General features: G+C 42.1%; 3 protein-coding genes across 4 annotated transcripts; 2 read left to right on the top strand and 1 right to left on the bottom strand.

Annotated features, from left to right (window-relative positions):
• The first annotated feature begins 3,411 nt into the window (after positions 1-3,411).
• CHAT (choline O-acetyltransferase) lies at positions 3,412-44,302 on the top strand. The gene is made up of 14 exons (XM_081861196.1): positions 3,412-3,550; positions 4,838-5,029; positions 6,643-6,761; positions 9,986-10,039; positions 11,691-11,871; positions 12,647-12,824; positions 14,096-14,265; positions 17,761-17,861; positions 19,562-19,690; positions 21,533-21,655; positions 26,283-26,424; positions 30,340-30,402; positions 35,548-35,685; positions 42,709-44,302. Exons 1-14 carry the CDS (start codon positions 3,488-3,490, stop codon positions 42,976-42,978), a joined length of 1,923 nt encoding a protein of 640 aa, XP_081717322.1. The 5' UTR covers positions 3,412-3,487; the 3' UTR covers positions 42,979-44,302.
• A 5,364-nt stretch (positions 44,303-49,666) lies between these two features.
• Positions 49,667-55,754, top strand: LOC309342048 (UPF0728 protein C10orf53 homolog). The gene is made up of 3 exons (XM_081862046.1): positions 49,667-49,923; positions 53,506-53,625; positions 54,900-55,754. The coding sequence occupies exons 1-3, from the start codon at positions 49,830-49,832 to the stop codon at positions 54,962-54,964; spliced, it is 279 nt and encodes a 92-aa protein (XP_081718172.1). The 5' UTR covers positions 49,667-49,829; the 3' UTR covers positions 54,965-55,754.
• Positions 55,755-57,183: 1,429 nt separating this feature from the next.
• Positions 57,184-121,444, bottom strand: OGDHL (oxoglutarate dehydrogenase L). 2 transcript variants are annotated; one of them, XM_081861155.1, is made up of 23 exons: positions 121,318-121,444; positions 112,002-112,233; positions 106,533-106,724; positions 102,104-102,206; positions 101,357-101,472; positions 100,301-100,455; positions 94,816-94,962; positions 94,270-94,360; positions 93,340-93,519; positions 92,647-92,775; positions 91,911-92,090; positions 90,582-90,734; positions 88,447-88,549; positions 87,334-87,462; positions 85,058-85,208; positions 81,395-81,522; positions 69,004-69,182; positions 68,072-68,143; positions 65,638-65,763; positions 65,020-65,092; positions 64,246-64,409; positions 61,758-61,912; positions 57,184-59,483 (listed from the first exon to the last, which is right to left on the bottom strand). In XM_081861155.1, the coding sequence occupies exons 2-23, from the start codon at positions 112,206-112,208 to the stop codon at positions 59,360-59,362; spliced, it is 3,057 nt and encodes a 1,018-aa protein (XP_081717281.1). In that variant the 5' UTR covers positions 112,209-112,233; positions 121,318-121,444; the 3' UTR covers positions 57,184-59,359. The 2 variants fall into 2 exon arrangements, with proteins under 2 accessions (XP_081717281.1, XP_081717280.1); XM_081861154.1 differs by lacking the exon at positions 121,318-121,444 and adding an exon at positions 113,553-113,646.
• Between the last annotated feature and the right edge of the window lie 5,645 nt (positions 121,445-127,089).

Genomic DNA, 127,089 nt, shown 5'->3' on the forward strand with positions numbered 1-127,089 from the left:
AGCCTTCTTCCAAGGAGCTCAAGGTGATGTTACTTGGTTCTCTCATTCTCCATGTTATCCTCAAAAAAAGCTTGTGAGGCAGGTTAGGCTAAAGGGGCAAGGTCTGGTCCAATGAGTTCGTATTAAGTTTGTTTGTGTTACAAAGCAAACAAATAAACAGGGAAAGCTACATCACCTTGGCAACACCTCCCCGGGTGGGATTGGGCAACTGGCTGAGGTAGGCGGAGACCTCCAGGTATCCCACCTGGGGAAGGCGAAGCCAAGCCTATGTTAATGGTGCCACATAGGGTCCAGGGGGCTGCGCGCGACCACACAAAGGTGGTCCCCATTTAATGTGGGGAGCAGTCATTGCCTCCACTTTCAATTCATAGTCTTGTTTATAGTTCATTTATGTTTGGTGAGAGATACTTTTGTCATAGACATCTTGAAGTTGGGGGAAAGGAGAAGGTGGGGTAGAGAGATGGGGATATTGTTCTTTTGTTCTATTGCCTATTATCAGAGTAGGTCCAGTGAGCTTTCTAACTCACTCCTTGACATGGCCTCGACAGATCCCCAGTGACGTAGGCCTCTGATGCTGGCTGTATCCATCCCTTGTTTATGGCAAGGCTAGGCAACCTGTGGATGTTACTGGACACTAGCCCAGCCAGCATGGCCAGTGGTAAGGCATGATGGGAGTTGTAGTTCATCAACATCTGAGGACTATAGTTTTGTGGTTTGGAGCACAATACCTCCCTTGAGCCTTGAAATATAAGAAAGAAATTTGGCGTGGCGGTTTTATGCTTCCAATATTCTAAGTTCACATGTGAGGTGTTCTTTTGTCTTGCACACTTTTCAAACCTTGGGGAGGGCAGGAAGCAACATATTTTGTACAGGACAATCTGCCTTCAGTCTTGGGAACTGTTCTGCTCCCCATGTGCTCTTTTCAGAGAGGGGCAAAGAAAATGTCAAGCATATTGCCACACAATCTCTCTTTTGAGCATTGAGGTATTACAAGGGAGTCTGGTATGCACTTTTCTATTGTAGTTTTCAACTTCCCACCCCTGAGAAATATCTCAGAAGGAGGGAGTGGGCAGACAAGACATGTGGGTACCTGGAACATTATTTCAGCAATCTATGCAGTTGTCGCCATATGCCAGGTGCTATGCAGAACTTAGAAGTGATCCCGTTCTTGCCCAGGGTTCCTGAAGTTGGCGCAAGATGATATGAAAACCAGGGATTAAAAGAAAATGATATTTTGAGCCAGGTGGCAAATGAAGGCATCAGTAAGCTGCAGTTAAGTTGAGTCAGGAAAAAAAATTATTTAAAAGGAATTGTACTACCTTATTTCATTACTTCCCGGGAGTGGAATATAAGACCCAAGCTCACTTGGAGCCTTTTGAGAATTTATGTTGGCATAAAGCATAATGGATATTTGGCAAAGACCAAGAGTAGAGGGGAGCTGTTAGTCAATGCATTAACCTTTCACCTTGGAATATCCATTTCCACATCTTGAGCAGATTGTTGATCAAAGTGAGCTAGGCAGGGTTTCATTTCTCTGCCTATGAATAACTAGCAGTTGTCACAAGACTGATCGCACATTATTCCATCACTAGGAATCAGGAAGTCTGAGGCCAGCACACACACTTTTCACTTGCACTCCCATTACACCAGTGAGCATTCTGTAGAATGTTTTTCCTCAGAAATAACGGGCACCTGGAGGCAAAATGGTGGTGAGGAATAACAGGCACCTATTGGACGGTGCCTGTGACATCACTGGTCATGAGCAATGCCTATTCCTCTCATTTTACGTTGTATTTGCTTAATTGTCAGGGGCTGGGCAGAGGAGGAATGATGGAGACCAGCTCCCCATCCTGACCCTTCCAGGGAGGAGGAAGAGGAAGACAGCATAGATTTACAGCAGGAGTTTGAGGGAGGTCACAGCTCAGAGGCAGATGAGGGGGAAAGTTGGGAAATCATGGGAGAGCTGAAACAACACTGGGCTGACACGTTGTCATTAGAAAGCATTCCAGACCCTCCATCTCCCAGAACCTGGCGAGCCTTAAAAGTAGGAGAGCAAAGAGCTCAAAGACAGAGGGCACCTAGCAGCACACATAGAGGAGGTGATGAGAATGACGAATGAGGAAGTGGGAGAGATGGAGGGTGGAGATTCACTCAGGACAATGCCATTATCCAAGAGCCTGGGTTCTACAAAGACTGAAATAAAAAAGGACTGTAAGAAACTTTTCCTTGTCTTTATAATTCCTGGGCAACCAGTCGGGAGCCACTGACAGCATCCTGACATTAATTTTGTTCACTCCCTTGCTATAGTAACAAACATGGTAGTCCTCGAACCAACAATTGAGTGAATGACAGTGCCTTCTCCAATGTGCCTTCTCCAATGTCTTGCTGTCATTTTGTGGACCTGTTTTCTGTTTCTTCTCCCTCTTCCTTTAGTGACTTCTTCTGTGCTCCCCTCTCTCCAAAGAATGCACATCTCCCATGATGCATTAAGAGAAAGATAGGGTGCCCATTTGCAGCCCATTCATAACCATGCAGTAGTAAGACTCCCGCAATTCCTGTGATATGTAAACAGGATAGCAGAAAATGGTTTGAATTTGGGACATTTGCTGGAGTTCACCTGTTACTTCACTTATCCTCAGACTGTATAAAGGTAAAGGGACCCCTGAACATTAGGTCCAGTCGTGGCCGACTCTAGGGTTGCGGCGCTCATCTCACTTTATTGGCCAAGGGAGCCAGCGTACAGCTTCCAGGTCATGTGGCCAGCATGACTAAGCTGCTTCTAGTGAACCAGAGCAGCGCACAGAAACGCTGTTTACCTTCCCGCCGGAGCGGTACCTATTTATCTACTTGCACTTTGATGTGCTTTTGAACTGCTAGGTTGGCAGGAGCAGGGACTGAGCAACGGGAGCTCACCCTGTCGCAGGGATTCGAACCAGCAACCTTCTCATCAGCAAGTCCTAGGCTCTGTGGTTTAACCCACAGTGCCACCCGCGTCTCAGACTATATATGTGTGTGTAAATAAAATCATACCACACCACAACCCTCTAATGATGACACTGAAAAGAAACAGAACTTGAGGAACAATGCACCCATGAGGAGCTCACTACTTAGAAAATGGGGTGCCTGTATTAGCAGTAATAATAATGGTGGTGACTGGTGACGGTAATGAATGAAAAGAAACAAGGAAAGCAATATGCAATATTCTCTGAGATTTTAGTGTGCATCGCATCTACAAAAATGTTTTTATTTCCGAAAACTACAAATCCCATTTTCTTTCCCATGTGCATTCCTGTAATAGCTGCGAGTTTACACATGAACATAATGCAGCAGACTTTCCTGAATCCCTGTTCAATCGATTTGTTTCTGTCCCCCTCCCCACACACTCCCAATTATTTTTATTTCTAAACCTAAGGCGTACGACTCTGCAATCACCTGCAAGTGTCTTCGATTTTAGCTCTCCATCAAAAGGACCAAACGCAACACAAAGATGCCAATCCTAGAGAAAGCCGCGAAGAAGAAAGAGAAAGAAGCTTGCAGCCAAGATGAGATGGTGAGCAACTGTCTCTAGAAAATAATGGGATGTTGAACAAGGGGCTGGGGGTGTGTGAAAGTGGTTGATGTGAACTTGTCATTTTCATGACAATTGAACACTTGGCAAATACACAAAAGGTGGCAATGAAAGATATAACATGCCAGGTTGCAGTGAGGGACACCAGGGTGGAATGTATCAGAAAAATGAGTGTCAATTAAGAAGGTTTAATAAATCAATTCACCTATTTCATTTTAAATAAATATTAGGTTGGAGCTCACTAATTCACATACAGTGACACTGCCCTTATAGGGAAGTCTTCTGAGACCTGGTGTTTGCTCACATCTTGGGAAGAACAGACCAACTGGTTTCAAAATCTCCTTTTGGGTTCTGTTGTCAATTTTGAAGGCCCCAGGGTATTTCATAAAGATCCAAAAATCTTTCTCCTTTGCAATGCTGGTATACTCACAGCTGATTCATAGCCCTTACTGACAAACTTGATGTCTAATACAATGTTGGCAAAGTGGGTGACTCGGAATTATGCTTTTGAGTAATGTGGCTTCACTTCATTTCCTTTATTAATGCTATAGTAAAAGGTACATGACCCCCAAACTCTCTTTTCATGAAGACACCCTTGTATGATAGTAGCTGATACATAATGATGAATTGCATGACTAGGACATAAATTCTGACTGGACCTTGTGACAAGCAGGTATTTTGTAGCAGTCTACTCTGGTTTTTGCTTCCTGTACCCCCTTTGTAGCAGGTGTGCAAGATGTAAGGCTTGTCGTTTCATTTGCTCTTAGACCATTTCTTGTTCTGTTCTATTTCTTTCAGAGAACATTAATAAGATACCATTTTTTTTAAATAAACAAAATCTCTGCCCTGTTCATTAATGCATACAGCTTGAAGGACTGTAGCAGATTTCAGAGACAGAAACGGTTGCATTGCTTTTTGCAATTCAAATTGTTACAAATTTTGCATTTAACTATTTGAGAGGGTAGGGGTTATACCCCAGAGGCAAGACATGCACATACCAGATAGGTTTGTCATGGAATCAGATTCCTGCATCTTTGAAATTTGCACAAGAGGAGGAATTTCTCTCACTCACAACTTGAGTCATTCACTGCAACACCATAATGGAAGACGATGCCCTGGCCAAAATCCTTCCTTTGGTGCAATGACAACAAAGACATTAATCCTGTTCGATATGGAATCTGACAGATCTCAAACACGTGTAACTGATAATTGTAACAAAATTTCAAAGAGCTATCCAGTGTCTGATCAATCAATATCTTTTTTAAATAGGTGCTGCCCAAACTTCCAGTCCCACCACTGCAACAAACATTGCACATGTATCTTCACTGCATGAAACATTTGGTGTCAGAAGACCAATATAAGAAGACTAAGGCCATGGTCGATAGGTTTGAAGCTCCAGGAGGCCCAGGAGAGGTCCTTCAGCAAAAACTGCTAGAAAGACGAGAAAAAGTTGAGAACTGGGTAAGCCCAATGCTACTTTGTTCCAGATATCTTCATCAGATAGAATATGTAGAATAATCTAAAAATTCATGTTGCTTGCTTGTGTTATAGCCTCTCTCTCTATTCACCTCCCCTCTGGGATTGGTTCAAGTGCTCTGATGGCATGGTAGGCTTTGAAATATTTCAGCTACCAAAAAAAGCTGACGCAGTGAGACCGAAATTAGCATGGGTGGGGTCCCATAGGGCCAAGAAATGCAAGGTGCCCAGAGATGGAAGGAAGATAAAATTCCTACCAAAGAGGAATGGTTGACCAACTTGATGGATTACACCGAACTGGCAAAAATGACTGGGAAAATCAGAAACCAGGAAGATAAAAACTTTAACAAGGAATGGGGAGAATTTATAATTTATCTTGGAGAACACTGTAAACAATTAAAAACATTAGCAGGATTGTAACAACCCTTGTAATGTAACAAGAACTAAGGATATAACAGAGTTTTTAAAAAGGAAAATGGAGGAGAATATAAGATGCAATGGAAAGAGGTCAACAAGAGAACCCATAGGGGTTGGAGGGAAGTCCAAGGATTTGGGGAATCCTAGATCTTTGTGATGTTAACTCATATTTGAATGTAAACTTTAATTGTAAAACTAAATATATGTTTCATATATATATGAAAGAAATTCAAGGTGTCATATATTGCTGGCAGGAAGGGCAAAGATGCTGGTGGTAACAAGAAAAACAGGGAGGATGAGAGCCCGGAAGATGAGTGGGGTAAAAGGACAGAGGTCAAATGGTTGAATGAAGGAGAACAAGATAGACACTGGCCTACAAAGCAATGACCAGAGGAGGCAGAGGCCTGAGAGAAAGCAGAACAAAGGAGCCATGAATTTCAAGAGAGAAAAGGTCAAAGAGAAATGTGTCCCATTGAGTAAATACAATTTTTAAAGATGGAAGAAGAAGAACTTCACTATCTTAGTATGAATTAGAGCCGTGCAGGTGAAAGTTGTCCTAAAATTCTTGTTCCACGTCCTCCCTATTCCCCTCGCTGAAACAGTCCTAAAGAGCTGACAATGCAAAAACAATGATTTCATTATTCAAGACTAAAAGACACAAATAGCAATGAAGATGTGCTATTAAAAAAACATATATAGGAAGAAGGATTGGAAGTCCAAGCTTATATTATGATACTTTTCAGCTGTGACAGTTATAGTACATGATAGCCAAGAGTAAAAAAATAAAAACAAAACCATTGTTAACTATAGAAATCAAAGCAAAACCATGGTTAACTATAGAAATCATAAGCTCTACCATAGTAGCTGGCCAGTTTTACTTCTCCACCTTAAAAAGGTTGCAACAGTTAAGGGTAAAATTCCAGTGGCTGATCATAAACCCGAGAGATTCTAATACAGAATTTGGCTTTTGCTCTTCTTCCTTAGGACTCCAGGGAATGTGGGGGAAGGACTTTTTTTTTCCTTTCAGCATCTGTTCCTACAGCAATGAACAAAAGTCTCCAAGGAATTTTATTCCAGCAGATGCCTAGATTCAGATTTAAGCACACTAATAAGCACAGTAGGCATGCCCTGTATTGCTCAAATATGTAGTCATCTACAACCATTTCCCCCCCTTCTTGTAGGTTTTAAACTACTGGCTGGATGACATGTATCTTAACAACCGGTTGGCCCTTCCAGTCAATTCCAGCCCAGCAGTTATCTTTGCTCGGCAACAGTTCCAAGATGTGAATGACCAACTGAGGTAAGGTATCTGTAGATTACATGGAGGGGGGGAACCATCCCTCCATCTACTATTGTGGCCAAATAGTACCATCCTTAAACCAGCCTTTGTGGTCTGGGCATGCAAAGGAAGAAGCATTAATACTTCTCTTATAAAATGGACTGTGTTCATTCGTTACTGGTGTTGATTTGTAAGATATCAAGGTATTTACAAAATGTTGTAGATGTCATTGATATAATGACAACTTTTCTTTAATATTACAACATGGCTGTAAAAACCTTTTGAGAATTTAAAAATGGGTTTCAATGCAAGTACTTCTGCCTAACAGGGTTGATGGCTTAGCTGGAAGAGGAATCTTCTGTGTCTTGTCATGTGGAAACCAGAGGCCACGGGTCACGTTTTTCAAGGGAAATATATTCAGTGTGTTTGCTACTGTATGTGAACACAAAATGACAACATTCCTAGAAAACAGACTGTATGTGAAGCTTCTATTTTTGCTTTATGGCATAGTTTGTTGCAGGGAAAGTATCTTCAAGGAGATCCTGCCCAATGAGAGATCAGCTTCTGCTTTGCGATAGTTACAACTCACTGAACTGCAGCAAAGCAAAGCATGTCGCCTGATCTGAGATGTCCATGTCACGAAGGAAAGGGCTCTTGTGTTCAGTTTAAAGCCTCGGTGGAACAGAGGGTGTGGGTGTAGCGGGAGTGTAAAATGAAAGATATCCATTAAAGTTATTCAGATTTCAAAGCCCTGTGTAAACAATGCCTAGTCCAATGTTGAAAAGTCAGATCCGTTTGAAAGGCTGCCATTTTTCACAAATGATCTGAAGCATTTTATGAGCACTATGAGCCCAGTCCTAGGACATGGGTGGCACTGTGGGTTAAACCACAGAGCCTAGGACTTGCCGATCAAAAGGTCAGCGGTTCGAATCCCCGTGACGGGGTGAGCTCCCGTTGCTTGGTCCCAGCTCCTGCCAACCTAGCAGTTCGAAAGCATGTCAAAGTGCAAGTAGATAAATAGGTACCGCTCCGGCGGGAAGGTAAATGGTGTTTCCGTGTGCTGCTATGGTTTGCCAGAAGCGGCTTAGCCATGCTGGCCACATGACCCGGAAGCTGTACGCTGGCTCCCTCGGCCAATAAAGCAAGATGAGTGCCGCAATCCCAGAGTCGGTCACGACTGGACCTAATGGTCAGGGGTCCCTTTATGAGCCCAGTCCTAGACGAATGCATGAGCCACTGATTTAGCTACGATGACACAAGTGTTTCAAAATACCCACAAGGCTGGAGTAACATTGTACACTGTGACCCACTGTCACTACACCCTACTTTGTATTCAGAGACTGGCGCAACATATTTTTGAATATGTTCCCAAGACCTGGGAACAAAAATGAAATATTGTGTTACACAAATATATCAAGTGAACCCATAAACAGTGACGTCAGCTTTCACAATGCAGACTTAGGCTTCTTTTTCTGTTGAAAAGGGGATGGAATACATAAGTTCGTCCCCTTCCAAACTGGTTCTTGGCAAGTATTCTTGGCAAGAATGACACTACAATCATTTCTTGATTGGGCCTGTCAGTGCTCACAATGGCATGCAGCCTCCTGAGAGATCCATATCTCTGGATTAGGCACAGTTTTGGAAACATCAGCACTTTGCAATCCATATATATGTAAAAAGATGGGAAATAAAAGATGAGAGAAAACGTGTTCCACTAAATGGGTCAATCAAAAAGATCTCATTGGGGAATGAGACATGTGAAAGAAGACTAAAAGTAAAGTGTTGTGGGTTGAGATGTTCCCTTTTGTAATTCACCAATTTACAGGCCAAATGGACTCAAAGGAAAGTCCCAGAGGTTCATACTAGTACATGTAAATATGCATAGTATTACAGCCTTAATACTGCAAGGTGGTGAATAATACAGGAATATACCTTGTATGGGCACAGACCATTGATCTATCAAGCTCTGCATTGCCTACTCCAGAATAGCCAAATGTGATGCCCCCAAGATACCACTGGATTCCAGCACCCATCATCACTAATCATTGGCCATATTGACTGGGGCTGATGGGAATTGGAATACAACAAGATATGGAGGGCACCATTGTGTCCATCCCTGGTCTATGGTGTTTGAGGGCCTAACTACACATTATGCTAAATTTGCCAGCTGGAGCATGAGACGGCTGCTGAACTGTAGCCAGGTTCCTCCTTGCTGTTAGAACTGTGTGCAAATGCTATTTTAAAATGTCAAACCATATCTGGAGGACCATAGTTTGTCCACCTCTGGCCTAGTTGTCGATCAGAATTACTCTGTTCTGCAATGGCAATGGACACAGACTTGGATAAACAACAACAGCAACACCCTATTCTAAATGCTGGCATGAACACATACTTCCTCTCATGAAACTGAACAGCTTCATTGTGACCATTGTTTTCTAGAAAACGGTGTTTTGCATCTCTCCAGTGGAGAGAGCCCATAAACAGTAAACTCTCATGAGCAGATGGGAAGCCTATCAACTAACAGGGGGAACCTTGTGGCAGGAGGAAATGATAGGACTGTTGTCTGGGTCTTAGGCAAAATATGACCAGGGTATTGATTTCAATGACAAAGCTCTTTGGAGGTCTGCTTCTGAGGACCAAACTAAATGCAATGAGAGCAGATGGGTTTCTGTTCACATCACCTCATCCACATATAAAGCAAGGAGCAAACAGAGGCATACTTAAGAATAAAGGAAATCTATTGGCAAGGCTGCTGCATCACTTCTGGTTTGGCCCTCATTGAGATGGTGAATTTGTGTTCCTGCTGTTCCATTTCATACTGCCAGTGGAGACTCAAATGACAGCATGTTTCTCAATATAAAGAGAAATACAGATAACTTTTTACCAAGAGTTGTGAACTTACCAATGGGCATTTTCCTGTATACTAGCAGGAATGAGCCACAGAGTCTCAGAGTTGTGCTCTCTACCCCACCTCTGCATGGACAAGAAGTAGATACAGATACACACAAACACACCTACACACAATAAAACAAAACAACTCATTTTAAAAATGTGGGGTACAGGGGTCTTGGGTGCCAATAGGTGTCTGAGGGCACCACATCGGAAATCTGAAACACGCCCAGTAACTGGTGTTTACCAGCTGGTAAAGGGTCAATTGTATCTGTTCTATTTTTGGAATATTTAGACAATGCCACCCGATCTTCATCACAGGGAATTCTTGCTCCTTCTGTCTTTGATTTTTACAGGTTTGCTGCCAATCTCATTTCTGGAGTTCTTGATTATAAAGCACTGCTGGACACGTAAGCAACTTGGCTTTTGTGAACAGAATCAATGATTTCACTGGGAGCATAAACATAATCACATTCACAAAGCTGCAGGATCCGATTGCATCAGATAGTAGTTTAAGGTTACATGTACACTACCAGAGCAAACCTGTTTTTAAAAACTAGTTTGTCATCACTTCAGAAGTGTGCTGAAAGTCCTAACTCGGGAGTCATTTGACGACTGGGCTCTAGACAGCTCAGTCCCAGAATGTGAAGTCTAGCGTCACCTCTGGAATATCTTTTTGACGACAGGTCTCAGCCCTAGAATATATGAAAAGTATAAAGGCAAGAATGAATGTGCACAGTGCATTTCTGAGCATCTGAGCAACCTCTGCCTGGCCCTCCAAAGACTACATATCCTAGAGTTCATTGGAGAGGAAGCCATGCTATGCAAACTAACCAGTCCTAGTGCAGAGACAATGGTGCGGTTATGTAATTTTAGAGTCTGCACTTACTGGTCTTACGGGTGGCCTATTACAACACTTGCTTCCAAATGTGGTAAGCCAATCTTGGTGCATTTGTGGGGGCCCTCTGCTCATTCTACTGAGCAAGACGCTAGATGTCTGCCCCAATGGCACCCTGATGAGTGGAGACATTACCGAACTGAACTGAACTTCTGTCAGGTTAGCAACCTAACTTTAATATTGTAAGTCTCCTTTGATAATGTGTGTGCGGAGTATAAATCTTAATAATAAATACATGGGCCCAGCATAGCATCCTGAGTGGCTTTTCATTCCATTGTGGTTCCTGAATGTGTCTGATAAATGTTGATCGTCCATTTGTGCAATTCAAAGCTTGTTACCTCAGCAGTGCTGCCAATTCAATAAAAGCGCATCAGCTCAACCCTCCTGTATGCAGCATGCTTCTCATATAATTCCTGTGGTTTATGTTCTGTGAGAGCTTCTTCTCTGCAATGATAAATGTGTCTGGTGTAGCTGCTTCAGATCCATCCAATTAATCAATCCCCACCAGTCCAGATCACTGGCTGGCTGGCCATGTGTATTTTACAAAACACCTGTTTGAGAGAGCTTGTTGCATCTTGGTCTTTCCAAGATGTCAATCCTTAAGAAGCAGTTGTACTGCGTTGGTTATTTATTTTTCCAGCCTGGCTGCTCCAGTGGGCCACTCTACTTGTAGAGGTGTAGATGTAGAGGTTCTCCTTATGAAACACTTGTCATTCATAGACTCAGGCAGACCTTCCCTTTCTCCCCACAAGATACATGGGGGCAGGAAGTCACACCCTCGTGTATGACAACACATACATATTTTCACCTGTGTGATTAGAAGTTCAGGTGGAGTGTGTTAACAGAGACGAGGTGGAAAAGGAATGTGTCCTTCTGTCCTTATGTTTTGCATACATTACCGTTTGCTTTTTCAACACTCGCCCACTGAATGCAAATACAGTTGCATCGTAATTCATGTCAAGAATCGTGAATTTCAGCTTTGCTCTGGGAGCCCGTCTATTTCCCATTGCCGTAATCTTATTGTTGTATGATTCTATTTGTGTTGTGTATCTAACCTAATTGTAAACAGACAAAGGACAGATTAGATTTCTCTTCCTTTCTGTCTACTTCTTTCTCTCTCTTTTTGTCTCTTTTGCTTTGTCTCTCTCGTTCTGTCCCTCCAGCCATGCTGTGCCTGTTGATTTTGCTCGTGGACAGCTGTCTGGTCATCCTCTCTGTATGAAGCAATACTATGGACTCTTTTCTTCCTATCGTCTTCCAGGACATACCAAAGATACCCTTGTGGCCCAGAAAAGCAATATCATGCCCGAACCGGAACATATCATTGTTGCTTGTAACAATCAGGTGTGTGGATATTCATTGGACGCAGTTTTTTTTCCAAAACTTGAGCCTGCTTTATTTTGCTATGAAATTGACTAAGCAAGGGGAGGGGGTGCTGGTTTGCTTTCTAACTGACCACCAAAAATGTACCACAGGTGAACTGTCACTTGAGTTCTTTCTGTGGGTGGGTTTCCACAACTGGCCACTATAAAGCTGCAAGCCTAAGCATACTTACTTGGGAGTAGAGATGGGAAGGCCTGGAAAAAAACTGGAGGAAAGCTGAGTTTTTCCCGATTTTCCATCCGTCCCCCATCCCCCCCCCCCCGGCCTTCCCATCTGTACTTGGGAGTAAGTCCCACTAAGCTCCATCACATTTCACTTCTGTAGTAAATCTATTAAAGACTACAATAATCACCAGCACCGTTTGTTTGAAAAGAAAAATCTGGGGATAGGGTACTATTGACCAAAATGATACAAGACAGAAGAGCAAGTAATGAACGAAGTGATAGATTTTTAGAACGATTGTCTTTACTTATTATATTCTGGAATGATAAATTCTAGGACATTTACCCATGCAGAGTAGTCTTCGCTTTGACATACTATCTTCCCATGAACAAGGTGTAGTTTTTTGATGTGAGGAGGTTGAGAAGGAAAGGGATAAAGCTTTGTCAGTGGATCCTGCTAAGTGCCCTGGCTCAAAGTCATTTTGAAACGTGCAGGGTCGTTTTTACTAAAATTGTGTGTTCCAGCTATTGCTTTGCCCTTTCTTTTAACTGCTCCCCCACCTCTTTCTCTCCAGTTTTTTGTTTTGGACGTTGTCATTAATTTTCGCCGTCTCAGTGAGGGGGATCTGTTTACTCAGTTGCGGAAGATAGCCAAAATGTCAGAGAATGAAGAAGAGAGGCTGCCTCCAATTGGTCTCCTGACATCTGATGGAAGAACAGAGTGGGCTGAAGCTAGGACAATCCTTGTTGAAGGTTAGGAAGCGGCAACCAAATTGCCTCTCTTGCCATTCACCCTGTTCACCCCATCTTCTCTGCTCATCATGTCTCTAGATGGGACAGTGACCAGCTCCTCATAAACAGCAAACAAGGTGGCAAAACTGTTTCTCTGCTGTGCCACTTCAAACTGCAGGTGAAAGGACCACACAGCAGAATGCTTCTCCATTACATCTTACACATACAAAACTAGATTGGATTGGATTGATCTTTATTACGGCCATTGGCCCATCACACAACAGTTTCCCATACCAACATAATATACTTGAACCTCCAAATTTAAAACCGCCAAAACTTACAAAAAACAAACAGGAACCAAAGCAAAACAAAAAACAAAAGACCACCATCATACATTACAATAAATTTGTAACATAAACATCTAAACTAGATGTCAGAGAGGAGGATTATAGCCAAGCCTCTCTCATGGCATGCCAGATGTTCTGCCCCCGCCCCCCATTCAGAGTTTTTATTTTTGGCATTGAAGAACATTTAATCTGGTGACTCTACACCTGTAACCTAAAATGGCACAGCTCAGAAAAGAGATGGGTGAGAATTTTGAATCAATTGCATCTAAAGGCAAACCTTCCTAATTTGCACTCTCTGAAACTCTGCACCCACTCGAACACAACCATCCTTTGAAATTTGCACTTTTCTGAATTTTGCAATGTAGTCCTCCAGCCAAATAAGGGGGGGGTGTATATACTAGGGTAAAGGGTGCATTTAAATGTATATATTATTGAAAGGAACATACCAAAATACATTATAGCAGCGGAACTTGTTTTGCACAAAAGTGTGTGTGGTAAGCAAAATTGCATAGAGAACTGTGTATTAGGAGAAATTCACAGTAAAATGCTGGTGAACTTTCATGACTTAAAAAAAAAAAAGCAAACAGATGAAGAAACATTAGAAAAATGAGACACTGGAAAAAAAGAAAACCATGGAGGATGAGCCATTGTGGCTCAAAACCATTGATAGCCTTCATCTCCACACATTTGTCCAATCCTCTTTTAAAGCTATCCAAGTTCCATAGTTTAACCATATGCTGTGTGAAAAAGTAATCCTACATTACCAAGCTCATACTTCATCATATCATACATACAAACACACACCCTTTGTAAAAGTTTAAGCTTATTTTTCAAAGAGCAAAATACAATTTTGGAACTCTCATTGGCACACTGCAGAAGAGGCATGTCCTGGCAGGAAGAACCAACGGTAATTCATTGCACCAAGCCCATTGTTTCTCTCCTCAGATTCTACAAACAGAGACTCTCTTGATATGATCGAACGAAGCATCTGCTTAGTATGCCTTGATAGTCCAAGTGGGGAGGAACCCACAGATACCAACATGGCGTTGCAGCTTCTGCATGGAGGAGGCTACAGTAAAAATGGTGCCAATCGTTGGTATGATAAGCCTATGCAGGTAAGAAGTTGCTATTGGTGCATGTGAGTTCTCATGTCAAAGGCTGGTCAACATGGAAGGGTTATAGCATTTTAATGCAAGCTCTCCTAATATGTACTTCCCAAACATGAACCAGGACGCAGCTACCCTCTGAAATTTGCACTTCTCTGAATTTTTCAACCCCAAAACTACATATAACAAAACATATTTTGGCAGGTGATGTGCACAAAAATGGTCACAAAAACAATGCACCAAAAATGCAGTCCTGGAGGGGAAATTGCTTATAGACAGGCAGATATTCAGCAAAATCACTTGCAAAAACATGAAATGCTCAAAACAATGCATGCATTTTTTAAAACAAAATAAAAAAATTCCTTCCAGTAGCACCTTAAAGACCAACTGAGTTAGTTCTAGGTATGAGCTTTCGTGTGCATGCACACTTCTTCAGATACACACGTGTGCATGCACACGAAAGCTCATACCTAGAACTAACTCAGTTGGTCTTTAAGGTGCTACTGGAAGGAATTTTTTTATTTTGTTTTGACCATGGCAGACCAACACGGCTACCTATCTGTAACTGCATTTTTTAAATGCAATTAGTATAGCAGTTAGTGTGTTAGATTATGACCTGGGAGAGCAGAGTTCAAATATCCACTCAGTTTTGTAACTCACTAGGTGATCTTGGGCCTAAGCTACTTTACAAGATTGATGAGATGATGAATTGGGGAGGGAGAAAACCATGTACACTATATTGAGCTCTTTTAAGAAAAGGTGAGATAGAAAGTAAATATTTAAAAAATGCTAACTGATTTGGAAGTGGGGAGAACTAAGCTCAGACTGAACTTAGCAAAATGAGGAACTAAAATGGACTGATCCATCCATCCCTATCTGTAGTTGCATGTACTATGTCATTAGTAACTGAATCAAGAAGGAGAACCTTCCCTATACTCCCAGAGCTGCTGTCCCAGACTGAAGACACATGGTGCCTAGTTAGTCATAGTCGCCTTTGACTGGACTTAACCATCCAGGGGTCCTTTACCTTTACCTTTTTACGTAGATAGAAGATTACCTGGAACTTTATGTACCCTGACCCTGAGGTTTGCTTAGCTAATCACCAGTCCCTAGCCAAAACCATGCCAGTCTGCTCTCTTCATCACAGCCCCACATAGTCAACCCCTGACCTCTAGACCTGAGGAGCAGATCTACCTCACTCAGGTTTCCCATTAAGCAAGCACTATTTGTGTTTCTCAATGTCAGACTCCACATGGGTGGCATAGCATCCCCTACCTCTATATATAATTTGCTTCCCAGCGTATAATTTCCTCCACACTCACAAGAGTGAGTCTAATTGGCCTACAGTGCATAACAGACAGAAATTCATTTCCAGTTAAGTCAAATGGAAAATGTTAAGCTAAAGAATCCATCATGGGAGGGTGAGGAATCTAGTCTTCCCCAATCTTGCATTATTTTATGTTATATTAATATCTGGTGGAGCATATCTGCTGTTGTAATTCGCTTGGGTTAACACACATTACTGATAAAAAAATGACCTTTTTGTATAGGGTTAGTTTTCTTGGATGCCTCTGTGCAGCCTATCAGGACCTTTGCTGCTTGCAAGTGGTTCCATAATTACATTGGAAATGTCATCCTGCAGCCAAAGACTTTGTGGGCCTGTGGCCTTTGACTCCACTCCAGATACAGGCATGCAAGACTAGGAGCCCAACACGGCAGATAGTGAGGGGTGAATTTGCATGGGAAAATGGGGAGGAACCAGCATCAGGACCAGCATCAAGTGTCAGCACCCTCAGGCATCTGCCAAGGGCCTATAGATAGGCATATCTGTCAATTTCAGTTTCCCAGTCATCAAATTCTGTTCTATACATTTCCACATCAGTTTCCGATGCCCCTCCCCACCCAAAGTCCTTATGAGAAATCAACATTTTTCCTAATACAGTGGTACCTCGGGTTAAGTACTTAATTCGTTCCAGAGGTCCATTCTTAACCTGAAACTGTTCTTAACCTGAAGCACCACTTTAGCTAATGGGGCCTCCGGCCGCCGCCGCGCCGCCGGAGCACGATTTCTGTTCTCATCCTGAAGCAAAGTTCTTAACCCATTTCTGTGTACTATTTCTGTGTGAAACCTGAAGCGTATGTAACCTGAAGCATATGTAACCCGAGGTACCACTGTATACTTTTTGTATGCAATTTTGCCTAACACACACACATTTTTGCAAAGCAATATCCTTTAAAGAATGCATTGCCGTGTGTTCTTTTTGCTAGCAAATGCATTCTTTTGCACGCATTGCCTCAGCATGTGCTTTTTGCAAGCATTGCTTGACTGGGGCGCAGGGTGGGGCGGGGAGAAGAATACACTGCAAAATTGAGAGAAGTGTGAATTTTGAATTTATGTGTTTTTGGTTCATTCAGAAAGTGTGAACTAGGTAGGCTTGTTTTTAAATGTGAACAGAATCATGTTTATTCCTCACCCTCATAAATGTGTATACCCTGTTGGTGGTGATGGTACACTGACAAGTCCTTAGACCTGCTGCAGTGAGGAGTTAAGCTCCCTGAAGAAGAGAGGCCCATTACCCAAAGACCCTCCAAAACCTGCAGCCAAGACAGATGCACATGCGCAGCCTCAGGGATGGTGTAAGAAATCTAGGTCAATTCACACTTAAAGCTGAATCTATCAAACATGCCCTTTCTAAAACAATGGAACAACGCAAGCAAATAATGCTTGCATCCTGATCCAGTGACTGTCCATATTTTTGCATGGGGGAATGCATACCCCTCAACTGTCCCAATTAAATCAGGAAATCCCATTTGGGGGGGCCATGCTCTTCGCAAGAGCACAGGACCCAAAAACATGCAAGATTGTGGCCCAGAAAAAATCTATCTTTCTGGGCCTTGCTCTTGCATGGGTCATGTGACTCATGCAGGCGCACAGCCCCAGAAGCTGGGCATCCTGGTTTTTCCGCTGCAGCATGTTGGAGGGTATGGGAACATACCTGCAGAATTTAAACTGCTTCGGGATTTTTCCCCCAACGAAAACTGAAGTTTTAAGAAGTTTTCTAGAAGTTTTAAAATAAATATAAGGTAAAGGGATCCCTGACCAGTAGGTCCAGTCGTGGCCGACTCTGGGGTTACGGCGCTCATCTCGCTTTACTGGCCGAGGGAGCCGGCGTACAGCTTCCGGGTCATGTGGCCAGCAGGACTAAGCCGCTTCTGGCAAACCAGAGCAGCGCACGGAAACACCATTTACCTTCCCGCCAGAGCGTTACCTACTTGCACTTTGACGTGCTTTTGAACTGCTAGGTTGGCAGGAGCTGGGACCGAGTAACGGGAGCTCACCCCGTTGCGGGGATTTGAACTGCCAACCTTCTGATCGGCAAGTCCTAGGCTCTGTGGTTTAACCCACAGCGCCACCCGCATCCCAAAATAAATATACAACTCAGTAAAAGAGGCAGAAGGATTCACTTGCTGTTTCTGTCTGTATATACCCCCCCCCCTGCTCAGTTTGTTGTGGGAAGAGATGGAGTTTGTGGAACAGTGTGCGAACATTCTCCTTTCGACGGGATCGTCCTGGTACAATGCATTGAACATTTGCTGAGACACATGTAAGTCGCCTGTGATGGGCCTGTAAGCTATTACTTCCTTCTCTTCTCCAATGTCACTGGAGTATCTTCCTCAGCTGTTGGAATTATGCAGTCCTTCGAGTGACATTTTGGAAATCGGTAGCACCTTGATGAGATGCACATTATAAATTTTATTTGGTTGTTTATGTACAGACGTACCTTGGCTCCCAAATGCCTTGGAAGTCAAACGTTCCAGCTCCCAAATGATTGAAAACTGGAAGTGAGTGTTCCGTTTTATGAACATTCTTTTGGAAACTGAATGTCCGACGGGACTTCCAATGCTTCTGATTGGCTGCAGCAGCTTCCTGCAGCCAATCAGAAGCTGTGCTTTAGTTGTTGAACGTATGTATAAGGACCCACCCTATTTTTCTGATTCTAAGTTGTTTTAACTGATGTGTGTGTGTGTGTGTGTGTGTGTGTGTGTGTACAAAAGGTAAAAGGTAAAGGTACCCCTGCCCGTACGGGCCAGTCTTGACAGACTCTAGGGTTGTGCGCTCATCTCACTGTAGAGGCCGGGAGCCAGTGCTGTCCGCAGACACTTCCGGGTCATGTGGCCAGCGTGACGAAGCTACTCCGGTGAACCGGCACCAGAGCAGCACACGGAAACGCCATTTACCTTCCCGCTATAAAGCGGTACCTATTTATCTACTTGCACTTAAGGGTGCTTTTGAACTGCTAGGTGGGCAGGAGCTGGGACCGAAAGACGGGAGCTCACCCCGCCACGGGGATTCGAACCACCGACCATGCGATCGGCAAGTCCAAGGTGCTGAGGTTTTACCCACAGCGCCACCCGCGTCCCATATATATATATTTTTTTCAGGTGTCGAAGGTCAGGGTAAAGTAAAGAGGTGTGTTCAGCATATTATTACAAAACTTTCCAGCTGCCACAGAGAATTCCCTCACTTGCAACACTCTCCCCAAGTTACCTAGGGCACTGGAACTACCAAGAGGGCCCCATATGCTGATTGAAACACTGGGGAAGGAGTTGGGTCTTTCAGATGTTTGGTACCCAAGTCATTTAAACACCAATGTGAACATTTTGAATTGCTCCCAGCAGCCAACTGGAAACCAGTGCTGCTGTTTCACAGCTGTCGTAAGTTATAATTTGCTTATGTAAAAAGATGCAGAAATCTAATCAATGTGAAACCCTTTTTAAAACTTTTGACTCTTGAAAAGGAATGTCTTTTGAGACACCTAGCGATGCCAATCGCCTCCATGGCATAACAACTTTAAATAATTAGGTAATGTGATGAAATTATAAACCTGGAATTTCAGTTTTGATGTCACTACATCAATGACTTTAAGCAACGGGAAAGGAGAGCTTTCTAGTGTGTCTTGATAGTAAATAGTTTACCAGCCTTGAAGTATTGATCAGTGGTGGCAGTGCCAGTGGACTGACTGGCACAAATGGATTGATCACCTCTGGATACTTGGGTGTATTCAATCCATTCATGGACATTTTGCCCAATGGGTGCAACCTAATGTAACTAACAATACCTTACTAATACATTAATATTAACCATTCAGAAGCAACAGTGAGTATAGATCAGGCAGCATATGTCTTGCAGATCAGTTAATTGCAGTAGGACCTTCAGTCATCTGTCTGATGTCAAAGAAACCTTTTTGAGTTCTACAGCATCTAACAGCAAATTTATTGGCATTCTGTCATTTAAAAAAATCAGGAAAGAAGGTGCAAAGAAATTGGTCAGAGCAGATTCAGTGAGTGAACTTCCTGCTCCAAGGAGACTAAGGTGGAAATGTTCTCCAGAAATTCAGGGACACTTGGCGTCATCAGCAGAAAAACTTCAAAGGTACCATCGTTTCATTAGATTTTCAACTTGTGTGTATGGGTGGTTATTTTAATGTCCTGGTATTTCCTTAATGATATAATCAATGAATAAAAACAGTAAAAGCTGAGAGAAAGATCAGCTATAGAACATAGTGGTTTCAACTCAAGTTATTAGGGCTGCAAGCTTTTATTGACTTTCAGATTTACTAACTGCTAAGTGGTAGCTGATTGTAATCACTAAAGGTAGATATTCATTGACTGAATTGCCTATTTCTTTCTGCTTTGACCCATATCAGCCACAGGGAGGGAGACTGTGGCTGAAGAAAAGGGCTTTAACTCTTCTTCTCTGCCATTTTCCCAATGAACATCCCCCTTTCTTTCACTAAAGTCTGTCCCCTTGGGGATAAGCTATGGACACGTTTCTAGAAGACAAATGCCATGCAATGAGATGGCAGGAGTCTGAATAATCTCCATGACTCTTTTTATCGTCAGAGAGTGCTAGAGTGGATGGCCAATATGCGTTCAGCCTGGCAGAATCCCTTTCGTTAGGATAATTGGCACCAATGGGCCTAAATGGTTGTCCAATGCATAACTAAGGAGATGGGTGGAGCCAGAGGTGATAACTTGAATAAAATATTGGGAGGGCACTGATAAGCCCCGCCCCACATAATCAGTCACATGATGTGGCACACACACACCATTTGAATGGCAAGGCCCATCAACTTTGGCCTGGCCCCTTCTAATATTTTATTGGGGGGGCCCTAAAGGACCTCAGCCCCTAATAGTTGGCTCCTATGGGTGGAGCCTTCTTTGGGAAAGGGGCGTGCCTTCCCCCTCTCTTTGTGGGTTGATGTCCACCAGCTGTTTGTGCAGGAGCTGCAGGTTCTGACTGAGATGATCTGAGGAAAAGGTCAGAGCTGGCAGCTCTGAAGAAGTATCTGCTGCAGCAACTTAAGATGTGACTCTCCAATATGGTAAATCCAGGACATTTTAAAATTTGCTCAACTTAGTTTTGGCACCTCTCAGGTGGACGCCATTGCCGTTATAAGAGAACAAGGGAGTCATCCATGCTGAGTTCTGGCACCTCTTTTTCTAGAAAAAATAGCACCGGCAAAACCTGTATATATGCAAAAATATCCGATATACCACAAAACATCACATAGTCTCATTCCAGGGGAATCAAATTCAGGGTATTTGCTGTGGCAAACCTTGGAAATTTGCACTGATAAGGGTTTTGAGAACACCATAATGATATCTCATCTTTAGTATAACAGGGGGTGGGGAGGAATAACAGAAAAAAAGCAAACTATGAGAGCCAAGCGTCACACAAGATTGTGCCTCCACATTTGCCATGGCAATGTAATACTTATTATTACCGGTATGTTTCTGTCACATAATAAATGACTGCAAACATGACAGAAAGTAAATTGGATACAGCATTTAGCCTTTGCATAAAATGCAAAGAGCAACCTCTATTTGTACACATGGTGCACCCTAAGCAAGCAAATGAATAAGTCAAGACATACAGAGTGGGGAGAAAATGTATAGGCAAAAGTGACAGCAAACAACTCATTTGAGTAGACAATTTGAATGGAAGTATTAGTTCTTTGCATGTTCCCTTCTGTCCCTACAAAGCCTTTTTCTCCTGCATTGCATATTCCAACATGCCATATGATCATATAGCTTTTATAACACAGCTCTGAACAAGACATATAAAAGGAATTTGTCACAATGGCCCGGATCCCAAGATCACCTGCCTAACTACTTTGGGGCATACACCAGGAGAAACAAAAATAGATTAAAATAAATAAATTACACAATAACTTTCCTGTTCTCACTTCTGGAGTTTTTCATCATTTTCTAGGATGGTGAAAAATCTAGATTTTATCGCTTATAAATTTGAAAACTACGGAAAAGAGTTTATCAAGAAACAGAAGATGAGCCCAGATGCCTACATCCAAGTGGCACTACAGCTGGCATTTTACAGGTATGTAATTATTTTTATTATTGATTATTGATTGAATTTATATAACCCCCTATACCCAGAGGTATACTTTGGCCACCTCATGAGAAGAGAAGACTCCCTGGAAAAGACCCTGATGTTGGGAAAGATGGAGGGCACAAGGAGAAGGGGACGAAGGAGGATGGGATGGTTGGATAGTGTCTTCGAAGCTACCAACATGAGTTTGACCAAACTGCGGGAGGCAGTGGAAGACAGAAGTGCCTGGCGTGCTCAGGTCCATGGGGTCACCAAGAGTCGGACACGACTAAACGACTAAACAACAACAACCCAGAGGTCTCAGAGCAGTTCACATAATAAAATCAATAAACCAGTGATCAGCTCTTATTTGAAGCTTGCAGTTCAATAGCTGACCACAGATTATGCTCTGGGAGACCTCCAGGCAAGAATAAGCAAAATATCAGAGCCTTTTCTCATGGCCCAGGGACCCCACCTTCTTGCTCACCTTTAGGAGAGTGAGAGTCAAGGTAGAAATTGTTCACACTATTAGTAACTGTGTGAATGGTTATGTAAGTATAAATTGCAGGTTTGGGGGAAATAATCAAGACTGGGACAGTGGGACGCTAGCAGTGGGTACGCTTATTTAACCCTTTATCTCCCTTGTCTCCAGTCTACATCAGCCATTTGCATCAGGAGGAATGCTCCCGCTGGTGGCAATGGGCGCTTTCTTCTTCATGCAAATAGCAGGCATGCAGGACCCAATCCAGATCATGACCATCGTGGGGGTCTTCCATCAGGATCTAAATCTGGATTGGCAGGGAATGGGGACTCACACCTACAGTTTATACTTAAGGACATTATTCACACAAATATATCATCTAGGTTGGCCCTGAGATGAATATCTGTTTCCATCAGATATTCAGAAAGGCCAAGGTTATGCTGCCTCCAGCATTTTGGGACACAGAGCACAAAATAAGAGAGCTAATATTTCTCTCTGTCTCTCCCTGCCCTCCCGCCTGACATCTGGGTCAAGCCTGACATCCAGGAAGCCTTGAGATCACCAGTGGAGACACACAGTCTGTCCAGAGAGAACATTATAATTCATCCTTGCTCATCTTTGGAGCACCAAGTAGAATGACAGAACAGAGGTTGTGTTAGAGAAGCATCTTGGTGCTGTAGTGTTTGAACCTGGCCATCCTGGGCATTAAATGCTGGGTCCAACTATGATGGTTAGGAAATGCAAGCAGAAGGTCTACCTCCCCTTCCTCTTCCTGCTTCTTGCATTTGGTCCAAGTTCATCTCTCATCAGATGCCTCTATTGTTTTGATCACTATTAATCTTATTCCACACCACCTTGAGAACTAAATGATTGAAAGGGGGAGGTATATCAACACACAAGATGCAAGCAAGCAAACAGATAGGACAACTGGACAAATGATCCTCCCTCCCCTTGGCCAGCTTTTGCTACACCTGTCTTCAGTCATTCTGCTTCCAGTGTGCAGATCAGTTCCCAACTCCCACCTTCCTGTTGCCCAATCAAACCAACCTCACGCCCTTCTGAAAAGGGCAGCCCTGTGTGGCATTTCCTTCCTTCTCTGCATAAACTGTAGTACAACCTAGGCCTTGGCCTAATGTCATTACATGGTGCATTTCCCCACCTCTGATCCACTTCATTGGCTGTTGCTAACAGCAGTGCTGGATTTAGGGCAGTGCAAAAAATTATTATTATTATTATTATTATTATTATTATTATTATTATTATTATTATTATTTCCCCAGCCACTCTGGGTGGCTTCCAACAGAATATTAAAAACACGATAAAACGTCAAACATTAAAAACATCCCTAAACAGGCCTGCCTTCAGATGTCTTCTAAAAGTCAAGTAGTTGTTTATTTCCTTGACATCTGATGGGAGGGTGTTCCACAGGGCGGGCCCCACTACCGAGAAGGCCCTCTGCCTGGTTCCCCTGCACAGGGGGGCAAGCCAAGGGGGCACAAAACAACAACAGCAACACCACAGGTGCCTACTGAGAAGATCCAAGCAACTGTACCAAAAAGAATTATTGTGAAAATAAGAATTGGGGGGGGGGGATTTTTGTCCTCACTCAGGGTGCCATTTTACTAAAGTAAAATGGTCAAACCAATAAGTAGCTGTTCAACCACTTCCAGCCTCCTAGTTGTGGTGCAGCCAGGAAGGAAACAAAGCCCACTCTGCAGTGAACAAGCAGAAGAGTAATAGGCCCTAATTAGCAGACAAATCAGAGTATATAGATGCAGATTATCCTCGTTGCCATTAGAATCTGAAGAGTAGCAAACATTCCCTGCTTAAAGCATCATGAATTTAACTGGGAAATCAAATGAGACGCCCTGGAGCCATGTAAAAAAGAAAAGGGGGGGGGAACAGCTTTGCTAGACAGCAAACATTTATCAGCGTAACATTAAAGAAAAGGGGGCATGTGAAGATGGAGGTGAACAAAGGGCATTCTACAAAATTAAGGTGCTTAGCTGCTGCTCTGTGACCCAGCCAGGTTTGCTTTCAATGTAGATAAATGGCTTTGAAATTCTCTTCAGTAAATTAATCTAAAGAGTGGGGTAGGGAGCAACATACACATTCCCTTGGAGCCTTCTCTGTGTTGCTTTTCAGCATGGGATCTTTAACGTGAAACAGCAAAGCATGCCCTAACGTGAAACAGCAAAGCATGCCCTGGCCTCATTCTAGCCTTGGTAGGGCAGCACATTCCTTCAACTGCAAGCCTCAATGCCACAATAACAATGTGATATCCTTTCTGTGCAATAGACTGTGAGGAGGAAAGATAGTTGTGCCTATAAATTGGTTCGATGTGTCCTCCACTGTAAGCTAAGGACCAACATTGCCTCAGCCAACTGCCATCTGTCAACCACAACCTGGAGGACCTCACAGCGGAGGAAATACGGATGTGAGAACTGCCACTAGAGTGTCTAGAAATACTATGCTTTAACTTTAAGGCCATTTCACACAATCCATTGCAACAAGCACATCTTCATAGCTGGATTATGGAATTCAGTGTCACAAGCTGTGATGACAGCCACCCGTTTAGATGGCTTTTAAAAGAGATTATACACAGCCGCCGATAGACCAATTGCTCATGAAGATAAGCTATGATGGAACCTCCAATTTATGTTCTTGTAGTCTTAGACATGGAGTTTGTGCTCAGCTGGGATTTGCAGCCCGTGTGATCTGTGCCTATACACGTGTTTTCAGTTTGTCACTTTCATACTTTCCATTGTTACATTAACTCCTGAAAAATATACCATCCTAGTTCACACACTATAATAAACCATAGTTAATGATTTAGGCCAAACTGGGCTGTTTTGCTCCTTCCCACTAGTGCTAGGGAGAAACCAACTACAATCTCTTAGCGTCATGTCCAAATCAGGGATAATGGTTTGTTTCACTCATACAAGCCATGATCAGTAAATAAGCCAAGAACAAACTTTGACTTATCACCATGGTTTAAAGCAAAAACAACAACAACCTTTGATCTCTGGTTTGTGCATGTCTTTCTAAGCAAGGGATTTGTCCCAGCATTATGGAGGATGAGTGAAGGGGGCACAATCAGGTTCTGCAGGACAGAGGCGGATTTAGGGCAAAGTGACCGGTTCTGCCCAGGGGCCTGGGCCTAGGGGGCACCTCAGAGCACCCCAACTATGGCATAGTGAATTGAGAAGAATATAAGGTGAGAGGCAGGGAGGTGCTGACTTTAGGCCTCACACAGCGCACCGCTGAAATTTGAAAGACCAAAGTCTGCTCCTGCTTCTCGCTTGCTGATTGTGGCCTTCCTGCAATCAGGAGTAAATTTCTGGCACTTTTGAAACTACCCCTATTTTGGCGGGGAGGGGAAAGATCATTGCTTCTGGACCTCTCCACTCCAATGGACATAGAATGGCGGATGCATGTCATCTATGATGCCTTAAATTTTCAAAGCACACATCAGGCCCTCTTATAGCATACAGTAGTACCTTGGTTCCCAAATTCAATCCGTTCTGAAAGTCTGTTTGACGTCAAAAATGTTTGCAAACCAAGGCACGGCTTCTGATTGGCTGATTGGCCCCAAAAACAATGCCGACAGCTGAAACGGACGTTCACAAACCGGAACACTTACTTCCAGGTGTGTGGCGTTTGGGAGCCAATTTGTTCGGAGCCAAGCCATTCGGGAATCCTGCCCTGGTACATAGCATAGGAATCACTGCTCTTCCATGTCTCCCTTTAATCACAGAACAGTATGGTGTTGTTTCTTCTATTGAATTGAAATAAAAAGAGTTGCCATCCCACAAGCCAATGATGAATCATGCCGTGATTTCATTATGTAGCATGAATGACATATTCCTTGAGCTTACAACAAGCAAACGGCTTTACTAGCCCTGTCGTCAGACATAAAGGATTTCTTGGCTAGTACTGCATTAACCAAAATGAATTCAGCCATACGTGCATCAATCTTGTCGTTTAAAAGGGGGATGCCATGTCTAGCCTTTGTCTAGAACTCTATTAGCATAAACATGAAATATTATGCCAAATAAAAGTCAAGGCTGCAAAACGAAAACCCGGAGAGCCTATTTTTATTTCATACCGTCGCCCCCCGCTAAAATCACTATATGTATTTCACCATGCCTGTAGATTATACGGGAGACTTGTTCCCACCTATGAAAGCGCTTCCATACGGCGGTTTGAAGAAGGAAGAGTAGACAACATCCGATCTGCGACTCCCGAAGCTTTAACTTTTGTCAAAGGAATGATTGATAAGAAATCATCTCTGCAGGTAAGAAGATTTACACACACACCCCTTTATGCTGTTATATCCTGCAGGAACAGGGCCAACTCTGGATTTGCAGAGGCGGGGCTTGAATAAGATGTCCTTAGTAAGACTCCTCTGAATGAGACCACTCTCACCACTCCTCTCTCTCTGGCCCTTCTCTTGCTCAGTTCCTGTGGAAGGGCCATAGTTCAGTGGGAGAGCATGTGCTTGGCATGCAGAAGGTGAAAGGTGCAATACCTGTTATCTCCAGGTAAAGTTCAGAATACGTCCTGTAAGGAACTTGAGAGAGCTACTGCTGCTCATGTTTCTAAAATGGACAAAGGGGTGGGGACTTGGAGGTCCACACAAAAAAACACACGCTTTGGGCATCACAGTAGAGTACCACTTGGATGCGTCAAAACTTGAGGAAAAGTTTTTAAATGACAATTGGGGCATTTGGGAACCCACACAAAAAAATCGGAGTACTCACTTCACCAAATCTTTATTAGGCATTACAAGTATAAGGTAATGGGACCCCTGACCATTAGGTCCAGTCGTGACCGACTCTGGGGTTTCGGCGCTCATCTCGCTTTACTGGCTGAGGGAGCCGGTGTACAGATTCCGGGTCATGTGGCCAGCATGACTAAGCTGCTTCTGGCAAACCAGAGCAGCGCACCGAAATGCCGTTTACCTTCTACTTGCACTTTGACGTGCTTTCGAGCTGCTAGGTTGGCAGGACCAGGGACCGAGCAACGGGAGCTCACCCTGTCGCGGGGTTTCGAACTGCCGACCTTCTGATCGGCAAGTCCTAGGCTCTGTGGTTTAACCCACAGCGCCACCCGCGTCCCTATTACAAGTATAGGTCACCATAAAACATCCGTATATAAAATTTTAAAATATATACAAATAAACAGCCATGCATAATACGTAGTAACAAGAATTGTCTTGGAACTTCTTCCCGCTAAATGGTGCCATTTGCCACTCTAAGAGATATTATTGACAAATACTCAGCCCCCCCCCCTTGCAGTTAAAAATTGGAGTCTGCCTGTGGTCCTCAGATTAACCAACACTAAATTAAAGGATCCAGTCGGCAAAGCAATGAGATTGTTGTGATAGATTGCCCATAATTTTTGGAAGCAAATTTGAGCTTTTAATTCTACTTCAGATTTGGCCGCAGCAATTTTGTAAAGGGCGGGTTTTGTTTTTGTTTTTTTAAGGGTGATTTGAAGAGTTGGCAGCTTCCATACAGTGCAGCTGCCCACATTGCACTATCATAAAGGGGTGTCCCATGTCATGATGCTTCTTGCCATTGTGGGTTTTCCATCCCTCAAAGAAAGGTGTGCGCCTTTGTTTTAAAAATTAAAACACTCTCAATTTGTTTGATATCGTAATGGAATAAGATGACTTTGTTTTCATTGTCCACACTCAAATTTTGGTCAAGGAGATAAAGAACTACACAACTTTTAGAAGACATCTGAAGGAAGCCCTGTATTTGGAAGTTTTTTATGTTTGATGTTATATTATGTTTTTATATGTTCTGTAAGCCAAATGGGTGGGGTATAGTAATAGTAATAGAAATAGTAGTGGTAGTAATAGTAATAGTAATAACATGATAACCAAATTAATTTAGAAGCTGCTTCAAATCCACATAAGTTCCAGTGTGTATAGGCCCTGGATCGCCTTTAAACATTTAGTAAGGGACAATGTAAGGACATGGGTGGCGCTGTGGGTTAAACCACAGAGCCTAGGACTAGCCAATCAGAAGGTCGGTGGTTCGAATCCCCGCAACAGGGTGAGCTCCCGTTGCTCGGTCCCTGATCCTGCCAACCTAGCAGTTCAAAAGCATGTCAAAGTGCAAGTAGATAAATAGGTACCGCTCTGGTGGAAAGGTAAACGGCATTTCCGTACGCTGCTCTGGTTTTTCCAGAGGGAGAAGGGAAAAGAGTGATGAACTCTTTCCCTATCTGGCAATTTTCAGCTCAAAATCACATCAACCCAGCTGCTTCCCCCATCCTCTTCACATCAACATAAACCTCCAGAAACAAATGTACATCTGGAATCCTACAGGGGGAAATCAGCTTGGAGGAGCCATTTCAGTGTGGGAAAATGGTAGGCAGGCAAGCAAAGAATTAAGCACCCACTCGCAGCTCTCGACTGCAATGTCCCAAAGATGCTTTTCTTCACGAACAAACAAAAAGTCTGCCAAAGCACACATTTGTTTGAAATGTGCCCTTCACCCCTAAGGAAAGCAATTCAGTGGTGCTTGCACTACAAATGAGCACAGCAGGGAGCTCAGTGGGCCAATTCTGTACCTTCTCCCACTATATTTTCTCCCCCTGAGGTAATTATCCCATCTCACCTCATAGCATTTGAACTTGTTAAATCCTTCCAGCTACAAATGCAATATACTTCAGTGTTTCCTTTCAACATTTTCACTTCCTTTTTGCAGCTGGAGACAATAGGGTTTTTTGGGGGGTGGGAACGACTCGGAGGTGTAAAAGAGACTGTCACCCTCACTGGTTTTGCCCAGGTGTTTTCTCTGACCCAACAGACCTGGTGCATGTTTGAGAAGCACCCAGAAAATGTGAGAAAAGTGCAAATGGAGAAGACAGTGGGATGAGTGTGTCACATGCCATGGCGATAGTGCCTTTGCCATCCCACTTGTAACTCTGAAAAAGCCTGTCTCTATTTTAAAAATGGAACAACAGTGGTACCTCAGTTTTCGAACGTCTCAAAAGTCACATGTTTCAATTTTCAAACGCTGAAAACCCCGAATGAAATGCTTCCATTTTTCAACGCACCTCAGAAGTCGAACGGCTTCCACTGAGTTTGTTTCAAATTTTTCTATTGAATTTGCAGACCGCCCTTTGTGCCTTGGTTTTCGAACATTTCAGAAGTCGAATGGTCTTCTGGAATGGATTACATTCGAAAACCAAGGTACCGCTGTACATGTTAGGGCTGATGCTGAAAACAGTGGACCACCATCATCTGTTCCACCTGCCCCTGTTAATATTTGGTAATGTTACATGAACCCCCGTTTCCAAGCAGTGAATGACCTCAGGGGAGCCATAACAAACATTGGGCTTGGTTTCCTAAGACAATGTCACTGGAGACCTTGCAATACTCAGATGTAACTTCTCAGCAAAAGTAAGAATCCAATGCATTCTAAGTAACCACCACACAATAACTATTTGGGATAGCAAAGGAAAGGGATGGGGAACTAATTCAATTCAGTTCACATTTAAAGCTGAATGTATAAAATTCACACTTCCAAAGCAATATGAGAACCAAAACACAGCCGTCCTTCAAAATGCACACTTATCCAGATTTTGATACAGTTGTCCAACCAACTTGTGTTCACAAAAATGCATTGGAGGGAGGGGGGATGTGCATAAAAAGTAATATATCTGCACTAGGTTTATTCAAATGCATGTATGTTTGATAGGTTTACATGGAAAATCCATTAAAATATTTTAATAAATATATTAGTGAAAGCAACATACAAAAATGCATTATATTACTGAAAAATGCGTTCAAAAATGTGTACATTCATAGATGTGCTTATTAGGAGAAATTTGCACAAAAATGCTGAAGAATTTTCATGACGATTGCATTTTTAAAAAATTACTACAGAAAAGTGGCGAACTGAATGTAAGATTGGACAAATGAGAATGAGAATTATTTTTATTTGCTTGTCTACTGCTTGTAAAGGCTGCATTCAATCCATGAGCATAAAATCAATACAAATCTGAGGTTCTGCCCCCCCCCAAAAAAACCTGCCCCCCAACAAAAGACTGCACCGCCTAACAACAATCCTGGCTACACCCATGATTCAATCCACTATCTTTAATGAAATTTGTGTAATCTAATAGTAATAGTACTTTGGTTACAAAGCCTTCTGCCAGTTTATTATTTCTAAATATTTCTTTTTGCCTACAGGACTCTGAGAAAATGCAACAATTTAAGGATGCCATAGCAGCTCAGACAAATTACACTATTTTGGTAAGCAAAATGTCGTCTTGATAAAACTCAGTTGTTTGGCATGCCTAACCATGAAATTAATTTATTCTTCAAAAGTCAGTAGATTAAAAAATGGAGCACAATACTGACAAACATCCTATATGTTTCCAAAAAATGTAGAGCATACAGACCAAAGAAAACAGTCCTCCATCTTTACCAGATTTGGAGCTGAGCTGGGTCTTTTTGCCTGTGTGTAGATCCACCCTTGGTCTATTGAATTAGCTGGATCATTATTTGCACACTGAATAATAGGGTGACACTTTAGTGTCAATGACAATGAATGCTTTCTTCTTCTCAGTTATCAAAATAAACAATGATTCTCACAAAAGCCATTTTATGACCCAACAATCTAATGGAATTTATTGAACCTAGTTTAAATGGTTAAGGTATTCTTGAATTTTCAGATTCAGTTTCGCTATCAAGATCCCATTAGCTGGGTTGGGGGGATGGGTGCAAAACAGCATCAATCAATGTTTATTATGGCAAACAGCCAGCATACACACACACACACACACACACACACACACTCACATATACACATATATATGCCATTTTGATATGTGTACAAACCATACATTTAAAGCCCATAATTTCCCCCAAAGAATCCTGTGAATTTTAGTTTTTAATGCAGCCTTAGGTAAAGGTAAAGGTACCCCTGCCCGTACGGGCCAGTCTTGCCAGACTCTAGGGTTGTGCGCTCATCTCACTCTATAGGCCGGGAGCCAGCGCTATCCGCAGACACTTCCGGGTCACGTGGCCAGCGTTGACAAGCTGCATCTGGCGAGCCAGCGCAGCACACGGAACGCCGTTTACCTTCCCGCTGGTAAGCGGTCCCTATTTATCTACTTGCACTTAAGGGTGCTTTCGAACTGCTAGGTTGGCAGTCGCTGGGACCAAACGACAGGAGCGCACCCCGAGCGCGAACCGCCGACCATGCGATTGGCAAGTCCTAGGCGCTGAGGTTTTACCCACAGCGCCATCCACCTTAGTTAGTTATAATTCAGTCCCATGAAGTCAATGTGAAATGTTAGTAATGACTAACTGAAGACTTGTTCATGTCAGTGAGATCTGTGTGCAACTAGCTTAGTCTAGCTCTTCCCCTAAATTTATATATTGCACCCACATAGGATATCCAAGGGGTCTCCCATCCTGGAGACTGTTTGAGTCATCCCTCGCTTAGCTTCAGTGGTACAGCATCACTTGATCTCAGATCATCATCTTAATCCAGTGGTGGCCAAACTTGGCCCTCCAGCTGTTTTTGGACTATAACTCCCATCATCCCTATCTGAAAGGACCAGTGGGTCAGGGATGATGGGAACTGTAGTTCCAAAACAGCTGGAGGGCCAAGTTTGGCCACCACTGTCTTAATCCCACAATTGGCATGCTAATTAATGGATGACAAATCTTTTGTGCTTCAGAGTTAGGTTAGGATGCAGACTGAAATAAACTAATAATTAATGGTACATCCTTGAGTAGACTTAGGAATTTAATTCTCAGAGACGAGATGTAAATTTCCCGTCAGCTTTGATCATTTATATTTCCTAATTACTTTTAAAGTAGCACACTTTGAAACATTTGTTTAGCTCATCAGTTGGGGTGTGAAGAATGACAGAGCCTGAATTGCCAACTTTTGAACTTGCTCCCGCTGCTGGGCCTTTAACAGCCACTTGATCTGCAGCAGCAGTTAGTAGGAGCTTTATTATTTATTTGCAAACATTTCTGAAGATGGATGATAAAACGTCCTTCATATGAAGTACAAAATATACCACAAATTGGTAGATTGGATTAATACATCACCACATCTGGCTTCTGTTCAAAGTGAAGAACAAGAAAGCCACAGTTGGTTTTCTTTCTGGCCCAATAGGAAAAATACCCATCTCATTATTAACAACAACAAAATTCATCACAGACAGCGGCGTAGCATGGGTTGTCAGCACCCGGGGCAAGGCAAGTAATTTGCGCCCCCTAACCCGGGGCAAGGCAAGTAGTTTGCGCCCCTAACCCCTAACCTGCCGCCACTGCCAGCTTCTTCTTGCTGCTGCCTGGGCTGGGGTATTTACGGTAAGGTAGCCACGGCGGCGGCGGGTCCGTGTCAGGTGATCTGAGGCGAGTTGCCGCTGGTGCTGCCTCCCAAACAACGCCGCTTGCCCGGAGGAGGAGGGCAGAGAGACGAGGAAAATGCAACATGGCCCAGCAGCTGCAGCAGCGGCGGCGGCGGCGGGGCTGTGAGGAGGGGCTGCCTGGCACGCCCTCCGCGGCCCTGACGTGCGGGGACCGCGGTGAGCGCTGAGAGCCGCTGCCTGCCAGACGCATTCAGCCCAGACGCGCGCACAGCTCGTCGGTTCCGTGAGACATGGGGCTCTGCTACAGCCTGCGCCCGAGGCTCTTCGCCGACTCCGGAGGCAGCGAGCACACCCCCCCAGATGTTGTGCCCGGTGCGGCCGGCCCCCCCTGCACCCCCACGCTACGCCACTGATCACAGAGTAATGTTATTTAGAAAAACAGTGCTGCTAGATTACACTTGTCATCTTAAAAAAAATTTTTTTTTAATAGTATATCCATCCCCCCCACCCCTGCGTTGACTCACCTTTTATTTTGTAAGCTCAGCTTAGTCTCTTTCTCTTCCGACATGATATTAATCTATCTTGGAAAAACGTCATGGGTCAGAGGCTTATAAATCATGTTGGATAGCAAAATATTTCCATTGATCCTTCAGTCTGTTCCTCTTGATGGGGTAGAACTGATGGTGACCAGTCTTAGGTTTTATGATCTTTTCTCAAAAGTCATTTAATATGTGCACCAGTGGACATGCTAGTATTAGTCTCCAGGGTGCAAGTTTTCCAAATGAGGCATGAAAGGTTAATTCATTCCTTGGCCTTAGCATCATCCATCTAAGACATTAGCAAAGGCAACCACCATTTTGCTTAGCTGGAACCCTCTTCTTTTCCCTTCCTGAATTCTGTGAAACTGGACGTTTAGATTCTGCCTCTGCCACAAACTCGCTACATGGCCCAAGGAAAGCTACTGCCGCCCACCTTCGAATCCCTCTCCGTAAAATGAGAATAATAACCCCAAATCCTACTTTATAGTGTTGTTGTAAGGATTACTGTTATAGTGTATGAGAGATGGTTTGAACGCAAGCAAGTACTTTTTGTAAATGCTCACCTTGGGCCACCATACCCTACCTTCCAGGGTTGTTGTGCAGATCCGACTCTTCGTGACCCCATGGACCAGAGCACACCAGGCACTCCTGTCTTCCACTGCCTCCTGCAGTTTGGCCAAACTCCTGCTGGTAGCTTTGAGAACACTGTCCAACCATCTTGTCCTCTGTCGTCCCCTTCTCCTTGTGCCCTCTACCTTTCCCAACATCAGGGTCTTCCAGGGAGTCTTCTCTTCTCATGAGGTGGCCAAAGTATTGGAGCCTCAGCTTCAGGATCTGTCCTTACAGTGAGCACTCAGGGCTGACTGCCTTAAGAATGGATAGGTTTGATCTTCTTGCAGTCCATGGGACTCTCAAGAGTCTCCTCCAGCACCATAATTCAAAAGCATCAATTCTTCGTCAATCAGCCTTCTTTATGGTCCAGCTTTCACTTCCATACATCACTACTAGGAAAACCATAGCTTTAACTATACGGACATAACTATATGGACATAACTATACTGATATAATGATAAATGAAACAAATACATACATACTTTCCCATTTCTTATGGACCTGTGCCTCTTCATGTTATTTCTGCAGTTTTTCTGCTCTAACTCATCAATAGTTCCCCAGTTTATTTCTAGGTGGAAACAAACCAAGTGGAAGGTAATATGAGAGAGACACCATTTCTCATAGTGTGCTCACACCAATGTTTAAATAGGTTTGGCAGGTTTTCGAAGCACTGTAACAACCTGCAAGACCTGTTTTAAACAGAGGTGACCACAAGATCATCTTGCCTATCAAAAGCTATCATGCCTTACATACCACTGTCGGCTGTCTGGGGGGAAAATATTATCTGTCACCAGGCTCCTCAATTGAATATTTGATCAGGAGGGAGAGAAATCAATAACATCCACTAAACGTGGTGTTTGAACAAATTCTAACCTTAACTTGGAAAAAAAAATTATTGGGGGCATTTGTCATGTTTTAAAATATTCTGCAACTCAGTAGGTTATACTTCTCTTTCAATTATTTAGATTTTTATATGAGAAATTAAGGAACTGAACACTGTTAAAATACAAATTTAAACGTGTTGAAGAGCTGTGCACACACACATATGTGATTTCTAGGGATACTCACCTGAAAAAATGTGCAGTGCAGGTCTAGCGAGAAACTTCACTGAGTTTAGTGGGATGTATTCCCAGGTGTGTTTAGGATTGCAAACTTAATTTACTACTTTGAGTTTAGATTTGACTAATATTGTATCCATTCCAGTTGCCTGATCTACGTTGACATAGATGACGTTCCTTCAATGTGTTGCTAATTTTAGGAAACACTAGAAGGTAGGGGGTTTTCTCATGGAAAAAGTATAGAAAAGCAAACATTTCCATTGCGCATCACCGACTACCAGTCACTCTGAGTACTGTAGCTCTGTGAGGCGTATAAGGTCTCTGAACAACTATCAACACCAGGAATTTTTTTCAGCCAGAACTCAGTTATGGCACCTCCCAGATGGGCGCCATTGCCATTATAGGAGAAGAAGGGTTGCATTTATGGTGAGTTCTGGAACCTCTTTTTCAAGAAAAGTAGCACTCCTCAACAAAGCATGGTTCCCAGAATTCTTTGGCAGAAGCCATGACTATTTAAAGTGGGATGGCACTGGTTTAAATCCATAGTGCAAATGGGGCCACAGTGTGTAGGATCTGGAAGCATGCTCTGAACCCACCAGAAACAATTGCAGGCAATAGTATATTACACTGATAGAGCTCTCCTTTATATGCTGATCTAAGTCCCAGTGAGTTCAGTGGGATATGCTGCAAGGTAAGTGCGCATTGAACCAAAACCAGAAATTGAGGAAATAGAGAATCCCTCCCACTCCAACCAAGCAGCATGAAATTAAGTTCATTGGTACTGACATTCAAGGGATGTGTCTTCAATTTGGGGCATGTTCAGTTACAACCCATTCTATATGCTGTTTTGCCCAGGCTATTACAGGGATGGCAATAGACAACCACTTGCTGGGACTGCGAGAGATAGCCCGTGAACATTTCAAGGAGCTGCCAGACATATTTACTGATGAAACGTATTTGACAAGCAATCGATTTATTCTCTCCACCAGCCAGGTGAGCGAAATTCATATCGGGATTAGTCATAAAAAAGGAACCCCATTATTCTCGCCCTGACAGATGTTATGAATCAGTGACAACCTTCTGACATATGTTGTGGAGGTTTAGTGACTCCGGCAGCACTCCCAAATGCCTCGGGGGTTCTCGTCCCTTTCATTTTTGACAACCAAAATTAATAGCCCAGTGGCAACAAAAAAGTAAGAGGGTGAAATCTAAGGGATGGGCAAACCGTGGTCCACAGACCTGATGCCTACACAAAGAAGAGCCCAGATGGATCAAAGCAAAGGCCTCTCTGGTCCAGCTACATAGTCACATGGTGGCCAACCAGGTGCTCATGGGAAGGCCACAAGCAGGACGTGAATAAGGCAGCCTTCACCGGCTCATGATCACCAGGAACTGGTATTTAGAGGCAATTCTCCTGAAATAGCAGGTGTAGTACAGTCGTACCTTGGAAGTCAAACAGAATCCATTCCAGAAGTCCGTTCGACTTCCATAACATTCGGAAACCAAAGAGCGGCTTTTGATTGGCTGAAGGAAGCTCCTGCAGCCAGTCGGAAGCCATGGAAGCCTCATTGGACATTCGGCTTCCGAAAATCGTTCAAAAACTGGAACACACACTCATGGGTTTTGATCGTTTGGGAGCTGATTTGTTCTGGAGCCAAGGCGTTTGAGATCCAAGGTACAACTGTACACAGTTGCCATGACTAATCACCATTTGTAAACTACCAGATAAATCTGTTTTATCTAACTCATTCCTAAAGAAATGAAAGTGGTTTCCAAAACGTTGCATGGAAGAGAAAGTCCATATTTTGTTACATCGCTCGGACTCCAAGAGGCACAGAAAGAGGCAGAGCTGCTTAATTTTGGACCGCTCCTCTGGAGAGCATCTGCCTCTCCCAATGGCAGCATAAGATAGTTTTATTCAAATGGGCTTTTGGTGGCTACAAGTTGAGTAGAATAGGGGTGGATATGCCTTTTTGTTATAAAAAACAAATCACATGACAGTCTTTGTCACATTAGATTGCAGGACAGCGTACAAAATAAAATCAATACAAGAAAACAAAAATAAAACAGCAGACAAGCCATAAAACAGACTGAAACTAATTTTGTTAAAATACCTGGGTGCTTTGCCAGACTCTTGGGGAATTGTAGGAATGAAAATCACGACAGACGAGTAGTGGGTGTCATGAGAGGCGTCTGCCGGGAAGTCCCGGGAACTCTCTTTTATTGAATATTACAAACATTGCCACAGGTGTGCTTGTGGCTGATTGGTTGATACAAACACAAAGAAACTCGTTGCTTATTGGTTAATGCAAATGCAAGGCGGGAATTACATGTGAGGGGTGGGAATTACATGTGAACATTAATCACTGGTAGATTAAAGGCTGGGAAACGAGGTTGGGACTAGACAAGCATGAAACCTCCTAATTAATAATAACTAAAGATTAATATGGCATAAAACAATTACTAATGATTGATCATAACATGAAAGAATACAATAATCAAGTTCTATAGATGTGGTCAGTTATGCATGGAGAACGAGTCACCATGAACTTAAGGTGAACTGAGCGATGAGGGAATGTCTTGGTGTTTGGAACAGGTTCGTACAGTGTGTGCAGAAACAGAGAAAAGATTATAAGCAAGACTTCCCAGAATGCAAGAGAAAAGAAGCAATGCTTCCCATAAGGCCACAGTTATGTGCAGAGGGAAAGCATATGTGCAGAAGGAAAACTTCCCTTTATCTCCCCCTTTCTTTTCTTATTTGCGAGGCATACTGGGTAAGGCAAAAATGTTTCGGGATTAGTGGTGTGCCAGCAAATGCCCGAAATAAGTTCGCCAGGGAGGATGGGACAGAAGATACCACGAGATACGTGGTTTGCCAGCGCATGCTCGAGATAACTCTGCCCATTTCTCCCCTTTGGTTTACTGTTGGTGTTGCCATTTCGCAAGATAAGCAGCAAGGATTTTATTGGGTGGCTGAGGGGGAGAGAGAAGCCGAGAGAAAAGACTTATGAGGCCAGGAATGCATTGGAGGAAGCAGCAAAACAAAATTAATATACATATAATAACAATGGCATATTGAAAAAGACTACGAAGCCAAGTAAAATTTGGCAGCCATGCAGTAAGCCATTGAGTGAAAGAATCCCAGAGACCGGAGAATTCAACATCTTGTTTAATGTGGTGTGTAAGATTTTGTAAATGGGAGATTTGTTTTTGGATGGCCTTAGAATTGTCAGTGATATTAAAGCAGCACATGTTTTCCACTTGTTCGCATCCGTAATGATGGAGCATCAACAGATAATCGACAGCAGCGCGATCCTGCAGGAGGCCATGCCGGAGTTCACTCTGCTCCTTATTCAAAAGATGAAGGGCTTGTGAAGTAAAATTCAAAGCTTTTGCTGCGGAGCAAGCTAAAGAGTTAATATTTCTGCTATTCCGGACAGCCAATCCAGGGACTCCTAAGAGAGAGACAGCTAAAGAAATATATTCAGATCTGCTAGGGAGAGAGACGGAATCATCGCAATCGTTATTCAATTCTATAGCACGTCGATATCGAGATCGGGATAAATGATGCTTTTTGGGTAAAATGATGGACAAACGGCTTAAGCAGCAGGGTGTACCGTGGCTAATGTTTGCTGGAATATAATTAAATGTAAAGCCTGGACACGACCAAAACCAGCCTTCAGGCAGCTCTGTGTATTTATATACATAGGAAATATTTGCATAATCAGAGCAATTAAAATTATCCTTGCCCATTTTCACACAGTTGGTTTTTGTGCAATTCACCATACGGGCACAAGTAACATTAAAGGAAGCCACGTATGGGGTCATGGAATTGGCTGCGTGGAGGAATGATGCAAAACTTTAACAGCAGCTGCCAGCTCAGAATGCTGGGCAAACTTCTGTGGAAGAATGTAGAGGCTGTGCCATTTATCATTTTGTTGCCATGCAACGACCCCCCTGGAGGGGGCTCCATTAGTAAACACAGTAAGGGCATCCAACGGGACAGGGCTACTGCACTATGCTTAAATTCACTTTCAAAAACTACATATTGAACAGCAAATAAAAGCATTTGGTTGGCTGCCAAATTTGGATTGGCTCCGGCAAGCAAGGACATGGCATGGCTCTGGTTGCCAATTTCCGCACAAGATTGATCGGTGTTTGCATTTTCAAAAGCCAATTTTTTCATCAATTTATTCTGGGCTGTAGTATTATCAACCTGCCTGGTCACTGCTTCTTTCAATCTATCTATAAATTGGTGGTAGGGCTCTGAATTAAGTTGTTTAATATTAACAAAAGAGCTCAGCGGCTGCCCTGAGACAGGGACTTTTCGAAAGGCGCGCTGTACGCAAGTCGCGGTGCGGCTAAAATGTGCAGGCGTCAGCGTCGCCTGGGCTGTTATATTATCAAAAAGACCGGCACCATAAAGTTCATTAGCTGTATGCTGGGCATCAGACAGGGCTGAAGCACTAAGCCGAAATTCACTATCAAAGACAACATACTGGGCTGGTGAGAGCAACATGCGCATTAAATCCTTCCAATCTTGGGGCAGCATGGTATAACCAGACGCAATCCCCTCCAGCATCCCTGTGACATAGGAGGATTTTAAGCCAGAATCAGCAATGGCCCTCCTCAATTCTCTCAATACAGAATAAGGAAGGGTTTCATAAAACACCTGTTGTTGAGCATTTCCTGCGTTTGCATAGGTGATAGGGAAGGCAGATGGCATTTCCCCCGCCCACTCAGATTCTTCCTGCAAGGACAAAAGCCCTTTCTGTCTTGCCTGAGAAAGTGCAGCACGCACGGCTCCAGGAGGAGCAGGCAAAGAAGGAGGGGGGGGAAGGGGGATGGGGGGGGTGGAAGCAGGTTGAGATGGAGGAGAAGCAGGGGGGGGTTTGCCGGGCTGCGAAGGAGAAGGAGGCAGAATCAGTGGAGAAGTGGGGTAAGGGGGGGGATTGTCTGCTGCAGGCAGGAGAGCAGGGGCCGAAGGAGACGCCCAGGAGAGCAGGGGCCGAAGAGAGAAAACTTCCCTTTAGGGAATCACAATATTAGAGCCAGGCAAATGCCCTCTTTGGACAGAACATATTATTTACTCACCCCAAGCACTACGGAAAAGTAGGCTAGCAGTCCAATTAATTAAATAAGGCTCTCCGTCTCTATCTCTTGCACTCACTGCCATCTAGCTGAGTGTGCCTGGGTGTGTAAGTCCACAACAAAGAAACAGATCAGATTTCGAAACATCAAGTATGATACAAGGACCACTTCCATTAAAGTCAACGGGATTCCATTGCTGTAGGAGAAAAAGGGAAAACACTCTCTCCTGCTGGCTCATTCCTACTGTCGAGAGCCCGATGGCTCATACATCAGTATTACTTATTAGTATCATCATTAAAGAAAGTGCTTTTAATTTTCAAAGTGCTGTATAGTCTCTTGTCTCATTCGTCTTCAAAACAACACTGTCATGTAAATAGGTCACTACTCTTTTCATTTTACAGACCGAGAATTGAAAATTAGATATTCCTTCAAAGCCACCCACTAACTACATGATAAGTAGGAATTTTATCCTAGGCAACTACCCCTCAGCAGAAAATTTGGGGACAAGAGAAACCAATTTCCATGGGCTCCTCCTAAACCTGAATTGCTAGCTGCATCCAGCATGCCCTCACCAAATTTTTCAAACTTTGTAGAAAAGGAGTCCTATAATAATTCCTATCTGCTGGATTTAAGCTGCGAAAAACACACAGCTGACCCCAGAAATCACCCATGCCCCTCTTTGCATCGTGCTCAGGACAAACTCCAAGATGCAAAAGGCATTCTTTAATCTACAGACTGAGTGTGGCATTACAAGTTGATTAATGATCTGGGTTCTTTGTTTCTAAAACTGTAACTTCTACTGTTTAAATTAAAGCATTCTTCAAGCTACAAAGCCCACCAGCATTTTGCAAGATCACATTTCTGTATATACAGTAGCGATTTTAAAGACATATTTAATACACCTGAGATAATGAATTTGATGAAACTGTATGTCAGATATATACAGTGCTTTCTTTCTTTTTTTAAAAAAAATGTTTAGAGGTACTCTCATTTTCCTACTCAAATTGAAATACTGCCCCTCAGTGAGGCCAAACTTAGATTCCCAAAATGTTTAGGGGTATGGGTATCCCTGTGTGTGTCCCCCCCCCCCTCAGAAAAAGCACTATATATATCTGTGCGGAAGACCTCTGGACTGAAAGCGGGTGGTGCTAATACAATGCACAAACACAACAGCCTTAATAAGTAATTGGATCCAGCCATGATGTCTGTGGCTTTTCAAACATGACAGAGTATAACCAGAATACCACTACATAAATTCTCCAAGAAACTATCCATGGGCAAGAAAGTGAATCTGAATAGCTTCATAGCCTTCGGCTGTTGCACAGCAAATTTATCTGACAATTCTATGACTCTATTAGTGGGACTAATGGTCTGTCCTGTGCCATTAAAAAGCCAAATGTCATCTCTGAAAGCTTGAGTACAACAAAAAGCAGGAATGCATGGATTTCTGAACAAATAACATCTTCGCTTTACTAGGGAGCATTTTATCCCATTACAACATTATAGAATAATCAAAGCTTTAATTGGAGGGGGTGTGGATCCAGCTAAGCGATACCATCAGTGTGTACTGATTCCTAAGCTTCCTCCCGACAGTAAATCTTTGAGATTTATGCAAGCCCTTCCAGTAAACTGAATGAAATCTCAAGAGCAGTTGGGTATTAAAACCACAGGAATACGGAAGCAATCTTTAACCACTGGTACAGTTCTTATTCAAAAGAGACAATGAGCAAAAGAAACAATGAGCACATTATGCACATTTAAAGATCATACCATTATTATTATTTTACAAAGATAATCAAATCATATTGGGCAAGATCTCTAGGCAAGATCAGAAACCCAAGAAGACTTTAGACTTGCTTTTCTAGAACAGGTGCCACCTGCTCCCTTGACATGCGGCAATCTATATTTGAAAATTGGGGTTTCAAAAGCATTGTGTGGTGTGTGGGCTTGTCTATGCCTCTTGTGTCAGTCTTCAGATCCCTCTTCAACCCAGCCTTTGGCTAATATTCTATAGCCTTTCAAATGTCTCTGTGGGAAGGGAGGGGTTATTGTTTTGCTGTTTTGATTTACTTGTTTTAATCCTGTGTTTTATTCTGTGAACCAGCCTGAGATATTATGAAGGGTGGTATAATAATAATAATAATAATAATAATAATAATAATAATAATAATAAATTAAAATGTATCAAGATCGTGCAATTGTATGTAAGAACCATTTTATGCAATGGTCCAAATCCAGGAAAAGATATTTGAATAAATACTAAACCAAGCAAAACTCTCTCCTTCATACAGCAAAACTTGTGTCTGAGTTACCAACAGAAATAAGAGTCCAAGCAGGAAACAAGAAGCAAGTGGGAGGTGTTTGCATGTTTGGAGAAGTACGGCACCTTTTTAAAAAAAATCATCAAAGGGGTCACCTTACGGCACCTTTTTAAAAAAAATCATCAAAGGGGTCACCTTTTGTGGAAAAAACCCAGCTGAATGAAGACTTAAGCATGCTCAGGGGCTTTGAGGAGCAACATAAAGTTGAACCTTGGTTGGAGAACTTTGGAGAGAGGGGTAAATTGGGCAGCTAGAGCCCCTCAGAGCTTATAGCATCCTATGGGAGGTTATGGGTGGGTGGCTTACTGGACCCCTGAACAGGACCACTCCTACTTTAGCATATTCTGGAACCATTTAGCATATTCTGGAACCATTTATTGCAAGTCCCAATTGTAACTATTATTTTGTATTTCCTATACTAGACTAATAAGGCAAGATCTGAGCTATTTGACGCTATGTAATTCTTTACAATTACTAAGTTATTTCAACAGTACTTTTCTATTCGGCAAACCGCCCTGAGACCTCTGGGTATAGAGCAGCATATATATTCAATAAATAATAAGAAAATGATAATACCTTAATGTAGCTTCATTTCTTCGTTCAGGTTCCAACCACCATGGGAATGTTCTGCTGCTATGGACCTGTGATTCCTAACGGCTATGGTGCTTGCTATAATCCACAGCCAGAGCATATATTATTCTGCATCTCCAGCTTTAAAGACTGCAAAGAGACCTCCTCCAGCAAATTTGCTAAAGCTGTGGGAGAAAGCCTCATGGATATGAAACAGCTGTGCAACAAATGCAACTTGCCCAAGACAACCACTCCAACTAAACAAGGAGCACCTTCAACACCTCGACCTGGCAGTAAGCACTAAGTGGCTGTATCCACACATAACGCTGAGCTCTGATTTGTTTCAACCATGGTTTGTTATGCAACCCATGAGTCATCTCACAGATGAACAATCAAGCCACAGCTTGTTTATCCCAAACTTTTCTAACTATACTTGCTATAGTTTCAAACTCGGTCCTCCAGATGTTTTGGGACTACAACTCCCATCATCCCTAGCTAACAGGACCAGTGGTCAGGGATGATGGAAATTGTAGTCCCAAAACATCTGGAGGGCCGAATTTGGGGATGCCTGTGCTAAAGCATCTAGGATGGGCTAGCCAAACCAACCATGGTTAAGCAGGGCTTTTGAGTTCAGACATAGTACCAAACTATAATTGAAACAAGTCATGGTTCATAAGCCAAAACAAAACCACAGTTACTCTGCTGAGCTGGGTGCAGATACCCAAACAAACCACACTTTGTCTAAGCAAACCATGGATTAAGTGTTATGTGTGAACCATGTTATGTGTGAACCATGGCCCTAAGGGTGCAATGTCTTTCCTTCGTTTTGCAGCTGCTTCTTAAGGTAGAATGTTGTCACTGTACAAATGCAAGCTATAAAGACCCTATATATTGCAGGGAGGAGATTTCTTTTATCTTTCGCTGTGGTCTCCACCAGTATTTATCAAGAAGAGAGTGTAAATGATCTAAAAAGCTGGTGTTTCAGTTCTGCAGAACACGACTGCTAATTATCAATCTGAGATAGAATGCAACTCATCTCCATGCTTGCTTAGAAATATCCAGTAATCAATAAGTAACATTTTGCGAAAGGTTGTGGCTGAAGCGCAGTGTATCGCCCAAGACATCCGTCAGTGCTCAGAAGCCAAATTATTCATTGTTGAGCGTTCTGAGTCAAGGCTCCCAGCATGAATGTATGTTAGGGATGTGTTTTTGTCCTGCACATGTGATATGTGAAGCAACTCTGAGCCTTTTCTTTTCTTAGTGGTCACCCCAACATACCACTTAACCTCTCAGGAGACAACATGGTATTGTAGATAGCATCACGGGCATGGGTTGTGACCAGTTCCCATTGAGACTGGTGGGGTAGGAAGGCAGCGAAACCAAAAGTAGATGGAGCCAGAGCCAAAGGCAGGAAGATGGGCCTGGCTGAGGGCAGACTGATGTTGATGGAGCAATGCTCCACTCACCCTCATGAACCAACCTCCACTGTCAGCCACAGAACTCAATGGGGTGACTCTGAGCCATTCCCACCCTCTCAGCCTAACCTGCCACAGGTGTGGATAAAAAGGGAATAACCCCATGCAAGACTGCACTAAGCTCCACAGAAGAAAGATGAGATAGAAATGCACAGAAGAAAGATGAGATAGAAATGCAGAAAGACTTTGGACATTTTGAAAATGTGAGGAGCTTCTATTAGATTATATTTTCCTACAAACACACACACACACAAGCAGAGAAGTCCTGATGTGAGCCCCCCTGAGCTCCCCAGGTATAGGGCAGTATAATAATAATAATAATAATAATAATAATAATAATAATAATAATGTACCCAAAGGTACTTTCTGAACCACCTCATACAAATTAACTTACTAAACTAGCAGGCAGATTAAAGTCTGCTAGCATAGCTCTCAGACCTCAGGTGGTACATTTTTATATTTTTTGTCGCTGTGGGTTTTAATTTTGTGTCATCATAGTTTTCATGGAGAGACCCCTATTGCTTCCTCTGACATCGGTCCAGGGTGCTGCCCATCAGACTGTGCACAGACCACTTGGAAGTGGTATGTCTGAGTTTTTTTTGGCAGGGTGGGTTGAGAAGCTTCGGCGTCATGTTTCCCAGCTGCTAAGCCGCATGCAAGACTGGAATTTGTCACAGCTTCATAAGTGGTGAAGTTCCTCTTGCTTTCGGATGCAGAGAAGTACACATGCCGGTGCGAACCTATAGGGTCTCTCTTAAAAGGGTTCAGATGCACAGAGAATCTGCTTTGGTATAAGACCGATCCTTATGTTCATCCTGTGTTCTCTTGGCTGCATCTGTTCAAGAACAATTTCATTGTCATCATCACCACTGTCCTCTTCCTCCTTCCCATCATTACTCTGCATCTTAAGATATCTTAGGACAGCCTGGTGCCATCTCAGTGTTTTGGACTACAACTCCCATCAACTCCAGCCACAGGCAGTGGGAGTTGTAGCCCAACACATCTGGAGGGTGCACCAGGTTGGCAAAGGCTCTCTTAGGATATGTCTGTGTGAAAACGTTCTGCTTCTGATCCCTGCAAGTCACCTGGAGGTTTGTATCTATCTAACAGTTGATGCAGCTGACAATCTAAACTCAACAGATATGTTGCCCTGTATAACATCGTGCATTTTTCCCCCTTGGGGTATCTTCTGAAACTTTCAGGTTTAGGGCTAAGGCTCAGATCTAGTAGCAGAATAAGCTCCAGCTACGTCCTAAACTCACAGATTCCAGCTCCGTAAATGGCAACATAGCTCACAATTACAATTGGGTAATGATGGAAACTTCAGAGTTGGAGATGCATCAAGCTATCTTTGAATCAGGTGGAATCAGTGTTTATATGGGATGCTATGTAACTCATCAATGTGCTGTCAAATGAAATGAGGCTGTTTTCTGCACATACTGTCTGAATACCCTTCTGTGAACATGCCGGGTCATGTAATAACTTGTGACTTAGTAGAGGTTTGTGGGTTTCGTTTTTTGTGTGGATTTCAGGGAATTGTTAGTGCTCAATAACTTAATTTAAAGTTAGCTGTATTAGAGCAGTAGAACGCAAGCTTATTCTGCAGCTTTGAAATATATATCCGCAGCATGTGTATCTATTCAAACTTAACAGTAGATTTACACAAGTGTCAACTACAGAACTGCAAGATGGACCATCCACAATGAGCATGCTGAGCGTTTCGATGGAGAGATTGAATTTAGAAATATTACACGTGGGACCTGCAATAAAGATGTGGCATGGAGGGCTCCTGTTCAGGGTTCCAGCCGGCCAACCAACCAACCAACCAGCCAGCCAACCAACCAGCCAGCCATGCCCTTTTCCTGGATATTCCATTCCATTCTCCTCTGGGTTTCCATTCCCCACCCCAATACCCAGTTATGTGCCCACTGAGCACACTCAGTTCCTTGTGGGCGTGTCCTAAAATTTTTGCCAGCTCTGGGGTTCCCATAAGCCTGATTCCTCCCTGTTGTGTGCCAATGGTCCAAGGGCATTCAGAACCTGAACACTGGAAATAGAATGTCCTTCAAGTGAATCTAATTTCTCCTAGGAAATATTATTCCACATTCTTATTTTGCCTCCACTGAAGCCAAGAGTGTACTACTGCTATATATGCCTGGGTTTGTGTGAAGTGTCCTGGGAAAAGGCAGCATTTCTCCAGGGCATCTTCACATCACCGTAGGAAGTCACACATGCAGACTGACTGCACAGTCTGGTCTGGTCCCCCCACCCTTCTGACTGATGGTGATATGTAGTAGACATAGTCCCCAATGTAGACTGGGGGTCTTGAGTTTTAATTCCCCGATCATTCCTAAAGGTTACTGGATGGCCTATCCAGTCTCTCTCTCACCACTTGACTTATCCTATAAAGTACCGTATTTTTCGCACCATAGGATGCACCGGACAATAGGACGCACCTTGTTTTAGAGGGGGGAGAACAAGAAAAAAAAATTTTTCCCCTCTCTGCCCAGTGCCCCATCAGTGAAGCAGCAGGAGGCGCTGTGCAGAGAGGGGGAGAATTTGCCCCCTCTTGTTTTCCCGCTCTAAAACAAGGTGCCGTTTAAGGTGCGTTCAGGCGGCTACCTTGGAAGCCTGGAGAGCGAGAGGGGTCGGTGTGCACCGACCCCTCTCGCTCTCCAGGCTTCAGGTTCCTTTCGACCTGCTCTTTGGGGCTGGCAGGAGGAAGCCTATCACCAGCCCCAAAGAGCAGGTTGGGGAGCAGCGGAAAGGGGTGCAGCGGAGAGGCTGCTGCCATAGTTGCACGTCACCTCTCCAGCTGGGCGAGGGTCGCGGGGCTATGGCTTCTTTAGCCCCACGTGCGCTCTCCCAGCTGGAGAGGTGACGTGTGGCTATAGAGGCTCCTGCCATAGCTGTGTGTCACCTCTCCAGTCGGGAGAGGGTCATGGGGGGCTTCTTTTGCCCCGCACGCGCTCTCCCGGCTGGAGAGGTGACACGCAGCTATAGAGGCTTCTGCCATAGCCGCGCGTCACCTCTCCAGCCGGGCCAGTGTCGCGGGGCTATGGCGTCTTCGCTCCATAGGACGCACACACATTTCCCCTTCACTTTTGAAGGGGAAAAGGTGTGTCCTATAGAGCAAAAAATACGGTAGTTGTTGCAAAGATAAAAATGAGGGCAGTCTATGAATGCTGTCCCAAGCTCCTTGGAGATCAGACAAGAGAAAATATACAAGTCTTTCTCTCGCTGGAGGAACCCAGAAAAGCTGGAATGGCCTTTGCGTGTTGCATGGATTGGAAACCCCAAAACACCAGCCCATTTTCCTAGGTACAGTGGTACCTTGTTTCTTGAACTTAATCCATTCTGGCAGTCCGTTCAACGCCCAAAACTGTTTGAAAACCAAGGCATTGCTTCAGATTGGCTGCAGGAGCTTCCCGCACTCAAGCAGAAGCTGCATCAGATGTTTGGCTTCCGAAAAACATTCACAAACCGGAAACTTACTTCAGGGTTTGTGGCATTTGGGAGCCGATTTGTTCAATAATTAAGCCCTTCAAATACCAAGGTACCACTGTACAACGTTTCACTTGAAGAACTCAAGTTTGCTGCAGTGAATGTATGTACACACGCAGAGCAAGTTAAAAGCCTTGTGGAAGATCATGAGAGCTTTTCTGAGTTTCCCATGGAAGATTCACCCCTGGAGACTAACAAAAGCTTGGCGGGAGGTCATTGGAGTATACGGGGGAAGGGTTGTCCCTCCCCCTCCATATGTACTGCATGGCAGTTGCATTCACAAGTTAGTGTCATGTCTAACTTGCCCCAGTGCATAGCTAAAAGTGAAATAACTTTCTCCCATAGTGTCAGAATTTAGAAGCCCCCTTTGCTCCTGGACTTACTCAGGTGAGCTGTCTTCGTGGAGCTACTGATACAATACGAAGTGGCAATACGTCCCAAACTTTTTATAATGTGAGCATTATATTATATTATATACCTAAAGTTACTATTTTAGTGATACTTTATTTTTATAACATAGTGTAGATTTATGGCAAATCTAAGGTGTATTTATAGTGTCTTTGTTTAGACTGAGCTATATGTTTTATGCTTTAAGGCCTACGAGTCGTTCTGATAGATGATATCAAAGTGAACTGTAGCCCAGATATGATGAATCCAGAAAACAGTTTAAAATCTGTAGTCAATAAAAAGTATATCAAAGAAAAGACGTGTGGCTTTCATTTTGTACATGTGCTGTCGGGAAGAAGCCAGCAATAAATTGCAAGGTGGAAGTGAAGTTAACTCTTTATTAGAAGAAACAAGATCCACTCAGAAGTTCCAAGCCTAATGTTCTTGATGGGTCTTGCCTCTGTGAGGCAATGTGGAGCTTGAAGGTCTCACAGCTGCCTAAGTCTCCTCCTTTCCTGGGCCTTTCCCATGCAATCTGAGACTATGCTGGCATGCTGCCTTTGCTCCTCCCTCTTCATACCTCTCTTGGTCCTGGGACACCGGGGAGGGGGGAGCCTGTCACAGCGGGAAGGGGAGATACCCAGGCTTATTCATCAGTCTGACTCATCTCTGCCTCTTGTTCTCCCTCCTTTCCTGCTTCCACCTCTGCTTCCGATTCTGGGCTTCTCTCTGCCACAGACTCTCCCTGCTCACCACACCCTGTTACCTCTTCGGCTTCCACCACCACCTCCTCCCAGGCATTCTCCCTCTGACCACTCACTGTCATCCTACCACCAATCCCCAGGCTCTGAGCCTTCTTCCCTTGGGGGTTGCCCAGCTGATGCCTCCCACCATTCCTCTGGGTCCAACCAGTCCATGACACTTGCCCCTTGCCACTAAGTGACCACAGTCTGTTCAAACAAGTATGAGCCCCAGCAATTTCCCCTCTCTCCTTCTGGAAATCAAATACCAACAGATGACAGGCTTCAGGGAATTGGCTTCCTCCCCCTGGGGCAGTAGATAAGCAGAACAAAGGAAAAGGAGTCTTCTTACCAGTTAGAAACTTTAATAATCACAGCGAGAAAACAAAGAACCTTTCTCCTGGGAATGGCAGTGCTCCCAGTTAAGAATCCTACCCCCTATTAATCCACATCACTCCCACATCTTGTAATCTGAGCTTGTACCCTCTGCGCATTGTGTGCTTTCTGTTCTGCCACTTTCTCAGCTCTTCTTGACCTTGTGGAGAGTGGATGAGTGCTTTCCAGAGACAGGGAATTTTTAACCCTCTCTCTCCCAGTGCTTCTTCTCCTAGCTGATCCCCACCCAGTACTTCTCAGCTTCTGCCTTCTGCACTATGCCTCTCTGCAAACCACCGTTCCCAATGTATACTGTCCTCCTGCTCCTGAGAAGATTCAGGATCCAGAGCAGGAGCAGGGGGAGGGGGAGGAGGAGGCTCCCACCATTCTTCCTCAGTGCAACCCTTCTCCACACGGCCCCTGACACCAGAGCTGGGCATCAGGAGCTGTCCTTTGTTACATCTCAGAGAGGGAGGCTCGCCATAGTTACGGTGAATGACACAACAGTAGGCAGTGAATGACACAACAGACACAACTTAGGCAGCAGCAGCAGCAGGCTTTTCCATAGTGTCCAGCAGAGAAAAGAAAGTGTCCACAACTGTTTCTGTCCCGAAACAGCCTTTTCCCCTATTTGTTCTGGACCCTCCCAGCAAGGGCTGCAACGTGGTCCAGCAATGCCAAAGAATGCACTGGTGACTCTCAGATATGGGGCCTACAGAAGCTGCAGTGTCGTTGAACATAGGACCTTCCGTCTGCAGGGCTTACAAGGTTTGTGACGTAGCCTGCCAGACATGTCTCATGCTGAAGGAAAATGGGGTGGGAATGATGATGATGATAATAACAATAATAACAATAATAACACTTTATTATTTATACCCCACCCATCTGGCTGGATTTCTCCAGCCACTCTAGGTGGCTCCCAACAGAATATTAGAAGCACAATAAAACATCAGACCTTAAAAACTACCCTAAACAGGGTAGTTGCCTTCAGATGCCTTCAGATGTCTTCTAAAAGTCTGATAGTTGTTTATTTCCTTGACATCTGATGGGAGGGTGTTCCACAGGGAGGGCACCACTACTGAGAAGGCCCTCTGCTTGGTTCCCTGTAGCTTCACTTCTTGAAGTGAGGGAACCGCCAGAAGGCCCTCAGCGCTGAAACTCAGTGTTCAGGGTAAAAGATGGGGGTGGAGACACTCCTTCAGGTATACAGGACCGAGGCCATTTAGGGCTTTAAAGGTCAGCACCAACACTTTGAATTGTGCTCGGAAACATACTGGGAACCAATATAGGTCTTTCAGGACTGGTGTTATATGGTCTCAGCGGCCACTCCCATTGACCAGTCTAGCTGCCGGATTCTGGATTAGTTGTAGTTTCCGGGTCCCCTTCAAAGGTAGCCCCACATAGAGCACATTGCAGTAAATCTGGTTACAGGGAACCAGGCAGAGGGCCTGCTCAGTAGTGGCACCCACCCTGTGGAACGTCCTCCCATCTGATGTCAAGGAAATGAACAACTATCCAACTTTTAGAAGACATCTGAAGGCAGCCCTGTTTAGGGAAGTTTTTATTGTTTGAAGTTTCATTCTGTTTTTAATGTTCTGTTGAAAGTCACCCAGAGTGGCTGGGGAAACCCAGCCAGATGGGCAGGGTAGAAATAATTTTATTATTATTATTATTATTATTATTATTATTATTATTATTATTTCTTTATTTTCTTTATTAAATTTCTATACTGCCCTTCATCCGAAGATCACAGGGCAGTTTACAATATAAAAACACAACTCTGCAATTCTATGAGTTTGACTTTCATTTTGCCTTTGTTGTTATTAAACCAAGGATACCCTTCTTTTCTATAGCCGGACTTTTTCTTGTTTCACATCCTCCTCTAGCTAAGGGCAAATGAGCTTAGTTGGCAACCCAAGCTACATTTGTGAAGGGAGAGAAGAGAAATTTCCATAGTAAGGGGAGTAGAACAACTTTGAGTCTCTCACTCTTTTTTTGCACACCAGAGTAGGGGCTGCCATATTTCAAAAAGTGAAAATCCAGACACAGCAGTTTTTGAGTTTTGTTTTTTGTTTTTGCAAAATCTGAAAAAAACAAGTTTTTGCATTTTTAAAACGAAATTCACCAAATTCTACACTTCCAACATGGGTTGCCATACATCTGGATTTTTCTGGACATTACAATGATTCCTGCCCAGATACTGCTTCCAACAGCCAAATCCCGGATATGTCCTGGAAATTCTCGATGTATGGCAACCGTAGACTAAAAAGCAAAAGAAGGCCATCTTTAAAACAAGCATACGTGATTCCTGTACATTTGCAGGCAGGGCAAATTTGAAAAGCAGTCATATCTCCTGAACTAACACCATCCTAACAGTGCAATGCTATGCATGTCTACTCAGAAAGAAATCCTATTGAGTTCAGTGGGGCTGACACCCAGGTAAGTGGGCAAAGGACTGCAGTGAGAAAATAGATTATTAGAAATAAAAAGGTTGTGGCCACTTGGAGGCTAATTATTGGTTATTATGGTGTGATGCCACAACAAGTAAGTTACTCTCGACTTTTGAGTTCAATCAACCTCCCATTGTTCTTAATCATACCAAATCCATCTGTTGATTCAATGACTTTAGATCCTTTTCACTTAAAAACAAGAAAAGAAATCCCCTATAAGTCAAAGCCAGGCTTACTTCAGAAAGGCCTTTACACTTAATTTCCAGGCATGAGAGCAAGGAGCAGAACAACAGAGTGTCACCAGAATATTGATGGCATCTCACTCCACATTCCCCAATGACCTTAACCAGAGGATTCATATGGGTGTTTAGAAGCATGGGAGATAAGATAGAACCTTACAGGACTCCACAGCACAACTGCCATGGAATCGAGTAATCTCGCCTCCAGTGCTATCTTCTAAAAGGAGCCCTATAAACAGAAGCAGAACCAGCTTATCACTGTTCCTACTCCTACTCTCAATCTATAAAACCAGTGAGACACCATGGTTGATGGGATCCACTGCTTTAGTGAAACATCAGTAGGAATCAACAGGGATGAATTCATCTTTCTCAGACCCTCCAAGTGTCCCTGTTTTCCAGGGACAGTCCCGGATACACAGAAGCAGCCCCTGTTTCTGATTTGACTCTGTAATGTCCCACTTTTCCTTAGGATGTCCCCATTTTCACTGTAGAAATATTGGAGGGTATGGAGTTATCCAGCCCTAGAGACATCTGAAGGCAGCAGCCCTGTATAGGGATTTTTTTTAAATGTTTATTTTTTTTCCCTTATGTTTTTATATTTGTTGGATAGAAATATGATCAACCCAGTCAGATGGGTGGGGTATGAATAGTAAAATTGTTGTTTTTGAATAAGACACCCCTATTTTAATCAGAGAAATGTCAGAGGCTATGCTTTCTCCCACAAGAGGTCAACAGGGTGATGAAGGCTTCTTCAGTGCCAAACCCGGGCCTAAACCCAGTTTTGAAATAAGTGCTTGTGAGAATGCTTGTAAAGGGATATGAAGTCTGCTGCAATCCATTATCTTATTCTAGGGCAACCATATTCCTTGCGCCTGCATGTTCATTTTGTCAAATGCCGTTCTCCATAACATTCTGGTGCCCACCTACCAAGGTACAATTGTACCTTGGAAACTGAACAGCCTAATTCTTGAACGTTTTGGCTCCTGAACGATTGAAACCTGAAGTGATTGTTCCAGTTTTTGAACTTTTTTTGGAAGCCGAACATCCGATGGGGCTTCCACAGCTTCCGATTGGCTGCAGGAGTTTCCTGCAGCCAATCAGAAACCGTGCTTTGGTTTTCAAATGTTTTGGAAGTCGAACGGACTTCCGGAACAGATTCCATTCGACTTCCAAAGCAAGCAAACCTCTTTCTGTGAGAAGGTCCTGATATGCCACAGTTTCTCCCTCTCTCAAAATGTTTTACATGATGTATAATTGGATTAGCTAAAAAGTCTGAAGTAACTTTCGCTCCTTAAACCATCTTTTTTGCCTTATGTCAAACCCTCGTACCCTACCCTTGACTCTGAAACCATGTTTGTTGCTTTCCTGCTACAGACCCAGAGAACACATGACGAAACTTCAGCGTCCGACTTGGTATTGCCCCTCCTATTTTTAAACCGTATTAATGCATATTCCTCCCAAATGAATGCATGATATTATTCTTAGCTGTCTTGATATAAATCTTAAGTATCTTTAAGAAATTCAGCTGCTTACTCGGATGACACACCCCTTAAAGTAACAAGAAGTACTACAAACCAGCAGTATTCTCCATTTCTTATCTGAATCTGGTTGTCAATAGCATTGTATTTTAGCAACATTACCTACCTACTGCCTTTCTGTAGCTGTGCTGAAAGCTGATGGACACCAAGTAATCCTTGAAGAAATACCAGATTGGAATGAAGTGCAGCTCATAGTAAATGGAGAGACTGTGTTTCAGTGCAACATTAATGATCTGGATTTTGGTGGGTACAATATAAACTTGTTTTCTGTTTTGCTTTTTAAAAACATTTCTAAGAAATGTAAAAAATGATAGAAGAAATACAGCTGGCTCCTTCCATTCTTTAGTAGGGCTCATATATTTTGATTCTAACTATGGGAGCTGCTTGCCAAAAGCCCCTAGCCCCAACTCCATTGCTGATCCCTTCTCCCACAACTAGGCAACCCCTCGTCCCTTGACACTTCACCTACCCTGTTGCCTCTCCCCGCCAGCTTGCCCAAACCCTCCCCCCCCAGCTTGCCCCCAAACAGCTAGGTATATGGAAGAAATGTTTGTGAATTAAAAGAAAATGGTACCCAAAGGGGGGGGGGGACGACCCAGATAAGATACTGCAAGCTTACGACTACTGGTGGATATTGAACCTGCAGAGAGAAAACTATTATTCAGGCTGACTTTGCGAGTTATTGTTCAGAGTCTGTTTGAGATGGGCCAGCTGAAAACAGCACATACACAAAAGAAAAATGGAGGGCAGGAGATGAAATTGACCTGGATGTTTGTATACCCTTGTGTGAGAGCCCTTCCTGCCTCCAGAACAACACATCCTCAGCCTCCCACAAATATTAGATACAACAATCAAATACAGTATGCAGTGCCCAGGTTTGGGCTGGTGGAAGAAGAAGAAGAAGAAGAAGAAGAAGAAGAAGAAGAAGAAGAAGAAGAAGAAGAAGAAGAAAAAGAAGAAGAAGAAGAAGAAGAAGAAAAAGAATTCATTATTTGTACCCCGCCCACCATCTGGCTGGGTTTCCCCAGCCACTCTGGGCAGCTCCCAACAGAATATTAGAAGCACAATAAAACATCAAACCTTAAAAACTTCCCTAAACAGGGCTGTCTTCAGATGTCTTCTAAAAGTCAGAGAGTTGTTCATTTCCTTGACATCTGATGGGAGGGCATTCCACAGGGCGGGCGCCACTACCGAGAAGGCCCTCTGCCTGGTTCCCTGTAACCTCATTTCTCTCAGGGAGGGAACCGCCAGAAGGCCCTCAGAGCGGGACCTCAGTGTCTGGGCTGAACAATGGGAGTGGAGACGCTCCTTCAGGTATACTGGGCTGAGGAATTCTAGCGTTATATGGTACAGTAGGGGGAAATCAACACACACACACACCAAGAGGCTTGAATAGCATCGCAAAACTTTTCCAGGCTGCCTAAAGCCATGAACAGGAGTGTCATTTTTAAGAGGTGGGGGGGAAACCTCCAATGACCTATTTATGTTTTAACATTGTCCATCTCTCTCTCTCTCAGGAGGCGATGGCCTGTTGGACCCACTTTGCCAAGAAGCTAGACATGCAGTGTTAAACGCTTACTGAGTAAGAGGCCCAGTGTGTGCTCTTGACAGCAAATCTCACATCAAATAAATAAGACTCTTTCCTTGCATCGCCCATTACGTTGCTAACCCTGTCTTTCAAAAGGGTTCTATTGAGTCCTATTTTTTCACCGCCAGTGTGGCTAAAAGCATCCAGGTGGAAGAGGCAGTTTAACTGGCCACAGAGATTTGATCTCAGGGCTGGTATTGGCTTGATAGGCAGTGTGAGATGACAGTTCTGTTTCTTTTGGATCATGTGCAATCAAGATGTGCAAACAATAATGAAGATATAAGGCCACCATCCTCAGATGACTACATTTGGAGAGATACGTTTGGGTAGCGGCTAGTCTTGCATCTACCCATGATCTGCAACTCCTCAGACTGTAGACTTTGTATGATGTCTTCTAGATATATCAAATTACAAGGCAGTCCTGCTTTAAATGTGTCGTGTGGATCTGACCTGCATCTTACAGTTCTTCCGAAGACCTCAGCGCCGTCCACCATGATCTGTTCCCAACTGAGACTGAAAGGAACCAGTGGTGGCACCCAGCAAACTAAGTGGGGATCTGAATCTCAGTTGCTTAGATGCTCAATACTCTATCCGCTACACAAGCTTTCTTTTGTGATACATCCCATCGTTTATGAGATGTATTTGCATCCTCAAATGACTCTCCCATGCAAAACCTGGACTGCAGCAGCCCATTGTTCACTCCAGTGAGAAATGTAATCTCCAGAAGATACAAAGTTGTCCTCAAATGTACCAGGAGCAGTGTTAATTAAATTGCTTTACAGCCTTTTTGTCTTGACTAATTGCCTCATTAGGACACATTTCTCATCCCCCAAATGGATCTGAAGTATTCTTCCTCATTGAAGAAAATGTATCATTAAGTGCTTTTGCCCTGCGTCCCCGTCAGTCCTCAGAACTGTTTGCCGTCGGGGGGGAAGCATACTTAGATCTTTGCCAGCTGTGCAGCAATGGTGCTGCAATCAGCAGTCGAGTGGCATTAATGGCAGAACCCCACAATTACTCCAACTATTTCCCTTTTCCGAGCGAGACCCTTACATACAATTTGTGCAATATCTTCCATCCTTTTCCTAATTTCACAAACAGCTAGCCTCCTTCAGAGGCAGTAGTGGAAAGGGGTGTGACAGGCATCCAAATGTTTGGCCGGAGAGCGTTACACAAGACTGCATTGCGATCCCTTGCCTGTTTCTTGGTAAACCACTTGGCAATGCATTCAGCTGAGTTTTATCCAGAACAGGCGCATTGAAATTAATGGCCAGGACTAACCTGGGTTAGAGAGAAGGCAGAATTGCTCGACACCTATTTTTGCCTCCGTCTTCACCCAAAAGGAAAGTAGTGCCCAACATGGAGATAACAGCATCAATGATGCAATGATCAATGATGCAGCTCAAGATAGGAGAGGTGGAAAGGAAACACATAGCTGCTTTAAATGATTTCCAGTCTCCAGGGCCTGATGAGCTGCACCCAAGGGTACTAAAGGAGTTTGTGGATGTAATCTCAGAGCCTCTGACTATAATCTTTTGAGGAGCAGGTGAGGTGTTCTAAGCACAATTTAAGGATATTGACAAGCTCAGATGTGTGCAGAGGGCAAGCTAGATAAGTAAGGGTCTGGAAGCCAAGCTTTATGAGGAACGGTTAAGGAAGTGGGTATATTTAGCCTAGAAAAGAGGAGACCGAGAGGAGATATAATTGCCATCTTCAAATATCTAAAGGGCTGTCACATGGAAGATGGAGCAAGCTTGCTTTCTCCTGCTCTGCAGGGTAGGACCCAAATGAATGGCATCAAGTTACAAGAAAGTTGGTTCTGATTAAACATCAGGGATAATTTTCTGATGGTAAGAGCTATTCGACAGTGGAACGGACTGCTTCAGAAGGTGGTGGACTCTCCTTCACTGGAGATTTTTAAGCAGACATCTGTCATGGGTGCTTTAGTTGTAATTCCTGTATTGCAGGGGGTTGGACCAGATGACTCTCTGGGACCTTTCCAACTCTACAATTCTACGATTAATTTCATCAAATCTACTCTGAATAAACGTTAGTTGATGAATGTCAGTAAACCCTATACATGTTTTCTCAAAAATAAGTCCCGTTGAGTTTAATGGAAGGCTTAGCTAGAATTGTCACCTAAGCATACTGTTCTTTTTGCTGAATTGAGAGACCCCTTTCCAACTAAAAACAAGAAACACACAAGACATTGCTCTTTTCTGCATACATTTTATTTTCACTCATTCATGGTGTCTTAGGCACGAAAGCCACAATGCAAAATAATAAGCAAGCCAGTGAATTTCATAAAGTTTCTGAAAATACTAGAAGAAACACACTAACACAGAGTGATTTTCTGGGAGAAAAATAGGTTACATAGGAAAAACCTCCTTATACTTGTCAGCCGATTTGAGATAAATGACACTTGTAAATTATGAAATATACACCAAGTGATGTAAAGATAGAGATCTCTGTAATGGGAAGTAAGTAACCTAAGATTTCAAAACATGTAATTTCTCTAGAAAAATTAGAGCTTTGCTGCTGTTACGGATATATAAAGACAATGGCTCACTAGTTTAGGTAAATGAATGAAGCTAGCTTTGTTTTGAGTTTGCCAGAAGTATGAACAGTTTTGTTAACATGTTCTAATTAGTTCATCTTCTCTTTCACCAGTGGCAACAGTAATCAACTTTTTTTTGGGGGGGGGGGGTAATATAGAACAGATTTCTTTAAAAACCTGTACCCAAACAGACTAGTTCCTTTCACTGTATTAAATTCTACAGACTTCAAGTCAAAATATAGAGAAGACAGAGGAAGAGAAAAATACAGGAAAGAAGATCTGCAAGATGCCAGTATTTTTGTGAATGGGATGCTAATACCAATTCCCAGGGGATAAGCTGTCAAAAAACAACCATAAAGAAAACAGACATTATATTCCACTGCTTATTTTTCACATTCTTGGATAGAATTTATTTTTTAAAATATAATGCTACAGTCCGCAAACAGCAATGAAAATGGAAGCCTGTCATTTCCTACTTTTTATGTCTATGTTAATTCTGTTCTCTAAATTTGTGCGTTCCCAGCCACAAGAGCATTTATCACTCAAAAGGAGACACAAAATATTTCAAGTTATACCGAGATGGCCTTCCTTGTAAAAACAGAGCAAAATATATAGACCTATTATTATTTAGACAGCATCCTTCTTCCCTTTAAAATTCTTGTTTATAAAAAAGCTCAAAATGCTGTGCCTTGGGGCTACTTAAAACACAACCCTAAGTATGTTCACTGAGAAGTTATATTGTGCTCAATGCTGCTCAGTTCCATGTAACTGTGCACAGGATCACAGCCTAGCGAGTCAACTAATGCCATTTAGAGTTAAATAATGCAAAGCAAAATTCCAATATATTTTAGATCCTGTGAGAGTAAAAAAAACCAGAACTGTAACCCTTGTTTAGAAAGCTCAGCTGTTATGCCTATCCACTGCATTGATAATTTTAACTATTCTGCAGTGTACAGAGCTTCAAGAATGCCCAGAGTTGATCAGAAACAGCCAGATAGTGCCAGATCTGCTCAGTTTCCCCCTTAGTAACTTATTCAAAACATACCTTGTGATTTTTAAACAACAAAGGAGACTTCCCCATTGCGGGGTAAATCCGGAAGGAGCAGCAGGGATCTCAACATGAACTATAATGGCGTCTGCAATTGCCCCACCAACTTTGAAGGGCAATGATCACATTTTTTGACACAGGAAATATGTCAATCTCCAGTGTAAGCACAGCAGCAGCTCTTGTTGGGGTTCTTGCATGCTCTCACTAACTCCCCCCAGCACTTAACAGGGAGAGGAAACAGTACCATGTGTTTCGTGCCCCAGTTCTGGTGTCTAAATGGAAAGCAAGCCTGCTAAATTGTTTGCTGTATTCAGACATGTGAGAATTCAACAAAGAATGGTTGGGGGCAGGGTGGGGTGGAATCTGTATGAAAAATGTTGCTCATTTGAACTGTATGAGACCATTTATACAGCCTGCAGTAAAAGAGAAATTAGTACCTGATGTAAGGAAATCCCATTAAAATATGCACACCAGTTTTCTTGAATATTCCCAAACTTAAAGCAAAATAATTGTTTCTTCCATCTCCCTAACAAGAGGTAGCTGTGATGTAATCAACAGAACCACATTGACCGGATGAGAATTAAGAGGAACCCTTAGCTTTTACGACATACACACAGTGGTTTAGAAGAGGCAAGCTTTAAAATAGGTATTTGAAAAAGCCAACCTCAAAAAAAATCCCAAGAAGTCTTTCCCTGCTGAATTTTATTTCATGTAATGGTCATGGCCTTCCCTAAATACATACATACTATACTACATGCGGAGATAATGGGCCACAACGTTACAATCAAAACATCTTTCCTTCAAATGCCTCCAGGTTGAAAGCTGTGTCCAAAAACCTTCTGAGTGACACGAGATGCGTGTTCTTGTTACCAGTTGCTGGAGCGGCAGCTGGTTCACGGCCGACATACCTTGAAGCAGAAGAGACAAGGAGGCAAATGATAAAAATGAGATGTGACGTTTTTTGAAGCAGAGACACACTGATAATAAACACCTCTTACATTAGTCACCTCTTATATTAGATACTTTCTATAGACCGTTACTTATACGTATAGGATTCTAGTTACTATTTGCCACGGGCTAGGCTTACTTGCTTAGGCTAAAACAAAATAAATTTAAAACATTCCTTCCAGTAGCACCTTAAAGACCAACTAAGTTAGTTCTTGGTATGAGCTTTCGTGTGCATGCACACTTCTTCAGATACACTGAAACAGAAGTCACCAGACCCTTCTATATAGTGAGAAGGTGGGGAGGGGTATTACTCAGAAGGGTGGTCGGATTGGGTGATTGGCAGATAGCTGTGATGAGCCTGTTGCTTAGGCTATCCACTTATTATGTGGGTAAAAACTATTTCAGCCAACCTGTACTGTGAAGCTTCATGAATTCCATTGTGAGTGACTCCTCAAACTGTTGTCCATGTGCAAGATGCTTGCTTTATTGAAACTTCACTGGTACTCTCCTACTTAAATCCTTTGTCTGATTTCTGTTTCCCTCCAAGATCCTGCACAAACTTCCCCTCATCAACAGTTGTTGCCTTGTCTCTCTCCATTCTTATGTTCCCTCTCTGTGATTTTATCTAGCTCGACCAGCCTTAGCTGTCCAAAGGTCTCCCACTTCCTGAATACTGTGTCCATTTCCCCAGGCTGTTCAGTATGCTGGAGCCTGCCTCTCAGAATGCCTCTGTGCAACCACCTCCCTTATTTCAAAACACCTTTTCTGGGTGTCCCGTCCCCCCCAATCCGTATGCCTTACAGTAACTAAGTGTGCATAATTGTAATGATCATATTCTTTCTCTGCGTACCCTTGTTTCCATCCCCCCCTTTCTTTGTTTCAGATTGCAAGTCCTGCGGCTCTGAAGGGGCCTGTCATACTTGCTCTTTTAAAGTCAGGCAGTAGAAATAAATAAATTGGTAGACGGGCGATTCGAGCAGACTCACATACATAGTTTGAGTGCAACACCTCAAGGTTCTATAGGAAGTTCACATACCACACTTTTCCGTGTATAAGATTATGTGGTTTTTTTCTTTAAAACTCATGCTAAAAAGTGGGGTTGTCTTATACATGGGTAGTGCATAGGGTGGGCGTTTGATTGGTTGCTGCTACGGCTGTCAGTGGCTATTGTGTGTGTTTTTGGTTGCTGCATCAATGTCTGATGCAGTTGGGCAGGCGATTGGCAGGTTCTGCTGGCGATGGGACAGATGGGAAGTGGATTTTGTTCTTTTGTTTTATAAATAAATTTTATTAGTATTTTCCACACAACAATAACAACACGACAAAAAATTGAAAAATAACAATACACAACACACAAAAACCAACATTCGAAAACTAAAGAAAACAACAACTAAAAAACCAAAACCAAATCCATATCTTACAAATTAATACTATAAACACTAAAGCAACAACAAGACATTGACTTCCACCAATCCCACAGCACCTCCTTTATCTCTCATTGTGTCTTCCTGTTTTCTTGTTTTCCTTATCATCTCTATCCTAACATCTAGATATAAATCCCTCTTTCTTATCCTTTCACTTTACAAGGTTATTCCAGACTCAGCCAGATTTCTGTCCTCGAACCTCGACTTTTGAGGTATTCATTTAGGCACTCCCATTCTTTTTTTTACTTCACTTTTTGGCTTTTGTCTTATTATGTGTGTAAATTTAGCTAATTCTATTCTGAAAGCTTACATAACCAGTTTCCCCTAGTGGGTAACTGATTCCCTTTCCAATACTTAGCTACCAGGATTCTTGCTGCAGACGTTGTGTATAAGAAAAATTTAGTTTTGTCTTTTGGAATATCATCATTTAAAATTCCTAAAAGAAATGCCCCTGGCCTTTTACTATATGATATTCTTAATATGTTCTTTATTTCTTCATGGGAAGTGGACTTTGCAATGCGTGTGGGTGAGTGATTTTCGACAATCCCCCCTAAAAACAGCTCAACAACCCTGGTTAACCCCCCCCCCAAAAAACCTAAATAACTCTGGGTAATCCTCCACAAAAAAAGCTCAACAACTACTCTGTGCCATCTCCCCCATTTTCTCAACTGGCCAGCAGCCCAGATGGAAATATCTATCAAGGCCTCGTCGTCAACTTCTTAATTCATATGTTCTTGGCAATGCACCAAAAGCAAAAACAAAAGGGGGCAGAAGCCCTGAATGAAAAGAAAACTGCTGCAAGCATCCTACCATATGGGTCGAATATGGTTCACAATGGTGCGGAAACGAGGTTTGACGTAGTCGTAGTAGCCTATGTTCTTGTGCTCTTCTTGACACCAGACAAGATCAGCTTTAGCATACTTCTCAATTTCCGATTTTAGCAAGTCGAAAGGGAAAGGGGAGATCTAGAAGGGAATGGGAAGATATTATGAAATATAGAAATTTCTGGCATGGTAACAGGTCCCCACTGCGTACACAGCCGACACATCTTTATTCCTCAAATACATGAGGAATATCGTCTACCGCTCAAAGTGAGTGTGGCACATTTCAAAAAAGGAATCTCTCCAAATTAGTATGTAAGGAATGTTCTAATATCCCAATCTGACCCACACACAACAGTTAGAATGGTGACGGCAAGAACAGTTAGCAAGTATATGCAGGTAACTCGCAAGCTACACATATTTAATTTGTGTGCACTCAGTTTTACGTGCTTCACAAAAAAATGTATAATAACAACAACAACAATAATAATAAAGCAGAAAGGGAGCGGGTGGGCATACAAGGAAAAACACTATGGCAGTCCAACCCTCCACTGAACCCAATGTTTTTTGACTAAATCTGATTTTGGCTTTACAGGCTAGTCCCAAGAAAGTTGAGAGTTGCCTGTATTTCACTTCTGCTGCAAATTTCTGAAGCTGGTGTGAGTACTGTCATTTGTTCGACAGACAATACATGTACTGCCACTTTCATCATAAATGTACTTTTTATTTCACTCACATGAATACTTATAGACACAATCTAGTCAAAGCTAAGCACTTTCAGGTCTCATTGTCTTAGCAAAAGAGTGGCACTGACCATGTTTAAACTTTCATTTTGAAATCAATGAGTCTTAACTGCTTACCTTTTTATACATGGGGCAGAATCCAACTAGTTAATATGGACATATGAAAATTTACCAGTATGAGTATATATGACATTGCTGGGTTTTTTTTAAAAAAAAATTTGGTTAAAAAGAATTATACAATACAGTCACAGCAAAGAAAAGAACATGTTGCTTTTTGTAAATGATATATTCTGCCCAGGCACTACATTTGTTGAGTAATCCTACTGTTATTCTTGGACTTAGATACATTCCTGCTCACATCAAAAGGAACCAAAAGTGTGTCACAATGACATGCAGTGTTTGGATGTCATCTTGAGAATCCTCATCACGAGAATCCTCAGATCAAAAGTGATGCCAAAAGCACTTTCATTTGCAATGCACTACCTGTTAATGTTAAGAAGGCAGAAAGTAGAAAACTACCATTTTTAAAATCAAATGTTCATTTTGGTCAATACAGTATCCCCCCCTCCCCCCCATTTTCAGATGAAGGAAATGGGAAAACAGTTTTAAGCATCACATGAAAAGCAGCATTAGAATACCCTCGTGAAGGCAGCAGATCACAAAGTATTCACATTTTATAAATACAGAATGGGATTCATAATTTGCAGAAGTCAACCTAGTCAATTCCCATCAGGTAAGATTCCAGTCCAGTTATTCTATAATAATAATAATAATTTATTATTTATACCCCTCCCATCTGGCTGAGTTTTCCCAGCCACTCTGGGCAGCTCCCAATCAAGTGTTAAAAACAATACAGCGTTAAATATTAAAAACTTCCCTGAACAGGGCTGCCTTCAGATGTCTTTTAAAGATAGGATAGCTGCTTATTTCCTTCACATCTGAAGGGAGGGTGTTCCACAGGGTGGGCACCACTACCGAGAAGGCCCTCTGTCTGGTTCTGTCTACATAATCTTATGCTCCATTCACCAAATCAAAACACCTTGTGTTTCTTTTTTTAAAAACAGAACTTCTACTTTGATACCAAAAAGTGTCAACAGGATGGGCTGTTGCTCAGTGGCACAACATTTGCTTTACGTGTCTAGGTTCAAGACCCCTTGTTCAAGCTGCCACATCATCAGGTAGGCTTGGGACAGACTCCCTGCTTAACCCCTGGAGAGAGGCTACCAGTCAGTGTAAGGCAGTACTGAACTAAATGATTAGTCTGACTTTGCTGAAGTAACTGGACATGAGATGGGATTAATTTCCTTCCTGAGTTAAATCACCCCATGGATGAGCTAATTTCAGGTGCACAGTCAGCCGAGCCAGTTGCGATGGTAACGGCCCAATGCCCCAACCCTATCTGTGATTAATGTATGTCAATTCAGCAGTCTGTTAGTTGGTCTCAGTCTGTTGGTGTTGTTTGTTCGGTGTTATATGGAGCAACGGAGATACTTTGTATCTGTATTTGTCTGTATCTATGTCCAGAACTGTTTTACAGAGCCTTATCTTCTGCAACAGTAAGCTATTTGGACCTTAGGTTGCTTCCATGTGATGACTGGTACTGGGAGCAACTTCCACCATGTGCGTATCTCATATCAGATTAACAACAGATTCAGTATGAGAAAGGTTATTATGTGTACTTCACAGACATGTACATTTTAAAAATAATGCGCACAAGTTCTCTCTTTGCTTTACCTGTTCCAATCTGGTTATAGCCACCTCCTTCTCCAAATCCTGGTTCTTTCTCTCTCTAACAAGATCATAGTATACCTTCCCAGTACAGAAAATCACCCGCTTGACCTCCCCGGGAGTTTCAGCTGCAGGTCCTTCTTCAGGGATCACACGCCTGAAGCTGGTACCTAGATGCGCAACAAAAGTGTTTTACTACAAGGTGCCTAGTCTGATCAACCCTAGAGGATTTCTCAAAAATAGAAGTAATTTTTTGGTATATTCCTTGGATTAGAAAGCCTTCCTTCCCTCCTTCCATAGTTTCCATTCTCACCATAACTTAGGGATATTGCCACTCTCTAGTAATTACACAAAGAAAATGACTCCCTTCATGAAACACAACTGGTTCTCTGTGGCAATTTTCCCCAACTCTCATGTACTTGTATTGGTTCTGTAATTCTTAAATTCAATAATATTCTGAACAGACAGAGGAACAACAATCTTTGTTATAACTAATATAATTTTAAGAAAAAATACGAGATTTGCTTTGTATCAGTGAAGACCTTGAGCACCTTATCTTGGCTGACAAGTTGACATCACAAATTAGTTCCCCCAGCAATCGCGGATCCATTTGCAGCTATTCTATTGTGTTTTTGCTATTTTCTTCCCGCGGAAGGGTCTCCATGCCACAAACGTAGTACTCCCATGCCAACAACGTAATGTAAGGCGGGGAGTGTTGGATCTCATGACAGAAAAAGGGGTTAAAATGTTTCAAAACAAAACGTACATAAGTGAACCTACCTGACACCATTTCATCAAAGCTGGATTTTGCTTCAGGGTGTCTCAGCAAGGACTTTGGTGTGAAAATAATCAGCTGTAAAATAGGCGGTATAATAATTGTAAAATGTTGCCTTTATTGAGTCAGATTACTTCTCACAAGCAAAGAATTTGACTTCCATACAAAAAAGCAATGGGTTCAGTGCCTGGAGATTAACTAGGGTAGAAGCACCCCTATCTAAAGGGTCTTAAGTTTTAATAAAATTCATGGAGATTTGAGCACTCTGCTGTCCTTGGATGCCTCTGCCTGCCCTAATCCCTCTGATGTCTAAAAAGTACTTTACTGTACATAAATCAGTAATGGACAAAGCCAAAATAGTTTGTCTCAGTGGGGCAGGGGTTTGTTGTGTGGCATACCTATATCTAAACAAATTGCAGTATGACTTTCTGAAACAATCTTGAATATTCTAGAAGTTTCCTAAAATAAGCAATTGGGCTCTTTAAATTTTTAACTATAATTAAATTTAAACCCACTTTCTACAGTACAGGCCTAGTCTTCTATCATCCATACTTCATTATTTTTTACAGAAAAGACTGAAATACTTTTAATTAGTACAAAAGCACTCAAATGTCACTACTTACAGGTTTCCTAAATGGCAACAAGAGCTGCCTTCGGAGGACATGGAAGTAACTGGCTGGAGTTGAACAGTTCACCACAATCCAGTTGCATTCATAGAGTTGGGAAACGGCAAAATCATCTTCAAATTCCTGAACAAAGGCAGATTATGGGCATTAGAAAGGAAGCCATTAGCCCGAACCATGGCTTAGTGTAAATCGGTGAATATGTAGACTCTGGAAGGAGAATGTGGCAGCTCTGCTTCTCCCCAATCACCCTGCAACTGTGCTACACATGATTTGGTTTAACAAGTCATCCAAATCCAATTGATTTAGCTCTCTCTGGGCTATGCTATCCACAAGCTATAAGCAAAGTTAGCCCTATGGTTTCTGGCTCATGGTGTGTCCAAGAGAGCTTTTATGGATGAATGCTGTATATTAATCACCGAGTAATTGTTTAAGTCTTGCTATATCAATCACTAGTTATAATTTAATAAGGAAGCTTTCACGCCTGTCCAATTCTGCGTTCCCTTTCCCACCCTTTAATCTATTGATGATTAATGTCTATATGTAACCTTTGCTTTGTACTTGTGTTAACCAATCAGCAACAAGCACATATGTGGGAATGCTGTAATATTCAATAGAAGACTCCCCGAGACATGCTCGGGAGATGCCTCCCATATGACACCCACTACTCGTCTGTCGTTCATTTCAACCCAACATCTGGTGACCCCGACGTGATTGCCAGATCCCTTCGCAGCCATCCCTATACTTCACTTGACTGGAGAAGTCTCAGCGCGCTATTTCGTGAGTATGGGAGGGGAACTGACTAGGTTCCAAGAGGAGCATGCCAAGGAGTTGCTCCATCTCGTTAGGCAGCGGGTGGCGAGTGCTCATATTTCCTTGAAAGAAATTGAACAATTGTTATGTGAGATTGCTTGCCAGTGCCCCTAGTACCCAGAGGCAGGTTCTCTGGGGTCAGAAGCTTGGCAAAAGATCGGAAAAACCCTCTTTGCAGAACCGAGGGCACCGATTCATTGTCTGCTCACTTGGCAGAAGTGTGCAGATGCCGTCGCTAGATTAGGACCTCAGGCATCTCCGACGGCACCTGCTCTTCTAGCCGCTGCAGACAATCCCCCCCTTTACCCAAAGATTTTGCCCCCTTCGCAACCTTGCCAACCCCCCCCCCCTTACGCCTCAGCCCACATCCACATCCACCCCCCCCCATCCCTCCTTTGCCTGCCTCAGCCCCTGCATGTTCCTCTACCGGAGATGTGCGCGCCACGCTTTCTCAAGCTAGGCGGCAAGGGCACCTCTCCTTAGAGGAGGAGGCTGGATGGGCTGGGGAAAAACCTTGGTAGCCTAAATTTGACCCTATCAGGCTAAAGAGGCAGAGGAGAGTGCACCATTTCTTAATAAACTCAATGAAATATAGTTTCAAATGTGTGTACCATACTTTACAAGGTGAAGGAGCGTCTCCACCCCCATCGTTCAGTCTGGACACTGAGGTCCAGCCCTAAGGGCCTTCTGGCGGTTCCCTCACTGCAAGAAGTGAGGTTACAGGGAACCAGGCAGAGGGCCTTCTCGGTAGTGGTGCCCACCCTGTGGAACGCCCTTCCATCAGATGTCAAGGAAATAAAAAACTATCTGACTTTAGATGTCTTCTAAATCTGAAAGCAATCCTGTTTAGGGGAGTTTTTGATTTTGATGTTTTATCATGTTTTTAATATTCTGTTGGGAGCCGCCCAGAATGGTTGGGGAAACCTAGCCTGATGTGCGGGGAATAAATAAATAAATTATTATTATTATTATTATTATTATTATTATTATTATTATTATTATTATTATTATTGTCATTCCCACCCCATCTTCCTTCAGCATGGGACATGCCTGGCAGACAGAAGGTCCTATGTTCAACGATGCTGCAGCTCCTATAGGCCCTGTATCTGAGAGTCACCAGTGTGTTCCTTGGCATTGCTGGACCACGTTGCAGCCCTTGCCGGGAGGGTCCAGAACAAATAGGGGGAAAGGCTGTTTCAGGACACTTTCTTTTCTCTGCTGGACACTATGGAAAAGGCTGCTGCTGCTGCTGCTGCTGCTGCTGCCGCCGCCGCCTAAGTTGTGTCTGTTGTGTCATTCACTGCCTACTGTTGTGTCATTCACCGCTACTATGGTGAGCCTCCCTCTCTGAGATGTAACAAAGGACAACTCCTGATGCCCAGCTCTGGTGTCAGGGACCGTGTGGAGAAGGGTTGCACTGAGGAAGAATGGTGGGAGCCTCCCTCATTTTCAATGTTCTGTTGAAAACCGCCCAGAGTGGCTGGGGAAACCCAGCCAGATGGGCAGGGTAGAAATAAATTATCATCATCATCATCATCATCATCATCATCATCATCATCATTATTATTATTGGTGCCTGAAGAGAGATGACTGGGTAGGAAGGAAAAATAGATATACTTACTGGAAAGGCATCAGGATCATCATTACACATCTGAAGGAATCTCTCTGGCCTGGCTGAAGAATGCTCTGGGCCCTGAGAATCACATCATGTAAAGAAAAACAAGTTGGCATGCCTTGGAAGAATCTAGATCCTAAATATAATTGTCATTAATTTCCATACTGGGCAGGATGATGTGAACTTAGTTGGTTTGATAGAAGTGGTTGTCTGTGGCCTTTATAACCACCCTCTCTGACATAGGTTTAATAGATGGCTGAATATAACATGTTTATTGTATAAATGGAGCACCCTATAAATGCACACTATTCCTCAGATGTTGAAACTCATTGAATGCAGTGGAATTTATTTCCAAGTACAAATGCACGGGATTAACCACTAGGTAAAAGGTAAAGGACCCCTGGATGGTTAAGTCCAGTCAAAGGCGACTATGGGGTTACGGTGCTCATCTCGCTTTCAGGCCGATGGAGCTGGCATTTGTCCACAGACAGCTTTCCAGGTCATGTGGCCAGCATGACTAAACCGCTTCTGGTGCAAAGGGACACCGTGACGGAAACCAGAGTGTGTGAAAATGCCATTTACCTTCCCACCACACCGGTACCTATTTATCTACTTGCACTGGTGTGCTTTCAAACTGCTAGGTTGGCAGAGCTGGGGGAGAGCAACAGGTGCTCACCCCATCATGGGGATTCGAATCGCTGAGCTTCTGATCGGCAAACCCAAGGGGCTCAGTGGTAGACCACAGCTCCTTTTACCTTTACCTAACCACTATATGCATTCTCTCTTTCAATCATTACACATTTATTCTTCGGGAAATACCCACTGATACACATCTGTAACAGCAATTCCTTCTTCTTATTTAAATAAATATTAGATATATCTAATTGTGAAATTAGCTGCACACAGGAAACTATTATTCTGATCAATGGAAGCCCTACCATTCCTTCCATTCCATGAGGCAAAAGCAGGACAATCCCATTGTGACGAACCCATTTAGCCTGTCCCGAGCTGATAAACTGATCAATGATGCACTGTGCTGTATTGTGGAAGTCACCAAACTGAGCCTCCCAGCACACGAGGGCATTAGGACTTGACATAGCAAAGCCAAGTTCAAAACCTATGAGGAGGGAAAGAGGAAATATATTATCACTACACACTATATTCTGTTGTGACTATACAAAATGTATTGAGAATAAATCCTGAAGCTGAATTACAGAATGGCATTACAGAATGAAGCAAATTAGGACTATGCCTCTTATGCATCCAAGAATTAGACACTTTCAGTATATACGAATATACAAAACATCTATGTCAAAAACTGATTCAATACAACTTTGTGCATCTCAGTCTTCGGAACCATCACAAAGGACTAATGAAAAGGAAAAATGAGGCATAAGAAAACCATATTCTGCAATAAAAAAGCAAATACCAGAATGGCTTGGGTAGCATTTAAAAAATGTGGAGTGGTTGTGGCAAGATATGTTGTGCCACTTCCATTACACTTAACATGTTACAGCTTACAGCACGATGCTGCTGCAATATTTCCTAAAATCTAACATACAGCAAACACAAATGGGTCCATCTGGAATGTTATGTGGGATTCTCGTAGGAAGCGAGTAAAATTTTCCCCTCTCTGTAGTTTGTTATGTGTTGTGGACGACCATATAGCAAACTCTTCCGTGGTAGGGGTTAGGGCATTAAATAATGGGTAAAAATGGAACAGGAATTTACTAAAATCTAAAGTATCATAGTTCTTGCCCAGCAACTCAGCTAAGGCAGATTGATGGTAAATTGCTTTAATAGCTGTAATCACAATGCTGCTTTGTTGTGCTGTTTCAAAATACAAGATTTCAAGCAGAGCCAGAGAGTTCATAGAAACATAATTAAATATAATATTAACCTAGTCTCTCTTTTAATGACCCACCTTGACTCCAGGGTCTTATTTATTTATTTCACTGCTTCCAGATAATAGTGCCTATTAGACAAAATGCCTCCCCCCCCCACTTTTGCCCCTCATGTTACCCGCTTTTCCAGGATCATTTGCATTTAAATAGGTCGTTGGATTGGCATGAGGACGAATATTCCTGCAGCAACTTTAAATGATGCCATGTAGCCCTAATCATCAACATACATCAGATGGACTGATGTCAAGTGAGCAGAATGGTCGATAATTTACCGGTATGATATCTAGAAATGCATTGCACCCTGTAGGAGACTCTCCTGTGAAGCTACTGAGGCAAATCTGGAAAGGGCAGTCTCTGGTCCCTTCTTTTGTTGGGGCATGCAATCCATTCAAATGGATAAAAAAAAAACCACAGTTCTATATGCAGAAGCAGTCCTGCCCTCAAAGAAGATATATATACATGTTTATAGGGCTGCTATATGTCTGTATGGGATGTGGGTGGCACTGTGGGTTAAACCACAGAGCCTAGGGCTTGCCGATCGGAAGGTCGGAGGTTTGAATCCCCGCGGCGGGGTAAGCTCCCATTACTCGGTCCCTGCTCCTGCCAACCTAGCAGTTTGAAAGCACGTCAAAGTGCAAGTAGATAAATAGATACCACTCCGGCGGGAAGGTAAACGGCGTTTCCATGCACTGCTCTGGTTCATCAGAAGCGGCTTAGTCATGCTGGCCACATGACCCGGAAGCTGTACGCTTGCTCCCTTGGTCAGTAAAGTGAGATGAGCGCCGCAACCCCAGAGTCGGTTATGACTGGACCTAATGGTCAGCGGTCCCTTTACCTTTTTATACATCTGTAATTTCCCAGACATAGATGGGACTTGGCAGTTGGAAACAGCTTCTGGGGGGAAATTGCTGAAATGTCCAGGAAATTCTGGACATATGGCAACCCATGTTGGGAGTGTAGATTTTGGTGAATTTCCTTTAAAATAACTCAAAAACTTCAGGCAAAACAAAAAGCTCAACAACTTTTGTGTCCAGATTTTCACTTTTTGAAATCTGGCAACCCTATTTTACACCTTGAGGCTCTTTAGATCTAATCCACAGATAAATATGTGCAAATGCCACCTTACTGAATGGGTACCCAGCATGTCATATGAATCTCTGTACTCAAGAGAGGTTGAAAACCATCACCAGCTGTGCAGCCAGTCAGCTGGCAAAAGCAATATTCATTCTTGACTGCTTGCTTCCAGGATTGTTAAGAATGGCAATTCTTGCTCTCTTCCTGGTTGTGAGGTATGCACTCAAGTAATGGTGGGTACCGATGCCACAACAGCACTGGTAGATAAGATAACTCAAGAATAGGAATTCAATAATATTGCCTTATGCAGTTTCTAGCAGGAAAGGTGTTGGGTTGCGGTTCCCTGATCTCCCAGGTAAGTTGTCTGAATATATATCCCATTACCTGCTTCTATCCAAACCGCCAAAGCATTTCAGGAAGAGGAGGACAAGCAGATTTGCAGATAGATGCACTGTTAATACATAGCGCTTAAAACAAGATTGTCCCTTTCAACAACAATAAAAAATACACTACTTAAAGTAAACATTTAGATTTCAATTTTTTAAAAAATCATCTGATGAGGATGTGCTTTGAAACATGTGGTATTTATCTGTATGGTCCTTAATTTTTAATTCTCTGCTGCACAGAGAATGGGAAAAAAGCACACCTTACCATTTAAGTGCTGCGAAAACAAAAGAGAGAAGGGGGGACTGGGCAGATTTGGAAATTATAAATGAAACCTTCTTTGCACATTCTAAAGTATTAAACTTTCATAAAGGTTTGCTAAAGGGCTGGAACCCTTCACCCTATGTCCCTCGAGGCTTCTTGCTCCTCCCAATTTATTCTGATTAATGGTTTTGTCTTTTTTTTTTGTGAGACAGTTGCCTTTTTCTGGTGGGTGTTGCTTCTTTTTTGTCTGTATGTTGTTTGGGATGGGTGTACGTGTTTCGTCTAGGGGAGATTTTGAGCAGCACCAATTTCCATTCTGTGAAACGAGTACCTTGGGGTTTCTACAATGGTTTTAGATTTCTGATTGTGCGCACAGGCTCAAAAACGTCGGGGACCCCTGTTGTATGGCTAGTCCAGTACAAAGTTTAAGGTGCTGTTTTTGAGTCTATGGTAAAAATAAAGCAGGGAACTGTTTGCAAATAACCATAAGGTATTGGATGTTCTCCAGAATATTGAATTTGCACTAATTCAAACCCTGAACTCCTTATTGGCGCTTCATATGGAATTGAGTGAAGAAAAGAGAGTTCCACGTAGTCACACTACTAGAAGGCAGTAGCTGCTTGGACCTGTCTTAAAGATGGGAATCCATCAAGGAAATTTCTCATCAGGAGAATACAAGAAAGAGAAAAGCACAGATTGTGAAAAGGATACCAGGATACTGAAAGGAAAAGACAGTAGTTAGTCAATAGTGAAACAGAGGTTAGGAATGGCTCAGTTGGTAGAACATGAGACTCTTAAGACTCAGGGTTGTGGGTTCGAGACCCACGTTGGGGGGAAAACATTGCTGCATTGCAGGGGGTTGGACTGAATGATCCTTGGTATCCCTTCCAACTGACAAATTCCATGAATCTGTCCAATTCCATGAATTCCAAGCATAAGGGATTCAGATGAGGAAGGGTGGGAATAGGTTTCGGTAGCTAGTGTATTTCTGGTTTTTATGGAAGCCGCCCAGAGTGGCTGGGGAAACCGAGCCAGATGGGCGGGGTACAAATAATAAATTATTATTATTATTAGGTTAGGTTAGAATGCAATGGACAGCACAGAAGCTGAAATGGGTTTGGAGGAAATGTGAAAGAGGGGCAAAGTCTGGCGTACCAAGCTTGATCAAAGTGTATAATTCACAGACATTTATTTACTGAAGCCATTCAAAGCATGCAACAGCATCTGGTAAATGTAAGTCCTAAGGGAACACTTTTGCAGCTGCATTTTGCAGGCTTGTTTTTCAGGATTTCTTTTTCTGAAGACATGAAGACTGAACACTTACATTATAAAATACAACCACAACTCCATAAAATGAAAGAAGTACCTTTCATTACTTAGGTGAAACCTTCAGTTCTTCTAGCTGGTAAAAGTTTTCATCATAATTGCGTGAATCAAAAAGTTCAAATATTTAACATAGCTTCTCCTTCCAGTTCACATGCTATAAGTTTGTTTTTCATTACTGATTTTAAATTGTGCTTTTAAATGCTTTTTGTCTAATTAACTTACACAGTTGTATTATAAACTGGACTGCTGCATGCCACCCTGAGCATCTCTGGGCAGAGAAAGCAGCTAAGAAATACAATTAAATAAAATTGGTTGGAAAATAAAAGCTTTTACCATTTTTTGCTGAACAAGCTGGCTGGGACTGGCAACTGAAAGGCAGAGCCGGATGCGACATTTGACAAGACAAAAGCCAAAGTATGTGGAATATACAATTGGCTGCTGAAATGTAGATCTAGTTGTGTGAACAAGGTTACTAAGAAACTATTTTATTAAATTTTAGTCACTGTGTTGTGAAAGACGCCTTTTCCCTTTCTGTAAAATTATAGTTCCCATTTCCATGTCACTATATACATGCATAAGTCTGAGACTTGAACTAACTGCAGTTTCACAATTACTGAGGGCGGCTGCGCATATTACATCTTTTTAAAGAATTACTTATGTGCTGCAGGAAACATCAGTGTTATTTTCAACAAGTGTGATGTTTTGAGTTGTCCTAAATCTACCGGTAAGTGTTCATTTGTGATTTCAGTATCTCAAAAACAAAACAAAACTACAAACTGAGGAATGTGATCTATAATTATGGAAAATACTTTGAAAGCTGACAATTCAGAATCTAACAAGCTACTCAAAACTGTATCTAAGGGTCTATTCATAGAGCTTCCCTCTGCCTTTGAAAGCCTTATAAGAAGTAGATTCAGGGAGAGACTGAGAGGGACTTATAGGACCAAGGTGTTATTCTGGCTACCGCAGGAGGTATAATGGTATTAATGTAATCTTGTTATATTTATAGTGCTGAAACCGTTCTAGTTATTATGAAATCGTTCTAACGATGGTTGACTTTGAGATGGTTTCCCGATTCCTTTGTGGTAAGCCGCTTTGAGCATGATTCTCTTTGCGGAAAAGCGACATACAAATAAAACGATGACGACACTAAAAACCCATAGAAATTACAATTGCAATTATCTATGCAATCCATTATCTGTCAAATTTACTATATTCAGGTAGCTGGAGTAATTTTACCCCCAAGAGTACCATTTGCAAATATATGAGGCAACCTAGGGAGAAGTTATTAATAAGCACAGAATGAAGTCTCTAGACTCCGTTTCTAGCTGTGATAAGAATTTGCATTCTTACCTTTAATTAGGAAAGTTTTGTGAACTCTGAAACTCCTGCTGACCAAAGGAGAGCAACTTGGCTCTTGATATGCTCTGCACACAGTAGGCTACCACTTCAAACCCACCAGCAAGCAGTCACTGACAGGTCTCATGTACTTGTCATTTGTGATTTATACTGTGGGGACTGCAGAATGTAGCCAAGGGTAATGCGCCTGTGGGAATTTGAGGTCTGCTTTATTTCACAGAATGTATATCAATATGGGCAACGCAAGCTTGACAACAAGGAGGTCCACTGCCATTATAACGTTGCAGCCATAAGCATCATAATTAAAATGTGTATTTGGTACCTGTAGATTTCTGCAAAATCCACTCAAATGCATACAGTTACTGCCCTACATCAGGGGGGGGGGTGTCTTTTTCAAGCACCACTGTTCTACAGAAGAAGAAATCAATCCTGGGCCACATACAAGTATTTCACTAATTGTCTTTATTAAGTGGATTGTAGACTTTAAAAAAAAAAATCTAGTTTGTATAAAACAGGTACAAATATCTGCTGGAAATGTAAAGAAAAAGAAGGCACCTTGCATCATATGTTGTGGTCTTGTGTTCTGAGAAATGATATATAATGAGTTGAAAAAAATGTTCAAACTAACTTTTATTTAAAAAAAACAGAGGCTTTTCTACTAGGAATTGTGGGTGCTGACATTCCAAAGGAGCAGAAAAGACTTTTTATGTACATGATGACAGCAGCACTGATGTTGCTAGCCCAGAGATGGAAAGAAGACAAAGTCCTTACCAGAGAAGAAGGGCAAATTAAACTGTTGGATTATGCCAAAATGGCAAAACTGACTGGGAAGCTCAGGGACCAAGAAGACCAAAACTTTAACAAAGAGTGGGGAAATTTTATAATTTATCTTGGAGACCACTGTAAGCAGATGAAAACGTTAGCAGGATTGCAGTAACGCTTGCAATGTAGCAAATACTATGGACACAATGCAGTGATATAAAATATGGACTACTGAATAATATGCAGTTGAAAGGGTTGACAATAGGACCCATGGTGGGGAAGGTGGGAAGTACAGAGATTTGGAGGAATCTTTAAATATTAAGATGTATGATTGTATTGTCATATTTTTATACTTATAAAAATTATTTTTTTAAAAAAAATCTAGTCTGAATACAGTAAAAAAACAGATACACCATAAAATAAGATTGCATCTTGGACACATTTGACTTACACTGATTCTGCTTTACACTCTTGGCTGCAGCGTGTGGGTTTATTGGTGTAAAGACCCTTCGAAAGCAAAGAGCCAAGGAAAAAAGCTCTCCTTTAAGTGGGTTCATTGTCACTTCTCTGCAAGGAACATCCCCAAGTGCAGGGGAGAAGTGGATGGAGCCAGGAGAACAGTGGTGTCTCACCAGCATCTCATGGGAGGGAGCCTCCCCTTGGGATCTCAGGGGATTTGTGGAGGGTGGAGAGAGAGAAGGAAGGATGGCAGGGGGAGGAGAAAGCAAACTCGGGTAAGCACTTGGCATGGCTTCTCATCCCCTGCCTCACACCCATCACCTCTTCCTTCTTCCTGCTCCTCCACAGTCCCAGAGCTAGAGGTTGAAGCCTGTGTATGGCAGCAGAGGTTTCATGGCTGCCCTCCTTGGCGTTGGTCAAACACTGTGGCCTCCAGGTGACCAGGGAAAGTTTCCGTTCTCCCAGCTTAGCTGGCTTTGGCTCACTCACCGGAAGGAGGCTACCTGTTCAGTAGAGAAGGGCACTGCCAATCCCAGCAGGCATTGCAGTTGCTCTCCAGGCAAGAAGCTGACGGCAGGAAAAGTGTGGTCTGAGTCAGCCCCACAGCAAACATTTAGAGTTACCAAAGGGGGAAAGAGAGAGGTGGCAGTCTAGTGTCCCAGCTGGGCTGGAAAGCAGCAATCCAGGGATTCTAAGGCTCCTGGACTATAAGCAACTTTGCATATCCACACTCTGCCCAGAAACTAACCCTTGGATCAGATGCAATCCCACTGTGCCTAGGTGGACAGAACTGAGACTTTAAAATAAAAATGAGACGATCCCTAACACTATTGAATGATCAGGCGGTGCTGGTTATTGTGCTCTAGCAGGTAAGTTGTCCCCCCAACACAAACGTTTTTAGTAGTAACATTTAGTTCCAGGTAAACTAGGTTAGGATTGCCATTTATCTGCCTAACTCAGTGCACGCTGACACAGAAGTAATAAGATGGCACTGAAACGGGACTTGTTCCTGAGGAAGTGTATCACAGCATGCAGTGTGAGTCTTCATTACAAATACTGAAATGGGGATGGTTCTTCCAGGACGGAGACAGAAACCTTTGATTGTTGCTAACATGAAGAGAGCCTTGCTAACTCTCCATTTTTCTTTCATGTCCTGCCACTTTTATTATCTTTACATTATTTCTTTATTAAATCTTGGAACCAGGCAGAGGGCCTTCTTGGTAGTGGTGCCCCCCTGTGGAACGCCCTCCCATCAGATGTCAAAGAAATTAACAACTATCTGACATTTAGAAGACATCTGAAGGCAGCCCTGTTTAGGGAAGTTTTAATGAGTGATGTTTTAATGTATTTTTAATCTTTTGTTGGAAACCCAGCCAGATGGGCAGGGTATAAATAATAAATGGTGATGATGATGACTGCCTGACCTCATGATGGGTGAAGCAAGCAGAACTCCCAGTCGATGGCGACTGTCATAGTGAGCACCACATGGGAGGTAATGGGATGGTTGAGCCACTGTCTAACACTGCCAGCTCTGCATACTTTTGGCCTCTTGGCACAGGCCTTGCTCTTTCACGCCTACAAAAATGGTGGCTTCTCAACCTCTTCCTTCTCCATTTTCCCTCTGTTTTCCCCCAAGGCCAGTCTTGGTCCAGAGCTGCCTTCCTCAACAGCACTGAATAGTCTGAATATGTACAGGAATGTGGCACTTATAATGTCCATCCATGAATGCACAGACAAACTTCATTTGCAGAGGATGTGAATTTTTATGTGCTATCCTGATGCTAATTGTATTCAGGACATTCAGCCAGATCTTGATGAAGGTATGTCAATAAATTGCTTTGGTTTCTGTGGTGCTGAACTCCGTGAAGAACCCATCTGTGCACGTGTTCTGTTTCCCTCTGCCAAAAAGTTAGAAAGCACGACATATTAGCTTTCTAACCTTTCATTCAAGGTGTCTGTACTACTGACTCTCTGACAGAGATTCATACTCTTTCATGCTATTAATACTCATTTCCAACAAGACAAATTTATTTAAAAAAAATAAAAAACCATCCTAATTGTCATGCTGTGTCATCATCTGCTGAAAGAGTGAAAATCTTTTTTAACTCTTCTTGCAGGTTCCCTAAGGTATTCTTTAAATAAAGCGAGAAGCTAAATAGGCTTTCCTGGATAGGTTTGAGTCCAATTCTATTTTTAAACAAGCATTCAACGACTTTTTCTACAGACTGGGTGACATGGATGAGGAAACACCCAAGATGGCTCATTTGTTCAAGCCTTATTCACACACATGCTACTATATTAGAATAGGGAAATCAGGCTTTGTAAAGAATGGAAACTCAGTTTAATCTCAGTCAAAGATCCTACTGAAGTACACACAGGATGAAAGATTTCAATACTTATATTCTGGTTAGTCTTAAAGATTGCCCTGTAGATTTAAATTGTGTCTTCAAACTGACAATGCATTAATTCCTTTCTCCTAACTCTACTATAACAGCACACTGTCAAAAACCACTAAATTAAGCAATACCATAAAAGACAGACTAACAGCTGCCTTCTCCCTTATGATTTCCAGTGATAGGGCAGGTCTCCCAAGTCGTAAATAATTCCACAATACAGGAATGTGTCCTTGACCTTACTAGTAAGGTGCTGGTGGTTTTATTTACAGGAACAGTTTTAAGAAACAATTCCACATGTGGAAAGTCACTTGTGGCAATTGGTCTCAAGTAGTGCTGGATTTACGTATAAGCTAAACAAGCTATAGCTTAGAGCCCCAGTCTCTTGGGGGCCCCAAAAAAATTTAAAGGGGGAAAAAACCCTGGATGTACATTTCCAAAATATAAGATAAAAAACAAATAAAATAAAACCTGTGTACAGCAACAGTGTTTTGTGTTGTGTAGGCTCCTATTTGTTATGTGCAAATGGCTTTAGATACCTATTAGGTCCATAAATTACCATATAGCATATATTCAATGCAAAAAAAAAAGTGATAATTTGTTGTTGACAAAGGGCAGCTGGGCACCATTACCTTCAGTAGCTTAGGGCCTCATCAAACTCAAATCCGGCCCTGGTCTCAACCCAGTTATTCCAAAAAGAGGGGCTGAAACCCCACAAATCAAAAATCTAAAGCAAACATTTTTTAGATTGACCTTCAGGTGGGAGGTGACATTAAGGATGAAGCAATACATTGGTGGCATGTGTGTAATGACAGGAACTGATAGTGTACAAAGAAGGAAGTCATTTCTGGATCATGATGGGTTTAAGTAACAGATGAGTACGCTTTATTAAAATAGTTTGGGGTTTTATAAGCGCAAGTGTTCTTTAGTAGAAAACCTCTAAAGGTGGAGTCCAATGATGGTCCAAATATTATGTTGTTATCTGGAGAACTTCAGATAATAGAATCATCAGATGAGGAAACAGCGATCAGCCCAATTTTTGGTGCCTCTCCTCTTTGTTTTCATGTGTCACTCTGATAGACAGAGGTGTTGAGAAGCAGCGTCAGCTTGCACTTCATATTATGCTATCTCTCCCCCTTCTCCCTGACAGCAAGTTGCGTGACTGTCAGAAAGAGCAAGAGTCTTTCAATTAAAATTAATTAAGCTGCAGTTTAATGCAACATGATTTGTCATTAGTCAAGGGTTCTCAGCCTGGGATTTAAAACAAATAAGAAAACACCCAAAGTGCTTTGAAATGGCAATGTAGCACTTAATTTACTGTAATGTCTTCTTCACTTTTCTGAACAGATCTGCAATGAAGACCAATAAGGAGGTGACTGCCATTAGGTTTTAAGATTCTTTCTAACAGTAATCGCTGAAGGAAAAAATGGTTGCATTTTCAATATGGGGAAGAAAACTAAAATGCTGAGCTATGTTTTTGTGACATTACCTAGATGTTTCCCGGGCAGTTTGCCACATATGTTTAAACAGGAGCAGCTGCTATTTAGCATGGGCAAGTTGATGACTGGCAAAATACAAGGCTGGCACTGTCTACAGAATCCCCATCATTAAAATTACAAAATAAGTGATGAAGCTAGTTTACGGTGAAGGAATGCAAGCTAAACAAGATGTTTTTTCTCCATTATCTTTAACATAATTCTTCCTTTTCCCAAAAATACTCTTTTACATTGCAGAGTATCTAGGGTGCAGTGGATTTATCCCTGTGGCAAATTAGTCCAGCAAGAATAACATTTTAGTAGAACTATTATACACTTGCTGCTCTTTAGTGGTTCAATAATAACTCAGCACTGACTCGCAGCTCTGAACAGGTGCCAGCACCCTCCTTGTGCACCTGCCAGAAAAACAATTTGAAGCTTCATCATGCAGAGCTATTCAATTCATTTTTACTTAATTAGTTGCAATCTAAGACACTAATGGGAATTCCTAAAATGACAGAATCATTTTGCTTGTTTATGCAAATGGAAGTTCAAGTTCAGGGCTTAATTCTTCTCTCTCTTTTTGGAGTTGTGCTTATGATGGGATGAATTTAGAAAAACAAAGCAGGAATTCCTGGATCAGATGCTATTGGTCTATACGCATATTGGAACATTAATAATTTCTCTCTCTTTCAAAGTGGTAATTCTCAAAAACATTGCCTCGCAGTCAAATTTCCTTCCCTAATTACTATTTAAAATGGCTTGCAGTCAGAAGGAATGCAGAGAGTTCATTTCCCTAACCTTCAATGATAAAGAAACCCGTGCTAAAGTGAATGAAAAATTTCAAGAGTTTTAATCCGCGTGGAGCCCAATATTGACAAGCATATTGCAAAAATAATCCATTTGCTTGTTTATCCGAAAAGGGAGGTCACAGTTTTAAAAAATAAAGACAAAGGTCGAAGTGTATAGATTTGGATACACTCAAAAAATAAAGACAAAGGTCCAAGTGTATAGATTTGGATACACCTTTTCGTCTATAAGATGCCCCCATGTATAAAATGCCCCCTATTTTGGGGGACTAAAATTAAAGAAAATGGAGTGAGATGGCCCCGAGTTGTCACCCAACTGACAAACACTAACAATTGCAAGCAACGCACACCAAACTGACAAAGCAGCAGCCAATAAAAAGCAGCCCTTGCAGCAGACACCATTCACCCACCCAATCGCAAGATCCTGCTGACGGCTGCAACCAATCACCCGTCCCCCCTCTACACTATCCATGTATAAGACATGGAGAGACCTATGGAGAGACCTGGTCTGAATAGAGATATTGGATTCATGTCCGATTATACATACTGAAGCCAATTTTGGTCATCTGTCCCTGTGGAACCAACTGCCATAACAGTCATCAACAGTTATAAGGTTGAAGTGACCTCTGCTTCAGAATATCTGACGAAGTGTGTATAGTGGTACCTCGGGTTACAGGCGCTTCAGGTTACAGACTCCACTAACCCAGAAATAGTACCTCAGGTTAAGAACTTTGCTTCAGGATGAGAACAGAAATTGTGCTCCGGTGGCACGGCAGCAGCGGGAGGCCCCATTAGCTAAAGTGGTGCTTCAGGTTAAGAACAGTTTCAGGTTAAGAACGGACCTCCAGAACGAATTAAATTCTTTACCCAAGGTATTACACACGAAAGCTCATACCTTGAAAGCTTATATTTAGTTGATCTTAAAGACGCCACTGGAATTATTGAAAAATATTTTTTCATCTTTCATCTTGTTATTTATCATGTATAACGAGACACCCCCCCCCCTTTAAACTTTATTTTAGAGTAAAAAACCCTCGTCTAATACACGGAAAAGTATGGTGTGTAGTTCTATACAATCTCAAGGTACTCAAGTAATCCAATAAAAAACTGCCAGACTTACCCAAGACCCCATATTCTGAAAGGGAGCTATTGCATACGGTGTAAGGGGCTTGCTGCTCCCACAGATGATTCATAGGAACACAGGTCCCCTTGTCAACATCTTGATCATGGAGTACATGGTGGCGATGGCTACAAAGATTTTTAAAAACACAATGACGTTTTAAGAAAAGATATTTTGAGAAAAGGAAACGGTGGCACGAGCACGCACAGAACACTTTTCGAATGTTCAGAGTTCTTCGCAATTATTACAACAATCATCCAGCAAGGCAGCTCAGTATTATAGCCATTTGCAGGCTGAGGACTGAGACTGGGAGATGGTGTTAGCCCCAAAATGGAAAACAAGGGAGGTTCCAACTAAAGAAGAATGGCAACTTAAACTCATGGAATATGTGCAGCTTGCAGACCTAACATATGGAATAAGAGAACAAGAAGAACATACATTTAAAGAAGACTGGGAAATGTTTTCTGAATATATGGGGGGGGCAGTTTTGTGTACATTTGATAACGGCAACATTTTCAATAAATTCAACAGTGTACATAAGTTTTGATGGATGTAATAATAGTATACAGTTGTACCTTGGAAGTTGAACGGAATCTGTTCTGGAAGTCTGTTTGACTTCCAAAATGTTCGGAAACCAAAGCACGGCTTCTGATTGGCTGCAGGAAGCTCCTACAGCCAATTGGAAGCCACAGAAGCCCTGTTCCAAATAACATTTGCAAACCGGAACACTCACTTCCAGGTTTGCGGCATTCAGGAGCCAAAATGTTCGACTTGCAAGGTGTTCAGGATCCAAGGTACGACTGTACTGAATGGTTTAGTTTATGCAAAATATGCAGGGATTTATGTTATGCAAAATGAACCATGGAAAGAGAAGAAGAAAGTCATTGATACGTTAAGGTTGTTTAAATGAATATTCTAAACTGTAAAACAGAAAATTTAATAAAAATATATATATTTAAATAAATAAATACAAAGTAACCCTTAAAAAAGAGAGAGACTGAGAGATAATGGCTTGTTGAAGACCACAAAGTGAGTTTCTGACTGAGCTTAGATTTGAATCAGGTATTTCTCAGTTCACACCCTTTCCCATTACACAAAATCTCATATTATTTTCCACACGATTGGAAAGATTAAAGCTACAGCTAAAGTTATAAAAAATCAACAGCGGCCTCCAGTATGGAAGCTACCGTTCACTGCATCTAGGCAGTCGCAAGGGATTAACCGTTACTGTTATTTTAAATTAAAGCTCTTCAATATCTCAAGTATTCACTTCTGACAACAGGCTGACGCTGCTGCGGATAACTTTGCAATTGTTGCTGCGCGATGCATGAAGCTTTTAGTGGCATGCAGTTACACTCCATAAAATATGAAGTGTGGAAGCCATTACACAACAGGGCTGCTTTCGCTCAAATTATAATTAGCTGTGAAATTCTGTTCCTCGTGCCTTGAGTCATGTGCAGCCTGTATTGTGCACCGGCTTTCAGCTCCTTGAGCACTTTTCAGGTTCAAGTCTTGAAAGAGCTGCATCCTCCGGTCCTCAATGCCCACCCTTCATTGGCTCACTGCTTAGTGCCCTCTAGAGCTCCATTAATCAGCATTAGAATGGTGCACCAAGGAACATTATCAAAACAGAGATGACTGAAGTAATTACTGTAATCCATTAACTCCCTGAGCAAGACTAACTGAGTGAAACACACCAATATGTTCAAGCTCTACAACCACTAAAGGAAGAAGGGCTATTACCCTGATAATAGCTATTCTGAGGTGCACGCCTGCCGAAGCTGAACAAATTGCCAGCAGAAATTCTGTTCTTCTAAAGCATCTTAGCAAGAACCGTTCACCACTCTAAATAGAAACTAGTTAATATCGTAAAACCGGAGCCAATGGCATGCCGGAGGTTAAAACGCGACAACTATAGAAGTGCAATGGAGGTGGCCATTTTTGTCGACCCGTTTCCCCATAAAACCCCTCTAGCAAACGATCTACACATCGTGTAGCAAAAAACAGTAGGCAAATATGTTGGGATTCTAGGCCATATGGTTTTCAGAAGCAAGCGAAGGTGTCCTGTTTTTTGCAAGGGCCCCATTTTTTAAAACCAAAACCTGCCCACCAAACCAAACACACCAAAGGGTTTACGGTAGCATTCACTCTAGTCTGCCACATTCAGTGACTTCCTTTGTGAGAAACCATTTATAAAAAAGCACATTCTCCCATATGTAGTCCCCGATCTCCCATATGCAGTCTGAAGTGTTGTAGCTCACTTCAGTTTAACAGGTCATTGATCCAAATAATGTACAGATTGGCTCTAAAATCTTCCAACCTGCATGAGCACACTGAAAGAGAGAAAAAATTCAGTGGGTCCAAATGGGATCTGTTGCAGCATATGAAGTGCTCTTTGTTCATGGTTCCAGCCAACCATGCCACAGTCTGGACATTCCATTCTATTTCCCCTTCCCAATTTTAATAATAATAATAATAATAATAATAATAATAATAATAATTTATTTATTTATTTATTTATTTATTTATTTATACCCCGCCCATCTGGCTGGGTCCCCCCAGCCACTCTGGGCAGCTTCCAACAAAACACTAAAATACAATAACCTATTAAACATTAAAAGCTTCCCTAAACAGGGCAGCCTTTAGACATCTTCTAGAAGTTTGGTAGTTATCCCTCCTCCCACAAAAAGACACTCAGGGTTCTGCGGTCACTGAGTATACTCCTCCCAGCTGTTTAGGGTTTCCCCCTGATCTTAGTCCCACCCACAAAGTTTTTCCCCATATGCAAATCTTAGAACTCCCCTACAACAGCTGATACATCCATCTTCAGTATGGATGGTGCTGTTTTGCCTGTCTAAGGATAGGTCCTCAGTAAACAGGTTTGCTATCATATAAAATCAAATAATTTAAATTACTGCGGCATTATGATTGTATTTTGTGATTGCTATGTGCTGCCCTGTTGCGACAAAAGATTGCAGGGTGAAGTGTCCCTGCTCCAGATGCCTGTCATTCAATTTCACTCTCCTTCCCACTCGAATCTTTCACCCTGAAACATGTTGTCGTTGGCATCCGTCTGTCTCAAGAGACAATGGAAAGCGCCTCCGGGGGTGAAGCCAAACTTCCGGAGAATCACAGTGCCTGCTGTGGCTGCAGAGACCGGTAACTCTTAACCTCTGTCTCCCGTGTTGTTTTTGTTGTGTTAGTAGCACCCGAGTGATCTCTCCAGGACACAAGCCTGGGCAGCATATATGGAGGTCATGGGCTGCTCAAATGACAAGACCCCCCTCTCGGCCACTCTGATGTAAACCAAAACAGCAAGTCAGCATGCTCAGTGTGCTGTTTTGGGAGTCCCCACCCCAGTTAGTTCACCTACCCTTTTATGCTGTTTATATACCTGTTTTTCTTTGCCTGATCTCTTTCCTTCCACCATCGCAGAAGCTCTCCCTAACACTTCTTCCAGAGCTTTTGCAATTACTTCTTCATTCAAATTCATGTTCATACTCAACTACCTCATGCAATTACATGTGCATTCCCCTTTAGCATTTAACATCTTACCTGTTACAAACAGCATTCCCTCAGAATGACCCAGTTTAGCATTAACTCACAGCAAAATCTGTATGATATTTTCTACCGGATGAGCAGCAGCTGTATTATACAACTCACCTGAAAGTGCCCCTTTCTACATCCTGCCCACTTAGTCGGACATGGATACCTTCCTTCAACAAAGACCCAAAAGCCATGTATTCCCCCAAGGCCCAGTCGACAACTCGGTTCTTTGTCATTTCCAGTCGACTTCTCAAAATCCGAGAAAGTCCTAAGTGGGGAGAAGGAGGAGAAAAGAAGAATTACTGGCTGCAATTAACAAAAAAAGTTATCAGGATACCAATACATGTCTCCATGCCCAAGATGAAGACTGGAGTGCTAAGGAAACACAACCAAGAGAGCAAAATACTGATAACTAAATGGTGACCTCACCTGAATGTCTTTTTGACTTTCCTCCCTTCTGAATGCTTCTACTAGTCATTCACAATCCAGACAATTCAATTCAACCACAAGTTCATTGTCCTTATATTGATAACATTTCACACAATCAAGCTCCAGCTATATTTCAGTTCTCAGTCTTAATATTTTATCTCTCCACCTACACTGCTCCATAGGTAAACTTTTAACTATCACAATTCCTGCTTGCTAATCACACACTAAAATTGAATACCTCTTTTATTGTATCCATCAACGATGGTATACTTTTACACCTCAAGTTATTATCATATTTCTTTTTAAGAATGTTACTAGATTAAGACTGAAGGCTTGGAAAACTTATACTCCCTTACATAAACAAGTTCCAATATCAAAGCCATTCTGCTTTTTGCTCCACTTTTTAGTTATTCAAGACCCTTCATTGTATATATGAGTGAACTTGCTTTATTCATGAAATAATATAGCCGAATAGCTCTGTCTAATATATGAATTAACCACATTCTCAGCTTCATTCATGAAATAAGCAAATCCTTGCCTAATTCAATATTTTTACGACAGGCAAAGTTTCTGTCTTATTCATGAAAAGTCTTGCATAGCTAGCTGTGCTGTTTCATGAATAAGATTTTACTGAATGATTTTGGCAAGCAATATTTATTTTATGAATGAAGCAATTTCAAAACTGTAGTATGGTCGATACATCAAATCCATATCAACCTAACAATTGCCTATTAAAAATTAGAGGCACCAAGCAGATGGTTCACTCTAAGCGCCGTGTTACTTTTCAGTGTTTCGGGAACATGTGTGCATATTTAATAAAATATTTACACATCAATGCATAGCAACAGAGGACAGAACTAGAAGCTACACTTTGTATATGAGGATTTCTCCAGATACGTACTAATGAATAATGATATTTTGTTTTAATAAGAAAGTGAATGTTAATTACATGCCACTTGAAAACAAAACATTGAAGATGTGTAATTGAAAGCTTTGCTGTAATAACTTCTCAGGAATTTTAATTGTATAAAACAACCCCTGTTGATCAATCTCAGAGGAAGGAAAATAAATAAAAGAAAGACAGATGTGATCATCAAAGCATTATTCAAATCTCACACAGCTCATAATGTGACTTTACAGACCCACGTTAGAGAACGAATCAATGCAGGTTACAGACCATGCAGCAAATGCAATTTGCTAGCTCTTGCCTCCAGAGGCAAAAATCTCTGCAGAGGCACTTTTAACAATGAGATGTAATCCCTCAAATCTTGTTGATTCCCTTGAGAACATCTCTCTTTCCAACCTCTTCCCAACGTCCACCTTTTCTTCTACATTTTCATCACTTTTAAGTGTTGTGCAAAGCATCAGTTGAAACACTTTTCTTTAAAGAATGTTTTCACATGGAGAAATATAAACATACAACTAAAGTAGCACCACCAAGAATCATATGGAGAGCTAAACAGCCAAAGATCAGTCAATCCACAGTAATTCCTCAAGGACATATAATATGGCTTTACAGTCAATCAGCCCCTCACATAAATGAAAGTACTATTAATTTAACACTAATTCAAGTGCCACAACTTCCCTAGTCCTTTGCACAATGTTTGCCAGACCAGTGAAGTTAACAATATACTCATGATTGCTTCAATTCAATAAGGCTGAAAATAATAATTAGCAAAGCTCATTAATGTTGCTTGTACGAGCATTAAGCCTAAACAAAAAAGAAAAACATACAACCTCCTAGCTGGTTATGCTGTGCACTTGTAGTATGTACATCAAACACTACTTTTTAATGGAAAGGGATATGAAAGGGGAAAAGTTTCTTCTGTTCAGGAAACAGACGGCGTTCCAAATTCAGGACAGGGAGAATCAGCATTCAGCTAGCAAATATTCTCCTGTCAACGCTGCATCTCTAGAGAAAAAGGAAGCCAGTGCTGGAAATATAGCAAGAATTAAGTTCTCACCTCCATGTATTTTAAAACCTTCCAAAGGCACAGAGCTGGCTACATTTCCAATATGAATCAGCATATCTTCAGGAATTCCAGTTGGAGGGCAAGTCATGCTCTTTGGTTCTCCGTCCACATTAAAAAAACCTGAAACATGGGGAGACATGTTGAAAAAGTACAGAAACTTTTTTCCAGAAAGATCCTGCTTGTTTAGAGAAATCCCATCCTGTGTAACAAAAGTAATAACAAATTCCCCCTTTAGAATCACACAAGTGGGGACCTGGAACCAAATGCTAAATTGCACCCCCCGGCCCTTAAGAAAAGTGTTCCTTTTTCGCCTGGCTACAGGGCTAAACAGGCATTTGTAGTAGTTTTTGGAGTTCCTGGGGGCAGGGGAGAGGGAAGGTACAAATTTTTATGGCTCATTTGTTTGCATATAAAAATGGAACTTTAGTCCAGTGTGGAGATCTGCTAAATTGGGAGTGGGGATTTCAGGCCAACCCTGAACTGGCAGAGTAATTTGGGGGAACTGAGAAATGAAATGTATCCAACTCTTTTGGAAAGGAACAAATGCCTTATCTTCTCTTTTGCTTTTTAAAAATACTGGTACGGAGGCAGCTTCCAGCCCCCCTCAATTTTACTTGTTTGCACACCTAGAAAAGCAGTCACTAGTATCATTTGAGGGTCATTTGAGGAGGTAAATATGACAGATGTTTTTGTACAGTTAAAAAGGAATGGGGCGAGGGGCAAAATAGCTGCTGTTTTTAAACAGCAAGGGGAAGCAGAAGGAGAAGCTGACATAGGCCTATTTCTCATGAAATGCTAAGCCAAACCATGGCTAAGCATAAATGTGCAAGCATGTGAAGACTCACAGCAGAAACTGCAGCCACCTCGCTAACTGGAGGTAAGCCATGGTTTGATTTAGTGTTATGCCGAGACCCAGGCTCATGGCTTGTCTCCCTCAGAAAAACTATAGGCTGCAGCTGAGATTTGTCCTCCTGCAATCTGCATCTTGCAGCCACCACAGAGAAGGAGAAAGGGGAGACAACCACATTCCCTCCTATCACAATAAACCATGTTTTACTGTGACATCGAAATGTAGCCAATGAGATTTACAGCAACACTTCCTACCTGGCCAAGGTGAATCAAGCCAGTGCTTAATGTGTAGGATTTTATTGTCTTTGGATCGAGAATAAGCTTCCTCACAAATCTTATCGTACTTTGCAATTTCTTCCTGTAGAATAGGGGCGAAACGTCATGTGACAAATACCACAGCAGGAATGCAGAGGGATAGGGAAAACTAAAATTCCATCAAAGCAGTAATAGTCAAGTTTTTTATACCTAGCACAATTTTACAAGCAATTAGTTTTTTACCACTGCGGGAGGCAGTGGAAGACAGGAGTGCCTGGCGTGCTCTGGTCCATGGGGTCATGAAGAGTCGGACACGACTAAACAACTAAACAACAACAACAAAGTTTTTTACCATATATTATATGGTTACAGTGGGAGTGGGGAGAATCAGGAGGACATTGGGCAGAAGCCACTTGTACAAGCCTGCTCACAAGACTCTGGGGAGGAACAAGGATTTCCGAGTTCCTACAAAGCACGGCATGAATTTAGAAACAAGGGAAGAGATGATCACCAGAGGGTGGGGATAGGTATCATGGCCACCAAACCTGCAAATCCTTGCACTTTTCTATCATTGGTCTTCCAATAATAATAATAATTTCCCCAGCCACTCTGGGTGGCTGCCAACAGAATATTAAAAACACAATAAAACATCAAACCTTAAAAACATCCCTAAACAGGGCTGTCTTCAGATGTCTTCCAAAAGTCAGATAGTTGTTTATTTCCTTGACATCTGAAGGGCAGGCACCACTACAGAGAAGGCCCTCTGCCTGGTTCCCTGTAACCTCACTTCTTGCAGTGAGGGAACGGCCAGAAGGCCCTTGGAGCTGGACCTCAGTGTCCGGACTGAACAATGGGGGTGGAGACGCTCCTTTAGGTAAACTGGGCTGAGGCCGTCTAGGGCTCAGCACCAACACTTTGAATTCTGCTCGGAAACATACTGGGAGCCAATGTAGGTCTTTCAGGACCGGTGTTGTATGGTCTTGGCGGTCACTCCCAGTCACCAGTCTAGCTGGTGGTAAATCACTCGTGATTCTCTTTTCTCTTTATTATTCAGCAATTACATACTACTCCTTTTTTTATCAATGGAAAGATAATTTAATGAAGAATGTAATGCAGTAACTTTTATGAAGGATTATTTACTACAACAGCAGTATAAAAAAGAAATGTGAAACACACAGAAAACGTGAGATATATAGGTTAAATTGCCATGATGGCACTTTGAGATAAGTAAGTGGGTTTTGGGTTGCAGTTTGAGCACTCGGTCTCTAAAAGGTTCGCCACCACTGTCTTAGGAGCTTGGAGACAGAAAGGAAAATAAAAACAGAGGAAGAGGTTACAGATGGGAGATGTCTGGGAATCCCAAAGTCTAAACTCAGAGACCCTGGCTTATGTCTCGCAGCAGATCTCAGGATAGGATCCACCCTGGACCTCAGCCTATCACGTTTGCCTTCCTGTGTCAAATTAAAGCCCTTCGGGGCAGGAACATCTTTCTCAAAGGTCACACATAGTGATGGTGCAAAGAAATAATACAAAAGAAATTTCACTAGGCTCCTGCCCCATGGAAGATGAAGCCAGCTAGAGGCCTTTCCCTGAATACTCCTAATCACCCAAATACTAAAAAAAGGTAAAGGTAAAGGACCCTTGATAGTTAAGTTCAGTCACAGACAACTCTGGGGTTGCAGCACTCATCTCACTTTACAGGCCGAAGGAGCCGGCGTTTGTCCGTTTCCGCAGACAGTTTTTCCGGGTCATGTGGCCAGCATGACTAAGCCGCTACTGGCGCAAGGGAACACCGAATCCTACCATTTATTCATTTCTAGGTTTTAGAGGTGTCCCCTGCAAATCCAAAACACTATTTTGCATGCATAGTTTTTACTGCTACTGCTGCTGTGAACCAGTGCACCAGTACATACTGCTCTTGTTCTTCATGTTTTTATTTTTTGAAATTACTGAGGCAACCAACCGATTTCCCCTAAGGATAATTTATTTGGAAGTATTAAGGAATAAGTCAGAAGTTATTTCCTGACCTCGAAAAATTAAAACAAATCAAACCAGTTAAAATAGAAAGCTATAGCAGTATTACTTGTTACAAAACCAGCACCATTAATGGCCCTCTCCACTGCTAGCATTGTTACCTCAAACTCCTGCAGCGTCACAGTTCCATCAGCTATTAGCTTGTCGGCATACTTCTTCAGCACAGGCACCTGCTTGTGAATCTGCTTGTACATCAAAGGCTGGGTGAACATGGGCTCATCCATTTCATTGTGGCCCCGTCTTCGGTAACAAACCTACATATTTCAGTCAATGCAATGATCACAATGAAATGGGCAATAAAAAGAACAATTAAGGGCCTTCGTTGCTTTCTAAAGATCAGCCCTCTCTATAATTTACTTTACAGTTTGCAGTTCCCACCAGCTATGTAGTTCTTAAAAAATAATTTCGTTCCCAAAGCTGTTGCACCCAGTTCTGGAAAGAATTCCAGAGCAGCTGAAAGCTCAGTGAGCAGAATCGCCGCGCTGCCCCCCATTATCTTCCTGACTTAGCTTAGTCAGTCCTGACAGAGGTTTGGTAGTCTCCCTGACATCAGAAATCAAAACACCCAGGAATCTACAGCTAAATCCCTGTGCCAGAGTGCCAGTGCCATCAGCTCCTGAATTAGGCCTGAGAATATTTTGTACTATTTGTTTGAATTAATATTTTAAAACTGTGAATCCCTCGGTGAGAGCTTTGGCAGAAAGGTCTATAAATGCAATAAAGGTATGGATGCTTCAAGCTGTTTAATCTTCTTCTTTGGAGAGTATACTTCCCCCAACATCCCAGGGATAATTCCTCTGGGATATCTTCCCAATTTGACTCTTGAGAGTTCCTAGAGACCAAAATGCATACAAGACAAAAGGGTTTTTTTCTCCCTCCTTTCTTGTACTCTCTTACAAAAGCATAGTAATTAAGTATGGCCAGGAAGCAATAAAGGCACATAAGTCAGGTCTTTCTTTTTTTAAAGATTGTGGGATTGTGTAAATTAGTTTCAGAGCCCAGACAGAGTGCAAACCAAAAGGTTACAGATAGGAGTAACATTTTCCCTTATTATCTGTGAGGTGAAATACATTTTTAAGGGATTCAGATTCAGAGCAATATTGGGTCCTGTTCTTTTAGATGCTACAAACGGAAATGCACAATCTGTAATTAACACTATATCATCATATTCATAACCTACTTCACTAAGTTAAAAGTCCAGGTTTAAAAGACTCTGTGTGCACATACTTCAAGTATTTCAACGCGTTACAGGGTTATGCAGATTTTCTCTTTCCACCACAGCTCCTCAACCTTCAATGGAGGCTGTTTCGGAGCCCCTCAACTTGCATGAGAGATTTGAAGGGGCATAAAGAGCTGTAGTGGAAAATGGATGCCCACCTAGCCCCATATGCAGGGAAGACCATTCAACAGTAAAGAATGACAGTACTTACCAGATCAATAACCACATCTTTATTAAAAGTGTTTCTCCAATCTGCAGCTACGTTGCAGACATACATCACTGCTTCAGGATCATCAGCATTGACATGGAAGATAGGTGCGTTGACCACGCGAGCAACATCAGTTGGATATGGCGATGAGCGAGCCATTCGTGGATCAGTAGTAAAGCCAATCTAAAACGCAATACTTAACATGTAGTTTTTAGTGGCAGTGTTGAGAACTGACATTTCAGTTTACAGACTCGTTATTTATACGACAGGATGCTATGCTTTTCAGTTAGGAAGAACAAGTTCTGAAAGGTATCACATTTCATTCTTTTCTTATGTACATTAACATTTGTACATTTGTACAATAAAATGTTATGTACATTAACATTTTATTGGTGCTGGAGACAGGGAGGGCAAAAAGCCACCGCGTCATTTCATGGCGATTCATGACCAATTTCGACATGAGCAATAAAACACTTTGCCTTCTAAATTCAGAGTGACCCTGCATAAACAGCAGAAAAAAACAACTTTCTGTCTTCCCTTGGATTTTTTCCCAGCCTTTCTGGTAACTTTTCCCAAAAAGACTTTAGTTTCCCTTCTCATAAAGGCTTCCTGTAGCCACAGAGCAACCCCTTGGCTCAAGGGAAGAATGTAATGTGCTGTCCACTATGTATCATGAAGGCAACGGAAAAGCTTGCCAAAAGCTATTAAGGAAACCCAATTTCCTATTTCTGCTTTTTACCTGATTGTTGACCACAACATGAATGGTGCCATTGGTGGTATATGATGGAAGATCACTGAGATGAAAAGTTTCATAAACAACTCCTTGCCCAGCAAAGGCAGCATCGCCATGTAAAAGTATAGACATAACCTAAGTGGAGAGGGAGTTAAAAATTACTGGTGCTATTCATCCGTCAACGTTTCACAAATCCCTAGTTTAATTCCCTTTCCCCCCTCCTAATGTTATGCAAGTTGTAAAGAATCTGATATGTCACTGAAACGATCAATAACGGATGCTATCTGGTCCACATCTGGCTCTCAAGAGGGCACATGGTCATCTAGGATCCAACTGAGGATTATGGATGGGAAAGATCTGTTGCAACACAGCTTGGCAGCAAGCCATTCTGCCAGCGGAGTTGGACTCTTGCTTTCAATCCCTTCTCAAAGTAGCCTTTCAACAAAACTTGTTTCTGACTGGACCTCTTTAAGAAACTGCCATTCTGAACGTTCATGGCAATTGAAAGTGATTAGCTTAAAATGAAAATGTGGGAGAAGCTACGTGTCTCAAACATTTTCTACATCGACTCAACTGAAGTAAAAAAAAAAAAAAAGTATTCTGAAGACACAAGTGGCATCTTTTTATTTCAACAGCTGAAATCTAGCACAGGCTATTAGAAATGAGGTCAAGCAGAAGTTATTATCCAGACAATGTTACCTTCTTCCCTTCAGTATCCCCTCGGTAAAACTGCTCAGCTTTGGTCTTCCCTTGTACGACAGGATCCACTGCTTCCAAATGAGATGGGTTAGCCACAAGTGATAGGGTGATCTTTTTGTTTGTTGCTCGGTTGATTCTCTCATGGTACATTCCCAGGTGATATTTTACATCCCCAGATCCCTAAGACACCAGAAACTATGAAAGTCCAAACACTCAAACACTATCTATCATCTCAATGGCTGGGTTCGTATTTAACACAAAATTATGGCTTATTTAGCTACTCTATCTTATTTGTACCTCTAAATCCACAACAGCCAACTAAGGTCTGACTGGCGCCAACAATCTACCATAGGAAATTATGGTTTGAAGATGGCTTGTGACTCAGCTTGCGTCGTGTGATTTATCATTATATCTAAACTTGGTATCCTGACTTAATCTTATTTTGCTTTGTCACTGCACCTCTGCCGTCTGCCTGGCTACAGAGATGTGAGAGAAGAGTGGCTAGAAACCAGTCACACTGGGATGAGACGTTCAGTGGCACTTTCACAGATCTCTGTGCAGAAACCCCTCGATCCCATTTGGCAGCAGTCCCAGCAGAAATTACCTGTCACAATCTGACACACCTCGGGCTTGCAGGACAGCCTCCAGTGCTCTCCCAAGACACAGCCTGCAGAAACTACAACAATTTGAGATAATAGCCCCAGCAAATGTTCCAGCTCCTCCCTTCGAGAGGCAGCGCCCAGATAGGAAGAGAGAACCTCCTGCATTTCTGAGATATTATATAACATCTGGAAGCCTTCAGAATACAGATCTGAAGGAATCTGAGTATGACACACATAATTAGCCTTAACTCTAGTTTTAACGGGAAAGAATCCAACGGGAGAAAAAATGGCTAAATTAGTAATAATGGCCACTGAAATTGTATCTCACCTCATCAGCTGCTTCAAGCTTTGGGTCAAACTGACAAAAGATCTGTTCTAGATCCTTTCGGATAACATTGGCCAGCACATTCAGCCTTCCCCTTGGAGACAAAAAAATTGGGTGAATGAACCGCACATAGGAGCAATAATAAGCAACTGCAAGTAAAATTACAGCTTCGGTAGAGTGTTGAATACTGAGTTCCAATTGTCTGGTTCAATTCCACAAACTTATCACCTTTTTATGTTTTGACTAGCTTCCCATTCAGTTTGTTTCAGCAACAACAACTTTATTTTTTATAGCACCTGAATGTGTGCAGGATTTGTTTGTGTGTGCTTATGAAATAAAGTGAAAACATTGCTCAAATTGGCTTACTTTAAAAATAGAATAAACAGAAACAAAAAAAATATGGAAACTAAGGAATAAGAATATTGTGAAAATAGCAGTATGCTGAAACTTTAAAATGTAACTGTGTTAACAAATGTAACTATTACATGTTTTTAAATTGCACACTGCTGTGTGATCATGATCATTAAATTAAAATAGGCAAATAGTTACCTGTGAGGCATGCCCAATATAACATACTCAATTCCCATTTCACTAGATTTGTCAATGATGGTTTTCAGAGCTGGGATCATGACTTCACATCCTTCCAAACCAAAGCGTTTTTCTGATGACCATTTCCGAGCAAGGAAATCCTCAAATCTGTCCATGAAGATAGATTGAAGGGAGAGCACTTATTAAGGAAGTGAAGCAACAAGCAATAATTCTATATTATTTAAAAAGAAAGAGGTAATAATGAAGAGAGAGAAAGAAACAGCATGAAACAATCAGCAAACTTAGGAATTTCACTGGGTAACACAGCTGTCTAGACTGATGATATAATGCTTGGTTATTTGCCAGCAACAACTATACTGGAATACATTCCCTGAGAATCAATAACCAGAAAAATAAAGCTATCCTTTAGCGACAGATTTAAGTATCTTCTTTTTTAATGCAAGTGGGCTAGAATCAATGAACATAATTAAAAATTATTCTAACTAAAGCTCTTTTTTTTTTTAACTGAACATTAAATGGGGAGAAACATCTTTATGATCACTTTAGGAGCTAAAGCTACCAAGATTTTGCAAGAACCGTTTATAGCATGATGCCAATTAATACTATGAATTACTTATTTCTTTAAAATTTTATCCTGATTTCTGTCTCTCATGGGGCTCTCATAGTAAGCAGTCCAGTTAAACATATAGTAATAACGTATTGGCCTGAATATAAGCCTCACTTTTTAACCCAAATTCCGACCGTGAAAAGGGTGGCTTAAATTCGCGACCTTACAAAAACTGGCTTTTACAATATCACCGCTGAAACAGACATACGGTAAAACGGAACGGGTGTGAGTGCCTGTGGAATTTTAAGGGAGTGGCTTATATTCACGTATAGTGGTACCTCGGGTTAAGAACTTAATTCGTTCCAGAGGTCCGTTCTTAACCTGAAATGGTTCTTAACCTGAGACATGCTTTCGCTAATGGGGCCTCCTGCTGCCGCTGCGCCGCTAGTGCGTAATTTCCGTTCTTATCCTGGGGTAAAGTTCTTAACCTGGAGCAAGCACTTCCTGGTTAGCGGAGTTTGTAACCCGAAGCATCTGTAACCCGAAGCGTCTGTAACCCGAGGTACCACTGTATTCTCTCCCCCCCCCCCCCAATTTTAAAGGTGCGGCTTATATTCAGGTGCGGCTTATGTTTGGGCCAATACGGTATTAGTTGTGAATCCCATAACAAGCATCTGTAGCATGCTCATTGCCCCTAAATAGAAAATTGTGTCACATCTACAGACTACATCTTACCCAGTTTTTCAGTTGGTAGAGCATGGGATTCTTAATCTTAGGGTTGTGAGTTCAAGTCCCACTTTAGGCAAAAGATTCCTGCATTCCAAGGTTGGACTAGATAACCCTTGTGGTCCCTTCCAACTTTACAATTCTATAATTCCATGCTTTCCTGGAATTAAGCTCCAATGAATTCAGTACTTCCAAATAGACAGAGTTAGGATTATGCTGTCTGTTCCCAGTAAGCATACTTAGAATTTCTCTATTTATAAAACTGATAAAATCTTAAGGTACAAATTGGAAGTGATTAATTAAAATACCTTATTCTTTTGACTTGACAGATACTTAACATGAAGCTATCAAAACCTTAGGCCAGAGTCCCTCACACAGCATTATCTGGCAGAGACCAAGTAAAACCAAGGAGTTATGATTTACACCAACAGAGAATGTTTCCGCATGGGAACAGTCTCAAGTTAAACAGTGACAACTCCAGTTGAGAATCATCATTCCTGCTGAACTTGAAAGTGAGATAGAATGGCAGCTTTTTAGTTTCCTTTAAGCTGCATTTTATTATCCAAAGTTGCACAGTCTCTGCTTGTATTACTTCCAGCTCTTCAATTTGGCACCCAGCAACTGAGTCAAAGTGCTCATCACCAATTTTTGAACCTAGGTTCCTGATTATGCTACGAAGCAGCATGCACAAGTTACTGAGTTATAAAACCAAAGTCTCTCTTTTATTGACATGAGATTCAGTGATCAGATGAGGAAATTGGTATATGTGTTGGTCCCTGGTAATGCAAAGGATCTACTCAGTGAGCACACTTAAAACTGGCTCCCCACTAAACAGTTACAAAAGGCAGCAAACTATCCCCTCCAGAGCACGCTCCCTGTAGGAAATCTCATTCACAAAACCATTTAGCCATGGTTAAGGGGAAAATCAGGGAATGCAGGTGGCGCTGTGGTCTAAACCACAGAGCCTGGGGCTTGCCGATCAGAAGGTTGACGGTTCAAATCCCCGCGACGGGGTGAGCTCCCGTTGCTCGATCCCTGCTCCTGCCAACCTAGCAGTTCGAAAGCACGTCAAAGTGCAAGTAGATAAATAGGTACTGCTACAGCGGGAAGGTAAACAGCGTTTCCATGCGCTGCTCTGGTTCGCCAGAAGCGGCTTAGTCATGCTGGCCACATGAGCTGTACGCCGGCTCCCTCGGCCAATAAAGCGAGATGAGTGCCGCAACCCCAGAGTCGTCCGCGACTGGACCTAATTGTCAGGGGTACCTTTACCTTTACCTTTAAGGGAAAAATCAGCACTGACATCAGCAAAAAGCTAAACAGGATTTTTCTTATACCAGGGTCTGAAACTGCAGTTTAAAGTAGCCCAAATTCTGGGTTAAGAGAATCCCTGCGTATCTAGAAATACGTAGCCCCCTTTACAATTCCCAGATTTCCTTGAGAAACAAGCAGGGATACACCTAGCCTTTCATTATCTCCCTTAGCACAACATTCCTGTTGACCCAATTCTCCTTTCCTGTCTAACCCTTTCTTTTTGCAAGTGGCCAAACTCCCAAATATTCAGTTCAGAATATGCAAGCTAAGTGATTTTATGCAGGACACACAGCTTGCGTGATTTGAATGCAAAACATGAAAAAATATCTGTTACAGAATTTTTTATTTAGATTTTTGTCACAAGCTGTCTATCATTATTGGGAGTGTGGCCATGCTACAGCTAGCATCTCTAGAAATTGCAGAGTGAAAAGGAAGTCCTTTCTAGTCCTTATTCTGAACAAGACAGGCAGACAGGCAGATACATTCCTCTTCCTAGCATTTTTTCTGCATGAACAGGATATATCAGGCTCCTCCCTGGTTTTTTATACATATCGTTCTAGTTAACCAGTACACAATATGTACAGCAGGACACAATATGTATGTTGCGGAGGAAGAGGAGGGGGGTGCACATATCAGGAAGATAAATGAGAAAACATTCCATGTGGCAGACTGTTAACAGCCTGTCATTCAAACACCATGGTAACCTGTTTATTAAAAAGCATCTGGTTCAAATTCATTTCTCTTTTAATTAAACTTGGGCAGGAATTATATACTGCTGTCTCACTATATAAACATTGCCATAGAAGGCAAATGTTATCACCGAGTAACAAAGTAAAATATCTACCCAAATGCTCTAGAGCAGAACCAGTCTTAATGGTTATGTTCATGAACTGGCACGTGCCAATATAAAATGACCATATTTTTATCAGCTCCTTGCTTTCATGTTACTATTATTTAATGCAAGTAAAACATCCTTCCCCACTGCCATTCAAATGTTTTAGACTACAGCTCCCCACAGCCCAAGCCATCAAATAATAGATCTCTATGGGACCCCATAGCCCAATAACTATTTGGGCAAAGCATCCTAGAACGGTTCTCTGGTAATGACCCTAAAGGGAGAAGCAAAAGTACTAAAACGTAGCGCCTGCAGCTTCTAACCCCCTAAATAGTTCCAGAAGAACATCAGGGTCAATGGCTTCAAAGGCCACTAAGAAATTAAGGAGAACCAACCGGGTTGCACTCCCCTGTCACTTTCTCAATAAAGGCCATCAATCAGGGTGGTCAAGGCTGTTTTAATGCTAAAATGGGGCCTGAAACTGAAACAGGTCTGGATAATCTGCTTCATCCAGGATAGTAGTTTTCTAAAACCTTTGGGACTAGGGAAGGCCTCTTCAAGAGGGGCTGCACCACTATTTTAAGGCAGTGGCCATAACTCCCACATAGTGAGATGCTAACCATTTTTTGGACCCATCTAGAATCCATATGAAGGGACGCGGGTGGCGCTGTGGGTAAAACCTCAGCGCCTAGGACTTGCCAATCGCATGGTCGGCGGTTCAAACCCCCGTGGCGGGGTGAGCTCCTGTCGTTCGGTCCCAGCTCCTGCCCACCTAGCAGTTCGAAAGCACCCTTAAGTGCAAGTAGATACAGTGGTACCTCGCAAGACGAATGCCTCACAAGATGAAAAACGCGCAAGACGAAAGAGTTTTCCGTTTTTTGAGTCGTTCCGCAAGACGAATTTCCCTATGGGCTTGCTTCGCAAGACGAAACGTCTTGCAAGTTTGTTTCCTTTTTCTTAAAGCCGCTAAGCTGTTAATAGCCGCTAAGCTGTTAATAGCCGCTAATAGCCGCTAATAGCCGCTAAGCCGCTAATAGCCATGCTTCGCAAGACGAAAAAACCGCAAGACGAAGAGACTCGCGGAACGGATTAATTTCGTCTTGCGAGGCACCACTATAAATAGGTACCGCTTTATAGCGGGAAGGTAAACAGCATTTCTGTGTGCTGCTCTGGTGCCGGCTCGCCAGAGCAGCTTCGTCACGCTGGCCACGTGACCCGGAAGTGTCTGCGGACAGCGCTGGCTCCCGGCCTCTAGAGTGAGATGAGCGCACAACCCTAGAGTCTGTCAAGACTGGCCCATACGGGCAGGGGTACCTTTACCTTTACCTAGAATCCATATTAGTCAGGGATTGGGGAGAGGAGGAATGGTGGAGACCCCCTCCCCCCACATCCTGACCCTTCCAGGGAGGAGGAAGAGGAAGACAGTACAGTGAAACCTCGAGTTGCGGACGTAATCCGTCCCAGAGGCACGTCCGCAACTCGAATCATTCGCATCCAGAAGTGCCACGTCCTTGCACACGCGCGACATGATTTAGCGCTTCTGCGAATGCCCGAGCGGCGGAACGCGGAAGTACCCATTCCAGTACTTCCGGGTTGCCGCAGGACGTAACGCGAAAAGAGGCAACATGAAGCAGACGCAACACGAGGTATGACTGTATAGATTTACAACAGGGGTTTGAGGGTGGTCGCAGCTCAGAAGCAAATGAGGGGGGAAGTTGGGAAATCACGGAAGAGCCAGAACAACACCCGGCTGACACATTGTCATTAGAAGGCATTCCAGACCCTCCATCGCCCAGAACCCGGTGAGCCTTAAAAGTAGGAGAGCAAAGAGCTCAAAGACAGAGGGCACTTAGTGGCATCCATAGAGGAGATGATAAGAATGACGAAGAGGGGGAGACGGGGGGTAGAGATTCACTTGGGACAACACCATTATCCAAGAGGCTGGGTTCTATAAAGATTGAAATAAAAAATGACTGTAAGAAGCTTTTCCTTGTCTTTTTAATTCCTGGACAACCAGCTGGGAGCCGCTGACAGCACCCTGACTATATCACTCCTTCCCAACATACCTTGTTGACCGCACCAATCTAGCCAACAACGTCCGTTTTTCATCATTGCTGAATTTCATGACACCTGGAGTCTCAAACTTCTGCCGGATCCAATCACACTGTTCCACATCATTAATAAACATAAATTCCAGCCCAATGTGTTGACAATATGTGTTCTGGATGGTAAAATGATACATTAAAAGCATGAGAACGTTTAAAAGGTGGCAAAGACAGAGTATAAACTATGCTTAAAAGGTACTTTTCTCTCCACCCAAGGAACTAGCTCCTCCTAGGGGCTAGTACAGATGCAGGAGTGCACAAGCCCATGACCTACTTTAGATACCTAAACCAGTCAGCATTTGGAAACTATTATGTTTTCACAAGCCTTCCTGGTAGAAATCAATTAAACACTTCTAGACATCCCCACAAAATAACATAAGGAACACACATATATGCACTACACAAAGGAACCATAATGGTCCATATACTTGGCTATGGCTCTGAGGCTCCAGGTTTAATCCTAGCTACCTCAAAACAGAAATGGCACAAGGCACTCTTACTTGGAAAACCAGATTAAGAATCTACTAACAAAACTGGGCCAAATGGATCCACTTCTTCTGCATTCCACAATTCGATAAGGAGCAACAACTCACCTGTGGCCAATGCCACATCTTAGAAATCCTCCCCGCCCCCAAGGTGAAGGCCTACATTAGCAACTGGTCTGAGGAATGATCAGACCAGAGCCACTCACCTGGTTACTAATACCTCCTCAAACTTAGGCAAGTCTTCAAGTCTATACTTAAATGATACCACCTGCTGCGTGACATCCTCAGATTCTGTTGGCACGTCATTGATTTTTATTTCTAGTTGGAAGCACTTCTTACACTGTAACAGGGCACTCCACATACAACTTTTCCCTTGCAATGTTCATCTGAAGCATTTGGAAGATTAAATAATGTTAATGTTTTTTTCCCCAGCATGCTGTATTTTATACAACTCCAAGGAATGAAGATTTATAACTGGACAACTGAACTCTCTTTAGGAGGAATCAATGATACAGGATGTCATTGTACTTACCTCCAACCGTTTGATGATCTCTCGTAAGGAAAGCATGGTCTCATTTCCTCCAATGAAGGTGGTTGTGGGCAACTGGAACACTTTGTCCAAGTCAGATTCATATAAGCCATAAAACCCTATGGTATACACATTATTAGTGAGAAGGCAGGAACAAAAGTTCAAAACCCAAACATTGACTCTACAGAGCCACACATACCTCATTAATTTGGTGGCCTTAAGATACAAATAATGCAATTTGGTACATACCTGAAAATATCAGAAACTTTGAGGGCAAAATTTTTCAATGTATCTTAAAGATGCAAGTTAACAGATGAACCAATGAGGTCAAATAGCCTTGGCATGAACACACATGCACCTTGTTTCTTTGCCTACTCTTTTCCTGTGTTTCATCCTTATTTTCATGCCCATTTTTATTAACCTATCAGCATTTAGGAGCCAGGCATTTGTTTTGCAACGTCTCTTAAAATTCATGCCAAGTTCTTGCAAATAATCATTTTTAAAACTATGTCGGCCACTTGTGCTTTTATAATGAGAATGAAAATGCCATTTTCACATCTTCCTCATATATGTGACAATTTTACATAAAGTTAGAGGACTCTCTCATTAAAGATGAGTTGCTTGCTCCGCTGCAAACAGGAGCGACTATTCAGTTTTGAAGTGCTCACCTGACTGCCTGTTGCACTTAAAACATGAGCCATGCTCCTCACCGTGGATATTAATTTACTGCCAAGGTGTTAAAATTCTCACCTAGTTTATCTATAGTAGTGATTAAATCTGAGGGGATGAATGAATCCAAGTCGGCATCCAAGATTCCTAAGGGATCCAACTGAGCCACATGGTGTCCACGGATCTGCATAGGTTGAAGTGGGTATGAAAGGCGGTAGGAAAGGGAAAGAAGAAAACATTGTAGTAATAAGGTGACTCAAAAGAGGGAGCTCACCAATTTTGGTGCCCTCCCACAGCTCATCCATAGAATCATTTTCTAGCCAGTTCCGGGTTGGGGCAATATGGTCACGCACATATTGAACAAGCGTAAAATGGTTGTTGCCTGTATGCTAAATGAATCTACATTCAATGCATACGATTTTTCTACAAGAACAAGGTGGCCAAAGAAATTTATCATCCCTTCATCACCCTGCTTAAAAAAAATAGGTAATAACATGCCTTAAAGAATGCTCAAACTGTGGACAGCCTGTCTACAGTGGCGTTAGAAGCTCAGCATTGTTTGATATCCTAAAACAATTACACTCAAGTAATTCCGGTCTAAACGCGGGTGGCACTGTGGTCTAAACCACAGAGCCTAGGCCTTGCCGATCAGAAGGTCAGCAGTTTGAATCCCCGCGACGGGGTGAGCTCCCGTTTTTCGGTCCCTGCTCCTGCCAACCTAGCAGTTCAAAAGCACGAAGTGCAAGTAGATAAATAGGTACTGCTCCGGCGGGAAGGTAAATGGCGTTTCCGTGTGCTGCTCTGGTTCGCCAGAAGCGGCTTAGTCATGCTGGCCACATGACCCGGAAGCTGTCTGCGGACAAACGCCGGCTCCCTCGGCCTATAGAGCGAGATGAGCGCGCAACTGGACCTAACAGTCAGGGGTACCTTTACCTTTCTCCCCCCAATATTTTATTCAAGTTGGCACCCTTGCCACATGCTATTTCATACAGAAGTCAACCATATTCTTGTCCAAATCCCACAACCAGGGCCTGAAGGCAACAGCTCCTGCCTGTTGTTCCACCCCTGCAAATGGTATTCGGAGGCATACAGAGAGGACTGTCTGTAGCCATCATGGCTGTTATAATTGCTGGACTTATTCTCTATTCATGTCTTGCATGCTCTTTTAAAGCCATTCAAGCTAGTGCCTGTCATCTTCTTGCAGCAAATCTGCCTGCTTAACTGCTGCTTCATTGCTGAATATACGGTTTAATTATGGTAGTTTCTAAGCAGTATATACAAAAAGTATAAAATTAATTAAAATTAATCATAAAACAGAAAAACCTTTGCCAAAGAACTATGCACATAAATACATGTGCTTCATAGGAATCATCATCTGAACAATTATTTGCAACTTTTATTTATTTTACTGGTATTGTATTCATTTCTAAAAATGCAAGTTCTTCAGTAGGGAAAATGTAACAGTAAGTAAAAAAAATTCATCCCACCTTACTGGTCAAATGCAATACTCCCCCTGCCACACACCTTTACACAGCTTGATAAAAAATAATCATGATATCCCAATCCAAATCTAGCTGTTATTTTAAAGAAGTGTGGCCAGCGCTGGCAGATGGGGATTGGGTGCTCATCCAACTGAAAAGCAGTGTAGCATGAATAGATGGCACCCACACTTAGATGCACATGAGATTTATGCCTGTGGTTCCTGACGCAGCAGATGATGCATATACCTAACCAGCCTACCATACAAGGCAGTCTCCCTGCATGTGCATTTCTCTTAGCTGGTTCAGTATATAAGTGGCTTGAATGTCAATTTCCCCCTTTTTTAGTGAAAAATTATTTTGAAAAATGAGTGCTTGATTCAAAAGATGTAAAGGGTTCCGGCTGATCTCTCTGTTATTGCATATAAGTAATGAGAAGCTGAAGAATACACACACACATATGAGAGAGTCTCACCAAGTCACCTGAACAAACCTGAGCAAGCTTGCTTGCAGCCCTGAAGGAATCTTGTTATGCCGCTGCAGTTTTCAGGGACTATCAGTGAGCTAAAAATTCTTGGACAGAAACTTATTTGGAGAAAAACTATATCCCTTAAAGCCATGCTTTCCTTTTTCTTTTTAAATAATTTTTATTGTTTTACAATTTTATATTCAACACAATCATTTTTATCACAAAAAGTTTATCTAAATCCCTACCCCCCCCCCAATGACTTCCCTCAACTTCCTCTTCTGGTTCTTTAAATATTTACTTATCCTGTCTGTTTATTCTACCTTAATTTTTTAATTTGATATTGTTGCAATCTTCTCACTTTTGTACCATACTTTTTCATATGACACCTTGCCCTTTATTATTTTCCCATTCTTACATCTTTACTTTCATGCTTGTTTTCCTAATCGTGTTTACTCAAACCCTGCTAGTGAGTCCACTTTGTTACAATATTTCTGTAAATATAACATATACGGTTCCCAGTCCTTAAAGTCTCTATTGTCCTTGTCTCTTAGTTTTCCAGTTAGTTTCACCATTTCAGTATACTCCATCAGTTTTTCTTGCCATTCTTCTTTTGTTGGTATCTTGTTGTCTTTCCATCTTTGGGCTAGTAACATCCTAGTCACTGTTGTAGCATACATAAATAGTCTTTTCCACTCTTTTGGCAAGTCTTGACCTGTAATACCTAGCAAGAAGGCTTCTGGTCTTTTAACAAAAGTTATCTTAAACATTCTTTTCATTTCATTATAAATAATTTCTCACTAGTTTTTGATTCTTTTGCAATTCCACCACATGTGATAAAAGTGCCCTCCTTCTCTTTACACCTCCAACACTTGTTGGAGCTTGCTCTACTAAAGCCATGCTTTTCAATGTAGGAAAGCTGAATGAACACTTTGCAGATCCTTCTGCTGAAATGCCCCTACAAGCTGCAGAGGATTGTGGGGAGCATTTAAGGGGATACACACTTGGCTCATGCTCTGGTCCCATTCAGACCTGCTGGAACTCATTGTTGAGCAATGTGAAATGAAGAGCATAGTTTAGCACACGGTTCACACTTGCAACTGTGAGTTAGTCCTTTTCAAGTGTTCCTAAATTCTGTCCAATTCTGTTCACTTCTGACGAACCAGAGCAGCGCATGGAAATGCCGTTTACCTTCCCGCCGGAGCGGTACCTATTTATCTACTTACACTTTGACGTGCTTTCGGACTGGTAGGTGGGCAGGAGAAGGGACCGAACAACAGGAGCTCACCCCATCATGGGGATTCGAACTGCCAACCTTCTGATCAGCAAGCCCAAGAGGTTCAGTGGTTTAGACCACAGTGCCACCCGCGTCCCTTCGTGGGGGGCGGGGGAGGTAAGCATAATTGATCACATGTACACCTCTGAATGGCAATGTCCATCAACTTGGGGGGGGTGTCCCCCTCAAATATTTTATTGGGGAGGCTGAAGGGACCTTGGCCCCTAGGAGTTGGCTCCTGTGGCACGTGTCATTAAATGGACCTTTGATCCGCTTCAGCAGGGCTCTTCTTACTTAAGGCCAATTATTGCAAACATTTATTTTGAAAAATTCAGAGTTGCAGTCAAAGTAGCACTAAGGGGATAAATCCGCCAGTGCAAGCATTTCTGCTTGCCCAAGAGAACCATATCCCCTCTACTCCCCCACAATGCATTGTTCTGGGAATTCTCTGAATTCTCGAGAACCGGTTTCGGGGATGGGGTGGGGGAGTCCTGCTTCACTAGTAGGGATCATTGCACAACAACCTAGGCAAATACAGTCCTTAATTCTCAGTACTAGGCAGAAACAGACAGCATAAAGTAAGCATGCAGTAAAGATCTCCCACAAATATTTGCCACAGACCTTTTTTTTTAAAAAAAAATCGGCTTTCGTCCTGACTAATTGCGAAGTCCAAGGGGGAAAAATAAAGACAGAAGAAACAATAATTCTGCATATAGTACAACATTCCAATGATCTTCTGCTAATTCATCTTTTTAATAAATGGCAATTCTCCTATGACAGAATGGAAGTCATTTGTTTTGGCTGTATTTTGTAAGAAAAAGGCCTTCTGCATATCAAAAACCTCCAATTAATACACACAGTGACAGTATGTGTGTATAAAGCAAAGTTAGCGGGAGTTATTGCAGCACGCTAATTTATCATTCAGAGAGCATTACGCAACAGCCGCAAAAACAGTTCAATTTTTAAAATCTTTTTTAAAAAATTAGTCAGGGGGTCCCGTGCAAATCACTTGTCTGACAATATTCTGGTTGCTTTTTAGATTAGCATGACAAGGAATCTATAAGAATAGAAATTTAAGGGGATTCACAAACCAAAAATGTTTCATTTGGGGGAGGATGTGGATGATGCAAAATATTGCATGCACGAATAGCTCTGAGCCCAGAATACAGTGTTGTGTGCAAATGCCCTTAAACACCTATGAAGAAGCGGCTCCTTAGCTGCGTATTATTTACAAAACGCTGTTATAAGCAAACACCCTCAGCTGCTGCAGGCGAATTTCTGTACACTGACCTGATACGCTCTGATCAATGACTGCACAGCCAGATGATCCTCAACCAGTTTCTCAGCTTTCGCAGGTGACTTTGTCAGTCCATGGCTTTGGACAAGGGATGTTTTGCTTCCTGAAAGGTCCGGTAAAGGAGTTTGAAAGGCTTGTCCAGGAAGGGCTCCAGCAGTAGCATTTCGGAAAAATAAATCCCATGACTAGACGGGCGGGGGGGAGAGAGAGAGGAAGAAGCGGGGGAAACAGGAAATAGAAAGCTATTATAGCCCTAAGAAGTTTGAAAAGAAAACAATGCAGGTGATAAATTCAATCTCTTCATTTCCTTGTCCCTAATTCTTTTTGCTATCCCTCTCTATTATCTAGCTCTTAAACCAATATTTCACTACCATCCCCACTCAAAGTACAGTGGTACCTCAGGTTAAGTACTTAATTCGTTCCAGAGGTCCGTTCTTAACCTGAAACTGTTCTTAACCTGAAGCACCACTTTAGCTAATGGGGCTGCCTGCTGCTGCCGCACCACCGGAGCACGATTTCTGTTCTCATCCTGAAGCAAAGTTCTTAACCTGAAGCACTATTTCTGGGTTAGCAGAGTAACCTGAAGTGTATGTAACCTGAGGTACCGCTGTACTACGGGGCTCCTTTTTGTAGCTGCCTGGAGCCCTGCAAGAGCATGCTTCTTAGGGATTAGTGATACACTGCAACATTTTGTGTAGGTCTCAGTGATAAGACAAAAATAGTTCAAAGGTAAGTCTTAGGTAGCAAGATGGCTTACAAGATCCTTTTTTCAGACCTGGGGCAAACAACTACTGATTTAAACAAGTCAGTACTAATAAAATTTGAGGGGGGGGGGACTGTGCTGTCAGAAAGCTCCCAAAATCATGGACCATAAGGAACACAATCTACTCACCTGTATTGTCCTATATTTTGTAGATGCCCCCGACATTTGTGCAATGTGCTTTAAAGTGCTGCTGCCTGAGTGCTGGAAGAAAGACCTGCTCCCTGCTGCCAGGCCCATTTCTACCTGACCTAGAGGGAGGGGCCCAGACTCACCTTGAACAGCTAAAAGAGACTCCTGGGAGGCTGGAGGGACATTGATGGCTCAACTCCTAGGGTTGGGGCAACTGGCTAAAAGGTTTTAAAAGGTTCTAATTTTGGCTCCTCTGTTTCATTTTTGTCAGGTTGGTGTTGGTTAAATGTTTAGTTGGGCTTGGTGGTTACTTTAATCTGGGTATAACTGTAAACTATTTGCTATTACTGTTATTGGTTTTTATTGATTTATTGGTTGGTTTGTTCCTTGTACAGGATATCTTGTTTTTTAATGTTTGATGTTTTGTTGTGTTTCATATGTTGTAAGCCGTAATTTATATCCTGCTAGATGGGCAGGATATAAATTATTATTATTATTATTATTATTATTATTATTATTATTATTATCAATAAGAAACAGCATATGAAGGTTACATGATCCATTCATTTTAAGTGAGAAAGCTGGCCAGGAAGGGTGGGAGATGGGCAGGTTCTTTTTTTCACTATACAAATTTTAGGCTGGCACAGCAAAGCCCCCTTTCCAGGTGCTGGCCCAGTTTAAAATCCAGTAGATCCATGTCTGGCTCAGCTCTGGCTTTTTCCAAACCGCTAACACCCCATATTTAGGCCCTCTATGGGCCGTAGAACACTGTTGGGTGTAGCGCTTCCTCCACTGTACTTCCTGCGACTACAGCAGCGGTCTCTAGCGATGGAACACCACCAGGCCAGCAGACAAGGACATCTGCTGAATTATCAACCCCTCCAACAGTGCAGATTGGGATTAGGATTGAAGCCTAGAGCTAGAATACAACTGTTTATAAAATCTAGTGTTAAGAATGGCTCCCCTGCTTTCGTGTATTTCATTTATTTTTTCTTACTGCCCCGTGGTGATGACTAAAACACTCAAATGTTAGCTGTATGGCTTTTAACCATTATTACCATTGAGTGTTAGGTATAATAACTTGATATATTTTTTTACAAAAAAACCCCCAGCACTCATCTCCAAGCAAACAATATCAAGGAAGTCATTACGCTCTCATGGTAGACTGGTTGCATACAGGAAAACATGGCAACTGTTGTGTATTCAATAGACAACCAAGCAGTTTTTTTCAATTAATCTTGTGATCGCAATAGCTGAGCCTTGTCAAGTCTCTTCTTTATGATCTATGGCCCTGACACCATTCTATGAGCAGAAATAATGACACCTTTCTCGGGGCTTGTATCATTTCATTCCTAGAGTCATTTCAGATGCTACTTTGCACTAGTGGAGCAAAGGATTAGTAGGGACAAGAGAGGACAGAGCAAAGAGCACTGTAAGAAAAGCTAACCCAAAAGATCAGTTGGGGAAAAGGTAGTTCTAGAAAATGCTTTCTAGGTTACAGCCCAATCTGAAATCTGTTTACTCAGATGTTACTCCCACGGGCACCTATTTCCTGGTAAAGTGCTTAGGACTGCAGTCCTCTTAGTAGGTGTGAGAGATTTTATTTGCCTGTTGCCCAATGGCCATTACAAAACACGGGAACAGTAGAAGTACCTACAATACCAAATTGGTAGCAGATCTAAACTCCTGCTAGGGAAGCAGGGAGAAAACCTAGCACTAATATATAACACTAAAAATTACCCCAAACAAACTGAGATTAACAACAACATCAAAATACTATGCGGATGGTCTTTGCAGTTCAGGGTATAGATTTTTAGAAAATTGCAGTGAATTTTTCGATCTACTGCTGCTAAAGTGGCAACCTTGTTTGTAATTGTTTTATTGTTGTCTGACAACAGATCAAAACACATATACATATACATATACATACACACACACACACACATATATATACTTATATGGCCAACATAAGCTTTAATTAAAAAAGAATACAATCAAAGCTTACACTGGCCACTCTGGAAGACATATAGAGAGTAGAATACAAATCATCTAAATAAAGTGAGATCTAGCTCAAACATGAGGGACATAATGGGACAAAATTGTGCAGGGTTCCACACACTTGTCATTTTGTTTAAACTGGAGTGTTACACTTACGTGTGCAACTAGGACTCTATGGGCTGGGTATGAGAACACTGCATTTATTAGGTGTAGGTGCACCATTCAAATGAGCATATTGTGGAGCAGGATTGTTTTTTAATTGTCAGGCATCAGGCTTGAACATGCCTTTCTCTGAACTCAACAGGACTGACTTCCATGTATGTTTTCACAGGCTGGAGCTATGGCTTTGGACTGTAGCAGAAAATGCAGTTACATGCTAGTATGCAAATGCTAGTAGAGAAAAAAATACAGTCAAAAATCATGTTTGACAAATCATTTGCTAACTGATTCAGCTGTATTTGTGTGGTTCTTTGACCTATTCCTTTTAAACGAGCCTTAGCACTGCCAGGCTCTTCATTACATGGGTTTACTCTTACTTGGCTGCAATATACAAAGTTCCTCTAACCAGCTTTATTGATAAAGGTAAAGCTAAAGGTACCCCTGACCATTAGGTCCAGTCGCGGACGACTCTTGGGGTTGCGGCACACATCTCGCTCTATAGGCCGAGGGAGCCGGCGTTTGTTCGCAGACAGCTTCCGGGTCATGTGGCCAGCATGACTAAGCTGCTTCTGGTGAACCAGAGCAGCACACGGAAACACCGTTTACCTTCCCACTGGAGCGGTACCTATTTATCTACTTGCACTTTGATGTACTTTCAAACTGCTAGGTTGGCAGGAGCAGGGACCAAACAACAGGAGCTCACCCCGTCGCAGGGATTCGAACCGCTGACCTTCTGATCGGCAAGCCCTAGGCTCTGTGGTTTAGACCACAGTGCCACCTGCGTCCCAAGCTTTATTGATACTTTTAATAAATCCAGTAACCTGGGCAAGGTGACAGAAAGTTACTCAACCTTAAAGCTCTAAGTGATTACAAGCCTTGCTTCTGACAACTTTTAATGAAGTGTTTTCAGTTTAGCTCTATACCATGCTTTTTATATCCATTTATCTCCACTGACGTTCATCCCTTAGCTTTATTAGCCCAAGCCATTTATTTTTGTCCTGTTAATCACCAGTTACAAAACACCTAGGACGATATCCAAAAGCAAGCCACAGCTTTAAAACACATGTATTCACGCAAGCATAGAAACACACACATGCAGAGACAGAGAGAGAGAGAGAGAGAGAGAGAGAGAATCAAACACCACAAATTATCACAATAGTTAGCAGTAACTTTTTAAAAACCAACCCACTATCTTCTGCAATAGTGACACAGGAGGGACTATTGCACAGTGTGGCTTGCAGGCAGGAGTGACACAAACATCTGTATCAGTATATTTACTTAAAATATTTCTGAGCTGCCCTTCCTCAAAAGATTCCAAAGAGATGTTCAAAACCTTGAATAAAACTACTCACATATTTTCAACACACTATTTTTATTAAAGTAATAAGAAGCAGTTCTAACCAAAAGGTCATCTAAAATGCTGGCAGGAATACAAAGGTAAGCTGACACCTGTGCTTTTTTTCAAGGGGTACTCAAGAGTATACAGTACCAGTACCTGTGCTACGCTATGGCCTCCCATAACTCCCCATGGCGGAGAGGGAAATGGTGGCAGAAATGAACCCATTCCATGATGGCTTCCTGCCTGCCTGCCAGGGCACTGAACTGAAAAGACAGTTCTGAGGGTACTCAAGTGGCCTATCTGGCCTGCATGATGAACTCCTGCCTATCACCAGTTGTTGTTGTTGCTGCTGCTGCTGCTGCTGTTGTTGTTAAATAATATTAATAAAGATGATATTATGAATATCCACAGCAGAATATTGTTCACAACAGAAAAATACAAAATGAGAATACAAAATACATAATAAAACAAAAACAAAACAAGACCCCCCTCCCACAAACACATTTTAAAAGCCAGAGCTGAACGCCTGGCTGAAGAGAAACATTTTCATCTGGCACCTAAATAGATATAATGAAGGCGCCAGGTGAGCCTCCCTGGGGAGGCATCACAAATGCCCCACTTGTGGCACACAAAGAAGGGCCTCAGATGATGACTGCAGGGTCTGGGGCAGTATATATGGGGAGATCCGTGAGATATTGCAGTCCTGAGCCTACCATGCACTTTCCCCCCCATTTGCTCTTGTAAGAAGAAGAATATTGTTTTGTGAGCACTACTTTTGAGTACTTTCAAAAGCTGTCTATGTGACTACTTGGAATGAATGGTTGCAAGAACCCAATTTAATTCAGGCAAATTCACATATGTTCACCAATATAAAATAAATGCTTCAATTCTAAATATAAAAGAGAGCATGGTGGGCTTTACTTCTGAGTAGACAAGGAATGCACAGAGGGCTAAAACAGGAAAGGGAATTTTGCTCAGGAAATCTAGGCTCAAGCCACAATGTGTATCAAACTTTAGATTTCTAGCTGTGGAAATGTCCTAGTAAATTATATATATACACATATATAGCATTACCTTATGCACACTTTTTGGATTGTCAAGCCAAGCATAATACATTTCCTCAACGTAATTTGAATTACTTCCACTCAAGAATGGTTCTGTGGCTCCCGGTGAAACATAACTCCGACTTGGCAGAAATTCTTTTTTGTTTACATTTTTCTTCATCAACGAACAAATGCCACGATGTTTCAGGGTAGCAGCAATCAGCCGCAAATGACTCATTTTTGTGTATTTCGTGGATGATTTTCTATTGAGAGAAAACGGTAAAAAGGAATTAGAAAAGCAGCCAACACTTAATGGGTATCTTGCAATTAAAGGCTTTCCTTTTTAATAGAGCATCTACTTAGAAACAGAATCTTGTCCTAGATGACAGAAATCCAATTCCTAAGAAATACTTAATGGTGAAAGCCATTGATTTTAACAAGAATTATTAGCACACAGCTTCCTGCAGGGCCGGAAGCTACACTTGAAATCTAATTCAGCAACATTAGTGTTTCAAGAAGACAGCGCTGTCATTGCTTCTGCTTAATCCCTAGTTGATCCCCAATAATTATTACAATAACACACTCTTACATCACTATCTATCCATGTACAGTGATGCTATCACTGTGATTATTTGGGCTGATACAGTAGTTCATTGTTCCTCACCAACAGATTTTTCTATATACATCCCACAATGATCACTTTTACACATGTTGCATAGTCTATCAAGGTAATTTTCAGCTAAATGAGAAATAGATCCTGTGAAATAAAAGAACTCCTGACATCAGGAATGCTAAAGAAATTACTTCATTCTGATGCGCAGTTTATAGAATTATCTGTATTCATGGGCAGCAGACAGGAAGTCAGTATTTAAAACATCATGACAATAGCAATGGGCAAGAGATGCTGTGTTAGCTTCCTGGCAGGTGAGCTGCTGCTGCTTAGAGAGAAGGAGGGGGCAAGGAAATGGGGAGACTGGGGCAATACAGATGTTCCAGTGGAGTCAATCTGCTACCCTTTGCACTGAACCAGCCTCTCTACAACACCACCCCTCTCCCAGCTGATAAGCAACAGTGACCCACCTTTCAGGAAGCAAGCAACCAAAACAGCTCCAATCCAGCAAGCAAGCCACTTCTGACTAATGACCAGAACGTCACAGTAATTCTTCATTTTTATAACCTTGTACAGGATTTATTTATTTTTTGCCAAATGCCATACAGCAGAACATCAATCTGATCACACATACTTTCACTAAGGATATGCATTGGAGTTGACTCACGCACCACACCGTGCCCCCCAAAAAGGATGTTTCAGGCTGGAAAACTAAGCTAATCAACAAAAGGCATTGATATACTGTCTCATTTAGATGCTCTCTTTTCAATCCTTCCTTTAAAAATGTCACTTTACCATTTTTGAGAATATATATGGAAAAAGAAAATAGAACAACAGCAATAACGACTACATCAACCATAATGAAAAACAGTAATGAAAATCTCCTGAGATATTAGGATCACTCCATGGTTGAAAGATTTAATCTCATACAAGTGGCTAGTTAATTCATAAATATGAAAACTCTGTTCTCACCTGCTCATCTTAATAGTCCCTCCTTCCCATTTGCTCTGCCCTTTATCTTCAAACCTCCTTAGTTATCACATATTCTTCCTTCCTGTTTCTGTTCCTCAGTCCACCGATTGTAACGCATTTTCTTTAGCTACCTTGGTCTTATTTCCCTGTCTAACCCACAAATCTATTCCTGTCCTTACAACCTGTGGGTAGTTTTAATCTTTACATATATAATTTCAAACATTTTACAAACTTTAAAATATCCAGTGACGTCCCTTCTTCTCCTTCTATGATTCATATGACATATCATACTTTTACTATAACCGTTCAAATCAGTTTTCCACTTTTACATCAATCAAACATTGGATACTCTGTTGAATTTATCTTAATGCTGCCAGCGTTTTCAGCTGTGTACAATTATTTTCCATATATTCAATAAATATTTTCACTCTTCTCTAAATATACGTTCTTCCTGCTCTCGTATTCTGTGTGTTAAACCTGCAAGTTCTGCATATTGCAACATCTTAAGAGGCCAATCGTTTTTCCAAGGGACCTCGCTCACTTTCTATTTTGGGGCTAATAGACAACAGGCCGCTGCTGTTGTATAAATAAACAAATTTTTCTGGCACCTGGGAATTTCTATCTGGGTTATTCCCAACAAAAGGACTTTTTGGGGAAGGTAAATTTAAACAATTTTTTCAACTCATTATAGATCATTTCCCAATATTCTTACCCCTTTCTACATGTCCATCACATATGAAAAAGTTTCCAAAACGTATCTGACAACTGTACAGTGGTACCTCGGGTTAAGTACTTAATTCGTTCCGGAGGTCTGTTCTTAACCTGAAACTGTTCTTAACCTGAAGCACCACTTTAGCTAATGGGGCCTCCTGCTGCCGCCGTGCCGCCAGAGCACGATTTCTGTTCTTATCCTGAAGCAAAGTTCTTAACCTGAAGCACTATTTCTGGGTTAGCAGAGTGTAACCTGAAGCGTATGTAACCTGAAGCGTATGTAACCCGAGGTACCACTGTATATCCAAGTTTTCAGAAGGGATGGGGCTGGAGAAGAAGGGAGGAAAATTCCTTCCACTCATTAGTATCCAAACCATAGCATTTTTTTTAAAAAAAATATCTTTATGTGTACATAGATAGCCAAAGGCTATTTCACTTGATGAATTAATTTCTGGGGTGATTTAAATACACAATATGAAACAGGACAAGAACAACAAAAACTTTAATTAACTTTATGGATAAATGTAATTTTTGAAAAATAGTTAAAATCTTATTTACAGTGTAACTGTAAAATTAAAAGTTTCCCCCCAAAAGGGAAAACGAAACCATCTTTCTGTGGTTATCAGTCAACTTAAAAATAAAATAAAAATCTCTTGAGACTACAAAGTAATGTCAGTGACTTGTTATAAGAATTCTAAGATCTGAAATATAAAATAAACGTTCATAAATGCACAAGGCAAACACATACATAAGTATATAAACCACATGTCTGAAATAGCACAGGAGAGCAATCCTGAAGTCATTTTGACTCTCCCAAACCATTTTGACTCTCCCAAATTGACCTCAAATATTTCTCTGCAAGGAGAAAATGGGAAAGCCTCTCCATTGTATCTTGCTTACCTGTCTTAAGGGTGTATTTGTGTATGAAAAGGGTGAGCCTATCATCTGGTTTCAGGAATTAAAGTATTTACCATCACAAAAAAATGGCCAGGCTGCCCAGGTAAAGCAATCTTTAACAGATATCCTGGCAAACAGGATTTCTGCTGTAGACCACCTTCTGTGATGTATTTCTGCTGTAGACCACCCCCTTTTGTGATGTATGTATGATGATTTGAGGGTGGTCTTGAGTTACAGGGTGGGCAATTTCAAAAGTCTATATAAGGGGTTGCTCACCATTGTTCTGGGTTCCTCCTCCCTCCTGCACGTGGTAAGCGAGGACCCTGTTGCAACAGTTTAATAAAGATCAGGCTTACTAGCTGCTTTGCTTCTCAATATTATCTGGTTGGCCTCTGTTATTTTCTCCTACCAATAGGGAACCCACTTAAGGACTCTATATGGAGTCTTGGATACCCCATAAGGGAAAAGGAGCAGGTTTTTTTCTATAACAGTCCCATTTAAACAATAATCCATCTCATGGATGGATTATCCACATGGTCAGACAGATTTGCTTACTCTCACAAAGTTTAGTATCATAACATTTTTCATTCAACATTATTAATCAATATCTATGAAGGTAAAGGTAAAGGGACCCCTGACCATGAGGTCCAGTCGTGACCGACTCTGGGGTTGTGGCACTCATCTCGCTTTATTGGCCGAGGGAACTGGCGTACAGCTTCCGGGTCATGTGGCCAGCATGACTAAGCCGTTTCTGGCAAACCAGAGCAGCGCACGGAAATGCCGTTTACCTTCCTGCCAGAGCGGTACCTATATATCTACTTGCACTTTGACGTGCTTTCGAACTGCTAGGTTGGCAGGAGCTGGGGCTGAGCAACGGGAGCTCATCCCATCACGGGGATTCGAACCGCCAACCTTCAGATCGGCAAGTCCTAGGCTCTGTGGTTTAACCCACAGCGCCACCCGCGTCCCTATCTACACATCTTCAATTAATGGAGATACGAAACAGTAGGTCAGAATGTAAAATGAGAGTCAAATCTGTTAAATCCTCAAATTTGCCACAGTAAATCTAGCCTATTTTTTCCTGGTGTTTATTCTACAGCAGAAACTTGGGCTGCAATTATGGATCCACTTTCTTAGGAGTAAGCCCACTGAGCTCTGAACAGACATATACAGTAGTACCTTGGGTTACAGACGCTTCAGGTTACAGACACTTCAGGTTACAGACTCAGCTAACCCAGAAATAGTACCTCAGGTTAAGAACTTTGCTTCAGGATGAGAACAGAAATCGTGCGGCGGCGCAGTGGCAGCGGGAGGCCCCATTAGCTAAAGTGGTGCTTCAGGTTAAGAACAGTTTCAGGTTGAGAACAGACGTCCAGAACAAAAGTTCTTAACCCGAGGTACAACTGTAAACGACCACACTGCTCTCAGCAACAATACTCAACAATCTGAGACACACAGCATTATCCCATAAAAAACCCCCAGAAATTCCTAGTTTATTCTGGTTTACTTAAACCACGATGTGAATACATAGCATGCTGGGGTTTGCATCCCATTTGCTCAAGGTTCCGTCCTCTCTTCACATGTGGGTAAAAGAAACCAGAAAACATGGGGTCTGAATGCAGAATTCTGGTTTCTTGCTCCCAAACAGGCCAGGAATGGAAGTCTGCTCAAGATCAACACAGGCAAAAGTTGAACCAGTTGTGTTACTCCACCTCAACCCAAAAATTAAACACAAATTTACATCTGGAAACAAATGTTAATTAAACATGGGGTTTATCATAGGTTTAAAAAAATGTATGTTTGTGTGAAAGAGAATTGGATTGCAAAAGAAAAGTGATTCATATTTATCAAACTGCTGGGGTATAATAAACTAAAGTGGGACAATAAACAGCTGAAGGGCTTTAAAGTATCAGTGCATCTTCTTATGTATATTTATAATACTCCTTGAAACAACTAAATACAGCAATAACCTACATAACCCCTGCTAAAGACACCATCTGACGGCACAAATGATCCTGTCAATGTCTAACTTACCTCTAACCTCTTGTTCAGTCAATTCCCCCCTAAGGAGAAGTTTTCAGCAGACTAATTCTGGTACCAGGTATAATCTTAGGAATGATCTGATTCTTTTTGAACTCAGGTGGAACAATGGAACTACGTATGTCATAGGTCAACAAATTCCCTGGAACAGGTTTCAAAATGTACAAGCCCACATATTTCTGCTGATGGTTAATGCCTCTGGAAAACCTGAATAGTTCACATTTTCATCAATAGTCATAACACACCTCAATAGGCCTCACTAAAATTGACCTAAGGTTAAATTCACTAAAATTGGACTCATGGTGAATATTAACTTCTGGTATGATGAAAATCTACGGATCAGACCATCATACATGGAGCTGCCCTATGAATCACACAGCAAATAGGTATAAAATGGATAATGAATTCATTCACGTTATTCCATACAGAGCTTCATCACACGGTGAAGATCAAGATCAGCGCAGGCAAGAGTTGAACCAGCTGTGTTACTCCACCTCAACTCCAAATCACAATTTCTTATCATTGAGTCCCCCCTAAAACAGATAGATCTGCTGGTAGTACTTATTATTAAACCAAATAAAATAAAATAAATGAAGGGATTCAGAGTGGCATAGACCCATGGTATGTTTTAATATCCCAGAATAAGCCATTTATAACTATAAATCCTATGAAAGAATCTTGTGTGGGTCTCCAAAATTTTATCAAAACAGGCGGTGCCAGAGTCCCCAATACCTGTCTCATAAAATATGGATCGAGAGTTAGAGGAAAAACTGGAGAATTTGCTAGCAACCTGGTATATATCTTAAACATAGACCTAAATCACATTGAAAATAGTGAGTTTAATCTTTTTAGAACTGAGACTGGGAAGAGATATTTTAACACAAAAGGCCACAGAGGTGGTATCAAATATCACAAGGAACCTTCCCAATGATGCTATCCTAAGTTTTTGGAAATAAGCTCAAAGAAAACAAGTGATATTTCTTTCAAATAAATCTGTATGGCTAGGGTGCAGCCAATGGGCCAGGGTTGGGGAGCTTCTGTTGCCATAGTTTAAGGTAATGGTTTGATTCAGATGGGAGGGACGCGGTTGGCGCTGTGGGTTAAACCACAGAGCCTAGGACTTGCCGATCAGAAGGTCAGCGGTTTGAATCATTGCAACGGGGTGAGCTCCTGTTGCTCGGTCCCTGCTCCTGCCAACCTAGCAGTTCGAAAGCACGTCAAAGTGCAAGTAGATAAATAGGTACCGCTCCAGCGGGAAGGTAAACGGCATTTCTGTGCGCTGCTCTGGTTCGCCAGAAGCGGCTTAGTCATGGTGGCCACATGACCTGGAAGCTGTACACCAGCTCCCTCGGCCAAAAAAGCGAGATGAGCGCCACAACCCCAGAGTCGGTCACAACTGGACCTAATGGTCAGGGGTTCCTTTACCTTTACCTTGATTCAGATGTAAAAGAAAGCCATGTTTCCATGCTACACAAACAAGTCTCAGGCTCATAAGCTCCCTGATACTGTCTTATGCAGCAAAGGAGAAGAAAACCAAACTACGTGCAGTTCCTGATGACAACCAGAACTTGGACAGTTACAGTTCCCTTGGACCAAAGTTAAGTGCCAAACAAGAATAAAAAATGTAGTTCCAGATTCTGGCTCCCTGCCCCCCCCCCCCCCCACTAATCATGGTCCAAGCAAATCATACCTCCATTTTACCAAAGCTTGAACAAATACCCACATCGGTCTCTACAGCCACAGAAGGTGCTGCAACCTTCCAACAGGTTGACCTCATCCCCAAAGACACACTCCAACACGGAACAAACACCACAATGTGCTTAATTTTATGGGGTATCTAGGACCACTACAACTTACTCATTCAACCTGGTTTTGTGTGACCAAAGTTAAGCTTTTAATGAGTGCAGATTTGTTTTTTAAGTGTTGCTTATAGGCGTACATGTCTATATTTTGTAATCCATTCACAAATTTTTCAGTCATGAGGCCAGGTCCTCTTATAGCTCAATAACTGGTTAAAGAACTGGAGGCAGGGGGTAGGAATAAAGGGGCAGCTTTCATAACTAAGGGAACTAAACATTGGGCGCTTCTGGATCATAGAATCACAGAACTGTAGAGCTGGAAGGGACCCTGAGGGTCATCTAGTCCAACCCCCTGCAAAGCAGGAATCTCAACTAAACCATAAATGACATGACCATCAAAGCTCTACTTAAAAACCTTCAAGGAAGATGAGTTCACCACCTCCCAAGGGAAATTGTTCCACTGTCAAACAGCTCTTACTGTCAGAAAGTTCCTCCTGATGTTTAATAGGAATCTCCTTTCTTGAAGCCATTGGTTTGGCTTCTAGCCTCCAGAGCAAGAGTAATCTTTATAGGAATGATGCTTTTTTATTAGTCATAAAGACTCTGAAATCAGGGAGCAGACATTTCATGGGATACCTAAATTATTGAGGATGATAAGAACCAAGCAAATGAGGAAGAGTTCCAAAAGGACATTCCTGAATGGGAAAATGTACAACAAAATGGCAAATAAAGTTTGATGGAAGTAAATCCCTCTATTTGAGGCTAAGGAGCAGCAACTTGTTCAGAATCTGGACTCTCCAGAAGAGATACTGAGGCTGTTCTACAAAAATGTATGTTTAGTTCAACAAAAATGTCAACTTGTGTGTGGGCATTGTGAAAAGAGAAATATCGATAGCTGACATCCAATACTGCATAAATTGACTTTTGCTCAAGTGGCATAACTTCCCCTTCTCTTCCACACCACCCCCAGCTCTCAAGAAAATCTGAATATTCATGTGCTAGTACTGTATTTGGTATCCGAACAAAGGCAAAGGTGGGATATAAATGTAATAAATAAGACATAATAAATAATAATTATACTGACTTAAACTGTTTCTGATATCAATTTATGTGAAATCACACAAGTAATATTCCCACGTATATTTCTAGAACAGATTTGGCAAATATATACTGAAAATCATACTTTAGTCTTTTATTAAGAATATATTAGACATGAGACTGTCTTTCCGATACGCACAGACAAATAATGTGTATATTTTCTTTTGTATTTGAAGGGATTCTTAAAAAACCACCTAATAAATTAACTGTTGCTTCCCCGTTTAACATGTTTAATTATACACCCTCCCTTTTTCACATTCATCATTTTTCTTCTTAGTAATGTGCTGGCGAGTTCACAGAGATATCCGATGAAGCGGAGATGAAACACAAGGTCCTGAATCGTTCAGCCAGATACACAAGCGGCAGCCAGGTTACGTTAGCTGAAAATTTATGTACCTTTTAAAGCAGAGATGACCCCATCCATTTAGGTTTCATGCCTGGCTGGACCACGTCTACCAAAGTCCATCATCATCAACACTGCCTCCTTACTCCAAATACGGACCACCAACCGGTTCGGCCTGCACGGAAGCAGGCCAGCAACCCTAAGCTGCACCCATAGAACCCCAGCCCTCAATAAGACAATTAAGACAGCGGTTTGATTGATTGATTTCAAATCCCTCTTCCGCTTCCAAGTCCGCCCTCCCCGTTGGGTCAAACTGAAGGGCACCTCTGGCAAGGCAACTAGGCCTTCTCCTCCCAATTATCACTACAGTGGAAAGATGCCTCCAAGTAAATGTTAGGCAACCATCAAGAAGACCTTTGCTTAGAGACACCCCCCCCCCAAAAAAAATTTTTTTTTGCTGATTAAGAGGCTGTGAAATGGAAGATCATCCCATCCCTCTCCCCCATTCATCCTCATCCAGCTCCCTCAGCCCCCTCCCCATTCACCTCTTCTCTCCCATTCATCCAACCCCCTCAGTTCCCCCTCGCCCCCTTTATTTCTCCCCCCCCCCCACGGATCCCTGCTGCTCTCCCCCCCCCTGCATTCTGCTATTGCCCTGGCGACCGGCCGAGGCCTGAAGAGGAGGAGGAGGAGGAAGCGGTGTGTGTGTGTGCGCGCGCGCGGGGGGGGGAGGGGGTGTCGCTCCGTTACCATAGAAACCCGTGGTTCCTCCTTCTCCATCCCCGCCCCCGCCAGAGAAGGGGACAGACCTCGTTTAATTCTCCTCCCCTCCGAACGGAGAAAGGGGGGGGGGGAGAGAGCAGAAAGGGAGAGATACCTGTTGTGTCACGTGAGGCGCGCGAGCCCGCCGCTCGCCGAGGGATGCTCGCTGAGGAGAACAAGAGGCCCGCCTCCTCCTCCTCCTCCTCCGTCGCCCGCGCTGAGGTAAACGCGGCGGGGGCGGGGCCTGGCGGCGGGAATTCGCTGTCCGCGCGCGGGGCGGTGCTGGAGCGAGGAGGGGGAACCCGCGTCGGCATGCGCACGCGCCAGCCCGCCCGCGGGAGCGGAGGAACGTGTGAACTGGCCCGCCACCGCGCGGGAGTTCACACCGCCGCTTCCACGCTTCCGAGGGATAAATAGAAGGACTCCTTTTTTTCCTCCTCGACGCCTCCGCCGCCTCCATGGGTTTCCCCCGTTTTTCCTACCTCTTCTCATTTACACGGTAAATGATCACCGTGAAGTTGTTGCAGTAAGTGCCACGTTTTGAACTAGTGTTTCTAGAAAAGAAAAGAAAAATGGTTTCGGTCATGCTGCGTGCCCTTGAGTACCCCCAGAAGGGAAAAAAGCACAGCCCCAATAGGTGCGTCACTATGCAAACAAAAATGATTGGTTTATTTATTTATTTTTACAAGTGCAGGCTCCACGTGTTTCTTTGAAACTCCTTTTTTAAAATAATTTTTATTAATTTTCAATTACATTCCAATAATAGCTTCATTGTAACAATGCCAAATTATAATATAATTACTAATACCAATCGTTCAAATGCCAAATTATATAATTTAGGTGCCCCACCCCGTGAGCTAGAATTGATGGTTTGATGATTTTCTTTATTTCTGCGTTCCAAAATCTTACTAATTTCAATTGCATTCCGGTCAAAATAATAATCCCTTATACAACAACTGCAATATTAATAACTTCCATTCATGTTGACACATTAAATGATTTATAAAACAACAAGCGAGGCACTTAAACTATATCCTTGTTTTTCCTGTGTGTGGCAATTATTCTGCCCCTGGTGTTTCTTCGAAGCTCTTGTGCACCTCTTCCCATCGCAGACGACCCCTAAAAATGGTTTATACGCAAAAGTTGAAACAATATATCTGTGCAAGACCTCTGAACGCCAGCAGTAAAATGACAGCGGCAGACATGAAAATGTAAAGGGAGGCGAACGGCTGAAATTGATGGAAACGGTTTTTAAAAGCTATGGAGTGGATCCTCACCATGTGACAGAAACCCAATAGCACATCCATCTCTATCTCTAGAGTTGCGCAACTGGGGCATCACCACAAAGAAGCCCCAGTTAGGGAATCTTCTTCCTCCTATATTTAAAACAAGTATTATTATTATTAAGTGAATTATGTACCGCCCTATACCCAGGGGTCTCAGGGCAGTTCACAGAATAAAATCAAGGTATAAAACCACAAAATACCTAATTAAAAAAACAAACCCAATATTTTTATGGCTGCAGTATTAAGCCAGGTCTCCACCCCGCCCCACCGCTTTGCTTAACATCCAGCATGATTAATAGTTCTGGCATGCTAGAATATCTCTGCATTCCAAAATCTTATTAATTTCAATTACATTCCAGTTATGTAGTTGGGGTGGCCTTAAAAGCTTGCTCACCATTTTGTGATCTTGGAGGCCTGGTGATCTAGAATTTGTAGAATTATTCCTAGCTTTCAGTTTGTTTCAGGTTGCAGCCTTGGTATTTTCAAACACCCGCTTTATTGATCCCTTTCTAGTTCTGCTGCCACTGTTGCATAGAATAATAGAATTTTAGAGTTGAAAGGGGCCCCAAGAGTCAACTCCCTGTAATGCAGGAATCTCAACTAAAGCATCCATGGCAGATGGCCATTCAACCTCTGCTTAAAAACCTCCAATGATGGAAGTCTCATTTCAGTACCTTTATTCATAATTTACCCATGTAGCTGGACATAGGTTTAGGATGAGCAGACCCAGAGGCTAAATTCAAAGATGTAATTTATTAAAGCCTGTTGATAATAATATACATGTATTATTTCATCAAGAAAATCCAGATACTCTTGAATTTTATTTTTGTATCTTTCAATGTAAGATCAGTATTTGAAATAGAATAAAAGGAAAGTATCTTAGACCTTGACAACATGACTGGTAATAACTGAAAATCCCCATTTATAAGAAAGAATTTTATCCCTCCATTCTCTGCTGGAATATATAGCTAAATGACACAAGCACAACATTGCAACATGAACTGAGTTATTTCTTTAGTTTCTTATCATACCTTTTTTTCTTATGTTTTCTTCCAAGCTACAAATTTGCTTTGATTATGGCTGTTGCTATTTTTGCTGTGCTTCATGGAGCAGCAGAGCAACAGCCAACCAAGGTCTGATCTGTAGAACTGATTAAGATTGTCACTTTCTGTGGCATAAATATCAACATGTATCGCAATTTTTGTTGAGGTTACAATGCCGTGGGAATCAAAGCAGAAATTCACCTGACGTAGAAAGGAACAAACAGAGTGAAAGTCCTGCAGTTCATTCAGTAGAGCAAGTGTGTAGCTAAAATGGTTTTACCAGGGTCAAACTATCTATACAGTGACAAAGAAATTTTAAGAGGAACCTTATGAAAAACGGCTAAGGGAGCTGGGCATGTTTAGCCTGGAGAAGAGGAGGTTAAGGTGTGATATGATAGCCATGTTCAAATATATAAAAGGATGTCACATAGAGGAGGGAGAAAGGTTGTTTTCTGCTGCTCCAGAGAAGCGGACACGGAGCAATGGATACAAACTACAAGAAAGAAGATTCCACCTAAACATTAGGAAGAACTTCCTGACAGTAAGAGCTGTTCGACAGTGGAATTTGCTGCCAAGGAGTGTGGCGGAGTCTCCTTCTTTGGAAGTCTTTAAGCAGAGGCTTGACAACCATATGTCAGGAGTGCTCTGATGGTGTTTCCTGCTTGGCAGGGGGTTGGACTCAATGGCCCTTGTGGTCTCTTCCAACTCTATGATTCTATGATTCTAGGTGTGAAAAGCTTTGTATTCTAATTAAACACTGGGGTCACTAATGTGGAGTCCTTGGGGACTTCCCCCTAGCACTTGTGAAACTTCAGAGCCCTTTTATCAAAATGTACTTTGAATGTGCTTTAAAGGTATAGTTTGTACACAGTCTTACAGTGCAATTTACCAGTATAAGCTTTCATTTGATTTGGAGTGAATGTGTCAAGACCACATATAAAAACATGCAAATTCAATATATTTCACTTTAATTCTATCTTTGCCCAAACCTCATGGAATGTTGGTTCTCTGAGTAGTGCTTAGACTATCCTATTGGAATTTAATTTGTAATGAGGAATATGTATGCTTCTAAAAGGAAAAAAATAAATATAGACCCTGAACTGGTGAAATGTGTTGGTATAAATGTTTCAGAGCAGTTTGTGTTTTCAGCAAGCTTACCTAGTATTGTGTCTGTGCTTCAGGATTCTCACAAATAATAGACATGACTGAAGCCTTGGATAGCCAGCAAACACTGGGAAGTTCAATTCTGTCCAAATTTCTCAACATCATTTGCTAGTGTCTAATTAATTTTTGACGTTTGAACCTTACCACCTGTAAATGAAGCAAATTTGAAAAAGTGGATCATTGTCGCAGTTGACATTAACAGGTTTTCAATGAAAAGAAAAGGGGGGAACTTGTGGGCATATGAGGTTATCTCCGTAGGGAATGCCCACAATGAGGCCATTCTCTGTGGCAATGTGTTCATAACGTTGGTAAATTACCAGAGAAATGCTTGTGCCTCAGATGTTGAAGGTTACACAGGAGACCTTGCTATTGGCTACTCTGTATAGTCCTGATTATCATCTAGATGCCCATTATTAGTATCTGTGACAGCTTTTATATGCTGTAAAGGAAGAACTTTAAGATTGAGGTGTGGGGAGGTTGACGTATGCTTCTCCTTTATATGTAATATCATGATTGGTAGCTTTTTCTAGAAGTGGGAATGCCTGAAGTAATCACTGGTTGTCTTTAAAAGGATGACGGATCACTCTGGTCATATCCTTATCATATGAGCATTCACTCAGTGTGGGATGGTGGATGAAAAGATACATACAAGAAATTCCATGAGCAGATTAGCCCACAGAACTCACATTAGCCTTGGTCTAATGTGTGTGTTTTTGGACTGCTGCTTGTTGAGTTTTATGACTTTCATTGAGTATTACCATATCCACCCTAATCCAGATTTTGCCTTGTGCTTTGATTTTGTGCCACTATTATTGGTGAAACTCATGAGATAGCCTCATTCATTTGCCAAACTGACTGAGATGTTCCAGTTCTTCAATTAGTTTTCTATGAGTGAGAACTTCTAACTGAACAGTGTCATTAATATGACATTTCGTTTGCTTTATTTTTCATTTTTCAGTGCCTTAAAATATTTCTTGCTAAATTTGAAAGCTTGTTCAGCCTGGATCATTTTAATGTTTGGGGAGTTTGCCTGCTTCTAGTTTTCTGTTTATTTTCCATTGTGTTCCGTGTTGTTTCACCGCTATGACCTGTGTGAGTATGTAGAACAACAACTGAAATCCCACTATTTGATCAATTCTTATAATTTACTTATTTTATTTATCTATGCAGTTTATATCCCACTTCTCGTCATTTGTGATAACGGTGCAGGTCACAACACAATGAAAGGAAAACAGAATATATTTTTAAAAGTGCTTTAATAATAATACTTAAAGTAATGCTTTACTGTAGGTTCTCAAAATCTGTTTACAGTTTTTGGCCTGCTTATTCATGCATCCATTCACTCACTGGCTCTGAGCCTGGCTTTCATTGGATGATCCAGGTGCAGAAGAACAGAATAATCCCAAGTGGAGAAAAAGCCTGAGGTTAAATCCACATGGAGTGTTATTCCAATGAATTTAACCCCACCCCACACCCTATTTTAACATAAACTGTCAGAAAATATTTCGCCACAAATTAAAATATTATGGCAACAAGGCTAGGTTGTTCCCCTCTCCTGAAACACTTTGATCTTCCCCATACACTGGCAGTGTTCATATTAACAAGGGAATTGGGGAAGGACTGTGTGGGTCCCTTCACGTTATTTCCCTTCAAGTGGCTGGAAGAGAGACATTGAAGAAACACTCAGTTGCAGTTAAAGCTATTTTTAGACCAGGCTTCCCTAACCTTATGCCCTGCAGATGTTTTGGACTACAACTCTCATCAGCTCCCACCAGCACGAACCATGCTGACCGGTAATTATAACCCAAAGCTTCTGGAGCACACCAGGCTAGGGGAGGCTAATATTGACACTTTAATTTTCTTTCATACTTTGAGAACATCCCATTGAATCACCAGAGTGGATAAAAATCAATGATTAAATAAAAAAAAATCGAATTCTTTTGATTTCAATCAGATTTTTAAAATTTAATCAGATTTTTTAAAATTTAAATCGGATTTTTAAAATAAAATGCTTTTGGAGGAAAAGTCTTTCTAAATATAGTTTTCTATTTAAGTTACATTATAATCCAAAGGCTATTCATCAGGAAATAAGGATTTGTTTTAAGTTTTTCATGTGTGCTAAAACACAGTCTAAGGTTTTCTTTTAAAAAAATCATTTAACTACATCGGTTAACAAACATGGATACATATGCTATAATGTTATTGTTTTAGTTTAATAAATTGTTTAAATTGTAATTAAGGAAATGATTGTTTTTCTCCTTCAATAAAGTACAGCAGAAAAGTTGTCAAAATATAAACAGTTAAGTTATTAAACCTCACCATAATTTCATAATTATTTGTCAATGTATTTCTAATAGTATAACCAAATCAGTAATTTTTGATATAACTGTAAAA

This window comes from Podarcis erhardii, assembly GCF_964252035.2.
Source record: "Podarcis erhardii genome assembly, chromosome: 5".
Classification (NCBI taxonomy): domain Eukaryota; kingdom Metazoa; phylum Chordata; class Lepidosauria; order Squamata; family Lacertidae; genus Podarcis; species Podarcis erhardii.

What these genes read in the sequence shown, in the direction of transcription:
- LOC309342048 (XM_081862046.1), top strand. Translation starts at nt 49,830, where the DNA reads ATGCCAAAGAATGCACTGGTGACTCTCAGATATGGGGCCTACAGAAGC. An exon ending in CCGTCTGCAGGGCTTACAAG is followed by an intron (nt 49,924 to 53,505) that starts GTTTGTGACGTA and finishes GCCTTTCTGTAG; the next exon opens with CTGTGCTGAAAGCTGATGGA. An exon ending in CATTAATGATCTGGATTTTG is followed by an intron (nt 53,626 to 54,899) that starts GTGGGTACAATA and finishes TCTCTCTCTCAG; the next exon opens with GAGGCGATGGCCTGTTGGAC.
- CHAT (XM_081861196.1), top strand. Translation starts at nt 3,488, where the DNA reads ATGCCAATCCTAGAGAAAGCCGCGAAGAAGAAAGAGAAAGAAGCTTGC. An exon ending in CTACAGCTGGCATTTTACAG is followed by an intron (nt 21,656 to 26,282) that starts GTATGTAATTAT and finishes CCATGCCTGTAG; the next exon opens with ATTATACGGGAGACTTGTTC. An exon ending in ATAAGAAATCATCTCTGCAG is followed by an intron (nt 26,425 to 30,339) that starts GTAAGAAGATTT and finishes TTTTGCCTACAG; the next exon opens with GACTCTGAGAAAATGCAACA.
- OGDHL (XM_081861154.1), bottom strand. An exon ending in AGCTTGAAGCAGCTGATGAG is followed by an intron (nt 93,520 to 94,269) that starts GTGAGATACAAT and finishes CTGGTGTCTTAG; the next exon opens with GGATCTGGGGATGTAAAATA. An exon ending in CTTTGATGAAATGGTGTCAG is followed by an intron (nt 64,410 to 65,019) that starts GTAGGTTCACTT and finishes TTGCGCATCTAG; the next exon opens with GTACCAGCTTCAGGCGTGTG.